We start from the raw sequence: 131,234 nt of genomic DNA, 5'->3' as shown, positions 1-131,234 counted from the left end.
AGAATTCTAAAAGTAGCCAAAGCAGACAAGACAGTTCCTGTGTTTTAAACGACTTTGTTTTAGGTTGTTTGAGGTTTAAAGCCCCTCCTAGGTCGCGACTTGCAGCAGACAAGAGCTGGGCTCTCCATTTCAGTACCCGAACTTCCAGAAGGCAGCAAGATCATACAAATCTCTTCGAACCCATGAGTTTTCTGAATGATTTGGCTTTAACGGAGACTACTTTCGCACTTGGAGTTCTAGTGTTGGAGACTTGGAGTTCGATTCGCAGGAATGTTTGGAGATTTGAAGGTATGATTCCAATTGATTTTCACACTCTGAATGTTTAGGCTTTGCTTTGTGAATATAAGATTGTTGATTGTTACAATTAAGGATAGGATAGTGATAGACTGATAGCCTAGAGTGGTTAACATGAGCCATCTCAATTTGTTGCAGGAAATACTAAATCTTAGAACCCATTCATCTGAAGATTAGTGATCATCATAAGACCAAACGTGATGCGTATTTGAATCAGGGAGTTGAAAAGACCGAGGCTGAAATGAACTGTTGTATTAAGGTGATTTACAACTCATTCGGAATTGCTTTGTATCATTGACTGAATGCATATATGTTGTTTGGTGTTCTTCAAATTCGCTGCTCAGATTTCAATTGACTCCTTGCCAAGATCATTGACTGAATGCATAGACTTGCTTTGTATGATTGTATCATTGACTGAATGCATAGACTTGTTTCCAGATTGTTATGCTTCTGAAAAGGTATGGGCTTGTGATTGTTGTATTATTATATTAAATTTAGGCAGAATGAAAATTAGATTTTATCTAATAATGACTTCAATTATAACGAATAAGTGAAATTTGCGAATACGTACATTTGTCTTGTAGGTGCTTGGAGCTTTTTGGTATTTATTTTCCATAGAAAGGAAAACAATTTGTTGGGTAGAAGTATGTAAAAATCAAGGTGTTGCTTGTTCTTTGTATTGCGATGACACCATGGTACTTAGAGCATCTTTAGCAATGCTAGCCATTTTTGAGTCAAATTTTAGCTAAAGTAGCTAAAAAGTTATTTTAGCTAGCCACTTTAGAATTACGTCTGCATCAATGCTCTCTATTTTAACTAGTTTTGAATTTATATTATTTTTTAAATGAAGATTAAATAGTTTAAATGTATTTATAAATTACATAAAATAACTTAAAAGGAATGTTTTAAATTATAGAGAGCCTCATCCCGCTCTCTATATTTAGGATCGAGATAGCTAAAAGTTATAATAGAGAGCCACTTAGGAGTCTGGTGCAGCTGCTAAAATAGATAAAAAGCTAAACATGCTCTCCAAAATAGCTAAGGAGTCAAAATAGAGAGTCTGCTAAAGATGCTCTAAACCCACTCCAACTGATCAATGACTACTCTTGCTCTCCAAAGACCAATAACACAGCCTTTGATTATGGAATATCCCTTCATGCTCTCGAATCGGGTGTCGTCTATTCAGATAATTTTCTACAAAAGATTTCTCTCTGCTTATGGTGGGGACTGCAAAACATAAGGTTATTTACTTTTTGCACCTGTTAATCGATCTTTTTACTAATTACAAATAGATAGAAGATATCTATTTTTTTTAAAAAAAAAAGAAGATATCTATTCAGCATTTGAATATATATTTCTCATGCATTGGACCTAGCCGTCTCTGCTAGGGTTTTTCAGTGTAGGCTTCTTCACTGATAAAAATTCCAAAACTCACTTCTCTCCTTTCGATCTTATCTTCTTCGATGGCTGACATCCGTTTTGAGACTGAGGAAGTAGGGCTACAGATGGACTCGAGCCTTGTGGTGTTGGGGGCTAAAGGGGCTGCAGCGTTTCAGGATGGGAACTGGTGCATGGTGGGCCGTTTGTTGGCGTCGAAAGCAAGGCTGCCCGGCTTCAAGGGTACTATTTCCATGATCTGGAACATCAGATCAGGACTGACCATTCAGGACGCAGGGGAGCGATTTGTGTTCCAATTTGAGAATGAAGGTGTGCGCAACCGGATCTTGCATGGAGGTCCCTGGTTTTATCGGAATACTATGCTAGTGGTGGGAGAATATGATGGCCTCAGTCCTGTGGAGGAGGTGCCTCTAAATCTTTTGGAGGCCTGGGTGGCTGTGAAGGGGCTTCCTTTTGCTCTGAGGAACAAGACAGCGCTGGCCATGGTGGGTGCCTCTTTGGGGATGATGATTCGAGTGGATCAAAATGCTTTGAAGAGGAAAGAAGAAGAACAGCGCATCAAGGTGGTTTTTGACGTTCGGCGCCGGATCCGGGTTTGGAAGGTGTTTGAGTTCTCACCGGTGGTGAAACCGGAGTTAACTTTTATCTTCGAGAAGGTTAAGGGTTTTTGTCGGGACTGTGGGGTTTTTGTTCATGATGCAACTGGTTGCGACAAGCTCTTAATCCGTGAGAAGGAGGACATTCAAGCTGGGCCGACGGCAGGAGCCATGGCCGGGTTATCGTTGACATCGGGGCTAGAGACTGGTTCTTTCATGAGGGACAAGTCTCTGAGGTTGAGCAACGTCGATCTGGAAGTTGGGTCGGGGTCTGTTGGACAAGGTGCCGTGGTGGTAGCTGGTGAGAAGGGCGACCATGTAATGTCGAAATCTGTCGAGTTCATGCCTTCCATATTGTCTGGAATACCCAGGGTTTTAGAACCAGTGATCCACACCATGGGGAACTTGAAGCTGAGAGTTCCAATGCTGGTTGCTCCGCAGGAGATCGACTCGCAGTCCGCGACCTTGTTCCCTAGGTTATCTGCGACAGGTAATGAGGGTTCAAGAATGGAGTTTTCCTCCATGCAGTTGGTCCCGGCAGGGAGAAAGAGAAAGGCTGCATTGTCTGTGGATCGTCTTAGAAAGAAGTACTTAACTTTCCCAGAGTCGAAGCTGGAGGTTGGGGAGAGTGTCCCTTTGATTGTCCAACATAAGAATGGCAAGCTTCTGGTCTCACCAAAGAAGAAGAAAGGTGGACGTCCTAAGGGAAGCAAAAATAAGATTAAGAATGCAGATGAACAAGAAGTGAAGAAGATACGTAAGTATAAGCGTAGAGGGAAAATTTTGAATTTTGATTCATCACGTGAAACATTGGATCCTACCACTGTGGAAGAGCTGGGGACTATGCAGATAGGGGAAGAGGAGGTTGTGAAGGAACTCCCTGTTCTGGAGGGCGGAATGGAAGGTGCTGTGTCACCTTCTAGGACTAGTTTAATTTAATTTTGTTAGGGGTCGCAAAAATCGGAGCCTTAGTTGAAACCATTTTATGTCTGCTTCGAGGTTTCTTGGTTTTTGTAAGAATAAAGGTGCGTGGACTTCCTAAAAGGTGGGTGTACTCGGGATTTGTTGGGGTTTTATTCTTCTAGAATAGGATTTCAGGAGGTTCTAAGGAACGATTCTTTCTGTCGACCCCATAGGGGTGTTTCGTTTTTGTACTGCTTGCTGAATATTAATGAAAGGGCTGACCTATTACCGAGCAAAAAAAAAAAAAGCATTTGAATATATATTTTTTTAACTTCATTATATTTGCATGCATTGCAGCTCCTTTGGTCAAAGTCTCAAAACAAATACCTATGTGTGGGAGATCTACTTTTCAATTGTCGTTTCAATTTCTGGCTTGGTACTGTTTGCATTATTTATTGGAAATATACAGGTTAGAGTTGTAATTGAATGAGGAAATTATCATTCAGAACTTGCACAATGTGTTAACATTTATTTAATTTGAGCAAACTATGTGTGTTTATTTCACGAACTTAATTTGTTGTAATATGATCAATTTGTTGCTTCTGGAACAGACGTACTTGAATTCGAAAGCTGAAAGAGTGAAGGAAATGAAATCGAACGGGCAAGAGATTGAATTGTGGATGGACTTTCATTCACTTCCTAAGTGGCTTAAGACTCGGTTCAGGAAGTATCAGAAATATAGATGGCAAGAAAGGTATCAGCCAACTCCTCAGCATGTATAGAGGTATCTCTTCAGCCAACTCCTCTCATTTCCATGATTGCTTGCTCAAACAAAGGTATCAGTTGATCGTATCAAAGAATTCATCAAAGAAGATCAATTGAAGCTAATTCCTGGTCATACTTCAAAAGAATCCAACGTCATGATTGTAATTGAGACTGGAGAATATGCAAGGAAAACAAGCGATCAGAAGTTAAAGAAGCCTACAATCAAAATTGTGGAGAAGATAGAGATAATGAAAGGATACAAGGTAGCAAATTGTGGTTCTGTTGGTTCGGGCAAGTCAAGCTTACTAAGTGGTATACTTGGGGAGATTCCCAAAATTTCTGGGGTAGGAGCAAAGGTTTATGGGACAAAAGCTTATGTTCCACAAAGTTCTTGGATTCAAACTGGAACTGTAAGGGAGAATGTGTTGTTTGGCAAGGAGATGATTGAGGGTTATTATGAGAATGTTTTGGAGGCTTGTGCTTTGGACCAGGATGTCAAAATGTGGGAAGATGGAGATTTGACTATAGTGGGGGAGAGAGGGATGAACCTTAGTGGGGGAGAAAAACAAAGCAAAACCTTTACATCCTCTGCTTGCTCTGTCTCTCAAATATGTCTCATTTTCAGTACACCATCTCTTCTTCTCAGTGTATCTAGGAAAACCCACGTCAATAACACTACGAAAAACCCAACATTGACAATTTCCAGAGAGATCTCCATGAAAGTTGAGTCTAAATTCCAAAGCTTTTCTCAGTCAGATTAGTTCTGAACCAATCTAGAAGTCTAGAACTGAACTCAAGCAATGACGCCTGCATATATAACACACACTTTTGGTGAGTACAATGGCAGAACCGGTTCAGATAAACTCATAAAGACTGGAAGAAAACCCAACCATTAGAACATAGCAGTAAAAACACAATCTTTCGGATCAGAGAAGTAGATTCAGAACAAAAACAGATAGTGGCAAGCTGGGATTTAAAGAAGCAAACCTGTTGAAGTAGGCACGTGGCTTAGTGATGAAGAAGTATCAAAGCTCGCTGCTTTACACCTAGTGGGTCTCTAAAATCACTGAAACAGTGCTTTGCATTCTTGCAAAGGAACTAGCAAATCTTAGTACTCTGGTACGTGTTGGAATCTTCGATATATCTTTAAGGAAGATCAACAAACATGAAAAGGCAACTGATCTCAAACACTGATCTTTTGCCCTTCTCACGACTGTATCTCTCTATGAAATGAGTTTCTGATTTCTGATGATAGTGTGAGTGCAGGGATCAGGTTATATATAGTTTAACTAGGAATGTAGAAAGCTAATGTATATTATTTATGCAGAAGTTGACAACCAAGTTATTTCAGATTTCCCACCTTAATCATTTAGATACACAATGAATAGTGAACATGGAAATCAAGTTAAAAGATTACCCATTACTTTTCATTTAAGTTAATGACAAGTTGCCGCGTGTCGTATTGAACTTAATGACAATGTCCTTTTTAGTCTTATAAATATATAGATACGTCAAGATTAATTCTCTCTGTGATTCTCTAAGCCCTTTCTTCTTCTTTTTTCGTTTTTTTTTTTTTTTTTTTTTTTTTCTGGAAAGGGTTTGGAGCCCGGTTTCATTTATTATATTAATAGTAGAAATTTGCATCGTGGAGGATATAAAGCCTGAACCCAAGCTACATTAGAAGGATTATTTTAGAAAACATGTTGGATAATAGCAGAATTTTCATCTAACCAAACATCGTCGATGACAAAAGATCGCTATCTAGGTGAGCAAGCCTATCTACAACATCATTAGTTTCATGGTAAATATGTTGAATTCTAATTGATTAAAAAACAATGATATACTCTTTAAAATCCTCTAAAACCCGACTTATCTCCGAGAAATTTTTATCCTTACTTTGAAGTGCAGTAATCAGAAGAGCAAAGTCACTTTCAATATCAATTTCAACCCAATCTTGGTGGATACTAAGAAGAAGACCAACTCTACACGCCTCCGCTTTAATATTAAAAGTCGAGTATGCGTGTACAAAAGGTCTATAATAGCTGCGAGACTCCTACCAATATCATCTTTGACCACTACACCAATTCCCCCGCATCCATTCTCCTCCTTAAAATCCCCATCAATATTGATCTTCAACCTCTCAGATGGAGGATTCTGCCACTTAGTCACCAACTCCATTGTTTCAATCTCAAACCCAAAAAACTTTTTATTCCTCCGATCTTGAGTATCTTCTATTCTTTTTCTTCAATCTCCCGTGATAATTGCTTAAATTACAGAAGCTATATTAGATATAATGCTGAATTGCTGATGCAAATAATTGGAGGATATATACCATGGAACCTCTCTTAGCTTAGGGCATCTCCAACAGAGTAGCTAAATTCAATTTTTAGCTATATATAACTATTTTTAATGCAAAATTAAACTCCAACAGACTAGCTATAGGTATAGTTAAATTTAACTATAGCTAAAATGTTAGCTATATTTAGCTAGAGTATCCTACATAGCTAAAGCAAAAGTTATATTTCTCTTTCTTTTTTTGTCCACATGTCAGTTTACTATTTGATAAAATATATTTATGATTTACAAATAGCTACTATTGCTAGAGCAACATTACTAAGAGCATCTTTAGCAATGCTAGCCATTTTTGAGTCAAATTTTAGCTAAAGTAGCTAAAAAGTTATTTTAGCTAGCCACTTTAGAATTACGTCTGCATCAATGCTCTCTATTTTAGCTAGTTTTGAATTTATATTATTTTTTAAATGAAGATTAAATAGTTTAAATGTATTTATAAATTATATAAAATAACTTAAAAGGAATGTTTTAAATTATAGAGAGCCTCATCCCGCTCTCTATATTTAGGAGCGAGATAGCTAAAAGTTATAATAGAGAGCCACTTAGGAGTCTGGTGCAGCTGCTAAAATAGATAAAAAGCTAAACATGCTCTCCAAAATAGCTAAGGAGTCAAAATAGAGAGTCTGCTAAAGATGCTCTAAATCAATATATATATTTCACAACTTTAGCTAAATTTAACTAAAAAACAATTTCTACTGTTGGAGATGCTCTTAGCTAGTAAAGGAAAAAAAACAACTTTAGTCACTTAACTTCGCTTCGTTCAACATTTTAAAAATATCAGTTTAGTCACTCAAGTTCGAGACTAGCTATCACTTTAGTATTACAGTTAACTCCACCGATAAAATTTTGTAAATATTATACATTTTGAAGATTATTTCGTCATATCATACAAATATTTTTATAAACATAAATAAATATTAAAAGAATTATTATTTCCATACGTAATTTACCTACATTTCTTAAAACACAAAAAGACACCCTACATCCCCAGACCTTATCTTTGCACAGAGAAGCCAAGGCGTTGATGGCCTTGATAGCTCTTTCTTAATCCTGAGGACTTGGTCCTAGTGTGTGATGAAGTTAAGAAGGTCTAGTCTAGGTTTGGTTAATGATCTAATTATGAGTCTCTCTGAAAAAGAATAAAAGTCTTTTACAAGGTTTGGGCTTTCAAGCTTATGATTTGTAATGGATTTATAAGACTAGAGGGAGAGATTATTGTGTTTGGCCGTGGAGGTCAACTGAAAACCTTCAATTATCAATTTGCAAGAAAATAAATTCAAGAATACTCAAATTTTACTTTTAATTTTTTCAGATTTATCTTTTGATGATGTGACTGAAACACCCTTAAAAAATATCTAGCAAAGAAAAGATAATAAGAAACAAAAACTAATTAAAAGGAAAAGAAAAAGAAAAAGAAAAAGGCCCAATATTGGATAGGTTAGTGCAGTAGTTTCCACAGTACTCTTATAGAACAAGCAGATCACAAGTGCAGTGCACCGACTTGGAGGATGCTGTGAATGTGTCACTAGCGAACTTACTGATATACCCGTTTGTTAGAGAGGTCGTGGTGAACGATAAGTTGGCTCTGAAGGGTGGATATTATGATTTTGTCAACGGCGTTTTCCAACTCTGGGATCTTGATTTCAACATTACAACCAATATGACTATGAGCATCAGACATTACCGAGAATCCTCCCTCTCATTTCATTAGAATTTACCCCACACGCGCATCTTTTGCATCTTCTTTCTAGAACTACATTTTGGCAAAATAATAGCGTTTAGGCTTGTGTCAAAAGAAATAATATAGTTTGGCAAGTTTCTCTTTTTCCATGTATATGTAAAGTTTCTCTTTCTCCAGATATATGTAAAGTTTCTCTTTTCTGTGTGTGGTCATGTTCCTAGCTTCAAGCATTGTTGAATTATGTATACATTAATTGTTCTTTCCTTCGTACAGACCTGCTCACTGAACTTGTCCTTTTTATCTTTATCCCATACAAAAATCATAACTTGGGCTGCCCCTTCTTCCCTCCGCCATTGGTATGCAGTCCCCATTACCATAAGAGAAAAGGGAAATGGTGATTAGCTAGGGATAGAGTCGGTGCGAATTAAGAATGATGACTGTGTCCTTTATCCCTATTCGCTAATTAAGTGGTGAAAGAGAAAACCATTTTTTGCATGTCATGAGGTGAATATTATGAGAAATGTAGGTTATGGCCCATGCCATGATTTACTGACCATTGATCTTGACGGTTTTGTAAAGACTAGCTAGGCATGAAAAAGGCCTACTTCAATCTAATAACGGCTTAATTTGATTTCCTATTTCATCTCTGTGAACTACCCTATATTGGTTTTAATTTAAGCCAATTGCTAACTGAGTTAGAGCGTAACTCTAAACAGTGCCTGCATGCAGTATTATGAACCAAAAAAAGTTGGTAAAAATTTATAGTTCATGAAACTGCATCGAATTTTAAGATATAAGCACACCTGAGAGATATTCAAGTCTCAATATTTTCAAAAGCATCAAATTTATCATGTCATCTTAGGCGTAATATTTTTTTGGAGCCTACATGCATGTAAATGCTCTTTCTGCCTGTTTATTTCTATCAATTAATAAAATTTTATACATTTGACTTTGACATTTGCATCTCAAGTACTGAGTTGTTCCAACTCTTGTTTTAGTATGTCACTGATCGGATTAATGTGGTTAATTGATATCAGAATCATATATATTTTTATATCTGGATATTTTCATTTTGGTTTGCCTAAATTCAAGCCATGCTTAACAATAATATGTCGGGTATGTGAACCAAATGAACAACTACAGACTGAGTCTTTAAACATTCATGGGATACTTGGTCCAATGAACACTTTTAAACACTTTTCGAGTCCACAATATCTAAACAACATCTATGTTGAATTCATATCTAGAAGTTTAGCTTTGTTCCAATATCTCTCGCATATTATTTCCTAGTCATAACAATGACAACAACATCAACTCGATCAATAATATGATGGTAAACAAACAAAGTGTTCTTTTCTTCTTCGTTTTTCTCCTCCTTTTTTGCCTTTCTAAATGTAATCAAACAACCAATATGATAGTTGAATAAAAAAATTAAAGAAAGCAAGAAAACAAATGCAGATGGTACGATAACAATGCCACATCCCTAATTTCCAATAACTTTATCTTGGATGATCCTTGGATAAGAGACATTCCTTTTGCACTCTCGCTTATTATCATATTTAGTACTATTGCTTATTATCATTTGGTAATTCACTAATTTGGACTTCCTTTTGCACTATTTTCTATAATTTTGTTTTTGATATTGATTGTTTTTTTAAAACTAAAAATCAATGAAAGCAGAATCAATGACCATGATTAGGCCTGCTCAGATCAGTCCGTCCCTAGACTTCACCACTACAATGGTTTGGGAATGCATGGCGGAGCAGTAGTTTCTAATCTAGTTACTGATGGAAGCAACAATTCCAACCTCCTTATGCCAATCATTTCCCTTTGGCCCCGTTTGGATGGCAGGAAATCATGATATGGAATGGGAATTAATTTCATTTTCCATGTAGAGGTGTCGTTTGGCTGTAATTAGAGATTGGAAAGGAAATAAAAAATGAGATTTGACTGAAAATTGACTCCCTCATAAAGCCTTAATTGAATTACCTAGTAATATGAGTGTGATAAAAAATTTAGCCAATTTCACCATATTTTCGAATTCAATCGAATTGGTCAACCGTCGTCATAATATGTAGAATATATATGCACATATTTTATATAGAAATATGAGAACTTCACACACACACACACATATATTTATATATATATAGAATATATATTTATAAACACACACACACACACACACATATATATATATAAACATTCTTATAGATATAGATATATATATATATATATATATACAAAAAAGAATATATGCGTGTGTTTATATATATATATATGTATATAGATATGTGTGTGTGTGTGTGCATGTGTGTGTTTATATATGTGTGGAAGTTCTCATATTTTTATATAGAATATGTGTGTTTATATAACATACATACATAATAGTTTACGGGCTTTTCTGGCCGGGTTTTTGCGGGTTTTTTGACGGGCCGGCCCTCTAACCACCAAGGCGGGATTTTGTGGACTTTTTAACGGGCCGACGGGCCTCCATCGGCCCACTTTCGTAAAATCATTATTATCTTTGTTTTCATTTGGTTTTTAGATTTCAATTTTTATAGAGGACAATAGGTCCCTCTCTCTCTCTGTAGTTTTTTCCGTGAAATCATTATTATCTTTGCTTTCATTTGGTTTTTAGATTTCAATTTTTATAGAGGACAATGGGTCCCTCTCTTTGTTTTCATTTGGTTTTTAGATTTCAATTTTTATAGAAGACAATGGGTCTCTCTCTCTTTGTGTGTAGTTTTTTCCGTGAAATCATTATTATCTTTGTTTTCATTTGGTTTTTAGATTTCAATTTTTATAGAGGATAATGGGTCCCTCTCTCTCTGTGTGTAGTTTTTTCCATGAAATCATTATTATCTTTGTTTTCATTTGGTTTTTAGATTTCAATTTTTATATAGGACAATGAGTCCCTCTCTCTCTCTCTGTGTAGTTTTTTTTCCGTGAAATCATTATTATCTTTGTTTTCATTTGGTTTTTAGATTTCAATTTTTATAAAGGACAATGGGTGCATGTTACCTTTTGATGATCAGGTTTGTAGTATGAATACATTTGGTTTCATTTGTTACTGAAATATGGCTAACTGTATCAACAGATATCGTCATTTCCCCTTTTTGTGATTTACAGATACCTTTATTAGTTATGATGTAGGAGATGAATTGGAAGTATCTATGAACCTTAACTATGAAATAAAATGCCAAACCTTTCAAATTAATGGATGTTTGAAGTAACCATTCTAAGTGCATCGGATAGGAGATGGATTTGGCCTTAAGGTACATCGATGATTTCTCTTCTTATCTATCGTAAATGGTGATGTTTATTGAAACCTTTCACTCTTAGAAATTTCATTCTGTTATTAAAATTTTATTTTTGATTTTTCAGGAAATCTCATGAGAGCTTCCATCGAGGATAAGATCTAAGGAGCTAGGAGAAGAGGACACCTGCCAATAACACTCTGTTCGTTGCCCTGATATGTAAATCATTATAATTTCTTCATAGTTATGCCATAGGCTAATCGCACCTATCGATCACACTTGGGAGGGAAAAAAAAAAAAAAAGAACAATTCTTAGGTTCACCCCTAGGGTGAATGAGCATATTCACCCCTATTGTTGATTAACATATTTTTATTTAATAATAATATAATCCAACGGTCCATATCTTAAATTAGCCTTTAAAGATCATCTCTGTAAAAAATCAATCTAATCAGAAATCTTTTAATTATCTAATTGAATCAAAAAAATGGATGGTTCTAACAACACTTACTACTATTATTATGAACCGTTCATGTATTTCATAGAAATGAATAACTGAAAGGTCTTCAATTTGATTGATTTTTTACAAAACTAATCTTTGTATTACGTTATACAACATGAATGGTAGGATTAGAAAATTATAAAGTTATTATGCGTTAATCGACAATGGGGGTGAATATGCTCATTCACCCTAGGGGTGAACCTAAGAATTGTTCAAAAAAATAATAAAGTTATTGGAAATTATGGATGTGGCATTGTTATCGTACCATCTGCATTTGTTTTCTTGCTTTCTTTATTTTTTTTTAGGGCTAAATACTAATTACTACCCTGTAGTTTGAGTTCAAAATCAATTCAATCCTTAAACTTTTAATTTAATCTAAAACACCCTTGCACTTTCAATTTTGATCTTATAGGTTCAATCTGTTAGTTTTCCATTAATTGTGTCCGTTAACTTACTAACGTGGCTCATATGGAGCCTATGTTTTATGATGTGCTGTTGATGTGCTATGCATAGTCAGTTTAAGAGTGAGTCCCACTATTAGAAATCTATCAAATAAAAAGTTTTTAAACAAAAAACTCAACTATAACTAGAACCCATTCCTCACCACCCATCACCTTCTTATACCCACCATCTCTCATCTCCGGATCTTGTTGGCCAGATTTATTCTTTTCCTTTTCAAATCGGTACCATGGCTTGGTTCTTGTAGTGACTCCTCTCAAACGCGATTTCTCGCGTCTCACTCGGAAGATAGGTAGAGCTTTGGCTCGGGTGCATGCACCACCTCCTTCTATGTTCTATTCTCACGGTCTATTGGCTCCACGTGTTCTGGGCTTCGTTTTCCTAGATTTGTTCTCTGAGTTATGGCTGCAAATCTCATGTTATGGTGCAGATTTCAACTGTGGGGATGATGATAAATCTGTGTTTAGATCCTCTATTTTTTTTTCCTTTCCATTTTCAGGGTTATTTTGATCGGGCTTTGGTGTAGGGGTCTCTTTTCAAGCTGCAATTTTGGAGTTCCATGTATGAATTCAGCTACGATGGCCATGGTGGACGTTGGTGGTGCTGGATTTGTGGCGGCTGAAGACGATGAGAAGTTTAGAATTAGGGTTTTCTTTTGTTTGTTGATTTCTGTTAGGCCTCCTACTATTTGTTTGGGCTTCGACTTTTGTGTACTTTTTTATATTTTCGGCCTTTTTTATTAGGTTTTGTATCTTTTATTTTAGAATGCCGACTAAATCAAGATTGATTGTGATTGGGGCCTAATAAGTACATCAGCCAGTCACAACGGATCTCTGTTTACTAGGCCTTTTATTGTAAGTTTATTCTTCTTAATGAAATTTTATTTTACCGACCAAAAAAAAAAAAAAAACTATAACTGGAACCTACATCAAAAAATTAACGAATTGGACCTATTACATTAAAATTGAAAGTACATGGGTGTTTTTGATGAAATTGGAAGTCCAGGGACTGAATAGATTTTGGACCTAAACTAAAGGGTAGTAACTAGTATTTAGCCCTTTTTAAAATTTATTTATTCAACTATCATATTGGTTGTTTGATTATATTTAGAAAGGCAAAAAGGGAGGAGAAAAAAGAAGAAGAAAAGAACACTTTATTTGTTTACCATCATGTCATTGATTGAGTTGATGTTGTTGTCATTGTTATGACTAGGAAATAATATGCAAGAGATATTGGAACAAAGCTAAACTTCTAGATATGAATTCAACATAGATGTTGTTTAGTATATTTGTGGACTCGAAAAGTGTTTAAAAGTGTTCACTGGACCAAGTATCCCATGAATGTTTGAAGACTCAGTCTGTAGTTGTTCATTTGGTTCATGGACCTGTCATATTACTGTTAAACATGGCTTGAATTTAGGCAAACCAAAATGAAAATATCCAGATATAAAAAGATACATGATTATGATATCAATTAACCACATTAATCCGATCGGTGACATACTAAAACAAGAGGAGGAACAACGTACTCAATACTTGAGATGCAAATGTCAAAGTCAAATGCATAAATTTTTATTAATTGATAGTAATAAACAAGCAGAAAGAGTATTTACATGCCTGTAGGCTCCAAAACAATATTACGCCTAAGATGACATGATAAATTTGATGCTTTTGAAAATATTGAGACTTGAATATCTCCCAGGTGTTCTTATATCTTAAAATTCGATGCAGTTTCATGAACTATAAATTTTTACCAACTTTGTTTGGTTCATAATACTGCATGCAGGCACTGTTTAGAGTTACGCTCTAACGCAGTTAGCAGTTGGCTTAAATTAAAACCAATATAGGGTAGTTCACAGAGATGAAATAGGAAATCAAATTAAGCCGTTATTAGATTGAAGAAGGCCTTTTTCATGCCTAGCTAGTCTTGATAAAACCGTCAAGATCAAAGGTCAATAAATCATGGCATGGGCCATAACCTACATTTCTCATAATATTCACCTCATGACATGCAAAAAATGGTTTTCTCTTTCACCACTTAATTAGCGAATAGGGATAAAGGACATAGTCATCATTCTCAATTCGCACCAACTCTATCCCTAGCTAATCACTATTTCCCTTTTCTCTTATGGTAATGGGGTCTACATACCAATGACGGAGGGAAGAAGGGGGCAACCCCATTATGATTTTTGTATGGGATAAAGATAAAAAGGACAAGTTCAGTGAGCAGGTCTGTACGAAGGAAAGAACAATCAATGTATACATAATTCAACAGTGCTTGAAGCTAGGAACATGACCACACACAGAAAAGAGAAACTTTACATATATATGGAGAAAGAGAAACTTGCCAAACAACATTATTTCTTTTGACACAAGCCATAAACGCTATTATTTTGCCAAAATGTAGTTCCAAAAAGAAGATGCAAAAGATGCGCGTGTGGGGTAAATTCTAATGAAATGAGAGGGAAGATTCTCGATAATGTCTGATGCTCATAGTCATATTGGTTGTAATGTTGAAATCAAGATCCCAGAGCTGGAAAACGCCGTTGACAAAATCATAGTATCCACCCTTCAAGCCAGCTTATCGTTCCCCACGGCCTCTCTAACAAACGGGTATATCAGTAAGTTCGCTAGTGACACATTCATGAGGATGGTCGGTGTACTGCACTTGTGATCTTGTTCGATAAGAGTATTGTGAAAACTACAGCACTAACCTACCCAATTGGGCCTTTTCCTTTTTCTTTTCCTTTTAATTAGTTGTTGTTTCTTATTGTCTTTTCTTTTCTAGATATTTTTTAAGGGTGTTTCAGTCACATCATTAAAAGATAAATTTGAACAAATTAAAAGTAAAATTTGAGTATTCTTGAATTTATGATGACTGAAGAGAAACCAAAGTTCACTATGAAATTAACTCATGAGAGATTGAAATTGCTTCTGTTTGTAGTTTTCTCATTATTACTCCCTGAATAATCCAAAATATCAATACTCATAAAAAAACGAAAAAACAAAAACCACCAAAGTGATTTGTTATAAATTATCTAAAGCAATAAGCTAACAACTATATTAATTTTTTTTTAAATTAATTCAAAAGTTAAACTAATAGTGTTAATATTAGTTCATGTCTTGCCGCGGGGCATTCTGCTATTTTCAAATTTGTCTTTTCTTCTCTCTCTCTCCCCCTTCCCCACCTTAAGGCTCTGCTCTGCTCATTGGCGAACCTCATTCAGCTCTGCTCATTGGCGAACCTCACTCACTCTTCTCCGACTCAAAACTAATTTCTCGTCTCTCTCACTCGATCGATCATGTAATTTAGACCTCTCTCTCTATCTCTCTGAATTTTCTGCACTTTGTGAACTCAAAATGTTACGTTTCATAACCAAACAGAACCCAAAATGAACAATATGTTCTTTACACTATGAAAAAGTTGAAACCTTTTTACCTCCCTATTGAAAGCAAAGCTTATTATGATGAAATTATGTTGCAATTACGTTTCATATGTTTCATAACCAAACAGAACCCAAAATGAACAATTTTTTCTTTACACTATGAAAAGGTTGAAACCTTTTTACGTTCCTGTTGAAAGCAAAGCATATTATATGATGAAATTATGTTACAGTTACGTTTCATAACCAAACAGAATCAAAATCACTATAAAAAAGTTGAAACTTTTTTACATTCCTGTTGAATGTTGCAGTTACGTTTCATAACCAAACATAACACAAACGCAAAGCTTATTATGATGAAACTTTGTTGCAGTTACGTTTCATAACCAAACATAACCCAAAAGAAACAATTTGTTCTTTACACCATAAAAAAGTTGAAACTTTGTTACCTCCCTGTTGAAATCAAAGCTTATTATGATGAAATTACACAACATATGAGTCATTGGGATAAAGGGCTTGTTGTGGTCGTTTTCGTGCGTCAAGGAGTGTGTCAATGATTCCTCTCCACAGGAGGCGAGAACGCTTATGACAAGGGGCAGACTTTCGTGACGGGCACTCTCCGTGGCACCTCCGACGGCACCACTCCAGTCAAGGTCAAGGCTCTGGTCGATATCACCGGATGAGTGAAGATCTCCAGCAAGCTCGATACCAAGCCCATCAAAGTCGATGTGAGCTCTCTTGCCGCAGCTATTGCAGTGGTGCTCTTCACTAGGATGGCAGCCGTGAAGATTGGTGAGTACATTCTGAGTACTGGCACCCTCGAAGGCGGTGACGGAGCTGTGTTCCTCCATCTAGATGAAAAGTGTCATCCACATCACAGTGGTGGACCAAAAAAGCCAAGTCGGGTCATACGAAATAGGCCAGGGTCCATATCCGGCTCAACAACCCCTGAATGTAAACAACCAAAGCCCGTGACAGCGACAAATGATAAGGATAGGCCTTTCCCCCATTTTTCAAAAAAATTAAATTTCAAATTAAATTAAAATTAATTTCAATAAATGCAATTTATCGTCCGGCTCATAAAAACTCGCCTCCCTTTTCGCCCCTCACAAAATTTCCCTCCCTCCCAATTGCCGTTTGGTAAGAGACCGAAACAACCAAACCGATGACGGAAAGTCAAGGCGGCGACGTCAAAATGCCGAAGCGGAACCACCGCCAGCACCGCCTAATAGCCGTCACCGGAGCCGCCGCTCTCCTCGCTCTCGCCGTCAACCTCGGAATCACCGCCTTCAACTCTCACAGGAACAACAGAAAGAAGAAAGGTTTCTCTTCCTTACTCTTTTTCGTTTCTCTTAGCTTTCCTCGCATCAGAACAGTCCTATTTGCTCAATTTGAACTGTGGAAGTTGCAGATCTTCAGGGCTCGAAGGTTCGAGTTACTCTATCGGCTTCGGAGATTTTGAAATTGGCCGACCGAGTCATTTCCAAGTCAAAAGAGGTCCACGACGCTGTGGCTTCGGTTCCGCTAGATAAGGTTTTGAAGCAATTCACTCATTTCAGTATGATACTCCAGCTGAATAGCTCATGCATTTGAATTCTGCTACGAATTTCGCTTTTGAAGCATTAGTTTGTGTTAAAAGTCTCTAATATTTCATGGAGGAAGTGGAGTTTCACTATTGTAGTGGTTAATTCGAGCTGCTTTTGTTTCGTTCATGGTGCATTTTTGCAGGTTACGTATATGAATGTTATTTCACCTCTAGCTGAATTGGAAGCGCAGCAATTTCCGCTCGTTCAGTCTTGCGTGTTTCCAAAGATGGTGTCTACTAGTAATGATGTTCGAAAAGCAAGCGCTGAGGCCGAGCGGAGAATTGATGCACATGTTCAGACTTGCAGGTATTGTGTTTTTTTCGGTGACCGTCTTTTATGTGGAGTGACTTGAACCGTGCATAGTGTTATTTTCAGCTTTGACTTTTCTGTGTGCGATGACATTAAACAGCATGCGTGAGGATGTGTACCGTGTTGTCAAAGCTTTTGCTACGAGAGGAGAGTGGGTGAATGCTGAAGCAAAGCACTATACTCAAGCCTTGGTAAGGAGTGAGAACGTTTTTGTGTTTTCAGTGTGTAGAAGAGTAAATGCTGGATGTTGATTCTTTCCCAATCAGTGACAGATGAGAGACTTTGAACGTAATGGGTTGAATCTTACTTTAACTAAGAGAGAGGAGATGCAGCGTGTGAGAGTCCAAATTGATGAGCTAAGCTTGCGCTATATCCAAAATCTACAAGAGGACTGTTCTTTCCTTGTCTTCACTGAGACTGAGTTGGCTGGGGTACCACAAGAGTTTCTCAAGGTATAGGATATTGTTCCCATCATTTTTAAATCGACCATATTGAACGCCGCATATGCAAGTTCACTTGGGTTGCATTGTGGATGAAGTTTCCCCAAACTTAATTTCACATTAATATATTTTTTGGTGCTTGTTTGCAACCAGTAAATTATTTAGGATGATACCTTCAATTCTTCAATGTTCTCAGTATCAAATTAAGTTTCTACCCTGGATTGTATCCGACAATGATAAGTTAATGATCACAAATTTCCTTTACTTGTGGATATGCTCATATTGAATTAGAAAAGATAGGAAGATATAAGGCAACATGGAATACCATTAGTCATAGGCAAGCTTGAAGGGTTAAACTCTTTTCATTTCCTTGCCAGCCATTTCCAGTACAATTCATTATGTATGTGTATAATCTTTTATTTTATATGTAATTTTTTGAAATATGAACTCAGTTAAATCATGTGCAAGAAAAATAGGTAACTAAGCTCATCATTAATTGATATACATGGTCATTAAATGAGTAACTAAGCTTTCTAGAATAAATTAGTTCAATTTCTGAACTAATATTGTACATGTGCAGAGCTTAGACAAAGCTGAAAATGGTAAATTGAAGGTGACCCTGAAAAGTCATCATGTGGCGGCGGTACTAGAACTTTGTGAGGTATGCTCTGCGAATTTGTTTTATGTTTCTCAGTACTGACAATAAGTCTCTACCTCTGTTTGTATTTGACAAAGATTAATTGATGATCCCAAATTTTCACTTGTGGATATGGTCAAGTTGAAGTAAAAAAGATAGGAATATATAAGCAACCATCTAATATCATTAGGCATAGGCAATCTCCAGGGGTTTTAGCTCTTTTCATTTCCTTACCAGCCATTTCCACTAAAAGTCATGATGTTAAGGTTCAAGATGATTATATTTGGATATGTTCCGTGAATGCCAGTAGCAAGAGACATTGAATCATTGATAATCCTTTTAATGTTACTTGATAGTTTCAGAACATCTGTTAGTTTACTCTACAAAATTAATTTTAAGCTCCTGTGAAGGTTGGAACAACAAGGAAGATGGTAGCAGTGGAATATGGAAAGAGGTGCGGAGACGTCAATCTTTGTATCTTAGAAGATTTGGTAATTATTGTGATTTTTACCCATTATCGTAATTCCAGTTTAATGATCAATCTTTGAATCCATCTGATCTGTATACGAGGAAACAATGTGTGTGAGTGTGTGTTATATTATATCACTCAGTGAGCCCTTAGTTTACTTCCTATATTATGAAGGCTCTTTAGAAGGTCGCTCTGTTTTATCAACTGATACCCTCTTTGCCCAAAGAAATTCACAATTTCCGAAATATTTGTAGTTTTTATATATGTGCCATGACTTTTAGATTACAAAGAAGCTATTAGATATGTTATTGGCTCCTTTCGGAATCAGTCTATTGCTTTTAATAGGGAGAAAACTTCTTGGAATTCATTAGCATGTCAAATTTTGGAAGTTTAAAGTTGTGAAGTTACAATATCAGTTGAAGGTTACACATTGTTAATTGGATACTGTAGTTGTTATGAGTTCAATGAACATGAGTCTAAAGTACTAAACGTTTGTTGTTGTAGCAATTCTTAGTAACTGGTTCTTTATGCATATCTTTGGTTCCCATAGTTAAGTGGTTTTGACTCGAAGATCTTCTAGAGATTATTATTAAATGTGGATCCAAAAGCTTGTTTTCTATTTGCCATTGATTTTCTGTGTCTCCCAACTCTCCTCACACTTCTGAATGCACATCATTTTATTCCAATGTTTTGATGGTTCAGGTCCATCTGCGCCATAAGTTTGCTCGGTTACTTGGCTATTCAAATTATGCTGACCATGCTGTTGATCTTAGAATGGCAAAGACGCCCGCAAAGGTTTGTCTGATCTTGCCTTATTGTTAAGATAATATGTGCAGTGGTAACTTGGTGAAGTGACATGAAGTCAAAAGAAAATTATTCATGATGCATTTGTTTTGTTCTTCTTTCTAAATTTTGTTGAGGATGGGTTAGTCAACTGGGGATATCTTAGCCCATTCTTCATGACTGACATGCATTATTTTTGAAGCACTACACTGTGTAAAGGATAAGAAATAAACTGTGTAAGTGGCCTCTTTCCCGTGAACCTTGATTCTGTTGACTTCTTTTCCACTAAGCAGAAGTCTAGAGATATGTATATTCTAAAAATCCCCTGTTTGGTCGATCCCTCCCCGAATTGGGAGCCGCTGATGTCATCCGTCATGTGTGATTCATCATCAAGGGGGTTTACTTGTATTCCCTTCTGAAAAGTGCATAGATCATTGGGATCATTTGGTTGTTGGTGCATGCCTTTTAGCCTTTTTGAGATACTGAAGGGACCTCAGGCCTTAGTTGACTAACAATGCCTAATTAAGGAAGTTTGAGTAAATTCTGCTTGAATTATTGGCTTTTCTGCTTTGTGACCTTTATGATATGGTCCTGCTTTAAAGTTTTATCCTTCTTAATGGCTTTATAAAGTTGCTTTAAGTAGCCTAGTAATCTTAGATGGTGATCAAAAGTATGATTGAGCCTCTGTTGTAAGGACCTTCACATTTGTGATCACTTACCCACACTTGTTTCTTTAGCTCATTTATGCTATGGTGATATCCAGGTTTTTGAGTTCTTAGAGGACATCTCCAATAGTTTGGCTGACTCAGCTACGATGGAGCTTTCTATGTTGAAAGATTTGAAGGTCAGAATGATTTTTGTATTTCCTCCTGGTTCGGCATATTTCATGGCTGATTCGTTTCTCTCTTATGCGGAATAGAAAAAAGAGGAAGGAGACTATCCATTTGGAGTTGAGGATCTACTATACTATGTGAAGAAGGCTGAAGAACAGCAGTTTAATTTTGACTTTGGAGCTCTCAAGCAGTACTTTCCGGTAAACTTGGTTCTATCTGGGGTCTTCAAGATAGTCCAAGACCTGTTTGGTAATTATTTGTTTTACTGTTTAGAGACTTCCTTAAATACTAAAAATAAAATCTGTTTTATTATATCCGTAAACTTATCCATATCATCAGTGATAGTTCAACTGCTATTTTATTTCGTGCAGGTTTAAGGTTTGAGGAAATTACAGATGCTGAGGTTTGGCATTCTGATGTTTCGGCGTATTCAGTTTTTGACCTGAGTTCTGGTGAACTGTTGGGTCATTTCTACCTCGATATGTACACAAGGTTAAGGAGAACTTATGTTAAAGGTTTTCCTATTCTTTTATGTTATAACTTGAGTTATGAATAAATGGGTTTATGTTGTCTTTGAACAGGCAAGAAAAATATAGTCATACATGTGTGGTGGCTCTTCAAAATGGTGCTTTATCATCCAATGGATCACGTCAGGTTGTGTCCTAATTTGTGATCAAACATGGTATCCTTGTAGTGTAGATTGATTGAGATGGAAACTAATTTTGTACCTGTAGTGAAAGTATATAATTGATTTTGGTGATGGCAAGTGACCTCCACCACCAATGCTACCACAACATACGTCAATTACTATTTTTTTCCAGGAAATGACTTGCTTCTGCATTCATTGAATTTTTTTCTTTGCATTGAAGCAGATGGTCGTGGGAAATTATTTTCAGGATGATTGATCTGGATTGTTTTGTCATTTTCTTGGTCATAATATGAATTTTCTTCTTTTTTTATTGCCAAAGTAAAAGTGGCTCTGAGTTGTAGTTCAGATATCTAATTGCCTGTCATATTCACCCAAAAAGAAATGTGCCTAGACAAGTTTTGGAGTATACTCTGTTGTAGTTCAGATATCTAATTATTTCATTAACTTATTATTTGTCTTTTATCTTGTGTTTTTAACTTATCATTTGTTTTCTGTAACTAGATCCCAGTTGCATTATTGATATTTCAAGTCCAAAAGGATGTTAGCGTTCAGATATCTAATTGTTTCGTTAACTTATCATTCGTCTTTTATCTTGTGTTTTTAACTTTTCATTTGTTTTCTGTAACTAGATCCCAGTTGCATTATTGATATTTCAAGTCCAAAAGGATGTTATCGGTCATCCTGCATTACTGCGATTTTCTGAAGTTGTGAACCTTTTTCACGAGTTTGGCCATGTGGTATGTTGTATGTCATCATCACATGCTTCCTTTATATAATTTCGTATCAGAACTTTTGTATGACAAGTGTGAATCATTGCAATTTAAAATGCTGCACGGTTGAATAGTAGTCAGTCACCTTCATCATTTGTGAGTCCCATCTTTACCAACTCAAAAACAGGAAATAATGCTTTGCCTGCCTCTAAAAATATTTTAACTAGGCAATGCGCTTGCACACACTGTGAGGTGGATGACATATGAAAGATGGTTGACATCTGAATCCTAAGAGCTACATGAGTGATAAAGGAGTTCTGCAGTGACCAGTTGTGTCTTAGTAAGGTGCAGAGATTAAGTTGACGCCTTTCGTACTGCTCCACAAGTAGAAATGTGCTGAAATGAAAATTTTGAGTACAGCTAGTAAATCACAGAAACAGAGTTTATTCTTCTAAGTCAGTTCTGGTAGTACAGATTAATCTAGATGTTGGATTTTGATGTGTGGATTCTACATTTTGAAACTTAGTATAGTTTCTAGTCTGATATATTGTGTACTGTGATATGTTGTCCACAAATAAAAGTTCCTTCTGTCAATATGTATCTCATAGGTCCAACATATTTGCAATCGTGCATCATTCTCCAAGTTTTCTGGTCTGGGTTTTGATCCAGACTTTGTGGAGGTTCCTGCTCAGGTGCTAGAGAATTGGTAAGTAAGGGATCATATCGTTCCCTTCTGTATAGACTTGGTCTACACTCTACTCTTTACTTTCACACTTCTTAACTCTTTATATTACCACCAAATTTGCAGGTGTTATGAAAGCTTCAGTTTGAAGTTGATATCCGGCTTCCATCAGGTGGCACATATTTTCTTTATTTGTTTGTTTTGTTTAACTAGCAGATCCTTGGAAAGTCTTTCCCTTTCCCCATATGGAACCTCTCATTTTTCAGTACCAATGTTTGCTTTTATTTTTTTCCATATTATGGAAAAAAATTGCTGGTATCTATTACTTGTAGGATATGACAAAGCCTATCAAAGATGAAATGTGCAGATCCATTAAAAGATGGCGATATTCCTTTTCAGCCCTCAAAATGAAGCAAGAAATTCTTTATTGTAAGTCCTCTTGGCCCTCAAAATAATTGGTTTTTAATTTTTTTGGCTTTCGTTTGGAAAAGGAATTCACATAGAAAGCTACATGTTGGCTACAATTTATGTTTGGAAAAGCTTTACTTCCTCAAATTTCTTTCCTTCTTTTTGTAAAGGTATGGTATTGGCTAGTACAATTAGTTCATTTAAGAATATGTCATGCAGATATTTCTCCTTATTTTGTCAAGAACGTAAAAGTGTCTGTATTGTCAGGTCTTTTCGACCAAATCATACATTCTGCTGAAAATGTTGACATAGTTGAGTTATTCAAGCATCTTCATCCAAGGGTACGTGGCTATATGCAGTTATTCCTTTGTAAATTTGTGTTTTGGGCTATTGATATTAACTATTTGTTTTCTCAGATCATGTTAGGTTTGCCAGCACTGGAGGGTGTCAATCCAGCTTCACGGTTTCCATGTAGTGCCATTGGTTATGAATCTTCTTGTTACAGCCGTATTTGGAGCGAGGTTTGTCAATTCTTCATTCTCGGAAATAGTCAAGCAACATATCCTTTACAAATTACTATAACAACTTTTGTATATAATCATTGCCAATGATCAACTTTGGAAATTTTATTCTAATCTTCTTTGGTTTATGACAATGAGTACTGATGCCCTGATTTCTACTGGTAGGTCTTTACTGCGGATATATTTGCCTCAAAGTTTCATGATAGTTATTTAAACCAGTATGCTGGCATGCAGTTCAGGAACAAGGTAACCCATTTCCTTTCCTCTTTTATAGGTGTCCATGTGTGTCTGGTGCTGATTTAGTTTTCTTTGCTGAATCTTTCATTTATTATTATTATTATTATTATATGACTTGTTGTCATTGTAGGTATTGGCCCCAGGAGGATCAAAAGAACCGATTGAAGTGTTAACAGGCTTTCTTGGGAGAGAACCATCAACTCAAGCTTTTATCGACAGTAGATCCCCATACAGATTGTGATGTATACATATTTTACTGGAGTTACCACCTCCATTCTCTCAGAATGCAAGACAATGCTCTCTCAGTATCTTCATGGTCTTGTTACAAGTAATGATGTTCGATTTCTCATGTTTATTTTATGGTCCCATTTTCATGCTAGAAAATGATAATCATCTCTTAAGTTGGTAGTATTTGTAACTAATCTTAAGTTGGTAGTATTTGTAACTAATCTTTATATAAGCAAAATGAATTTTGAACTAAGGTTAGGTCCAGACATGCTTTGTAGTTTTCGTCGCCCCAGAGTTTTAATTATCACTCTCTTTTGTCTAATGTAGTCATCTATTGATCAAAGACGACTGCACCAAGTTTTCAATCTTTGACATCTTCTTCAATGCTTCAGTGCATTAGTCTCGAATGTATTGTTATTATTGTATTCCATTATTGTATTTTGTTATATGTTTTTCATCTCTTATTCCCTTAACCACCGAAACGTGCTGGTTTAGATTGACCGGCGTTGTGTTTTCATTTGCATATAGAACTTTGTCAAAAACTTGCAATTTCTGACCAATTCCTTCTCCTCATGATTTGACGGTTGACGCCTTTTTGAGTTGAAGATTGAATATTCCTACGAAAGAAACCCTTTCCTGAAACCAAAGAATTAAGTTCCCAGTAGCATGAATACTGACCAACAGAATGGACAATTACATGACAATAATTTACTGGTCAATTAATTTTATCAACACTTTCTTGAAACACAGTGCTTTTCCCTTGCACATATTCTTTGCCCCTTGAACACAAGGGAAGGAATTGGCCTAAAGAAAAAGAGAATGAGACATCGAAAATTATATAATAATATTGTGTTTTTTTTTTGGTTGTCAAATATATTTTCTTTTATGCTTATATAGATAGAAAATTCAGTGATGTATCGGAAGAAAAAATGTGACATTGACGAACACGGTACATAGTTGGGTTTGAGAATCAGGGAAAGAATTTCAATATATGTCACCATTACTTTTCGTGAAGTTGTAGCTAAATTCTTTCATTTTGTTCAGAGATTCGATTACATGACGAAAGGGTAGGGTAGGAGACCGATACCTTCATAAATATATTTCAATTCTATGTAAGTAAATGTGCCTTGCCTACAGATGAAAACTCGAGTTACTTCGGAGCATCATTGGATGGTAAAATTTATTTTATCTTTGGGGTTTACCTAGGGCTGCCACTTGGTTTAGTAATTACCAAACCAACCGAATACCAACCGATGTTTTAGATTTGGTAAACCGATTTTTTGGTAACCAAGACCGATAAAACCGAAATAAAAAATTACCGAAAAAGTTGGTTTGGTTTTGGTAAATACCGAATCTACCGATTATCTAAATATTAGATTTATATACTACAGTTTTCAATACACATACATGTATATTAAGAAATAAACATAAAAACTTTTATAATAGTATGAACATTACTACATATACTACATTAATAGTACATGTATTTTAAGTAACCTAATCAAAGATGTTTAAATAACCTAATTTTATTGAAAATTACTTGAACTTGATGTCATATATACAAAAGAAAGCTATAATTAGTAGAAAATTACTTGAACTTGATGTCATATATACAAAAGAAAGCTATAATTAGTAGATAAATACAACGTTTATGACTATAAAATTCAAAAACCTAGTTTTGTTTATTCTTATTTATATTATAAAGAATTAGTTATTCTAAAGTTAGTAATACCGAAAACCGAAATACCGAATTTGGTAGATATAATTAAAAACTGAAAATTTTGGTTGGTAATTGGTAGCTCAATTTTGAAACTGAAAGATTTAGTTTTGAAGTTGGTAATATCTATAACCGATTCGAACCGACCGAGTGACAGCCCTAAGTTTACCCACTCCGGAAGCGCCCACAAGCAAAGCAAGCTGTCTATTTCTTTTTCCGACTGAAAAAGGGCAAAAAAAAGAAGAAAGAAAGAAAAAGAATAAAAACGACGTGATCGGGTTTTGTGTGGGTGTTTTAGTTTTGACTCGACTCTTCCAGAGGACAGAGCCCAGAATCAGAGAAAAAGAGTAGGGAAAGGCACCCACGCACTCTCTCTCTCTCTCTCTTTCAGTTTGACCTCAAGGCTTTGTTCACAGCAAAACAGGGAAAAGAATCAATCAAATATATTCAAAAAGAAGCAAACTTTCTCAGTCAACAAACTACAACCAAAAAAGAACGAGTCTTTTCATCTCTGTAAGCCTTTCTCTTCCTTATTTCCCATCTGGGTTTTCATCATCATCATCTTGCTGTCTTCTTTCATCTTCTTTTGTTCTGCTGAATTTGAATTTGAATTTGAATTTTCTAGAGCATTGTTGTTTTGGGAAGCTGCGGTTGTCTAATTTGTTGCTTAATCTGTTTTCATTAGGAGATAAAATGGGGGTTCTTGAATTCAATTTGGGAAGCTCTTGCTGATTTTTGGAGTTGGAGTGGGTTTTTGGTCATCTGGGTTTGTAAGTTTTTAGTGGAAATTCGAGTCTTGGTGGTGAGACGGTTAGAGATTTGTGGGAGTCTAGTTGTTTCTGTGAAAAGGGCATAGTGCTGATTGCTGAAGGAGGGTTTATCTTCTGGGAATTGAGATTCGGGCTGGGTGTGATTTGTGGTGTTAGGCTAGCGAGAGTCTGGGTTCAGTTTTCAGATGAGAATGGGGGTTTGTGGCCCCCTTGTTGCTTTGTTTTCAGAAAGGCAGACATAAAAGGTTCTGGGGTTCTTTTTGTTAATCATCATACCTGAGTGTTTTCGCCACTACTTTGGGAGTCTTTGATACTTGTGTTGTGCTTTTTGGAGGGCGACATTTTGTTTGGTGTATAAATTATGTTAAGACAGATATTAAGTAAGGTTTCCCGGAAGTCTTCTAAGCATTCTGAAAGTCGGGATGGAGGCCATACATTGTATTCGAATGCTCCCAACTATTCGAAAAGTGGTGAGCTAGGGACTAGCAAGTCTGGTAATGTGATCTCATCTGTACCAGCCGGTAGTTTTGTTTCAGATGTTGGGAAAAGTAATGGCAACAAGAATGCAAAGGGTGTGAATTTGAAGTTGAATGGCTTTGTGGCGTCTTCTTCTTATGAAGCATTGCCTGGATTTAGAGATGTTCCCAGTTCTGAGAAGCAGAGCTTATTGGTCCGAAAGCTAAACCTGTGCTGTGTTATATTTGACTTCACGGACCCAACTAAGCACCTGAAAGAAAAAGAGATCAAGCGCCAAACACTGTTGGAAGTAGTGGATTATGTGACTTCAGCAAATGGTAAATTTTCAGAAACTGTAATGCAAGAGGGTATTAAAATGGTGTCTGCAAATTTGTTTAGGTCATTCTCTCCGCAGCCACGGGAGAACAAGGTGGTAGATGGCTTTGACTTGGAAGAGGAGGAGCCTTCAATGGATCCTGCTTGGCCTCACTTGCAAATAGTTTACGAGTTCTTGTTAAGATTTGTCGCATCACCTGAGACGGATGCAAAATTAGCTAAAAGATATGTTGATCACTCATTCATTCTTAAGTTGCTTGATCTTTTTGACTCCGAAGATCCTAGAGAGAGGGAGTATTTGAAAACAATTCTGCACAGAACTTATGGAAAATTTATGGTGCATCGCCCTTTCATCAGGAAGGCTATCAACAACATCTTTTATAGTTTTATCTTTGAGGCTGAGAAACATAATGGGGTGTCTGAACTCCTAGAAATTTTGGGCAGTATTATAAATGGATTTGCTCTGCCACTGAAAGAAGAACATAAGTTGTTCCTTGTTCGGGCTCTAATTCCCTTGCATAAGCCAAAATATCTAGCAATGTACCATCAACAGCTATCCTATTGCATTACGCAATTTGTAGAAAAGGATTGCAAGCTTGCTGATACTGTCATAAGGGGTTTATTGAAGTACTGGCCGGTCACCAACAGTTCAAAGGAAGTATTGTTTCTTAGCGAGCTGGAGGAGGTTTTAGAAGCAACTCAGCCATCTGAATTCCAGCGCTGCATGGTTCCCTTATTCCGCCAGATTGCTCTTTGTTTGAACAGTTCTCACTTTCAGGTAGCGGGTCTTTCTATACTTTTTATGTTTTTATTTAATTTAATTTGTATATATGCATGTTTTAGTGCACCTATTCCTCTTGAAACTTACTCTAGTTCTGCAGTCATAAGAGTTCTCTGCATCATTTTATTGTAGTCCATGTTGACCATAACACATAATCAGGAGCATTTTCTTTCTGCATCACATCCTCAATTAAAGCTGTTTCTCAGATTCATTCTTACTTGGGGATTTCCATGTACTAAGCCTTAACTCATGTGTCACTGACAAAAAGGAGGGAGGAGGGGAATCCCCTTAAGCTAGTTGGACTTTTTTGTTCACTTTGTTAGTCTTCCCTCTGTTATCACTTTAGGATATCTTTGCTGGAAGATTTAAGTATATTGAGGTCTTTTGAAAGTTGTTCGTTCACAAACTTCCATAATTTGGAGATAATTGTGTTCCGCCACATTGGAATGGTTAAAGAAATTGAAATGAGACATTATAAGATACTGAGTAAGTGCAGCCAACTCCCGGACTGATATTGCAGTTTGTCAAGGTAGTTTGTGGCCTTTCTAATGTGTGGGAGGTGCAGTTTATGCCTGTTTGAGGTTGGGAAGAAAACTAGAAAAACTGAGTTTATAGCTTAATCTTTGTGATATCTCATATGGTCAAAGTAGTTGTCCTGCAGTACTTGAATAGTTTTGTTCAGTGCCTCACGGTTTTAGCTTTCTCTATGAAAATTAGTGTTGGCTGTTGTGAGGACTTAGAAAATTTCTTGGAGAACTTGGGTGCTTGTTGGATGTCAGTTTGGTTTGACATAGAGAACTTTAAAAGTACCATTTTGATTCATATTGCGTTCTGGTCTTATTAACAGATGTATGAAATAAATTGTGAACATGTTCCATGAGCATCGTTCTCTGTATCTTTTTTTGGTTTGGTTCTTGCAGGCTATACTCCTTTGAACTTAAATGGTTATGCATGTGAATTTTCTTAGCAGTGAATGAATTGGAATGAATTTTGACCGAGTCTCTGAAAGTTTCACACCAGCCAATATATATAGAATTTGATATTACTATGTATAAACCCTAAGCCTATTTATATAAGGATTTCTATGGTAAAGGTTTGAAACTGCAGAAATAAGTAGAACCTATGCTAATTGATTAGTTCCGTAGTGATGTTTCTTTGTAAATAGCTTCCTGAGCAGCTTTCGCTTCATGAATCTAATGCAACCAGTACTTGTTGTGTCAGGTGGCAGAGAGGGCTCTGTTTCTGTGGAACAACGATCACATTGAGAACTTGATCAAACAGAATCGTAAGGTTTTACTGCCCATTATGTTCTCTGCATTGGAGAAAAATGCTAGAAACCATTGGAATCAAGCTGTTCATAGCTTGACCTTAAATGTCCGCAAAATTTTCTATGATCTTGATCCCGAGCTGTTCAACGAATGCTTAGAGGAGTTCAAAGAAGATGAGTCGAAGGAGGATGAGGTAAAAGCACGACGTGAGGCCACATGGAAACGTTTGGAAGAAGTTGCTGCAAAGAAGGCTTTGAGCAACGAACCTGTGCTTGTTCGTGGCAGAGCACCTCTGCGCACTGCTTCACGTTAGCTGGAGAGACTGTTGACAATTCAATGACATCAATATTTTTTGGGTTGAAACGGGATTGGTTCAGGTGGAATACTCATGCTTTGTTAATTGCTATATGTATGATGTAGTTTTAGGAAAGGTAGGTTCTGGCAGATAACCAGTCTTCAAGAAACTTCTGTCTGCCGCGTTGATTTGTTTCATTTCTAAGTTATTTTGTAGCTGTTCTTTGTCGTAAAATTATATACAGGAGTCTGCAATTCTGGAATGCAAAGCATGATTATTCAATCGCTACATTAAGGGCTTGAAGACTTATTAGGCACTCTCCTCTTTTTAACGAAATAAATTAAATTCTGAAGATTAGGACACTCCTTCGGCCATTATTTCTGAAGAGTAGGCATTTATCTTCTTCTATAGTTTTATGAGTGCCGAAAGCAGTTTTATCTTTGAGAATCTTGGCATTTACCTGATCGTCAAACTGTCAATTAGACTAAGAAAAGACAGCCTTGTCGGCAAGAGTGTATAAAAAAGATACATTTTTGCCGATGAACTACGGTGGACAAAAATCTAAAAAGAAGAAGAAGAAAAGGTACACTTTCACAGACGAACAGTTAGCCTCTCGTGTTTAAAAGGGAGACACACCTTTGGCAACCAATGATAAGTGGGATCAAAGATTGAGTGGTTTAGCTTAGCAATTGAGTTTGTACAGTCGGAGACAAATGGTGTGGTTGCCATTCCATAAACCGTGAGGGATACTCCACCACGCATTAGAGGAAGAATCAAAGCTGTTGCCAAATGGTGAAGTTGAAGAAAAGATAACTGATCATCAGTAATAGCATCATAGTAGCACTTGGTACTGGAATTGGTACCGGTAAAAGGAACCTCCAAGTAACGTGTGATATTGGATTTCACTTCTCCCCAACTCAGTAGGAAAACTTGGAATATGTCATTGTAGTATAAGTCTTCAAGAGAGAGCTGGGCATCAATACTGAAAGCTCCAGCTCCAACTCCATCGTCGTTTTGATCGGCAAAAATCATCGGCTGGTTTCCTTTCAGTGGCACTGTGAGATGAGTTGTGTTCTTTTTTTACCTTGGTTAAAGGAGGTCAAATTCACCTAAACAAGCCTCTGCTTCTTGTAATAAGCCGTGACTTGAATATAATCATGTTGGATCGAATAGTCTTCGTTGGGGTTTTGAACCGTCATGTTTAGGTCTAGACTTTAGCGGAGGGTCTTGCTGTTTGTCGTGTGTAATGTGGTGGGTAGTGAAGTTGAACTGGCTGAGTGAGGTATGAGTTATGTCAAACTTAGCTACATCACCGGTTGAAGAAGAATGTGACCATAATAACAAAACCACAAAAAGACCAGGCTGAAACATCGTTAATGTATTTACAAAGAAAAAAAAATTATCACTGACATTATTGATGGCTTAATAGGAACCAGTCCGGTAAAAAGGAACTACTAAAAAAAATTGAACATGTGCTCATTTACGTACGAACAACTAATTCCTACTAAGAACTGACTGCCAATAGTTATATTGTTTGAGAAACTTCAATTGCTTCGGGACTCCACAATGTCAATTTGCAAAGATAGAATGTTTAACATCTGTAAAAGTTTTCACTTACTTTGTCTCCACCTTCTTGTGAAGTAGCGATATCTTCTTTATTAGTGTAGAAATTATTTTATCTTTCAGAATTTATCTAATTGTCAAAATATTCAGAACAATGAGTTTTTAGAATTAACGGAGACAAAATAAAGAATTAAGTTAAGATTAGATTAAAACAGAATTTACTCACTTCCAATGTAGCGAAAAGAATATTCAAGAGAATTCGAAATAAAGTGAAGTATGCAATGACGAAGGATTGTTGTTGCGGCAATGTTTGGGACACTCTCAAAACAATCATTAGCGTCCCAAAATAAGGTTGTGGTTTGATGAGTTGGCGATTTTGATGTTGCTGGCATTGTTCTTCCTACAAGGGACTCACATCGCACTTAAAACTTGTTTAACAAAATAATTTCCTTTAATCCAAACTGTGAGCTTAGTTATGTGTATTGGGATTGGAAAGTGAAAGCCTTCACCTTTTCTCTCTTTTCCCCAGCTTTTTTCATTTTCTCTTCTTTACCTTCTCTGAGACTGAGACTCACTTAAAGGTTTTAAACATAAACATATAATAAGGATTTGTGACATTGTCAAAAGTCTTGTCCTTCACAGGGCTGTTGTGGTCAGCTTGTCTTGTTCCTTCATATCTCTCTGACCCAAAGAAATTGAAACACAGAAAAAGAACCTTGCTTTCTTGCTTCTCTTCGACTCTGCTTCTGTAAGTGTCAAGCCTTCATTTTGGATTTCTGTGTTCTTTTGCTTTTAGCTTGCAAAGCTCTTTGCTTTTTCTTTTGTGAATTGCTCTTTTTCATTTGATCATTTCGTTGATGTGGGATGCAATCTTTGTGTTTCAGATCGCACCCAGATCGTGTCAGCCACTGAGCCAACTTGGGTAGCTGCTGATTTGGCAAAGCTCTTCAACGTTTGCTCAGCTGGAAGAAGATTAAAGATAAGAGCTTCTGGTGTGTTTACATGTTGTTATTTGGGACCTTGTTATTGGTTTTTGAATTATAAGGTGTTTCTGCTTCTGGGTTTGACTCAGTGAGTGTGTGAGAGAGAGAGAATGATACATCAAAAACAAGACTTTTGGTTGCTTTGATTATTGCTTCTGTGATTAAGTTTATGGAAATGGGTGTCTCTATCTGGGTTTTCAATTTCGAATAAGATGGATTATGTTGTTCATTGGTAATGGGTTGCTTGTATTGGGGTCTGACTCTTTGATTTGAGGTGTGGATAGGAGCCTGCTGCGTTTGATAGGATTTGTGTTTGTGGTCATTTTGTTAATCAAGTCATGATCAAGCAGATACTTGGTAGGCTTCCAAGGAAGCCCTCGAAGTCAGCTGACAATCGTGAATTAGGGGGTGCATCTGCATCTTCTTTAAATGCTTCAATCAGTTCAAGAAAGTGTGACTTAGCAAGTGATGGGCCAATAAACGCAAACAGCATACCTGTTTTGGACCTCGATGGTGCTTCGCGTTTTGCAAATCGTGGTGGAAGCAAGCTTCCCCCAGTTGTAAATTCAAAGCTGAATGGTAGTTCTGTGTCTGCTTCTTATGAAGCCTTGCCGGCATTTAGGGATGTGCCTGGCTCTGAGAAGCAGATCTTGTTTATCAAGAAGCTGAATTTGTGTTGCACTGTGTTTGACTTCACTGACCCAGCAAAGCATCTGAAGGAAAAAGACATCAAACGGCAGACATTGCTTGAGCTGGTGGATCATGTTAGTTCTGCCAGTGGAAAATTTAATGAAACTATCATTCAAGAGGCTATAAAGATGGTGAGTGTGAATCTGTTCAGGTCACTCTCTCCACAACCCCGTGAGAACAAGGTTTTGGAATCTTTTGATATGGAGGATGATGAGCCTTTGATGGACCCTGCATGGCCACACTTACAAATTGTGTATGAATTTTTTCTCAGGTTTGTTGCATCTCCTGAGACAGATGCGAAGTTGGCTAAGAGGTACATTGATCAGTCGTTTATTCTCAAGTTGTTGGATCTCTTTGATTCTGAAGATCCTAGGGAGAGAGAGTATCTAAAAACAATTCTGCATCGAATCTATGGGAAGTTTATGGTGCATCGCCCATTCATAAGGAAAGGAATAAACAACATCTTCTTCCGTTTCATTTTTGAAACAGAAAAGCATAATGGGATTGCTGAGATGCTAGAGGTTTTGGGCAGCATAATCAATGGATTTGCTCTTCCACTTAAAGAAGAGCACAAACTCTTTCTTATTCGGGCTCTGATCCCCCTTCACAAACCTAAATGCTTATCAATGTTCCATCAGCAGTTGTCATACTGCATTACTCAGTTCGTAGAGAAAGATTGCAAACTTACAGATACTGTTATAAGAGGCTTGTTAAAGTATTGGCCGATCACTAGTAGTTCAAAGGAAGTCATGTTCTTAAGTGAGTTGGAGGAAATTTTAGAAGCTACCCAGCCTGCAGAATTTCAAAGATGTATGGTACCCCTCTTCCGCCAAATAGCCCGTTGCTTGAGCAGTTCACACTTTCAGGTAGTGATTTGTGTCTTCAACTAGTTTACTGTTTTTTTCTTATGCTCTAAAATATTAGGCATGTTTGTACCTAGTAAGCTCTTTACTTCTTTTCATAAACAAATTCTGTCACTATCTGGAAACACGCTTTTGTGTGAGGGAACCTCTATCTTTCTCACCCTTGTGCCCCCTTTGCTTCTAATTTGTTGTTGTGTTAAGTTGGTAGACCCTATGTTAGTAACTCCAGATATATGTTTGTAAATCCTTGCAGTGTTGCATTTCCTCTTTCAACATTATTACTGGAAATTCACAGATAATTGCTTGTTTTGGACTGATGTAAGAGATTAACCTTAAACCTGGGATATAAGATTAGATATACATAAAATGTATCTGAGTCATATCTGCAGCTGCATATCTAGTTATCTAAATTTTTTTTTGGGGTCAAACATGTTTTCTGATGAACAATTCCAACTGGTGATCGACTGCTATGTGCTGGATTCCATTTTTTTTTTCCAGCTATCTTACTATCGCTATGAACAATTTGACTGATGGTAATGGCATAATAGGATTCAAATACTGGTATGCCCTACCGAGCAGTTCTGAATAATAAATAATGTAATTTGGAGGTTAATTGTTTAACGGGATCAATTGTTGACTCTATATTTTGTCATGGCTCAAGAAATATTTAAGAATATTATTTAAGCATAAGAAGAAAAAATCTTGGACTTGGCCTCAATTTCTTAATTGCCTTTCAATTTTTAGTTAAATTCCTCTCTTTTATATAAACTCCTGATTGAGAAGATAATAGTAAGGATTGAGATTCTAGTTTTGTTCTGATGAGTTCAAATGCCATACCCATCTGATCCTTCCTGAACCAAAACCTTGAGCTGAATGATGCTTTTGCTTCTACAGGTGGCAGAGAGGGCCTTGTTTTTGTGGAACAATGAACATATTGAGAACTTAATCAAACAAAACCGTAGAGTCATACTGCCCATTATCTTTCCTGCTTTGGAGAAGAATGGCCGCAACCACTGGAACCAAGCTGTACACAGTTTGTCGCTGAACATCCGCAAAATCTTCTCTGATGCTGATCCTGAGCTATTTGAGGAGTGTTCGCTCAAATTTCAGGAAGATGAAGCAAAACTGGAGGAGATTAAAACAAAACAAGAAACCACCTGGAAGCGCTTAGAAGAGATTGCTGCTTCCAAAGCTGTCAGTGGGAAGTAGCTTCCTGCCTGAACCCAGTCCAAACATCTTCAAGTCAATGATAGAGAGCCATATATTCTTGTAGCATGGCGGTCTGATACCTCTTTCTCACTGCTGTATTTAATTGTTCAGGAGGGAGTATCATGTGGTTGCGTGATTTGAGAGGTCAAACACTAATTGATGGGTCCATAATCTCATCTGTTCATCCCTCTATTTTTGGGCTTGCACCCTCATGTTCAGGAGACACTGTAGACAGCATTGAAGTTTGTGATTTTGGAGTTGCACAGATACCCATATGCAAGATACCACAGAACAGGAGTTAGAAGCTGCATTACATATTCAGGATGGTGAACATAGTGGTATAGTTGATGGTTGTAAAGGTTAACATGAAGAAGCTACTAAATATAGGTAATTCTATTCACTTGGAGTTTTTGTTTAATTAGTTCAAGGTACTTGTTGAAACTGTTTAGTCTCATTTCAAATTTCAATATGCCTCTATGTATTATAATACCCATCTTTTGGTCAGAAACTATCATTTTTGTGTGTGATCTTTTAATATACATATTGATTTATGCGCAAATGGCTTTCAGTTGAATATATGTTATTATTCGTCTACTATGACAAGCATGTTTCTCTCTTATTTTCTGTTTCCTGACCTAGTACATCATCATGAATTTGCTGGCCTTTTACTTACTTTCATGTCATAGTTAGAAATGAATGAATGAAGAAATTATATTCAACTTTATTATAGGTATGATGAAAGCAGTAGTGAGACAGGGCACATATGCCAAGGACTCTAGATAAACTTTCTCAATTATGTGAACAATAAGCATGAACTACTTGAACCATAGAATTGGAAAAGAACCAGAAACCTAGTTGCTCAAGCTTAGGAGTTACAGTGGCAGAGAAGCAAACTCCGGAAGCTCATGATTGCATTCATGTTTAGCCATGTCTTCTCCATCCAAGGTCTTCCATGCCTGTATTCAATCACCATATCAGATACTCATAAATATCACAGCATTTTGATGGGCACGTTAGGAATGCATGCCCACATGGGTTTTCCACATCCAAAATCAGTGTTATAAAATCAAAAACCTTATCCAACTGCTGTACCTTAAAAAATCAACCTCGCCAGAAACCAATGCACTTGCTTCCTCAAGAGGCTTGCAAGCTTGTGAATACCCATAGTCACTCTGTAGTTTCTTGGCATAATCAAAGTTGGTGTTCCTTAACTTTTCTTATTTGAACCACAAACGCGAAACCATTCTCTCTTAAATTATCCTCATGGGAAATCACCATTTAGGGCTTACACTCAACTGGTGTACCCATTTTCGCATTCATACCGGATTCCATATGAGGGCTGTTAGCCTGTTAGAGCTTCACACAAGTAGGAGCAGCATCGTCCACACACAAGCCCTTGGATGCTTTGGCTTTAAGCCTGGCTAAACTGGATGCATAAAACACAAACCTCTGTCAAAATCTTCTCTCTTCTAATCACATTGGATGGCATGATGAATTCTATGTCCCTAGGTGGAAATATAGAGGCTGAGCTTAGGCAAGGGGTAATGTTGCGTGATGTTGTAGCCGAAGCATTGAGGAAAGAAGAGCGTTGCACCATCTGCAATCTTGTGAAATGAAGATACCAGTACCCATACCACCACAGTCAAACAAGTTCAACTGAACAGCCATGGCCACAACTGCCTTTTTTGTCCTAATATTGTAGGGATCAAGGGCAATTGAAGCTGTTGCACTAACTTCGCTTTATTGTAGGTGTTTATTCTGGTAACCATGACTTATTAAATAATCTTATAAATAGAATGGTACCTTTGTCTCTTTGGCCTTTACGATATGACCCTCTCTACATTGATCATGGCTTCCATAATCTATAGTGCCCTTAGACATTGACATTAAATAGTGAAGAGAGAACTCTTCTGTCAACGTTGGTCACTACTTAATATTTGTATCATTTGGCCAATAAAATGCATAGGTATACTTCTCTAATTAGTATAATATCTTCAACTTGATAAAATTTTCCTTATCTTCAGTTGTGATTTCCCTTTCAACTTATATTGTTTGAGTCATAATTTACATTGATAATCAATGTGGAGCCACAACATTCAGAAGTGAATTATTAGGGATATGACCTCATTAGTTTTCATCCTATACATACATGTATCATTGTAAGGTATGCAACTTGGGATCTTTAGCATCAAACAATAGCAGTCATGACAAGCATGGAAGTTAAAATAATATCCAGAGAAACCATCAAACCTTCCACTCCAACCCTATCACATCACGGAACATACCACCTTTCTTTCCTTGAACAGATAAATCCTCGTACCTATACACCAGTTGTTTACTTCTACCCCAAGGAAGAATCTGATTCTGATCATAATCCTAATTTTGGTGATAAATCCAATCAGCTAAAGAGATCTCTATCAGAAATACTAGCCAAATACTACCCATTTTCCGGTAGGATCAGAGATCGAGTCTCTATTGATTGTAATGATGAAGGAGTCATATTTGTAGAAGCAAGAATCAAAGTCAAGCTCTCTGAAATTCTGGAGCACCCGAAAGATGAGGTGCTGGACCTGTTATTCACAGACAATTTACAGTGGAACGATGACTCCAATTTAACTGTCATCTTAGCTATTCAAGTAAGCTTCTTCGACTGTGGTGGAATGGCAATTGGCATCTGTATGTCACACAAAGTAGCTGACACTTGCACCATGATCAACTTCATCAACGACTGGGCAGCCATAACCCGTGATCACAAAGCTGATCAATATGTGTCTCCCGAGTTTATTGCAGCAACTGTATTCCCCCAAGGTGAGATTCCACTGCTACCGCAATCTGTGATTGAGAAAGGGGATTACGTTTCCAAGAGATTTGTGTTTGCTGCCCCGAAAGTTGCTGCCCTCAAAGCCATGGTGTGTGACAAAGTGCAAAACCCCTCAAAAGTTGAAGTTGTGACTGCTTTTATTCATAGATGTGCCATATCTGCATTGAAATCGAATTCTGGGTCCTTGTTGAATCCTAGTACCCTTTTGATCCAGACGGTGAATTTGCGTGGTAGAATGGTTCCTCCATTGCCGAAAAGCTCAGTAGGTAGCATGGTTTGGTTCTATGCAGTGCCCACAGCGGAGGATGAGAGTGTGATAGAGTTGCATGACCTGGTGTCTCAAATGAAGGAGAGGATGGCCCATTTCTGTGTTACATATGCCGAGAAATTTGGAAAAGAATGGCCTTTGATATTTATGGAGTGCATGAAAGATTCAAGGAAACTGTTTCAAAAACAGAACCTGGTTGTGTATAGATGTAGCAGTTGGTGCAGATTCCCAGTTTATGAAGCAGACTTTGGTTGGGGCAAGCCAATTTGGGTCACTATTGCTAGCTGTGTGATGAAAAATAGTATCTTTCTGATTGATACTAGGAATGGAGAAGGGATTGAAGCACATGTGAATTTGGAAAAGCAACACATGGATGTGTTTGCGCGTGATGCAGAGCTTCTTGCATTTGCTTCTCTGAATCCCAGTGCTAATATAGACTACAACATGTGATCTTTAGAACATAATTGAAGTTGGTGCTTGTTTTCAAAGGATCTTTGTAATCCCATGTTTTCATTACGAGTTTTTCGATCATTTTAAGAATAAGAATGTCTGACTCTTTCTATTGACATTGATCAAGTAAATATACCTGGATAACTAGCCCAGATAGAGCTTGTTGAACTTAAATCTTAGAGAACTTTTGTAACCCACCACTGTTTTGGTACAGTAATCTTTCAGATGAACCTTAACAACGTATAACAAGCAATATAACCATGAAGGTCAAATTAAGAGAATAAGACAGCCTAATAATCATAGATCGATCAGCTTTGCCGTTGTATCAGAACCTAAGCCTTAGCCCTGGTCGAAACTTGTTTTAGTCTCAACTACAATTCGTCCAAACCCTTCTTTTTTAGACCAAAACCTGTTACCCGTTCACCGTTATCCATTGACCGTTGGTCGTTATCCCATTTCCGTTGGCCATTATCCTAAACCCCAATTAGTTTCCCTTCTTGTTTAGACCAAAGCCCATTACCTGTTAGCCATAACTTGTTACCCTTTACCTGTTTGCCATTATCCGTTGATTGTTACCCACTCGCCGTTACCCGTTGATCATTACCTGTTCGCCGTTATCCGTTACCCGTGGCATTGCCGTTACCGTTACCAGTTAGCCTTACCCTAAATCCCATCCCACAAACTTTGTGTGCATTCCCAAACTCGTCCAACATTTAATTTACATATCATTCTTAATTTGCATGATGATGCTGTCGGGTGTTGGGATGAGTAGTAATTCCTCGTTCCATTTGTGAGAAGAACATTTTCAGCTGTTTGGGTCTGTACCAAGCTTCGGTTAAGAGGTGACCAGTGTGGCTGTTGCCGCAATGCAAGTTCTGGTGGGATGAGAGAATGCCAAGAACTTGCATACGCACTTGAAGCGCATAAGAGTCTTGGCCGGTAGCCTGGGAAGTATTGGGTAGTGTATGATTTTCCTTAATTGGGAGCTCTGGATTAATATCAACTTCCATTGACAGTGCTGCTGAAGAAAAAATAAATAAAAGAAAATAAGAAAATAGAAAGCTAGTGACACATTATGGAACATTATCTCTTACAACAATCGGCAAGAATTTCACAGCATCACAGCCCATTACATTTACAATGCATCTTCATCCCAAGGTAAACAAGAGTCGACTACTAGGCTCTTCCACCATCGAAAAAGTAGCAAAATGAAGATTCAAATTAGCCTTAACCACAATGATTGGCTTTATTACAATTCATAGGCACAAGCACTACTACAAAAAGGGCCTAAGGGGACACATAGAATAGGGACAGATGAAGGATGTGTGCCTTTAAGTGATCAATAGGCACAGGAGAAGATATGTGTCCCTTTAGTTATAAAAGGAACAAATGAAGTGTCCCAATTTGATAAAAATACCACATACACACTACCAATATGTATTTTTATCTCCACAATGGGGAGAAGGGACGGACGAAGTGTCCCTATTTGATCAAAACTAACACGTATACACTGAAATACGTATTTTATCTCCCATTCTCTCTCTCCCGTTTCTTCTTGTTTGTTTTCACCAGGTGTGTATTGTGACTCCACTTCTGTACCCAACCCGATCGAAGCCATCTCTCAAAAATGAACCCTGACCAAAACCATCTCTACCTCTAGCTAGGTTATTCGATTTGTAGCTTATGAGTTAGAGGTGGGAAACTTGAAGATCTGGGTTGGTTTGGGAAAATTGAAGGGGATCTGGCCTGGGTTTAAGGGTTGTTCAATCTGGGTTCTTTGGTTGTGTTGTTCCATTAGTTTCTTCACCTGATTTTTCTTTTGTATTCTTCAGTCCGGTTCTTCGATTTGATTTTTCAGTTGGGTTCTTGGGCGGTTTCATCTTACCATTGAAGCCAGCTACTGTCATGAAGGCTAGCACTGCTCTCCTTATGATGAGGTATTGTAGTCAAATTCATTTTCAATTTCAAATTTCAAATGGGGAGCTCTTACTTTTTAAGCTTATATTAAGAACTAGGAAGTAAACTAAACGAAGCTTATATTATGAAAAAGAAGGTGCTTTTCTCATTCTTCTTTAATCTGGGTCTTGATCTGATTTTCGTTATATGTTTGTTTTCAATAGCACATTGTTTGTTTGGTTGAATATTGATAGTGGGTTTAGTTGATTTCGTAGGCTTTTGTTTGGCTTAGTTATGAAAATGGACCGATACAAGTTAGCTAAGATTGAAACTTTTTTTCGTTTTTGGTCTGATCAAAGATTCAAAGCTTCAAATTTTGATCGCTTAGGCATAGACATTGTGCCCAATTAAGCTAATTTTTTTTACGCTGTTTCATTTTGAGGGTAATTGAACCTTTCTCTGTAAAGCTTCAAATTTTGATGGGGAGGCATGTACATTTTTAGCAATTAAGCCTATTTTGACTCTGTTTTTAACTCTGTTTCAGTATGATGTTATATGAACTTATGACCATAGATTTTACTAATTTTGGTAGTAGTATGTGTTTTTGAAACCATTTTTGGATCGAAGTAATAAATTATAAGAATGAAAGAGTCTCTTTGTTTCAGTTTACAAATTAATGATGGTTGTTGATTGTTGTACAGAGCAATCTAGAGTCAGAATTCTTCACAGAATATGGAAAGGCAAGCAGGTACAAAGTTCAGGAGGTCATTGGGAAAGGAAGTTATGGTGTTGTGGGTTCTGCGGTTGACACCCACACCAGAGAAAAAGTTGCGATCAAGAAGATTAATGGTGTCTTTGAGCATGCCTCAGATGATACAAGGATCCTGAGAGAAATGAAGCTTCTTCATCTGCTTCATCATCCTGATGTTGTTGAAATAAAGCACATTATGCTCCCTTCTTCACGACAAAAATTCGGAGATATCTATGTTGTGTTTGAGTTGATAGAATCATACCTTCACTAGGTTATCAAGGAAAATGATGGTCTTACCCTTGAGCATTATCAGTTTTTCCTGTACCAACTTGTTCGTGGTTTAAAGTATATTCATACAGGTTGGTATTTTGGACTAATTATAGTAGTGGTATGCAGTTTTAGTGATTTAATTCATTTGCTTTGCATTTCTTGCAGCAAATGTATTTCATCAAGATCTAAAGCCAAAAAATATCCTTACTAATGCTGACTGCAAATCAAAGATATGAGACATTGGGCTTGCTCGAGTATCTTCAATGATGCCCCATATGCTATTTTTTGGACTGTAAGTTGCCACCAAACAAATCTGAGAATGTCTATTGTCAGAAGTTTTTCATTTGCCTATAAACGACAATGGCTGCAGACTAGGCTTTTTTGTATTTGTGAAGGATTATGTTGCAACTCGATGGTACCGAGCCTCTGAACTTTGTGGCTCATTTTTGTCAAATGTAAGTTTCATTTCACTATTGAGACCTCTTATATATATATATATATATATATTTTGAGGCTTCACATGTTACTAAGATGGCTAATGGGAACATGCATAAAAATTGATGCTTCTTTATTAATATGTGATCTTGAAAAGCCACATACTCTTGTCTTGCTAGTTTAGTTCAATGCTATGATTTATGCTAGACCTGTTCAGAAGTTGAACAGCTTGTACACTTGTGTCTGGTGAAAGACGAGTTATATTGATCATCAAACATTCATGTACAAATTAGCTTCATTCAGCATGTAGCGATGATTCCAAACATGCCTTGACTGAATTGTGTAGTAGTATGGTAGGGTTAATAGTAGTAGTATGTGCACAAGTGATGCCTACCAGAGAGAGTTCGGTTTACTATTCACACCTGTTCATTTTTCACGCACAATCTCAGGTTGCCCTTGCTTTTTAACTTCTCGCGTCTTCGTTTCATTGCTGCACAGAAACAGATGGCTCTGGAACTAATCCAGAGTTGAAAGAATTCAATTTCTGATGTATCTAATATTTCCCGAAAACAGACCAATTTGCTGTTTTTCTGTTAAGGGAAAGAGATACACTGACTCTGCAACACTGATCGTGAATCTTCAACAGCCCGTCGACAACGCGAACGTGAAGTTTCAATTTCGTCCAAGTAATTGATTGTACTCAGGTAAGATGTTTCAATTTCCTGCTAATTGATTGTTGGGTTCTTCAAAATTTCCCAACTGGCCTGTAAAAATTTGATGGTTTCTGAAGTAGTTTGCTGGTGGTTTTTGAAATTCAATGTGGATTTAATTGTGATTATATAGAATTGCATTTTCTCTCTGCTTTCTATTTTTTCATGAAGAGATTTATATTGTCAATTGTAAATCTACGATGGTCTTGGTCGATTGTTTCTACAAGTCTGTTGTCTTTATTACAAAATTTGACAAACTAAATGGAAAAGGTAGATAATTTGGTTGTTTACTTGATATGTGCACAAAGGGTAGATAATTTTGGAGCTTCTGGGAATTGAAGGAGGAAGAACACAATATTAAAACAAATTGATAGAGGGGTATGAACCTGTGTTTTTGTTTGCGTTTTACAATTGGGTAATTGGTGCATGAAGCCATCGTGTTTCTTATTCTTCTCTCTGGTTCTGTTAAAAGTTGGAGGTAGAGAGCTAGGTTGCTTTTTATCGGTGGTGTACTTATCATTTGCCATACAGAAGCTACATAGGTTAGTCAGTATCATTTGCCTTCCTAGATTTGATTTTTCTTTCTTTCAAGTTTTTGGTACAGTATCTGTAAGATCCAATATATTCTGTCAAATGTACATTGTAGGTTTCAATTCCCATACATTTCTTCTGCAACAGATCTTTAATATGTGTAATGGTGTAGTGTGTAAGTTACCCTTTTGTTTATTTGGATAATTTCCATCGATACCAGTGGTAATGGATAGATTACTTGGTTGGTTAATGAATGGAAGAATTAATGGTGTTGTATCATACTTTTATGTCTCTGGGCAACTTACTGCTCAGTAAACAATTTACTCACATTAAACTTTTTATTGACTCTTAATAAACCCTTAATAAAGCTCTCTCCCAAAATTTCTAGTTGTTAGGTTTTGATTACAGCCTCAAATTTCTGAACATCATCTTCAAATGTTGCAAGTATGACAAATCAAAATGGAGGTGGGCTGACAGCATCAAGAACCATCCTGATAAGGGCGGAGATCCAGAAAAAAGTATTCATCTTTATCTTTTTCCATGAATCTCTGATTTAGGATTTTTCCAAATTTGGGTATTTAGTCCTAGACTCACCAAGGATGGCATTTTTGTCACAAAGGTATCTGATGTAGTATTATCTACCATCACACATTATCACATAAACACAAACTAAACTGGTTTTATTGATTTTCTATAGGCTAGTCCTGCTGGAATTTCCAGCCACAAAGAAGTATTCTTTTGCATTTATCTAATTCAACTTGCATATGTGGAAGAGGCTGGTGATCTGTACAGGGGAGAAATGGAGGAATCAGAAATGTATAGAGTTTGATAATGGAAGAATTAGAGAAGAGAAATATAACTAATGCATACACCCTTGACTATCAGGTCCGCTTATTTTTCAGTTCAACTTTATTCTAATTTTAGTATCTTTGGTATTGTTAAGATCCTCAGGTTTCACACATTAGGAAACTGACCATGTTACATATGTAGACATGAACCTAATGATGTTAATACTACTGTCTTTTCCAGTTTCATTGATTGACTTGCTTTTCTATCAAATTACAGTGAAGTCGATCCCATATTAGCCTCCTTCTCTGGAGGAGCTGTTGGAGTGATCTTAACACTGACGGTGGTTGAGAAGTGAGTTTATTGTATTTTGGTACATTTGTACGGCTTTCACATTGACAAAATATGATATGGAAATTATGTTAAGAAGAAACATGAGATTATATACGGAAGGATAAATACTTGGCCGGATTGCAAAGTCCTGTGCAGGTATGGAGTGAGTGGATATTGTGCATTAAATTTTTTTTCCAAAGGGAAACAAGGATGGTGAAGAGTGTGGTGGAGGCTGAGATTTAGAAGATTTTGTAAATGTCATCAATGAGAAATGTAGGACGAGCAGAGATGCGAAAGGGCAACTTACTTCCAAAGTTAGTACTAGTTTAACCAATGAACATGCCTCATCAGTTTCTTTATCAATCATTGGTGTATAATTGGTAGAAAAGTAAATTAATTTTTTTTTCTTTATATGGAATTTGATGGTTTTTAGGTCTGATTCTATGGTTGTCTCTCTGCCTTTGCTTTGTTCCTTTGGCTACTTTTAGTTTTGATTTGAAATCTTCAGCCAAGACATTAACATTGATTTTGGTAATTGGTCAAGTTTTGATTACTTTGTCTTTTTTTATGTTGATAAGCAAAGCTTTTTCATCTTTGGGTTTTTCTGTATTGTTTAATAGTCTTTTAAGAACCGGTTGGATGACTATTATAAATTATCATAGCTTTTACCATAAGTTTCTCTAAACGATTACCCTACTTCTTTTCTATGTTCTAGCTTCGTTGCCGATGTTTTTCTTTGCATCTTTCAGGTGACGCTAACTTTATAATTCTTTGGAGACTTTGAAGAAAAAAAAAAGAATTTTAGCAGAGTAGAGAGAACCCAATGATAGTAAGTGTTTATTTTTTCGGTTAGTAAGTTTACTGGTGGTACTTCTACATGTGAAATAAATTGACATATCTAATATCTCAGTGATTTCACTGTTTTGTTCCGACTCGCCTACACAAAGTATTTCACTGATGTAGTAGCTTTGCAAAAATCCGAGCCAGGATTACATTTTCATCGATTATGAAATTTAGGTTTGTGTCTAATTTTCAATTATGATTGTGGGTTACATTTGGTAAATCTATCTCATTTCATTTACTTTAGGTCAATCAAATTAGTTACCTATAAGTTTGTTACAAAAATGGTGACTCATTTTATCTTTGCCATCCATATTTATATTTATGCTCATTTTCCAGTAGATTGCATTGTGCACAAGTAAAAATGCCTGACACTATGAAAAGCTCGCTTTTCTAATTTCAATGATATTCACTAAAGTTGGCTTTGAATCATTTTGTGCTCTCACAATGAGCAAATATATTGATTATGCTGTTTTTCATGTTGGGTTGTCGTTGATTTTGCTTGCTGTTCCTCTTTCAAGTCTTGGTTGACAGTGTTCCACTGGTTGCCACAACTTGCTTTCTCTGCTGCTCTGTAAAGAAAATCCAAACTCCCAAGTGAAGGTAAAGCAAATCTTCAATCTTTTAGTTTCTTCTCATGGTTATCTTTACTGGGTTGTGACCTATTTTGTTCTTTGCTTAAAGCCACTAATGAGAAATAAGGCTGAAATAATGTCCCTTGATACTTCATTTTTAGTTTTCTGTGATAATTCTATAGATGAGTTTGGCTATCAATCATTGCAGCGGTTACAACATTAATAAGTCTTTCAATAGATTTTGATATGATATTTGGCTGATAATTTATTATGTTTATTTTAGCTATTCTTAGGATCGCTTTCCATTAACATAAAAGAATCCTTTTTATGGAAGTTAAGGTTGAATTCTGTTGTTGTATGTTCTTTAAGTATGCTGGTGTTTTGATTATTAAAAGTCGTGTTCTTGATTTTATATGTTAGTATTGATTCAATGTGTAGATGCACTAATACAATCTAGCACAATTGTTCCTCAATTTTTTTTATTTATTATTTTTAATCTTTAAGGTAGATATATGGCGCCTGTCGGAGTGCTGATCGAAGAGACATTCTACACCTCAGTATGTTTGCCAAGATTCTACATCATTGGTAAAGAATAATGGAAGCAGTAGCTTTCAAATTAACACATTTGTAAATGCCATAGTAGGTAATAGCCTTTGTCCGCTGCTTAACAAATAGCAAAAGGTACGTTGTTGTTTCTGTATTGGTTTTTCTCCCCTTTTTCTAACATTGAGAATATCTTTACTCTTCAAAAGTTTCCGATTTTTAGGAGTCGGTTGTTGTTTTAGCACAATTCAAAAGTTCAGATTTCTTTCTTCCATTACATACTTCTAATTCATTGACAACAGTAACTTCCGCAGCAAAGCGCGGGCATAATTTCTAGTATATATAAAAAATCAACCGAGTGGCAGACTATTCACAGGTGCCTCTACTTCCACATATTTCTCCACTTGTCCTTTAGATCAACCTGAAACACAAGATCCTCAACGGTCTTAAAAACGATACAGATGCTTGAAGCTGAACATTATAGATGAACAAAAAACCATTTTACATGTAAGTTAATGTACGCGGCTAACAGCCATTCCAAATACTGCAAAAAGTAGGTACCTCATCATTTCTCTCTTCAAATACATCTCACATCTCTGTATGTATTTAAGATAAACTTCCAATTGCCTTTGCCATACCTGCATTAGAAAAGGATACATTAATTGATGAGAACTTAGAAATTGCTTAAAACTAATCACGATCGCTACTTACTCAGCCAATAGAAGCATGCATGATTGCCAGTAAGTACTAAGGACATAAAATTCTGATAATCTTTTCACAGATGAGAATTATGAAGCAACCAAACATTACGACTAACGAGCTTGTTAGGATTGAAAAGAAATACAAAACCATTGCCAATAATCTGCTAAGACCTACACAACGATGGAATGACCATCTAAACCCAATTTAATAAAACTTTAAAAATAGGAAGGTCCCTTTCACAACAAGAAGCTGGAAAAATAGATGCAGAAATTATAAAACAAGTACATACTTCTGCACACCAGTCCTTAACGTGGCTTCTTCATGTAAGCTCCATCTCTTAACTTTTCTCCTCTTAGAAAATCTTTTATCTTCGTACATCTTCAGTGGAGAAACAGCATTCCTTTTTGGCCTACGTAGGTGAAGCCTCCCCTCACTATTTGTTCGTTCAGGTGCCATACCTAGCGAGTCATCCCACTGCGAAAACAATACTCATTTAATACAAATCTATAAACAAACAGAACCACCACAAATTTTACAACCAGAGCAACTCATATATCTTCGACCAAAAAAAGAGCAGGAGAATTCTTGGGTACCTTTGTGTTTGTCATACCCTCATTGGATTAGTAATATATCTAATGGTTCAAAATATTTAACAAATTGGTAACTTGTTTAGCCCTTAGCCTTTCTAATTAGGGGTTTTGTCCATTTACCCCATTTTTGGAGATTTTTTTCCCACTTACCCCATTAAGTTTTTTTAATTCCCTCTTACCCAAAACACTCTAAAGAGGTCTTCCCCAATACCCTATTAAGATTTTTTTTTTTGTTTTTTAATTTTTTTTAATACCATTTTACCCTCACCCCTTTGTTACTTAGAGAGAGAGAGAGAGAGAGAGAGAGAGAAAATGGGAGAGAGAAACCATGGAAGACTTCACCGGAGCCCGGTCATCGGCTGCCGGAGTCCCGTCACCAGCTGCCGGAATCCGGTCACCGGCTGCAGGAATCCAGTCAACTTTCGCAGGATTCCAGTCAACTTTTGCCGGATTCCGGCCAACTTTCATAGGAACCCGGAATCCGGTCACCGGTCGCTGGATTCCGGTCACTGGCAGCCACCCACCGGAAAGATTTACTGCCCCAATAGACGTCTATTGCCCTCCAATAGACGTCTATTGCCCCCCAATAGACGTCTATTGGGGGCAATAGACGTCTATTGCCCCCCAATAGATGTCTATCAGCCATGTATTGCCCCCGAATATACGTCTATTGCCCCCCAATAGACGTCTATTATCCCCCAATAAAACTTTCGGTTGTCAGAATATGAACTAATCTCCTACAATTTAGACAATAAAAATTGTTTAAAGAAAAAAACGAAGAGATTATATCAATTTAAAAACGTCTATTGCCCCCCAATAGACATTCAAAACTTTTTCTTTTCTTTTCCTTCTGTCCCATTACTTAAAAAAAAAAAAAAAAAAAGCTATGGGCACCCACACACCTTCTGATCGTATTCCCTTCAATGGTGAAATGAACCAGCGCCACGCAATTGGGCCTGAAAATGGAGCAGGACTCGGCCTCAGAAATGAGGTGGCCGTTAATGGCTTTGAGGCGATGCTGAGGGACTGGAAACAACTAGAAACGGCAAAGGCTAGATCGCCGTCGTGGAGGGGGGGAGAGAGAGAGTACGGAGGAGAGAGAGAAGGGAGACGGCGGCGTTGTGGTAGTCGAACTGGTGGCCGGAGAGAGCGGGCGGTGAGGTCGAGGGAGGGCGGCGTCGTCATCTTCAAGTGTGGATGCCATCGCCGCCATCACTGCGCTGGATATGCAGATCGGACACTGCGGGAGAGAGAGAGAGAGAGAGAGAGAGAGAGAGAGAGAGAGAGAGAGAGAGAGAGAGAGAGAGAGAGAGAGAGAGAGAGAGAGAGAGAGAGAGAGAGAAACTGGATCGGGAGGAAGGAGAGAGATAGTGGCATGTTGTAGTTCTTAATTAGATTAAGGGTAAAATGGTCATTTTCTATTAAATTGTGTATGTGGGAACAAAAATCTGTTGCTGGGGTAAGTGGGATAATTTTTATTCATTTTGGGGCTTTGGGTCAAGCACCCTTCTAATTATGCTATTCATTTCCAATAAGCAAAAATGTTAACACAAACTACTAATTGAATTGAAAACAATAAACATAGTGAAAATAATAAAGCCAATTAATGTTTGATTATCAATTGACAATTGACAATTATGATTTTTCCTTTTTGAAAAAAAATTAAAAGAACCTTCTATCCTAAGTTCACCAAATTCCTATTAGTTAAATAGTCTATATTACTAATTAATTTTATTCTTAGTGAATTAATGTTTGATTAATGCTTGTTATTAATGGACAATTACACAATTGAAAATTATGTTTTTTCCCTATTAAAAACAAAACTTTCTAACCTAAGTTCGCAAAATTAGTATTAGTGAAGTAGTCTTTATTACCAATTAATTATATCATTAGTAGTTTCATTAACCAAATATAATTCTTTTTACATGCATTTTATGACAACCACAACAATTAGTGTAAAAATAAATAATATTTGTTTTAAATGTAGTCAAATGAGAACCTACTTTAGGACTTGTTTACTCAAATGAGAATCTACTTTACTCTAATGAGAACCTATTACAATTACCACTTTTATGACTTAATTATTCAAATGAGAACCTACTTTACTCTAACGAAGATCTTATTTACGTTAATGAGGATTTTTTTTTCTAATTACCACATGTGTCCTCAAAGTGATTACATGAGTTCTCAGAGTGGTCAATATCATATAAAATAGAACATGTATGAGAAATGTTAATGTCCATAGCTTTACCCGTCCTCATTTGTGTAATAAAGTTCTCCCTTGCGTAATGAAAGTAATATATTGTGTAATGTCCATTGTCGAATTAGTAATTACTTTTAATTGACGTAATTTACCACAAATTCCAGCAATTGATGAAAAAAAGAAAAGTTTTGTTCTAATTATAGTAATTACTCCACCTAAACTAATGTACTAATTTATGGACAATTTAACAAGTATGACAACAAATTTGTGGTCAGAGTGGTAAATCTTTATGTTTTTATCATTAATGAAATGATTACTACAATGACTACACATTTTACCACAATCACAACAATTGATGTAAAAACGGTAACTTTTGTCCTATTTATAGTAATTACTCAACCTAAACTAATGTACTAATTTATGGACAATTTAACAAGTGCAACAACAAATTTGTTGTCAAAATGGTAAATCGTTATATTTTTTTCATTAATGGAATAATTACTCAATGACTACATATTTTACCATAACTCAAAACTATTGGTGTAAAAGTGGCAACTTTTGTTTTGATTGTAGTAATTACTTCAAAAACTATATCATTTACAAGATTAACAACCATTTTACAATTCCGACAACATTTGTATTGTGAACATGGTAAAATTAAAATTAGACCAAAAGATATGTAACAACTCAGTATTGTAAGGAGTTTCTCCACTTGATAATCCAGGTTCTAAATTTGATAAAAGTTGTCCAAATATGATATTTACATCTTTGACCACTCAATTACAATAACCACAACAATTGTTGTCATAAGTCGTAATTGTAGTTCAACTATGTGTAATTTATTATTTTGACAATACTTGTTACATGATTTTTAACAATGTTACATATCAAGAAAGAGTGTGTTGTTAATATGATAAATTTTATTTTTAAAAATGACACATGTCGATATTTAATTGGATAACCTGTTGACCAATTCAGTAGGTTTCCACGATACTAATTTACTAAAAGTAAAAAAAATAAAAAAATAAGGGTATGACATACATCAAGGTACCCAATACGACCCCAAAAAGAGCAACTCACAAATCCAACATAGAATCTACTGAAATCCTTAATGTGACTATCCATGAAGGTAGGCTATAAATTCTTACGCTCTCTCCACTCAAATTAGTACCTCCAATATTCAACCAATCAAGAACGGAACCATTCATCTTTCTCCTTGGCTATATAGAAACATCTCCTTTAGTGATCAACAAATTTTAGTAGTGAAGTACTTTATAAGGATCAAAGGATTGGCAAACTCTTCGGATTGAAGTGATCTCGGCTTTCAGTACCTTTGATGGGTGAGAGTTTTGTCTTCCATTTCCTCTAGAAGAAAAGAAAAAAGGGAAGAAAAAAAAAAAATATATATATATATATATATATATATAGATATTTACAAGGGAGAATATTTGTGCAAATTTTTGGTGTCGACATGCATGCATGACAACATATTAATTATTTATCGTACAAGAAACTCTAAAGCAATTACCGTAAATCCATAACTATGTAGGAGAAGCATACTGACCTTATTTTGAACAAACTTAATTACCATAATAAATTATGAGAATAGATTGTCTACATGTAATTCTAAATTACATCCTGGCAATTAATTACCATTAAACCCACATCTGGAAAAATCTTTAAGATCTAAAATTTATAGAATAGCTAGGAAAGATATAATAGCCAAATCTACGTGCATGTGGAATGCCGCAATGCATGTGCTTGGTCTTCCCTGTTCTGAGATAAAATTCCTCACCTCGTCTCACCATTAAGCTAGGTATAACCAGTAACACTCTCTGTCTCTCATGATCCGATCCCCTACCTTTTTTTTTTTTTTTTTGGTCAAGGTTTTCCTTGTCCATGTTACTCCTTCCACTGTTCCACATGTGGTTCAGTTCAGGTTGGGAATTAGGTGCTTGAATATCGTGGCTTCCCTCAATTTTCCAGTATTAAATTGTTTAAAATGAGCTAAAAAAAGATAACAATTTGATCAACTTTGAAGTAACTTAAGTGGCAAATATATGGAATGGGTCAGATAGCTGAGTCATCAGGATTTCACCAACTCTTCGTCACCGAAGTAATGATGATGAAAGTTTCTTTTGATAAAGGGACAGACCATGTGGGAAAACTAAATAAATTTGCTTCATTTGGTGTTTCTGTTGCATGGTTTTTGAAAGTTAACTCTCTTACTCTTACATGGTCCTAGCTGGTAGAGAGTCAGAATAGAAATTGCATGATGCAATCGCCAGTTATAAATTAATTTGTTCACCTCTTCTCAACAACCGAACATCCCGGTTCTTCTTCCCCAGCCAATTCCCGACCCCTGTAGCCGATAAATTCCATCTTAGATTAATTTCAGTTCATCTTTCCCGACCCGTTTTCAGTCAGTTGTTTTCGTAGGGTATCAAAGCCAAATTAAGTCTCGCTATTATGACTAAACAAATTTAATAACCTTCTTATCCAATGGACATTGTATAATAGTATGATGTCTTCTGCAAGAATTGACATCCGAGATTTCTAACTTCGGTTTTCTTACAAGTTTAGAACACGTGTATGTTGTATTTTCATCTTCAAGCGCTTATACTTCAGTAAACAAAAAAAAAAAAAAAAACAAATTTTAAGAGGCAGTCTTTCTCACTTCATAATTGACAAACATTTGCCTTCTCAATTCTCGAAGTCTTAACTGCCAAGGCTGCAATATTAGACAACTTGCTATTTGTGACCATGCATGTGTGGTCCTAAGAATTGTTGAGTAAGTTATGAGTCAGCTATATGTATCTCAGCATCATAACTGACTTCTTTCATTGATCGCAAGTGATATTGGACAATCTTCGAACTTATTTTTTGTCAGAAATAATCTTCAATTATATTAATAAAGAAGATCTACTAGTAACGAATGAGCTGTAAATAGAGATGACAGCCGGCCACTTTTCTCCGGCCAAAATATAAGTTTGCAAATCAAGAAGCCTGCAACAAAACAAAACAAAAGGAGTTTTCTCATATTTGGGAAAAAGATTTTCCAAAGATTTCTGGGGCAACAATAATATTTGCTGAGGTATTATAGATGGTGAGTGATAACCTCTTTAATACAGGAAAACCGAGTACATGATTGGTATGGACCAGTCATGCAGGCCGTAGAGAATTATATATTTACCCGACTCCAGCCATTCATGTGACTGCCTCATAGGATTTTACCAACCGACCCTTGCATGATTATGATGAAATTGCTTCATTTGGTCTTTTTGTTGCGTGGTTTGTGAAAGTCCATCAACTATCTTTCTTGATCTCTAGTAAGTCTCTAGGGAAATACATATATGAATCTCAGAATACATCACCACGTACAGTCGACTTGATCCGAGGTACTCCTCTACCTGCATCATATTGATCACATGGTTTGGTGGTGGTAGTTAACGCATTGTGCATTTTTCAACCATTCCAATCGCCCTGGTGAGCAGCTCATGTCATGAAAATGAAGAATTGCACCATTCTAGATCAAAGTTAAAAGAAGTTTGGTTGTCTGCGTCACTACTCTCAAGCTAGCTTTCTATAAATTAGTGCCTCCAAGCTAGCTTCTATTACTTGCGAGCTCCAATTCTTGTTTCCGATCCTCTCTCTGTCTCAAAGATTATCTATAGTCGCAACCTCCTCCTCCTCCTCATTCTTTAATTAGTTCAATCTTTATTACAAAAGCATGCACCATTTTTTTTACTTGATCCTAGCTAGCTAGCCAGCACCTGTATTTGATAAACTCGATTATTGTAGGTTTTGGTTTCTGGGTGGCCTTTTTTCTTTTTTTCCTCATAACCCCTCTTGGTTTTTTCATGGAGATTTATTCAGACTACAAAAGGTGGACCTTTGAAGAAATTTTTCCTCATAACCCCTCTTGGTTTTTTCATGGAGATTTATTCAGTCTACAAAAGGTGGATCTTTGAAGAAATTGACAAGCTCAAAATTATACAAAGTGTAAGTATGCATCACAATATTATTCTTGGTTTTTGTTTTGTATTTGTGTTTGCTTTACTCATAAGCAGGGGCGGAAGGATGTAGGAGGCTATATGGGCTCAAGTCTAGACAATATTTTAGGCCAAAAACCCTTAAATATATATATCTTTAGCCCATACCAGCCCAAAGAAGAAAAAAATTATCTGTAAAAGTAGTGTGTATTCCTAGTCTCCCATAGCAGCTCGCAGCCGCACACTACTCAGTAGGTCAGATTTGTGCGTTTCGATGGAGCTTCACACTACTTATCTTCGAAAGCGAAATGCCTAAAGCAATCCACACCCAAATTCCCTTCTTGTGGAAAATCTCACCCCTTGTTGTCCAGTAGCCTCAGTTTGAGACGCAGACCAAGGAATTTCCAAAGCAATAAGAGCCTCACACTACTTATCTTCGAAAGCAAAATGCCTAAAGCAATCCACACCCAAATTCTATTCTTGTGGAAAATCTCACCCCTTGTTGTCCAGCAGCCTCAGTCTGCGACGCAGACCAAGAAATCTCTAAAGCAACAAAGAGCCTCACACTACTTAACTTCGAAAGTGAAATGCCTCAAGCAATATTCCACACCCAAATTCCCTTCTTGTGGAAAATCTCACCCTTGTTGTCCAGTAGCCTCAGTCTGCAACGCAGACTAAGGAATCTCCAAAGCAACAAGACCCTCACACTACTTATCCTCGAAAGCGAAATGCCTCAAGCAATCCACACCTAAATTCCCTTATTGTAGAAAATCTCACCCCTTGTTGTCCAGTAGCCTCCGTCTGCGACGCAGACCAAGGAAACTCCAAAGCAACAATCTTTCTTTCGATGGAGCCTCACACTACTTATCTTCGAAAGCAAAATGCCTCAAGCAATCCACACCCAAATTCCCTTCTTGTGGAAAATCTCATCCCTTGTTGTCCAGTAGCCTCAGTCTGCGATGCAGACCAATGAATCTCCAAAGCAACAATGTTTCTTTCGCTTTCTAGTAAACAAGGTATGAAACTCTATCGATCTCTCTTGTTTTGAATTTTTGATACATCTCTGTTCTTCTTCCTGCTTTGTTTTTTCTCAATGGGGTTTTCTTAAAGAAATTGCAAAAGGAAAAGCATGCCGATTCTGTTTGCTACCAGTGGCGGATGTAATTGTGAGTTGAGCTTTTGTGTATAAGTTGAGGATTGGGATTGTTGGGACTGCTCTTACTATTGGTTTTTCTTGGTGAGTTGGGGGCTATCAGTTTTGGGTTTGTTTGTATACACTAATTCTAGTGGGTGTTCGGAAACATCAAACAGGGACTAGTTTTTCAGCTCAAGCAGTCAAGCTTTTGTTGGGCTTTGGAATTTCTTGTTGCTTTCTTTGGTTTCTGATTATGTTGTGATTATTTTTTATTTAAAGATGTGCAATCTGTGATACAGATTAGAGAATTTTTTTAGAGTTTTGGTGATAGTGTCTGGATTTATGCAAAAAATAAAAAAAATAGTGGTTGTTCTAATTAGCCTAAACAAAGCTCAGATCTTAGATCCGCCACTTTTCATAAGACGTACGGATCTTATCATTTCAGGAGGTTCTCAGTTGCTGCAAATAGAAAAAAACGCAAGCAAAAAGTGTCCCCCACAAGATTATTATCATCAGCTCCTATGGAAAAAGTAACATTTGGGCCATTACTGTGGGGAAGGTGCCACTGACTTGCCATGTCATTGCTAAGCCAGATGCTGATACTGACTTGGTACTAAAGAAGGCCATGCACAGACTATACAGAGCGTCAGTAATTGGGGGAGAAATTGCCTGAGCTATGCAACCACCAAGTCCCATGGCCCATGCCTTCAAAAACTTGATGGAAAGTCAAAGCAACTAGAAGAGGTCGAATAGTTTCAGCACTTTCAGAAGCACCAATGAAATTCCAATATTAACTGAGTGCACCACAATTCTCAACTCCAAAACCTACAACATATGAATCAAAATTATACATAAAACTAAACAAAAATTATCAAAGCAAACTCATCTGAAGTGCAAGAACCTTTGAAATCACTCTGTGCCCAAGAAGTTGTGATTCAGCCAAATTCGTATCAAGCGAACCATGAGTGGCATGTGTATGAACATGTACGTGCCCCTCATGCTCTCCATTGATCTGATTCTGGGCCTTTTTGAAATAAGAAGCAGCAATTAATATATGGAATCCACCATCAAAGTTTGGATGCCGGTGAAGGGTAATTTCCCCTATGGGTTTTCTTTCAGGCACGGTAAGGTCAAGTAGTCTAAGGAGTCCGGAAGCATGTGGATGAATCTGGTGGCCAATATGACACCAGAGGCAAAGGCCTTGGTGATGAAGAAGATATTCTTCTCCGGTTGTAAAGACGGAATCATCCCGGGAATTGGGATACAAACGCCGTTTGCACCGGCCATGAGCATGGAAGCGAAGGTTGGGAGTAGAGATGAAAAGCGGTGTAGTTATATAGGGAGTGTTATCGAAGTTCTTTTTCTCGAGATAGTGTTTGAAAATCCTAATGTCCATAGTTACAGGCATTAGACATAATACCAGAACAGAAAGGCAGTAATTGCCATCTCTTTCTTTTTCAATTACAACTGAAAAGAAGATTGAATTCTTCATGTTCCTACTTAGCTAACGCATTTAGGGGCCACGCATTTATATAACCCGCGCCGATTGTGTAGGTCGTATGGTGACGAATTGCATGATCATCCTGTTTCTTCCAAATTTGGTGAGGTGAGCCTTCGGCGTGCATGGATGGGGTTTAAACAAAAAAAAGCTGGAAAAAAGTTAAAAAAACTTTTTATGCATGCACGTTAATTACTCAGGGTGAAGGTGTAAAATATCTCTTACCATTACTTTTATAAAATGTCTTATCTGTTTTACTTTACTGATCAATGTATTGAAATGAGAAAACAATGTTTTTTTCTTTCCACCTTTAGTTAGTGCAAGTGTAAACATACATTATACAGTTTTTACTCTTTAGGACACCCAATCTATCTTCGCTATTCTCTTCTTCTTAACCACTTCCCTCAACCCTACGGCACCTTTTTTCTTTTCTTTTTTGCCCTTTTTTTGTTGGGACACCCCTGTCGACCATCATCTTCTTCGGACCTTCAAAAGATGGAGATGGGTGCTGATGGGTCGTATTTCTACAGAACTGGTCCATGCATGCACGTGAAGGAGGGTCCAATGACTCATCAATGGTATGCATGTGAAGCCCAATTAGACGTTAACTGGTTCTATCTATACACTTGATTCTATTCATAATTCTCATTCTGAACCACACCCACACCTGATGCAATGAGAATCTCAAATACAAACCTATAGGAGGCAATGACCCGCAAAAAGTGGCAGTAAGTTGCTCTGGACCTCTAGACCATAAATGGCATATAGTTGGTGACTTGGTGGAACAACGACTTCACATTAGGAAAATTCAGGAACAAAACCTAGCTTGTGGAATGAAGACTAATTGACCACAGATCAACATTCTGGAATGTCCTATCAGAAAGTATATATAGGAGAATAATTTTATATTTCATTTCATCTGAGGTTTAAATAGGATTGCATCAAGTATATAAAACGTAAACATTTAACAGCTACATTAATGACTCCTATCATTACAATCAATCACCTGCAATTACAAGTCAATCAATTAATCAACCATTAATCCTAATTGGAACAGCTAACGCAAAAATGTCAAGCTCTATGAATTCTCAAGATGAGCAGTTGTTCTTTCTTATGGAAGATCTCCTCAAGAATTCCGCAACCAACTTCGAAAATGCGGAAGAGTTTTCCTTAACCAGCCAAGCAGGAGAATCATACTTGTTTTTACAAGATGGAACAAATATTATAGAGTTTGAATACTGACACTATTCAAGTACACAATTAGAATAACACGAACACAGGAATTGCTGACGCAGTGTAAACCTCTCCACTGAGGAAACTTCACTGCGTGGCTTTTTACGTAGCCAACACGAAGAATCAATCCAATATGAAATAATCAAGTTTACAGTATACAAGTAATGTTTGTTCACAACAAACACTTTCACTTAGCAACAAATGCTAACTTGTTTTACTACTGTTCTAACTTCTAACTAGATCAACACCGACTACTAGCCAATTTGTATTCAATCATCCCCGTACTCAATCTTCTCACTGATCTTGAGAATGAATTATGCAAGTGATTGATTATGCAATGAAATACATGACACAAAATACTGAGAGTTTTCAAAGACCGATTTGAACAACAACACAAGTGGTTCAAGCAAAACCAATTTTATGCAAAACAAAAACTCTACTTCATAAATCAGTTTGAGAACCCTTTTATAGGAGTAAGACTCCCCCTCAAACAAATCGTATCTTAATCACCGAATAAGATAAACATGGAAAGGTTTTTTAAACTGTTTTGAACATGTAATCGGATATGCATCCATAAAGAAATTTTGAGATCATTTAAAATCAATGCATATCAATTTAGAATCATGCAAATAAGATAAGTATTAAAGAGACCTTTATCTCAAGATCAGTGAGATAGCTTCCTTGAAATTTTCTTCATGCGATCTTCTTTTATTTCCTTTGATTCTCCGAGCAATTAGGAGAGATATATACCCTCCTAATTCTTTGCATGTCTGTTGTCCTTGAGATCTTGGGAAAGTCATGTGTTGAAGCGAGTAGTCCAAGTACTTACAATCTCCCCCTTTGGGCAATCCCATTCAACACATGACAATTTTCCATCTTGGTATTCCTGCATGTTAGATTTTAACAGACATACACATCTTGTGGACAAAAAGTGCTACTTGGATAAAGGAATCAGTTTCCATCCTTTTCCAGATCCAAGGTGCCAAAATAAAATTACTGAATAATAATAATAGAAAGCATCCCAAAAGTATCTGTGCTTATGCACTTACAACTTCAAAAGAAAATAACTTTTGTCCATCAAAAATAAAAAAATGCAAAAACAGAAATAACAAAGAAAAATCTTTACTTCTCCCCCTTTGAATGGGATGGCACGTCGAACTCCTCAATAAGCTTGGTGACATTGTCCAGAAAATCCTCTTCATCAATGGAATCCGAGCTCTCCTCTGGTGCGACAGGCTCCTGCATGGCGTTGGATGGACTGGGAGCGTCAAACCCGGGAGGGTGGCGCTGCATGTTCCGGATCTCCTATGTGAGAGTGGTCAGAGCATGACGAGTACGAACCAGAAGGGAATGCATGTCATCCATGTCCGTAGTGAGGCAGACAATTCGCCAGTCAGCCACCATGATCTGGTCACGGAGACTATCCAGAGAGACAGGAGGAGGGGCAGCAGAAGAGGTACCAGAAGAAAAGGAGCGGAGAGGAGGGCTCCCACTGCGTGCACGCTGCATGCCGGGATGGAGAATCCCGGCTCTGGCAGCGGCCTGACGGCCTTCCTCTAGAGGAGGCAAGCGGCGATGGCCACCAAGTCGAGTAGTTTGCTTTGTGCGAACCATGGTGAGAGAAACAGGTTTGTGGACGAACCGGCACACTGAGACAAACAAGAGTAAAATCCGAGAGAGATAGGAGAGGCTATAAATATTGAACCAGTAGGGTTAGAAAACCAAAGGACACACCGGTTGGGATAGCGTCTCAAAGGGGAGAGGAATTATAACAATTTATTTCTCCGAGAAACACGCATGCAATGTACTTCTCCCCCTCAACTTAGGCTTAATCAATAAGGAATTTAAGTGCAACCAGATGGCAATCAAAGAAGGTAAATGAAGAGGCAAAAATATTCTCAGAGTCTGCAATAATATCACATGATCGTTTCCTTTGCTAAGTATCTGATGCGGCTGAAATAGCCTCACAATTTAACCCTGCAAAATGTAGTTGTCAGTATAGGATAAGCAGGGATCGTTCAGTCCGGGGATTGTAGGGTACACCTACACAAAAAGGTCAATTAACAAATAAAAGAATAAAATGGGGGTTTTGGAATTTGGTTTCTAATCTACTAAAAGTAAAAACAAAGCAGATAAAACTATATACAATGATCGACTTCCCTAACCTAGACCAATACCACTCAGAAATTACTAAGTGTAAAAACAGAAAATTCATTTCAACATGCTACAAAAATGTGCCCACCTTAAATGCCTAGATAAGAGCTCAAATGAAAAGCCTCAGCGGATCAATCCACTTATCTGATTCATTCTAATGTAGGCTTGAATCGGAAAAGTCCTTACCAAGCCTAATACTACTAATTTTCGAAAACACTCAGCGTAATTCTCTTAACTAGTAGTATTATCTAACCCTCGAATCAACTCACACGTGCAAATTAACCATTAGACATAGAATTTAACACGTAATTTCCAGAATCGTTTAACCATTGAACATAGTTTTTACCACTTTTTAGAACTAATTGCTACTTGTTTAACTCAGCGCCTTAACAAATAACAATTACTCTTGGCAAATTAAGAAAACACACAAGAACTCTCACCATTATTCTAGCATGCAAACTTATTAACCTAACTCTGAAAATTACCTAAACACGTAAAAGGGCACAAGATTGTAACATGCATCATAAAAGAATTCTCGAAATTAACTCAATAATAAACTGAAAATCTCAAAAATATTAATAAAAATATTCTGAAAATTCCATGTCTCCAATTACACAACTCGCAAATTGAAACACACAAAACCGAAACAAAAATTATAAGTAGAGTCATAGTTACACTTTGAAGCTTTCCTCAGCGGCTTAGCAACAAGGTGATGAACTTGTCTCTGCTATGGTGGTGGAGCGTCCTTGACTCAGCGCCTTAGAGCTTTGTAGATTGATGGATGGATGGTGGTCACGGTCTTGTAAGATATGGAGGTTTGAGGAGTGAATTGGGTAGTCTTGGAATGATCTTGGCTGGGAAGTGATCTTGGCTGGGAAGTGATGCAAATTCAGTTCTGGACGTTGCTTAGTTATAGGGGAGCATTGGTTGGCTTTCCCAACTGAAACGTCTTCTTTATGGCCTTAACTCCTCTCATAATGGGGCAATTCCTTTAATTTCCAAGGTGAAACATCTTTCTCTTATTTATTTTTCCAGCTGAAACATCTTTTTCTTTTATTCCTCAACTGAAAACGTCTTTTCTCCTTTATTCCCCAACTGAAAACGTCTTTCTCTTATTTATTTTCCAGCTGAAACATCTTTTTCTTTTATTCCTCAACTGAAAACATCTTTTCTCCTTTATTTCCCTTCTTCATTGCTTGGTCAAATATCTTAATGCTTTATTTTATGACTCCATCATTGCTGTTTCCAAGAGTTCAACCAGGCAACGTTTCCTACAACAAGCAGGAGAATATCAGAATTTTCTAGAGAAAATAAAGGGAAATTAAAATGTAAAGACCGCAAAAATAGTTGACAGTTAGGAATCCTGATCCAGCTAGGATTTTTCATGAATTTTACTTTTTCCGCCTATTTCACTCCAAACACTCAACAAGACTTTCAAAATGACTTAATGACTCAAAACACTAAACTAAGGGAGAAATAAGGCTAAAATGAGGCACATAATTAATAATATTGTCACACTTTTTTGCTCCTATCAACTACCCCACACTTAGCTTTTGCTAGTCCCTTAGCAAAACAAAAATACAAAACAAAACAACGACTCAACAAAAAAAACAAGTAAATGACTCTACTTCCCCTAACTGTTGTCTCAGAGACTCCAAACTCATGGCTTTCACGTTAAACACTTAATCAAAATTGCATAGATAATTCCATGGTTAATAAACCTGTGACATTCATATGACTAAGCAAGATATGGAGAACTTAAGTTATACAGTGAATGATAGCATGTTTCGAACAAGTCCAATCCAAACTCACAGGGCATACTCTCGATTTTTCTCTCAGAAATGGCTATGCTTAAAAGCTTCACACTCAAGTATATGCAAGAGAACAAATTGTAAGGCAACAAACAGCTTGCATATTTCATCAAGAAACGCATTTTGTGTAGAATTTTTAAAGACCTCATGAAATGACTAAGTGCACAAATGGACCTAAACCATAAGCTCGACCGCGTACCTGACTCCACTAACCAAAGGTTGCCCATCTCAAGGATCAAGTCAGCATTTAAAACAGGTTATAATGGGGCTAAGCTAGGGTTTTTGAAATGAAGATTAAGGATACAAAAATCCTAAGGACCTAGCAGAGCATATAAGGACCACCTTATGTCATCATTTTTGTAGACCAAATATCATTGTTTTGGGCCAAACCTTCACTCTAACCAACATGGGAATGGACAAAGGCATAATTTTCAACTTTGAGCCTTCTACAAATTTGAAAGTCCAAAACCACACTTCAACAATTTCCCAAGAGTTTTCTTTTCAATTTTTCTTCTATTTTGCCGCTTTTCTTTCTTTCTTTTTCATTTTCATTTTCATTTTTTTTTTTAAGGCAAATTTTTTTTTTCTTGGATTTTCCCCACCCCACACTTGTCTTTCATCGTCACCCCTACATACTATGTCATGCTCTACTAAGTCCCTAAGACAACGGTAGAGATATCCTATACTAAGCTCATGGTAGGGTAGTGAGGGTGATGAAACAAAGGTTTTCAACGTAGGCTCAAAGGGTTCATTCTAAGGAGTCCCACGACAGGCACAATTGGGGACACATGCCTGTTTGGCTTTGGTGGTTATCCTAATGTCTTCTATCCTATCCAGGATCAGTGCATATTATGGCATACAAGTTTTGACAGTCACAACAGCCGAGTTCTAGTACTCTCTAGTCCATTAAAATCTATGGCACATGATCATTGGATTTCCAAAGAATGATGAGGTTTTGCAAATACAGCCATGAAATTTTGAATTTATCAATAAGCACTCGAAAAGAAAGTATTTTAGCTCAACAGCTCACTTAGGGTAAAATGAATCAGACTTAATCCTAGCATGCTTAATGAACCAAGTTACAATCCTATCTCAAATCTTCATACAAGGATCACAACGTCGATTAACCACAGAATTCAATTAAGTCCTATTTTGATTGTCAAAACCTTCAGCCATGAATTCAGAGACATGTTCATCCTAGACATTAGAGGCATCCTAAGACTCAAACACACAAAAAGACTCTATAAAACCAACTTCTTCTTTTTTCTTTTTTTTTTTAACTGAAATAAAGGTGTAAACCCACCCCACACTTAGAATCTACATTGTCTTAATGTAGGCAAAAAGTATGGTATATAGACCCTAAATATGGGGGGCTACGAAAATAAGGGAAGGGTAAAATAAACAAACAAACAAACAAAGACCCAAGTACAATTCAACCTAAGCAAGTGAAGGGATAGAAATGTCAAACTCTCGTTGATGGCTCCTTCACAGCTTCGTTTGAAATGGGTTGCCTCCCATGCAGCGCTTAATATTTATAGTCCTTCAGCCTGGACTTTTCTCCTTGTTCACACGTGCTCATTCCTTGGGTGCCTCCTGGAGGGGTATCTCTTCCAATGTGTGCTCCACAAAGGACTCACCAGATCAAGTGTTAGTAACATATACAAGGTTAGGAATACAAACATTATGTCTTTCCTACTTTCTAAGTTACTTTACATACTTAGGTACTGGAACAGAGGATCCAATATACCTTCAGCATGTCACACAACACGTTTTTTTTTTTTTTTTTTTTTAGTTTATTGTAAACATAGTTAATATCTCAATTGATTCCAAGTTATAAGTCGAGCCCAATAGAAACCACTACTATTGGTGAGATACGATATAGGGATAGTCGCCTAGACATAAGTCTCTTTCCTTTGTTTCAGAAGGCCGAATGGCCAGATTAAGAGGTAAGTGAGAGGGAGGACTCATTTTAGTGATACTACGGAGGCTACTCCCTCATTGAGGTTTAGGCCCCTATCGGCTACTCCCACATAGTGGTTTACGCTCATTCTATAGTATCTCTGAGATCCAATTGAACCCATCACCCAGGGTCTCAACCTAAGACACCATCCGTATGCGCCCCTTACTCAGCTGGGAAATTAACTTATGTGTTAGACAGTTCTCCAAGTGCTAATAAAGGCCGCCCTCAACCTCAAGAGACCTTAGTAAGGTACTAATGAAGGGTTTAGGCCAATATTAACAAAAGGGCCCTTGTCTACTCATACGATTTTACACACTTACAACAATTAAGTATTTAGCTAAATTCAAAACCTAAGTATATTAATCTAAGTGAAACACATACAATTTACAACAAGCTTACTCTAAGTGAAAAACATACAATTTACAACATGCGTAAAAGAAAATAATAATAATAAAAAATCATTCTACAGTTTGTACAACAATTATAAAAGACATGCTTAATTTCGTAACACTCATAAAACTTTAACTAAATCACAATTAAAGCTTGGCCTAACAAAAATTGCAATTTGTCACCATTCCACATGTGTACAACAAAAATTTAGCATGCATTCTATATAAACAACAAAATCGATGACACTTTAAGTGCAAGGGATTTTAACAATCCCCGGCAACGGCGCCAAAAATTGATGCGGCTGAAATAGCCTCACAATTTAACCCTGCAAAATGTAGTTGTCAGTATAGGATAAGCAGGGATCGTTCAGTCCGGGGATTGTAGGGTACACCTACACAAAAAGGTCAATTAACAAATAAAAGAATAAAATGGGGGTTTTGGAATTTGGTTTCTAATCTACTAAAAGTAAAAACAAAGCAGATAAAACTATATACAATGATCGACTTCCCTAACCTAGACCAATACCACTCAGAAATTACTAAGTGTAAAAACAGAAAATTCATTTTAACATGCTACAAAAATGTGCCCACCTTAAATGCCTAGATAAGAGCTCAAATGAAAAGCCTCAGCGGATCAATCCACTTATCTGATTCATTCTAATGTAGGCTTGAATCGGAAAAGTCCTTACCAAGCCTAATACTACTAATTTTCGAAAACACTCAGCGTAATTCTCTTAACTAGTAGTATTATCTAACCCTCGAATCAACTCACACGTGCAAATTAACCATTAGACATAGAATTTAACACGTAATTTCCAGAATCGTTTAACCATTGAACATAGTTTTTACCACTTTTTAGAACTAATTGCTACTTGTTTAACTCAGCGCCTTAACAAATAACAATTACTCTTGGCAAATTAAGAAAACACACAAGAACTCTCACCATTATTCTAGCATGCAAACTTATTAACCTAACTCTGAAAATTACCTAAACACGTAAAAGGGCACAAGATTGTAACATGCATCATAAAAGAATTCTCGAAATTAACTCAATAATAAACTGAAAATCTCAAAAATATTAATAAAAATATTCTGAAAATTCCATGTCTCCAATTACACAACTCGCAAATTGAAACACACAAAACCGAAACAAAAATTATAAGTAGAGTCATAGTTACACTTTGAAGCTTTCCTCAGCGGCTTAGCAACAAGGTGATGAACTTGTCTCTGCTATGGTGGTGGAGCGTCCTTGACTCAGCGCCTTAGAGCTTTGTAGATTGATGGATGGATGGTGGTCACGGTCTTGTAAGATATGGAGGTTTGAGGAGTGAATTGGGTAGTCTTGGAATGATCTTGGCTGGGAAGTGATCTTGGCTGGGAAGTGATGCAAATTCAGTTCTGGACGTTGCTTAGTTATAGGGGAGCATTGGTTGGCTTTCCCAACTGAAACGTCTTCTTTATGGCCTTAACTCCTCTCATAATGGGGCAATTCCTTTAATTTCCAAGGTGAAACATCTTTCTCTTATTTATTTTTCCAGCTGAAACATCTTTTTCTTTTATTCCTCAACTGAAAACGTCTTTTCTCCTTTATTCCCCAACTGAAAACGTCTTTCTCTTATTTATTTTCCAGCTGAAACATCTTTTTCTTTTATTCCTCAACTGAAAACATCTTTTCTCCTTTATTTCCCTTCTTCATTGCTTGGTCAAATATCTTAATGCTTTATTTTATGACTCCATCATTGCTGTTTCCAAGAGTTCAACCAGGCAACGTTTCCTACAACAAGCAGGAGAATATCAGAATTTTCTAGAGAAAATAAAGGGAAATTAAAATGTAAAGACCGCAAAAATAGTTGACAGTTAGGAATCCTGATCCAGCTAGGATTTTTCATGAATTTTACTTTTTCCGCCTATTTCACTCCAAACACTCAACAAGACTTTCAAAATGACTTAATGACTCAAAACACTAAACTAAGGGAGAAATAAGGCTAAAATGAGGCACATAATTAATAATATTGTCACACTTTTTTGCTCCTATCAGTATCAATGCAATGAATGCATTTGTCATATCGAAGAGAGAAAATATAGCATAGTTCAAGCACAGTGAGCATAAATCACATAGGGATGGAACTATATTTCAGAGTATCAATCATGATGTATTCTATCAACAAATAGGATTAGTACTCATGTGTAGACCTAAAAGAGCAAACCTGTGATGAAGTGCGTATAAGCAAGATGTGGGGCTTAGAAACACGTTTAGTGAAAGAGAGAAGTATTGACAATGCTCAGGAGATCTCCTAAGAGATATAGGAAACATTGTTCCTAAAATATAGAGTTCTTTGAGTCATAGACTTCTTTATTTTGTAATGACACATACTCATGTAATAAGATCCGTCTCAGTAGCTCCCAGACCAGATGATCTTAGGGTACTAAGCATAACAAAGATGCTCCAGGGAGAGAATCTCGAGTTAGTGTTCGTATTCTCACAAATTTCATACATAGAGCATTCACCAACTCGTTTCTTGCAAACCCTAGAAAGTTCACCACAACTAGGGTCTGGTTACTTTGAGAGGAGAGATATTTTGTATCCATTCTCATTTCTTACAAATCCTAGAAAGTTCACCACAACTAGGACCTGATTACTTTGAGAAGAGGGAATGAGATAGCTGAGCATTTGAAACAGTTCTTCTTCGTTACTTATACTCTCTTTACAATAAACAAGAAACATGCCACCACATATAGCTATAAGTGAAGTGGAGAACGAGGTTGCATGGATAAGTGGTTACTCATGAGTACAAAATTATTTGTCTAGAATAAGGCATGATAATAATAGATACTGTAACTAATGATAGTTCAAGTCACTAAGGACAATGGTCACGGTGCACTAAGATCACAATATTCTTTAATGACATAGGACAGACATTCGTGTGTATCAATACTTGGAACATATCCCCAATGCATTTCTTAACATCTCAAACCTAGCAGTGTCAAGAGGCTTAGTAAACAAATCAGCAAGTTGATTCTCAGTGGGCACAAAGCTTAACTCAAGTATGTTTGTTCAACCAAATCCCTAATAAAATGATATCGAAGATCAATGTGCTTTGTTCGAGAGTGTTGAACAGGATTCTTAGTGATGTTGAAGGCACTAGTGTTGTCACAAAAGATAGACAACTTACCTTGAGGGATGCCATAATCATGAAGCATTTGCTTCATCCAAAGCATTTGCTTCATCCAAAGCATTTGTGTGCAGCAACTCTCAGCTGCAACATACTCGGCTTCTGCAGTAGATAGAGAGATGCAATTTTGTTTCTTGCTATGCCAGGCAACCAGATTGTTGCCAATGAAGAAACATCCCCCTGAAGTGCTTTTTCTATCCTTTAAGTTTCCTCCCCAGTCAACATCAGAATATCCTGCAATTTCCACATTAGTGTTGAAGCTATAGAAAATTCCACAGTTAACTGTACCAGCAATATATCGGATGATCCTTTTGACAGCTTCTAAATGTGACTCTTTAGGGTTAGCTTGAAAGCGAGCACACACTCCCACACTGTAGGATATATCAGGTCGACTTGCAGTGAGATATAACAAGCTACCAATCATGCTTCTATAGATTGTGGAATCAACTGGTTTCCCATCCTGATCTTCACTCAACTTTGTAGTGGTACTCATGGGATTATTGACCACTTTCTTGGATTCAAGGCCAAATTTCTTGATGAGATTCTTAGCATATTTGGTTTGAGAGAGAAAAATACCTGCATCAAGTTGCTTTACTTGCAGCCCAAGGAAAAAGGTTAGCTCACCACACATGCTCATTTCAAATTCACTCTCCATGACAGATTGAAATTCATTTACAAGATATTTAGATGTGGAACCAAAAACAATGTCATCAACATACACTTGAGCAATAATAACATCATTGTTTTTATGTTTGACAAATAAGGTCTTATCAATGGAACCCCTGGAATATCCTTTGTCCACAAGATAATTTGAAAGCCTTTCATACCAAGCACGAGGAGCCTGTTTCAGTCCATACAGAGCTTTCTCAAGCTTGTACACATGGTCTGAATGATGTGGATCTGTAAAACCTTGAGGTTGTTCCACATATACTTCCTCTTGTAAGATACCATTTAGAAACGCAGTTTTGACATCCATTTGAAACAGTTGGAACTTAAGATGACATGCCACAGACAAGAGTAATCTTACAGATTCTAATCTTGCAACAGGAGCAAAAGTTTCATCAAAATCAAGGCCCTCGACCTGTGAATACCCCTGAGCCACAAGCCTAGCTTTATTTCTAATCACATTACCCTTTTCATCACTTTTGTTTCTAAAGATCCACTTGGTTCCTATGATATTGCAATTTCTAGGTCGAGGTACCAAGTACCACACATCATTTCTAGTAAATTGATTTAGCTCTTCCTGCATAGCATTAATCCAGTGATCATCTAACAAGGCTTCCTTTACATTTTTAGGTTCAATCAAAGACACGAAACCAAAATGGGATATGATATTCATACTGAGTAGATGTTCAGTAATAAAACATAATAAAGCATTTCCTTGACTCACCTCATCTTGACTTACCTGTGTTGCAGCTTGCCTTCTGGTTGTCAGTCCATCAGTTACATTACCAATAATGTCATGACTGGAATGATCTTTCTGAACTTGCTTGAAACCTCTTTTCATTTTTGGAGCTGGTTCAAAAATTCTATAAGTGAGTTCCTCTTCATCATTCTGAACTTCATTGCTTGATATTTGAGGAATTGATGAAGATGTAGATGATGTATCTGCAAACGATTCTTCCTGTTTCATACATTGATCATCAATAGAGACATTAATGGATTCCATAACAACTCGAGTTCTTTTGTTATATACCCTATAAGCTCTACTATTTATGGAATAACCCAGGAAAATGCCATCATCACTCTGAGCATCAAACTTACCAAGATGCTCTCTATCTCGTAAGATATAGCAAGGACTTCCAAACACATGTAAGTATCCAACATTTGACTTCTTACCTTTCCACAGCTCATAAGCTGTTTGATCAGTACCTTGTCTGAAGAAGACTCTGTTTATTGTATAGCACGCAGTGCTGATAGTTTCAGCCCAAAATTTTTTGCTTAAGCCTGCAGCATGTAACATAACTCGAGCCATGTCCAGCAATACCCTATTTTTTCTTTCTACAATGCCATTTTGTTGTGGAGTGATTGGAGCTGAGAACTCATGTGACACACCAAGCTCATGAAAATAGTTAGAAAAGGCAACATTTTTGAATTCAGTACCATTATCTGACCTTACTCTAACTATGTGAGTATTTGATGATTGCTTTTCAATGATCAATTTTTGACTCAAGTTTTTAAAAGATTCAAATGTTTCAGTCTTATCTTTTAAGAAGTTTACCCATGTATACCTTGAGAAATCATCCACAATAACAAGCATATATTTCTTACCTCCAATACTATTGGATTGAGCTGGTCCCATGAGATCCATGTGTAACAGTTCCAATACCTTTGAGGTTGTTGCAGAATTCACCACCATGTGAGGTGCCTTGGTTTGTTTTCCAATCTTGCAATCCCCACATATCTTGTCAGTTTTGCCTTTTAGATTGGGTAGACCTCTGACACATTGTTTGGAAGACAGCTTTAGCAAGTCCTGATAGTTTACATGTCCCATCCTTCTGTGCCAAAGTTTAAAGGTTTCCGCTGTGGATCTTACAGACATGCAGGACTGCAAGCTAAAAGATTCATTAGCTTGAATATGGTAACAATTATCAAATGATCTCTTACCTCCCATGATACCTTCTCCTTTCTGATTTAAAACCAAACATCTCTGTTTGTTAAACCAAACATCTTCATAGTCATCAGCCAAATGACTGACACTGATAAGATTTGCAGTTAACCCTTCGACAAATAATACATTTTTGAGATTAGGTATACCTGGAGTGTTAACAGTACCTCGAGCTAGTATATTTGCTTTCCTCCCATCTCCAAAGGTGACAGATCCAGTTGTGTGTTCATCTTCAAAGGAAGTGAACCAGGTTTTGTCTCCAGTCATGTGTCTAGAGCAGCCACTGTCAACATACCAAAAATCTCGTCGCTTTTCTGCTAAGGCAGTCAGAGCTACCAAACAAGTTGCCTCAATATGAGCTGTATTGGCACAAGCAAAAAGACATGTAGCATCAAATTCATTCGTATTGGTCAGAAGACATTTACTTTCATTTTTCTTGGTCCAGACATCTTTTCTTCTTTCAGTTTGAAGATCTTTCTTAGAGAACAGTTCAGCTAGTTTATTAATGAGTTCCTTTTGTTCTTTAAGCTCAAACTTTAGAGATTCAACAGTACACTTTTCTTGAGAAAACAGTGAGCTTGAAAATCTTTCATTACATCTAAGTCTGATGTGGCCTATCTTACCACAGTGATGACAAGTAGGAATAAAAGTTCTAGAGTTTTTGTACCTGTTTCGACCAGTGGAGGACTCTTGGTCAAGTATTACTTGATAATTTGGTGGTGGTTGATCTTCCCTCCGTTTCTTCATAACTGTGACATGATCATCCATGGAGGCTTCTTTCTTTTCTACAGATGATCTTGATGCTCTTACGAATTTAGTACTCTTGGAACTTTCTCCAGTGTACCCTAATCCATAAGTGTCATGAGGAGATTTTCCTGATCCAAGCAATTTAGACATGGAACTAGAGCTAACATCGAACTTGGCGAATCTTTCTTGAGTTGATTGTAACTCATCTTGCAAGGACTCAATTTTAGTCAATAATTCCAAGTTCAATACTTGTTGTCCTTTAACATCCAGTTCTAGCATTTTGATCCTGTTGAGATACTCAGTCTTTTCAGTCTTCCAAGTTGAAGACTTCTGGTCATCTTGCAGATCTGCTAATTCACCCACATGTTTGCTTCTTTCCAGTTCCCATGAAGATTGTGATGTTTCCAAAATTTGCTCTAATTTTTCTTTTTCGGTTCTCAGGAATTCAACTTCTTTTTCCAAACTCAAGTTTCTAAGCAGAGTTGCCTTTGAAGCTTTGTAGAGTTGTCTGCAGCGGATATTTGTTTCATCATCAGAGAAGGCTTCGTCACTGTCGGAGTCAGGTAGAAGTGATGATACAAAAGCAACATTTTCCACTTCCTGAGACTCAACATCACTCCAGGTTGAGAGAAGTGATTTATTATTTCCATTTCCATGCTTCCTATTTCCACAATCAGTAGAAATATGACCGTAGCCACCGCACTCATAACACTTAGTTTTACCTGAATGAGTTCCCTTGAAGCTTGCTTTCCCACTCTTGCTATTGTAATCACTGCTGCTACTGCCATTGTAGGAGTTTTTCCTAGGTGTGTTGGAATTTCTGGATGAGTTCTTGTTTTTGAGAAATTTTTTAAATTCCTTTGTCAATAACGCAAGATCCAGTGTCTCCTCTTCCTCTTTTGCTCCTTTGATTGCCTTGAAGGCCACACCTTTATTTTTATTCTTAGGCTTCAATCTCATTTCATAAGTTTTAAGATTTCCGATGAGCTCATTGAGTGGATACTCATCAATATCAAATGAGTCCTCTATACTTGTGACTTTTGAATGAAATTTTTCTAGCAAAGCTCTGAGTATCTTTTTGACAATCTTGTCTTCATCAAAGGGTGCCCCCAGACTACGACATTGACCGGAGATTTTAAGAATTCTACCATGAAAGTCATCTACGGTTTCATCATCTCCCATGGTCATAGTTTCGAATTCAAAGATCAAGGCTTGTAATTTCTGTGCACGTACCTTTTTATTTCCCTCGTATGTAGTATGTAGAAGATCCCATGCATGCTTGGCAGTATCACAATGACTGATTCTCAGTTTTTCTCGTTCAGATAGAGCTGTGAAGATGCTGTTCTTAGCTTTGAAGTCTGCTTGCAGATCACGAACTTCTTCTTCAGTCCAGTCCTTCCTTGGTTTGGGAGTGATAATGGAAGAGCTTTCTTCTTTTTCTTTTATCACAGGTACAGTCCAGCCATTTTCTATAATATTCCACACATGTTCATCTTGAGCGTAGAGATATGATTTCATGTATATCTTCCACTGAGTATATTTTTCACATCCACCATCGAACCCTGGAGGACTATTGACAGATCCACCAGCAGCTCTATCACGTGAATGTTCCATCTTTCCCGGGATCACTAGAAGATTCTAGAACCCGCTCTGATGCCAATTGTTTTTACTAGATGGAACAAATATTATAGAGTTTGAATACTGACACTATTCAAGTACACAATTAGAATAACATGAACACAAGAATTGCTGACGCAGTGTAAACCTCTCCACTGAGGAAACTTTACTGCGTGGCTTTTTACGTAGCCAACACGAAGAATCAATCCAATATGAAATAATCAAGTTTACAGTATACAAGTAATGTTTGTTCACAACAAACACTTTCACTTAGCAACAAATGCTAACTTGTTTTACTACTGTTCTAACTTCTAACTAGATCAACACTGACTACTAGCCAATCTATATTCAATCATCCCCGTACTCAATCTTCTCACTGATCTTGAGAATGAATTATGCAAGTGATTGATTATGCAATGGAATACATGAAACAAAATACTGAGAGTTTTCAAAGACCGATTTGAACAACAACACAAGTGGTTCAAGCAAAACCAATTTTATGCAAAACAAAAACTCTACTTCATAAATCAGTTTGAGAACCCTTTTATAGGAGCAAGACTCCCCCTCAAACAAATCGTATCTTAATCACCGAATAAGATAAACATGGAAAGGTTTTTTAAACTGTTTTGAACATGTAATCGGATATGCATCCATAAAGAGATTTTGAGATCATTTAAAATCAATGCATATCAATTTAGAATCATGCAAATAAGATAAGTATTAAAGAGACCTTTATCTCAAGATCAGTGAGATAGCTTCCTTGAAATTTTCTTCATGCGATCTTCTTTTATTTCCTTTGATTCTCCGAGCAATTAGGAGAGATATATACCCTCCTAATTCTTTGCATGTCTGTTGTCCTTGAGATCTTGGGAAAGTCATGTGTTGAAGGGAGTAGTCCAAGTACTTACAATACTCCACAGTCCTACCTGTATGAACCGAAATGTGAACGAAACTCAGTCACTAATGCAAGCCGTATCAAGTTCTAGATGATATATATTCCAACTGCAGTATGTATACTATCTGTGAAAAGTTTTAGACCAATAAAAAATAGAAGATTCTTTTCTTGAAGCAAAAGTTTTGTTTGTTTTTAGCTATAAATTCTTACCTTCATCAAGAACTAGAACCATGTCATGCACTGTCCATAACATTCGGAATCCGGTGAGCCACCGTGATAACTGTGCATTCACTTGTCTCTTTCCTTATTGTCTCTTGAATTGCATTATCTGTTGCTGTATCTATAGATGCTGTAGCCTCATCTAGCACTAGAATTTTCCTCTTCTTTAGAAGCACTCTGGTAAGACAAACAAGCAGCCTCTGTCCGACTCTCCAGTTTTCTTCATCTTCAGAAACTGCTTTGGAATTTACAATCCAGTTGTTAGTTCTAAATCAACTATACTATAATGACAGTGGAATTGCTATGACTATGTAGATACCAGGTGCATCCAGGAGCATTTGGTCTTGCCGCACCCAGTTCCCAAGTCGACATTTTTTCACAACATGAGTTATGTGACCATATACATATCAAGTCATATAAGTAAAATAAATTGGCCACCATATGATATTTTTTAGTAGTAAATATAGGATTTAGATGGCAACCTCCAATATTTCTAGATCAGAATGTTGCTGCAGAGGATCCGGATTATTCCTCAAAGTTCCTTGAAATAGAGTCCGGTCTTGTGGGATTATGCCTAAACTTGACCCCAAATCCAGCAGGCCTATTTTAGAAATGTCTTGTTCATCAATGAGAATTTTCCCTCCTGAGAGCTCAACAACTCTAAACGAGGCTTGGATCATAGTGGACTTTCCACTTCCTGTTCTTCCCACCACTCCAATTTTCATCCTTGTAGAGAATGTGCAAGTGATCCTTTTCAATACCATTGGATCCTCAGGCTTATATTGAACTTGTACATTTTGAAATTCAATTTGTCCTTCAGTTGGCCATTTTGAATTTGGCCTAGCTAGAGTCTCCATTGATTGTAATGATGAAGGAGTCATATTTGTAGAAGCGAGAATCAAAGTCAAGCTCTCTGAAATTCTCAAGCATCCGAAAGACGAGGTGCTGGACCTGTTATTCACAGACAATTTACAGTGGAACGATGACTCCAATTTAACTGTCATCTTGGCTGTTCAAGTAAGCTTCTTCGACTGTGGTGGAATGGCAATTGGTATCTGTATTTCACACAAAGTAGCTGACACTTGCACCATGATCAACTTCATCAACGACTGGGCAGCCATAACCATTGATCACAAAGCTGGGATCATTGTCCTCTCTCATTCAAAACAAGAAAAGCTCTAAGAATTCTCAAGATGAGCCATTGTTCTTTCTCCTGGAAGATCGCCTCAAGAATTCCGCAACCAACTTTGAAAATGAGGAAGAGTTATCCTTCATTAGCCGAGCAGGAGAATTGTACTCCACAATTCTGCCTGTATGAAACCGAAATGTGAACGAAACTCAAGTCACTAATGCAAGCCGTATTAAGTTCTAGATGACATATTCCTATGCACTTTGTATGCTATATGTCAAAACGTTTAGACCAATCAAAAATAGGAAATTCTTTGCTTGAAGCAAAATTTTGTTAGTTTTAAGCTATAAATTCTTACCTTCATCAAGAACTAGAACCATGTCACTGTCCATAACAGTAGGAATCCGGTGAGCCACCGTGATAACTGTGCATTCACTCGTTTCTTTTCTTATTGTCTCCTGAATTGCATTATCTGTTCCTGTATCTATAGATGCAGTAGCCTTATCTAGCACTCGTATTTTCCTCTTCTTCAGAAGCACTCTGGCTAGACAAATAAGCTGCCTCTGTCCGACGCTCCAGTTTTCTCCATCTTCAGAAACTGCATTGGAATTTACAATCCAGATATTAGTTTTAAATACTATAAGGACAATGGAATTGCTATGATTAGGTAGATACCAGGTGCATCCAGGAGCATTTGGTCTTGCCTCACTAGGTTCCCAAGTCGACATTTCTTCACAACCTAAATTGTGTAAACATATACATATATATCAAAGTCATATAAGAAAAATTAATTGACCAACATATCATATTTTTTAGTAGTAAATATATGATTTGATGGTAACCTCCAATATTTCTTGATCAGAATGTTGCTGCAGAGGATCCAGATTATTCCTCAAGCTTCCTTGAAATAAAGTTGGGTCTTGCGGGATTATGCCTAAACTTGACCTTAAATCCTGCAGGCCTATTTTAGAAATGCCTTGTTCATCAATAAGAATTCTCCCTCCTGAGAGCTCAACAACTCTAAACAAGGCTTGGATCATAGTGGACTTTCCACTTCCTGTTCTTCCCACCACTCCAATTTTCTCTTTTTTAGAGAATGTGCAAGTGATCCCTTTCAGTACCATTGGACCCTCAGGCTGATATTGAACTTGCACGTTTTGAAATTCAATTTGTCCTTCAGTTGGCCATTCGGAGTTTTGCCTAGAAGCTTCGATCACAAGTGGTGCCTCACTTTCTATTCCAGTGAATTGAAGAATTCTCTCAACAGATATCATTTTGTTTTCAACATTGCATAGATTCCAAATCACCCAAGCCTGCAGGACAGTAACGTTTAGACCATATGATGCAGCCACTCCTGCCAAAGCTGATATCAAAGCAACCATTAGGTACAAATAGTTCAGTCAGAATCTGAATTATTAGTGCTCTAACTAGAAAGCCTTCCAATTAAAACAATTTCACAATAGGCATCCGAGCGGCTTACTAGGTTCAATGGCAGACTTAGGCTGGTTCACCAAGACAATAAGAACTACAAGGAAGGCAAGATTGAACAGAAAATTTATTCTCACAGATAGCCATTCCATTGTTGCATTGTTATGAAAGGCTACTCGAGAAAAGTCATCAATTTCATTCATTGCTTTTGTCAAGAATCGATTTTGTTGATTGAAACAACGAATCGTTGTAGCTCCTACAGTTGATTCTGAAAAATGATGCAGTATTGGAGCTTTCTGAGTTGCAACCATTCTGGCCAGTTCTCTAGCAGTGGTAATATAGTACTTATGGAAAAACCGAAACAAAAATTAACTATGACATGCACCAAGTTTTATCATATGTTATCAAGATCATGCTAAGAAATGAAATATAAAACATAAGATAAGTGACTTTTTTTTGCTTATTACCATGTACCAAAAGGAAATTGCAACGACGACAAGGAAAAGTAGGGACAATTGCCAGGCCACGAGACACATAAGGATTATAGTGCATACTAGTTGAATGAGTGCAAATACTAGCCCCCCCAACCTGAATGTGATATCTGTGTGAACTGTGCTTTGATCTGTGGAAGACTGAAACCATTTCTTGTAACGTGAACAAAAAGCAATACATGCTAAGAAAATTAATTAGGTTTCATGCAGAAATACGATATATAATTATCTACTGACCCTAGTGAGGATTCGACTAGAAGGTGTAGAGTCGAAAAATGCCATAGGCGCTCGGAAAACTGAAGTAATCATCCCAACAAAGAGATGCTGGGAAGTTTCAATAGTGATAACTGAAAGGAAAACAGCCCTTCCCAAGAGGAAGACAGAGCTTGCACCAGATAAAAGAGCGAAAATCCATATCATGTTTCCTCTGGTGACAGTGTTTTCCTTCCCTACTGCCCACGCAATCCAGTAGTTGCTTGCCATCTGGAGCACTTGGAAGAGAACGTGACAGACAAGGATTACTGGAAGCAGTAGACCTCTAAAAGCACAAGTCACAAATGTAGAATATACACTCCATTTTAAGCGACCAGTGTGTGCTTCTTCTTCTTCTTCTCGGATCTCTTTGACAGTAATCCGGTCATTGGTTGAAGCTTTTTCTGTTTCTTCAATATCCAATACTCTTTCAGCAATTCAATTTTTCATGGGGCCAGTAGTTGTGGTGTTGCTTAAAGAAGCCGGTCATTGACTGCTGTGAACTTGGTGTAGAGATTTTCTATGTGCAGTCATTTGTATGACAAGTTCACCATTAGGATCTTCAATCAACTTCCCATAAGTGCCAGATTGAGCAATTTGACCATTTTAACTACCTGAATATCATCAAAATTAATTTGTAATATACGAGAGCTAAGAGATTAATTGAGCACTAACTTACAATAAATTAAACTAATTAAGAATTCCAATAATCAACTTACCAAAACATAGTCTGCTGCTTCCAAAAATTCTAGTTGGTGAGTAGCATAGATTACGGTTTTTTCAGACAATTCTTGCAAGATACATTTCTGTAAACAAATTAACTCCAAACTCTGATTAACTCCTTTATTTGTAATTATATTAGGGTCAAGCAAAGCAAACAAGTAAGTAGTGATGCACCATTATGGCTATATGCATATAATGCACTTAAATCATATTATTGGATAAACTATTAGTTTGCTTACCGTGAACAAATGTGTTCCTGTATGTGCATCTACAGCACTGAAAGGGTCGTCTAAGATATATACATCAGCATCACTGTAGACAGCTCTTGCGAGTTGAATCCTTTGTTTTTGGCCTCCACTTAGATTTATTCCTCTTTCCCCCACGACTGTCAAATCTCCGTTAGGCCACATCTTGAAATCCTGGTTCAAAGCACAACATTCCACAATGTTCTTATAAAAACCCTCATTCATCTCCTTACCAAACAAGATGTTGTCCCTTATGGTTCCAGTTTGGATCCATGGACTTTGTGCAACATAAGATTAAGAGAAAAGGCTTTGTTAGCCAAAATCTAAAATTTTGACAGAATTGACCCTTGAAGATTAATAAACTTTGAAAATTAATTAAATCACAAGGATAATTAAGGCATTTGCAAAATATATTTTATTAAAAAAAATTTAATACCCACAACCCACTTTTCTCTCTCTCATTTTCTTTTCTCTGCAATAACTAACACTTTTCTTTTTTATTTTCTAAGAAAAACAAATAATAACCGCATGTGTGGAGAAATGCTAGAGCATGTGTGGAGAAATGCTAGTATTAATAACTAAGACCTGCTACTCACGAATGAGCTGTAAATAGAGATGACAGCCGGCCACTTTCTCCGGGCAAAATGTAAGTTTGCCAATCAAGAAGCCTGCAACAAAACAAAAGGCTAGAAATTGAGTTTTCTCATATTCGGGAAAAAGATTTGCTGGGGCAACAATAATATTTGCTGAGGTATATATCAATCATAGATGGTGAGTGATAACCTCTTTGATACAGGAAAACCTAGTACATGATCGGTATGGACCAGTCATGCAGGCCATACCGCCATAGAGAATTATTTTACCTGATTCCCGCCATGTGACTGCCTCATGGAATTTTACCAACCGACCCATGCATCTAAATTGCTTCATTTGGTCTTTTTGTTGCGTGGTATGTGAAAGTCCATCAACTCTCTTACTTGATCTCTAGTAAGTCTCTACTGGATCCTAGCTAGCCAGCTGCTATAATTTAAATTTCATCTCAGCGCTACTACTTCCAAGTTTCAACCCGATTCCATTCTCTGTGAATTCTTTTGAAACACAAAACTTGGTTGCATGAGCCAACAACTAGTAAAAAACTAGAAAATGGTGCAACTAATCGCCAGTTGTAAATTTCTTCATCTCTTCTCAACCTAAAACAACCTCTATATAGTTGATAAACTCGATTATTGTAGGTTTTGGTTTCTGGGTGGCTTTTTTGCTCATAACCCCTCCTCTTGGTTTTTCATGAAGATTTATTCAGACCACAAAAGTTGGATCTTTGAAGACATTGACAAGCTTAAAATTATACGATCGAAGTGTAAGTACGCATCACAATATTACTCTTGGTTTTTGTTTTTGTATTTGTGTTTCGACGTCTGTAAGTTCAATTTACTCATAATTAAGACGTACGGATCTTATCATTTCAGGATGTTCCGACTCATATATGACGTCGTTCTCAGTTGCTGCAAATAGAAGAAAAAGCAAGCAAAAAGCACCCCACAAGATTAATATCATCACGATAACAAGAGTTCCTATGGAAAAAAGTAACATTCCGGCATCCAGCATCAAGCCAACAGTCTTGCCATTATGACTGATGCAGCTCATCTATTATCGGATGTTGCGGCATTTCCAATCTCTCTGTTCTCGCTGTGGGCATCAGGATGGAAGGCAACTCCACACAAGACGTATTGCAAATGTGTCATGATCTGCACACGAGATTAGGGTTAATGGCAGACCTTGGCAAGCTCACTAAAATGACAAGAACAAGGAAGAATACAAGGTTGAACACAAAATTGATTCGGACCTACAACCATTCCATTGTGGCATAATTGTGAAAGGCTACATGAGAATAATCGTCAATGAGGTTCATTATCTTCATCAAGAAGCGGTTTTCTTGGTTGAAACAACGAATTGTTGCTGCCCCTGTAATCGATTCTGAGAAATGATGGAGGATTGGAGCCTTTAATTTCGAATTCCAACCATCCTTGCAAGTTCTCTAGCTGTGGTAATGTAATAGGCCTGAAATAAAATAAAATGAAATACAATACCTATGCATCAAAAATAGTTGAATAGTAGCCGGAAGGAACATTAACTACAATCTTACTTGTATGAGAATGAGTGTAACTAAAACCAAGATCTTAAACAATGAAGACATTATTTCGAAATGAGTTCTTTTCTTACTTGATACCACATGGAGAGTCCAAGAACCCCAAGGAAAAGAAGGACAACTTGCCAGGCCACTTGAGACATAAGGAGGTACTATGATGCTTATTAGTTGGATCAGTGCAAATGCATGCTAATCCAGCTAATCTGTAAGGAATGTCCATGTCTACGGTGCTTTGATCCGTAGAAGACTGCAATCCATTTTATTTTTTGTTTGTTAAGAAATGATAGTAAGTTTTTAGTTGAAGAACTTGAAATACTTGAACAGAACAGAATCTACTAAATTTGAAGAAGTTAAAGAAAAAATAGAACTAACCCTATTCAGGATTCGGCTAGAAGGAGTGGAGTCGAAAAATGAGATGGGTGCTCGGAATACTGAAGTTATCATTCTAAGTACAGGAGGTAGAACAAAGGGAAAATTTCATTTTACCTCCCTGATCTTTACACTCTAATTCATTTGTGTCCCTACACTTTAAATTTCATCACGGTTGCCCCTATACTTACCAAATTTAATCAATCTTGTCTAACCCTTGGCTTTCTTCCCAACTATTGTATGATGTATTTTGAAATTGTAGTCACACAATATAATTTTGCATGTCACATTAGTGAATCATCATTATACATAGGAGCCCATTAGATCAACATTTTCAATTTATAAAATACTTGACAAAAAAACTAATGATTGGACATGATTGATTAAATAGGAGAGCACAAGGGTATATGTGATGAAATTAAAGTGCAGGACCACAATTGATTTAATGTGTAAATATTAGGGAGGTAAAATGAAATTAGCTCTAGAACAAAATATCTCAAGCCCAGTTGCAAGTTCAGTTCCAACAAACTCTCCAGGTAATATTAATGTCAATATTTCCACTGGTAATGGGTTTGAGATTCTTTCTCAAATGCAGCAAGGCAAGAGCATTGTTGCAGATGAGCAAGAGGCAGTTGGAGAGAGCAATGACACTTTGGTTGGCACTAATAAAATAAATTCTACTTGGTAGAAGCTATTGCTCATCATGCTAAGTTCTGTTGGGGTGATTTGGAAAATGAAGAACCCCTTGATCCTCATACATATGCTCAGGCTGAGATAAGTCCATTGTGTTCCTGGTTTGATGGGGGTGAAGCAACTCTGGAAGATGAGAATCTTCTTAAGCCTCTCTCAAAGTCTCAAAATAAAAAAATTGAAGGCCAAGGGAGATTCACGAGATCCTTACCCTACCCGTAATCGGACGCCCGTTGTGCATCTTGATCTTTGATTCAATCGGCTCTGCTTAATCTTACTTATGTTTGGTTGCCTTTTGATTTAATTGTTTCTTCTAAGGAGTCTTCACTTCATGTCCCCCCTTATGTGCTATCTCTTTTATTTAATACATTATTTTGATTGCAAAAAAATAAATGGTTTTCATTCTAAGCAGTCTGTATAGTAATAGTTGCCAGAAAAACTGCACATTTGGGCTATTACTGTGGGGAAGGCGCTACTGACTTGCCATGTCATTGCTAAGCCAGAAGCTGATACTGACTTGGTACTAAAGAAGGCCACAGACTATTGATAAAGTAATCTGTGGTTCACATCCCAAACCAATTGGCAATAGGAGTGACCCAAACCCTTATAAACTCATAGGTAAAGGTCTCATTTTTCCCATATATATGGGATGTACATATTCTCAAAACGCCCCCCCATGTGTGGCGAACTTTCAAGCCATGCACGTGGACAACTTTGGGTGATGTGGAGCCCGTGTGGCCATGAGGCATGCACACGTGGGTAACCCGCTCTGATACCATGATAAAGTAATCTGGGGTTCACATCCAAAACCAATTGACAATGGATGGAGTGACACAAACCCTTATAAACCCCACTACTACAAAAATCCAATCAGACGACGCCTCTCATACGACGCATCATAATTTTCCGTCGTCTGATTGATTTTTATTTTTTCAGACGTCGTTTTTACAAAATTTGTCGTCTGATATGGACTTGTGAATTAGTTCAGACGGCGTTTAAGGAAAAAACCGCTGTGTGACGCTTAAAAAATTGAGCGGCAAGTTTCCCACCATGTAAGTGGTGCCAAACCCCATCTGAAACCCCAAATTCCCCCCTAACATTTATTAATCAGACGACAAAAAATAACAAAACTGTGGTCTGATCAGTATGTTTGGCTGAAGGAGGGAGATTTCCCACATCACAATTTTTCTCCAACTCCCGAAGGAGGGAAGTCCAATTAATAGGATACAACCCCCAAATTTAAATGGCTTCATTCAGACCACGTTCTTACACAAATCTGTTGTGTGAGTCCTTTTCCAAATTGATAGGGCATTAGGGCCTCACAAATTTAGCTGAAACCCTAACACGTACTTGGAGCAAAAAACATAACAAAAATAACAAAGTAGCAAAACCCTCTCTCGACAGCTAGCGCCTCGCTCTATCTTGACTCGTCTCACTGTCGATTGACAGACCCAAAAACAAAGCCCTCCTCTTGGTCGCCTCACTGTCGACAGACCCAGACCAAAACTAGAATCCTCACCCTCTACCCAAAACCTCACTCTCCCAAACCCTCATTCTTCTCTCTATCTCGACAGACCCAAACCAAAATGAAAATCCTCACTCTCTAGCCAAAACCTCACTCTCCGAAATCCTCATTCTTCTCTCTAATCAATGTCATCTCTCTGCGAATAAGACTGAGCCAGTGAACTGAGATTGAGCCAGTTTAGCCTCTCCAGATCGAGCCGATTCCCTTAGAGCGAAGCACTGTTGGCCGCCCAGTTTAGCCTCTCAGACTGGTTCCCGTCGCATCCAGCCTCAGGTATCAAAATTGTTTCTTTTGGTTGATTCTCTTCGATTCTGTAACTGGGTTTTGATTATTACGTCTTGTTTTCTGTTGGGTCCTCTCAAGTTTTGATCTTTTTGGTGTAATTATCATGGGCTAAGCTTTCGGCTTTTTAATAATCTGTGAATATGCTTGATTCTGTTCCTTCTTGTTGGTTCTGTTTAATTATCTTCTGGGTTGCTTAAATTTTTGTTTATATGTATATACATGCGGTGATGACAATGAGAAGCAGATTTGAATATTTGATTTCATCATCTGAGTTATTGTTCTTAACTGGTAAGACACCGTATGAGCTATTATAATACTGGGCTAGCAGTTCGGGCACACAAACACAGAATTTTATTCTTCTCCAACTCCTAAGAGCTAGTTGTTACTGTTATGTAGAGGTAAAGTAAAGGATTTACACGTGTTTGGATTGATCTGGATCAAAGAGTCTGATTAACTGGTTTTAGCTAAGCTAGGAATGAAAAAGCTGCATATGCATAAATTTTGATGGGGTTGGAATCAAAGAGTTGCGTGAGGGTTGTACAAGGCACGATTCTAGTTGTTCAGGTTTGTTGATTTGTCTGAAGGTTTATACTAGCAGCTGGGTTATAAAATTCCTCAGGACTTACGCATCTTTTGTATTCATAAGATGATTCACTGGGATGATCCCCCTCATGAAGGAGCCCTCCTTTGTTCTAAATGTCCCCGGAAAACCCCAAAAGAAAACCTTAACATAAGTGAAACTCATACTCAATGGGGTTGAGTTTAGGTTACTCTAATTTAGTTTAGGTTATCCTAATTTTAACCCAGATATTGGGTTAATTACTTCATGTCAAACCAGAGAGGCAGTAAACCAAAAATCCAGTCACAAACTTGTGAAGCAGAAGAAACCTAGTTGAGCTGGTCGCTGTGACCAGCTCCATAGCTATTTTTTTCCCGAACCAAACTATATGTGACATGTGCCTCATGGTTGACTGAACAAAGTTAATTTCAACTTGGAATATAGCTCAAAAATAGGTACCACGCTACTTGTAAGATATAGAGCCATGCCTATATTTATATTCTTAGGGTCAAATTAGATACTAAAAACAAATGAATCTCTTTTGGGGTAAGATTTATCTATAAACATCGAAGTCCTATTCTTCATTTTGATAAGATTTAGAACTGATGAATCCTCCACCAATAGTACCCCAAAGCTCGTTATCACTTTAAACAAAGGCCAAGGCCAGTTAAGTGGTTCTTCAATCAACCACATCTCTTTCAACTATATATCTCTTTCAACTTCAAGCTAAAATTTCTTGATCAACTTGACCTCAACCTCATAATATTGATTTGAATAAAGCCACCACATGACTAGCTAGTTGAAGAGCCATTTTGGATTTGATCAGATTATATATATATATATATATATATATATATATATATAACATCTAATTTAAGTAGCAATGATCTCTCAGTTGTAGCGTAGTATTGAATCTACATACGTAACAAATTAGTGTGAAGTATTCGTTCTGCTTTTTCTCAAAGTCAGTTGCAATAGCTTTCACAATATTTGAAACTGAGAGTGCCGTGTGGTTTTTTTTTTTTCTTTATGTGAAGTTAGATTTCTTCTATGACTATTCAAGAGAATAATCAGAGCAAGAATTGAATGCTTTTAGGTTCTTAAAGATGGTTGTTTATTTAGAGCAGCTGTACTAGGGGTTCCAATCAAAACGACCATTAAAGAGGGACGTATATTAATCATAGTGACTTGCTTTCGGATTTATACTACTTTCAGTGGATGAATACTTAAAATTCAGCCAATTTATATGATGCATTTGGTTTAGTTTCTCCTTTTTTCCTTTCAATGAAACATGTGTGTGTATTAGGATATCATGTAGCTGCTAGTTTCCATGTTTCCTTGTACTTTGAGTTGCATTAACAGTTATGTATCCTTCCAAGAGGTACTTGGGCAATTGTTACTAAAGTCCATCTCTCTACTGGCCCAACAGTAATGACTCTACCCAGCTGGTTGAAACGTTCTTGTCTTGGCTCTCACTAACATTTAAAAGCTACTTGTTATTATTGTAACACAACTGTCATGAAATTTCAGGATATGTAAACAGAGGAAATTCTGCTGACATTTTTAGTTCTGCAGGATGTTGATATTGATGAGGAGGTTGATGTTATAATTTCAGAGTGGATGGGATACATGCTTCTGTCTAAGGTAGCTATCAAAAGTTTTGCAAATTATATTTTTAAGATGTTGGTTATTGGATTGTATAATTACTGCTAGTTTATAATTGTGCCTCTGAATTATATACATGGGCATATATGGTTCAAAATTATTTTTTTGACATGCTTACTTTTCAACACAGAGGTTGGAAGTGTCATTACAGCGAGAGATCGCTGGCTAAAACCTGGAGGTGTTATATTTCCTTCAAATGCAACGGTAATTTTCTTTATCTCTTTGGTCTTTTAATTGTTGTGACAGTACATCTTTAGTTATGAGATCTATACACGGTTGCTGCTTTAATGTCATTGAATTGACAATCATTTCAACCTCATATGTCGTTAACTTGTGGATTATCAACTAGAATATGCAGCTTCGTCAACATATTTTTGTACAACGATGCTAAATGAATTTGGTTATGTCTTGCTGATTTTGTTGTTGAATGCTTGCGGTTGTACATAGCACCTATCACACATGTTGATAAATACAGTGAAAGCATTGATTTCTGGCATAATGTTTATGGAATTGATAGTGAGTACACACCTTACTTACTAACATGTTAATTAGTTGTGAAAATGTTTGGAATTACATGGATTTGGTTTGTTGGGTCTGTAAAGAGGATGCTTTTTTGCAATGTGTCGAGGGTTTTACGAGTTCCTTTCCTTCTTGTATCCTTGTTTGTGAAAGCAGATCCATTGAATATAATTGTTTATTCAATATATATCTTTGCCCATAGATACTGAATGAGGTTGTTGAATGAATAGTTTAAACCCTATTCAAACAGCTTTCATCTTAAACTGGAATTCATGTTGCAGGTTTCATAGCTATGCATGCCACACTTGCCAGTCACAATGTGGACTGTTGTTTGATTCCAGATTCCCTCTTATTTCTTGAAGGACCAGGTGGACTTTTTGAGTTCATTGAAGAACGACTCAGAAAATGGACATATGGTTATTGTGATTGCTGAGGGAGCAGGACATGATCTTCTTTCAGAGAGCTTGTAATCTATGAACCAGCAAGATGCTTCAGGAAACAAGCTACTAAAAGACGTTGGGTTATGGATATCTCAGAGGATCAAGGTGTTACTCGTAATCTGTAGAATTAGTGCTTGAGAGCTTCCAAAGCTAGACTCCAATGAGGCCATGAGAGCAGCAAAGCTAGACTCCTTAAGTAAATTTCTGGATGTATATTGCTAGGAGAGTAGTATTAGATGTACTCCTTTTGTAGATGAAAGATTACCTTTGCACAATCTATTTTGGTGCATGATGTGGATTATAACAATTTCTTCTATATATTGATCAGCTACTGTTAATTGGATCATTTTTTATTTCAATTTCAGCATATACAATGCATTGAATCATTCTATTAGGACAATAATAACCACAAAAAACTGTCGTATGTGCACAATATTCACAATGACCCAAAAATAAAAACTGTCGTTTGAATATAAAATAGATAATGGATACTTCCAAAAACTATCGTCTGAATGAAAGTCACACAACAAGCATAAAATAAAGCGACATCTGAATTGCCTTCACACAACAGTTTCTAAAGTCGCCCGTCGTCTGAAGAATAGTCACGCAACAGCTAATGCTGTCGACAGGCTGCCGGCATGTTGCCGACATGCTGCGCGCCATGCTGCCGAGCCCTTCACACGACGGTTCCCTACAATCGATCTTCATCAGACGGCGCCTCGATAGACGACGCTTTGCCTCTATATCAGACGACGGTTTTTAGCCGTCGTCTGATTCAATTTTTGTAGTAGTGTCCCATAGGCAAAGGTCCCATTTTTCCCATGTGGGATGTACATATTCTCAACAACCATATCAAGGGGGAATATAATATCAGTCATGTTATGTACCATTCAGACAGAGCGTCAGTAGATATGGATTTATTACTATCATCTCTTACACTTGTACGTAGTAGCATAAAGTCTATATTATTACACTCTTGTTTGTAAACATGCACATGTATCATCTCTTAGACTTGTAGAAGAACAACACCATGATTATAGTTGTTAACTGCGACTCTCTCACCTACAAATATATATATATATATATATATATATATATATATTTGATCCTGTCAACATAAGAACATAACTTGTAGGCTGTAGCCATACATGTCAATAAATAAAGAGTTAAGCATAAAAATTATTTTGATTCATAAGTGATCATAATCATGAAAATATAAACCACTATTTAGCAGCATCCTACAAAGGTTGACTTTCGACATGAAACTCAATGCGTTATGAAAATGAGTCCCAGCATCAAGCCCTTAGGTAATCGATCACTGGCATTTCTTTCCAAAATAAGTTTCATACTGCTGGATCTTCTATATTCACTGCAACAAATACCGGTATTAATGACCACGACGATGGTCACAAAAGATGGCAAATTTGGTCACTAAACAGATTTAGTGACCAAAATATATGGTGGTCACTCAGTGGTCACTATAGGGCCGTCACTAATAGTAATCAGTGACCAGTTCACAAAGTTGGTCACTAAATAAAATCAATTTAGTGACCAAATTAATATGGTCACTAATGTGGCATGCTTTAGTGACCAAAGAGTTCATTACTAAAACCCCTAATTTTGGTCACTAAAACATCTAATTTGGTCACTAAAAAAAGACTCACATGCTATTTTTAGTGACCATAGTGGATAGTCACTAAAGTGCCGTGACTAAATATAAAATTTGTTTTGGTTGTTATATTTGGCAGAAAAGCAATTGTGACAAAAAGAATTGGTCATTAAAAGTTACGATGTGGTCACTAAATGCCAATTGGTAATTTTTAGTATGAACAATACAAATTTGGTCATAAATACTTACACCGTTGGTCACTATATCTCAATCTTCTCCGTCATTAGGTACAAAAATTTGCTGCTAAATTGCTTTTTACAAAATTTGGGTGAGATTTTATTTCAATGGTGATCAACATGACATATTAAAATTTATATAATAATACTAAATAACATTAGCAATAATCGCCAGTAAAATATGTATCTCATCCCCCTCATAAACTAAAAGAACTACCAAAAGAAACTTGGATAATGATGTATTTCCAAAAATCAGAAAGCAAGGGAGACAGGGATTCTATGCATTTATATTGTTTTTCTTCCTTTGACAGGCAGTAGAGACGTTATGGACTCCTCAGGTATCTTCATGTTCGGCCGCGACAAGTACGTGGCAATTTCCCAGAGTTTCTTTCTGATTAGAAATGAGTCACCACTGTTGTTAATTTTTCTGTATTTTAATCCCTTTTCAAAATCCTAAAATATATCACCTCAACAGAAAATCTTGTAACAACTTTAAAGGCAACCCATTTGTATTAGTACAAAAAGTGCAATCATTATTCTAACTATAACAAATAGCTCATCAGTATTTGTCACAAATAGTCCAAGTTCATGATTAAGAGAATGAAAATAAGAAGGCTCACCTGTCTCAAAACCATTATATTCAATGGAAAGAATATCACAAATGGTCAGTCAACTTTTACCTGTTCGACACTTTGGTCACTCACTTTTTAAATATATCACTTTGGTCACTCAACTTTAACTCTGTTATTTACTTCAGTCACTTCGTTAATTTTTTTCATTAAAAAAAAATTATTTGCCACAACATCAAGGATATTTTTGACCAACCAATTGTGAAAAATTGAGAAATTTGAATTGGAATGGATGAGAGAAGTGATTAAAGTGAGACAAAATATCCATTCGGTGACTAAGGTGTTTGAGAGAGTAATAGTTGAGTGACCAAAGTGATATATTTGAAAATTGAGTGACCCAAGTGTTGAATGAGTCATAGTTGAGTGACCATTTGTGAAATTCTCCCTATTCAATGATTGAAACATCTGGTCTTGTGTTTTCTTTGCTCTCGGAGTCCATCGACATGACTGAGCATCCACCCTTTTTAAAACCAATTGCCAGACATAAATCTCAAAACCAATATATGATAAGCGTTTTTGTCCATTTACCCCGTTAAGTTTTTTTAATTCATTCTTATTCAAAACACTCTAAGGAAGTCTTCCTTAATACCCCATTAAGTTTATTTTATTTTATTTTATTTTATTTGTGAGACTATTTTACCCTTTCTTCTTTGTTACTTAGAGAGAGAGAGAGAGAGAGAGAGAGAGAGAGACAATGGAAGAGAAAGAAACCATATGAGATTTCGCTAAAGCCCGGTCACCGACCGTCGGATTCTGGCCAACTTTTGCCGGTTGCCGGATTCTAGCCAACTGAACTTTCACCGGAATTGGTCACCGGTCTCCAGATTCCGGTCATCGATCGTCGCCCACTGAACTTTCTGAAGATCTCGCTGGGGGTCCCCAAAGAGATCGTCGGAGATTTCATAGGTCGCCGGAAAGGTTTATTGCCCCCAATAGACATTCAAAACTTTTTTTTTTCCCCTTTTGCCCCATTACTTAATGTTTCAGCTGTATCGAGAGATGTTCGGTCCAGCTAAATCACGGGATATCTCGACCTGCCACTATCTCTATCAGTCTCGCTTATTTGTAAAACAAACGAAAGTCATAGGGAAGACCAGGTGTGCCGGCCTTTGACGCTCTGATGGCTAAATCAGTATCGTTATAAGATAATGATAATGGAAAGCGATAGTAAATAGTTGCCTCTTTTTGGTGTTGGAGATGACCCTCATGTAATGGATTTGGAGGAGCCTGGTTTCATTTCATTCGGTGTGGGACGATTGGGCTTCCGATACCTCCCCAAGGGGTATCGGGATCCTTGACTGAGGGTTCCTTTGTTACCTTTTGATAGCTAGATGAGTCTTGTGCTTCTGATACTTGTGTCTGGGAGGTATATGTATACCAACACTTAAAAAAAAAAAAAAAGAATTTGATTTGGGCACCTAGAAAATGCTTTGGGCACCCAAGTCAAGAGCCGGACCAAAAATCATAGGATCGAATCACCTCCGGAGCTCTCCGCCGACCTCTCTCACCTCTCCGAACCTCCAGTCCTGTTAGCCAAATAGCCACCCTCAAGTATAAGAGCCAAATTATAGTGTAAGAGATTATGAGTAGGGGATATCATACCTAAGGGATTGGAAAACCCACTCTAGCTAAGGAAAACCTAAAGGATGCTAGATGAATATGCAAATGTACAAGTCATAAACAATGGCTCACTAGTGAACCAAAGTTCATGGTGAATATATGCAAGATGGTGTAGTGGCTTGATTTTTGTAGTGGAGATGATTTGATTCGGAAATAGCTGAATGAATACTTGAAATGTAAACTAGGCTAAGCTAAATTAGATGTAATGAAATTGATGGGAGTTAGGACTTAAGGTTTTCACCTCTAGCCTCTCTTGCAAACAATGATGCTTTTATAGTGAATGATGCTATTTTAATTAGCCAATTTCTCTCTTTGCATCCCTCTCGGGTATGACAAGGGACATGTGTGGTGACTCGGGAGAGGAGTCCCACAGCACCGCAACCCCGAGCCAATGAGAAACCGACATGTCACGAATGACATCCCGATAACTCTGTTTGGCTCCAAAACTAGTTGGCGTGCAAACTGTCTCTTTTGAGCATGTGTGTGGGCGTGCCAGCACCGTGGGGTGCAGTCGTCGAGGGAGTCCCTTGACCTGACTTCTTCTTCAAGCGTTGTGGACGAGGAGAGCAAGAGTTGTGGATGAGGAGAGCACCAACCTCGCCACAAGGTTCTTTTCTAGCCTTCCGGGAAAGGACTTCTTGCCTTACTGATAAGGACTTTGGATGTGATCTCTTCGTGTCACCGAATCGATACTCAACGTTGTAGGCTGAGCAGAGCAATCACTGGGAAGTTTGGAGAAAGCACGAGTTTTGCTAAAGCGTGACTTTAGCTTCGCTGGGTTGCGAGGGCGTTACCCTTGCTTCGCTGGTTGAGAGAATCTCGGTGGTAGTGGTACTGACAGTCGACTCTTGGAGAGACTATGACTGGAAGTACGGTCGCCGGGTTGATCTGGTGATGCTGACAATCGGCTCTTGGAGAGACTAGGACTGGCGCCCAGTCATCGGTTTTCAACGAGGTTGAAGGTTTGCTCCTAGGAGGCTTTGTAATCGCTGGGATTGATTGATTTTTAAGAGAGAGAGAGGTCTCTTTGTCCTTTAAACCTGGTATTTATACCTAGGGTTTCGACTGTTCCTTGCTATAGAAGGATTATTGATTGAAGTTTCCTATTCAATCTCTGCTACTTGACTCCAATAAGGTTTCATTTTCCTTATGGATCACGGAATTGGCGAAGCTGTAACCCAAACCCAAGTAGGCTTATTTTTGGGCCGCAGGTATCGGCCCGCTGTGCTAAATCCACTAAAGGATCTTGCTAAAATTACTTTTAGGCTCAAACATTGCCCCCAAGGCCCCGAAATCAGGCCCGCGAAGATGTAACTGATTGAAGGGGGCTAAAACGACACACCGATTGCTTGAAACGATATCATTAATGAGGGTTGCGTCCTTTCGCTTGCGAAAACGCCTTTCTGTTGTATCGTTTCCCTCACAAAATTTCTTATTTAAACCCGCAGCCACTTCAGACCTGTAACATCAGAAACTCTTTTAGTCTCCAAAACCCAGAAACCCTCTTACCGCCAACATCTTCCTCACAGGAACCTAGAAATGGCTCCCCCAAAGAAGATAGTCATTGATCAAGAAGAATAACTGAATGAACAGGTTGCCCACTCTTGGGGAACCAGCATCAGTGCCCGCATTCGTCTCCACACCACTATCTAGAGACCCCTACTCCTCTAGTTCCCAAACTATCATGCCGGACTGGGCCCAGCGCCTCAAGACTCTATTCCGGCTACGCCATCGCCTTCTATGGCCTCCCCGTTAGTCGACCCATTCCAGTCCTCCGAAGGACTCCTGGGGATTTCAACAGTTGGGGTGCCCAGAATCATCGAGAAAAAATAGGGCACTGGTCATCTTCTATCAGCGCGGCGGAGCTTTCCTGGTATCACGAAGCATGAACACGAGATCTGGCTCGCTGGAACGCGGCAGGTATCACTCACACTATCGATCTCTATTTTTGTCTTCCGTGCGGTGGCAATCGTTCACCGCTCGCTGCCTTTCTCTGTTTTTGGAACACCTCTACAAACACCTTTGATTTTCGATTTGGCCAAATGAGTATCACTTTACTGGATATTCTCACCATCACTGGCCTACCCATTGATGGCGAGCCTTATTTGCATGGCCAATTCAACTTTGTCACTTTCACTTCAACCATGGCTTAAAACGATTGCAGCGCTCACAGCGGCTCCTATCCATGGTGGCTGTCTTATTACCGCCGGGAGCACAATGCGACTGGCGGAATTGCTTTCTTAGAGTACTGGCTCTATAAGTTCATCTTCTGTACTTCCTCCTGTAAGCCCACTGGTGCTTGGACTCTTCTGGCAACGGCCCTCTACAACGGTCGTCGTGTCAGGCTTGGACAACCTGTGTTGGGCTCCCTCTATCGCACTTTGTACCAGGCCACTATGCATCCTTTTGAGACCAGCATCTCTGGCCCTTTTTGGATCCTTGACTTCTGGATTCAAACTTGTTTTCCATATTTTTGTCGCGATGACATCCTGCTGCTTCCACCGGCTGACCAACTCTTGGGTCAATGGCTCAGCCGCGATGAAAGGTACTCATCCCCTCCTTACTCTGAGTGTTTCACGTATCTTCTGCATGAGATGCCCTACTGCGACTTAGTACTGGGTAGAAGATTTCCAGCTCCGCTTGAAAACGGATTCCTCCCTGGAGCTCCTCGCTACAGCGATCGCGCGCGCTTGGATTTTCGCCGCGTGATCTCCTGTTCAGACATTAGGATTGCTGCCGAAGAGCTTAGTTATGAGCTCTACGCTCCTAACCATTTCTCTCGCCAATTCGGCCTCGTCCAATTAGTGCCATTTCCGCTGTATGATGCCTGGAACTACACACCTCTTGGCATAGATTTGGGCCCCCTTCTGGGCCTTCGCCAGTACAAAGCATGCTTGCCCTGGTTGATCTTCCTGATTGGGCTAAGGACATCGATGCCGTGGATGAGATTGAAGAAGGATGAGGAATGGTGGGCCGAAGTTTCTGTCAATTGCTGGAGACAACGGTATGACGAACTCTTCGCGACCATCTTCGGGGAATTGAGATATCCCTATGTTGCTGACATTGAGCTACTTGCTCGCTTTCCTGAAGACGCTGTACAATCTCTGCCTCCTCCTGAACCGGCTCCGCAACCGGCGCGAGCCCTGCGCCAGGCCCAAGCTGGTATCGTAATTCGCGAGCCCCCTCAAGAGGTAAGTATCTTGGTTTATATTTTATTCCTTCTTTCACTCTTCCTTTCTAACTCAGCCTTTACTGCACCAGGGAAATGTGCCACCTTCTGGCAGTCGCGCAGTTAATGCTTCCCCAGCCACTGGCCAGTCCGGGAAGCAAAAAAAGTAATAACGGAGCCTGAAGTCGAAGATTCCTCTTCCGATGATGATGACCCGCAAACGGTAAGCACTTTCTTGTTTAAAAAAAAAACAATGAGTTCTTTCCAAGTCAAGTCTAATACTTTGACCCCGGCAGATCGCCGCTATCTTGGCCCGCAAGCGCAGTCATTTTGACCCTCGAACTGATCTGTGGGCGGAAGATGAACCAATCGCTGATTGACTGGTAAGAAACTAAAAGTGCATATTGGAATCTTCTTTTCATTCCGTGCAACCATATAACAATCCTCGTTTGCAGGTTCGTCATAGGTCCTTAAGACAAACTGGGGAAGGCCCCTCAGCTGCTGGTGAAGGCACATATGCTTCACAGGCCCAAGCGCCCACTGGTTCCAATAATCCTCCACCTCCTGCCAGCGTTACGAACAATATGCAATTGGCCCCAATCCCAGTGCAGGTCATAGATGATAGCTCGCCTGAAGCGGAAGAGAGAATGCCTCTTTCAGATGCACCTCGTGAGGAACCAAACGCCATACCTGTCCTGGCACAGATAGCGCCTGACCCAATTCCTAGCGAGGCAATTCATGAACCCGTGCCGATAGCAACCCCTAGCGAGCCTCCGGCTGTCAAGGTATGTTTCTCTTTAACAAGCATGATGTTCTTGTCTTATTCTTTGGGCATTCTAATGATTCCTCCTTAAAACCAGAATCTTGGTCCTGTCCGGGAAGTAGCTGTCACTTTGGAAGTACTTGGTGCCATTCCCGCTGACCCAGCTAGCGAAGGTGTAGTTAATCAAGAGCCTGCCCCCCATGCTCCTGAAGCAGTAGAAGGGGTGAACGTCGAGCCGGTGCTGGAAGCGGTCCCTTTTGTGGAGCCTCTTAAAGCTCTTGCTGCTGCTGCCCCAAATCCACTGCCTGTGCCTCCTTCCAGACTGGAAAGGCTAGCTCGCGTACTTGAGGTGACTCCTCCCGGAGTTATAGATGAAGCCAGGGACAGACTTCACCGTCTTCTGAGTCTCGATATCCTGCTGCCTGGCGCATCCGTCAGGGCTCTGGAGTATTTGAGGATTCTTCGTCGCGAGCAAGCCATTACTGAGAATGAGTTCATTGAGATAGACGAACTATTACAGAATCTCCCCTAGTGGCTTAACGAAAGAACGGCCGCAACTGCGCAAGCCAAACAAGCCCAGGCCCACTATCAGGGTCTTGCTCAACAAATGGACTCCTCTCGTACCTTTCTGGGAGATAGGGCTACCCTTGTTAGAGACCTGCGGCTCACGCAGAATCATCTCCGGTCCCAAATCCAAGATCTTCAGGCCCAATTGACTGCTGTGACGGCCCGGCTTGAGCATGAGGAGCCCTTGCTGGAGCAACCCCTAGCGACCTCTGAAATACTATCTCAGAACCTAGCTCAAGCTCGCGAGGCGGTCCGACAGGCGGAGCGAGCCGCTGCCGACGCCAGTTTTCACTTGGACGAACATTTACTTCATTTAACTCATGCAGGCCGAAAACTTTAGGCCTCTAGTGTTAGGCCCATTTTGTATGGACAACATTATTATTAATAATTTAAATATTTAGCCCACTTTTCTTGGCCCAAATATATGCTCAAATTTTCAAGCAATTCAGCGTTTAATTTGCCTTTATTGCTATTGAAACTGTTTGAAAAGACAATCTCTAAATGGAGCGGTTACCTCCTTGAAGACTACCCCACTTCCCACGCGTTTTCAATTACCTCCATTTCCGAGATCCAAGCATTCAATTCCATTGATGCTCTTATTGATGGCGTTGAAAATACGTCAACTGCCCATCGCACGGTTGAGGCTACTGAGATCGGCCCTATAAATACCTACACTTTGGAGAAGTGATAAACACAAGCAAATATGGCTTTCCCAGAGATTGTTTCACAAGCCTTACTTCTCTTCCTTCAGTTTCTGAAATCTTCTCCTCACGATCTCACCCTTAGCCTCAAATTCCTAGGCCTTATGGCTTAATCTCAAAAACCTGGGTAGGTCTTATGGCCTAATCTCAGGTCCAGCCGCATGTCTTTGGTCTCTGAAAATCCGGATGGGATTCACAGCTTTCAGTTAGACTGAAGAACACACAGCTCTCCTAACGCGGCGGAACCAGATTCTGAGGGATCCCTCTCCTCAGATTTCCTGCGTGGAGCAGGAGGGAGAAGGGCGGAAGGCCACTTGAGGCCTATCGTTCTTCTTTCGCAGCCTACCTCCGGGGTCTGACTATCAAGCTTCCCTTTTTCCCCTGGAGGTAGATGTGGCTGTGAGTCGCGCTTTCTCTGAAGACCATCTCCATCCCGGAGGATAACCGACTGGAAAGGTTGCGATGGATTATTTCCTTCCCTCTTCCTCTGGTACAAATGATAGCAGCTGCGCCTCAGATCAGAGAAGGGATGTGGGTGAAGAGAGGAAGAGCGTGAGTAATCATAGCACAGCCCCCTTGTCACCACAAGATCCAGAAACTCTTAGAAGACCCGCAATCCTTATGATTTTTTAAGCCACTTTTGGCCTTATAATTGCTAATGTAACCTTTTCGATTTGTACTGCTTTTGGCCTCAAAGCTACTTTAAGAATGAATGTTTCTTCAAGCACAATGCAAAAAAATTGTTATAAAATAAGGCCTCATGTATATTCTTAACGCACATTGTCAAGGACGATGAAAAAAAGAAAGTTACAACAAAAACAAAAGATGAAATTGTTATAAAATAAGGCCTCAACTAAGGCCCGGATGTATAGAGTGTTGCCCCCCTAGTGTTCGTAGGTGAAGCAAATACAGGAGACTAAGGCCACAAGAAGAGGCCTGAATATAGATAGATAATGCGAGCTGATGAAGACTATGGTTGCCCCCCTGTCTGGGAAGAAGGTTGATCCGGTGGATCCTCGAACTCCCAAACACTAGGGTAATATTTTTTCAGGAACCGCCCGTTGATGGGATTGCGATGGATGACGCCATCCAAATCTTTGAGGTGAAAAGCCCCGCGCTCCATAATATGGTGAACAACAAAGGGTCCTTCCCATCGTGGAGTCCATTTACTGCGACCGGTCAATTTCTCGCTAAAGGGAAAAACAGCTTTCCAAACAAGGTCCCCCTCTTTGTAACTACGGCCACCAGTCCTCTTATCATAGGCACGGGCGATACGCTGTTTTTCCATCACTAAATTATCCGAAGCCGCTAAGCGCTGCTCGCTCAGATCTTCGTGTTCTTGCCACATCGCCTGGACATAATCTTCACCGATCAAGTGATGCTGATCTTGTATGCATAAGGATTGAACGTTGAGTTCCAAGGGTAAAACTACATCATGGCCAAACATCAATGCATAGGGTGTTGTAGTAGTGGGATTCCTCTTGGAGGTGTGATAAGCCCATAGTGTCTCATACAACGTGTCGTGCCACTGGCGAGTGTTTTCCACCAGCATCTTCTTTAGCAGGGTAATAATAATCTTGTTACTGGCCTCTGCTTGACCGTTGGACTGAGCATAATATGGAGTGCTGTGGATGAACTGGATGCTCAAGTCGCTGACAAGTTGCTCTACCGCACCACCCATGAATGCTGCTCCCCTGTCTGAAACAAGAACTTCAGGGATACCAAACTTGCAGATGATGTTATGAAAAATGAATTGACGAATGGTGACACCTGAGGCCTCTTTCAAAGGCTCAGCTTCAACCCACTTGGTGAAGAAATCTGTAGCTACGATGATGAACTTGTGTTGGAGAGAGGAGTGGGGGTGAATCATCCCAATCAAGTCCAATGCCCAGCCTCGTGCAGGACAAGGTTTAATAATAGGTTGCATGGGAATATTGGGGATATGCTGGACAAGACCATGTGCCTGACAGTCTTGGCATCCTTTGGTGAATATGATATAGTCCTTCAAAATGCTAGGCCAATAATAACCATGTCTCCTGATGAGCCAACGCATCTTAGGTCCCGCTTGATGGGCTCCACACACTCCTGTGTGTGCTTCGCGCATTAATCGCTTTGCTTCTCGGCCATAGACACACTGGAAGTCTATGCCATCTTCCCCACGTCGTCGCAGCTCGTCACCCCTGAGGAAGTAATTTAAGGCAAGAAAGTGAATCTTCCTATCTGATGTAGGATCTGGTTGTTTGAGGTAATCGATCAACGGAATGAGCCAATCGACGTCAATAGGCTCTAGGACCGCGACGACCGGATCATCAGGCTGGTCAGGCCGCGCGAGCCATGAAGGCAGTGTGCGGCGTTTGACTTTCAGAATGCGCTCGCGAACCCCATACTTCAATGTAATGCCTGTAGCCAATTGAGCGAGTTCATTGGCCGCGAAATTGCGCTCGCGAGGGATGTACTCCAAATCCGCGTCGTCAAATTGATCCAGAAGCTCAATGGCGCGATTCAAGTATGGTACGAGCAAACAGCTTAAACACCTGTATTTCTCTTGAAGCTGATTTATCACGAGCAGAGAGTCGTCACGTACCTGAACGTCTCTTACTCCTAATTCCAGTCAGACTTCCAGGCCAATAATAAGGGCCTCATACTCTGCTTGGTTGTTGGTACACTTAAACTCCAATTGGAAAGAGTAAGAGAAACGATCGCCCGCTGGGTTCTCCAGAACAATCCCTACCCCTGCTAATGTTTCAGTTCTTGAGCCATCAAAAAATAATACCCAAGGTTGCAAAGAGACTGTGGCTTGATACCATATGGCGTACTCTAGAATGCACGCCAAATCCGATCGAGTTGTAGTTGCGGTCGCTATCTCTAACTCCTTCACTATGAGGATGTCCAACATATGGTGATGTGCCAGAAAGTCTGCGATGGCCTGCCCCTTTACTGCTTTCTGGGGAACGTATTGTAGCGAGAATTCGAACAGGGCCAGTACCCACTTGCCAATGCGGCCTCTCAGAATAGGTCGCGACAACATGTACTTGACCAGGTCGGTTTGAGCGATGATGCAAGTAGTAAAGGATAACATGTAGTGTCGCACCTTGCATGTTGAGAAGTACAATGTAAGACACAGCTTTTCCATAGGAGTATACCTTATTTCGCAATCTGTAAGTGTCCTACTGAGGTAGAAAATGGAGTGCTCGACGCCTTCCTCATCATCCTGGGCGAGTAGGCTGCCAATGGAAGCCTCAGCTGCTGAAATATATAACTTCAATGGAAATCCAGCTTTCAGGGGAACAAGCACTCGCGGGCTCGCAAGGTAGGCCTTGATTGTGTCAAAAGCCTCTTGATGTTTAGGCTCCCATACAAACTCATTCTGACCCTATAGCTTCAGCAATAGAGAGAAAGGCTGGATTTTACCTGCAGAGTTAGAGATGAAACGTCTTAGAAAGTTGATCTTACCCAGCAAACGCTGCAATTCCTTTTTCGATCGCTGAGGGGATGCATTGATGACTGCGCTTGCATTGTCTTTAGGGAACTCAATCCCTCTTTGATGGACAATGAATCCCAGAAAATCTCCTACATGAACTCCAAAAACGCATTTAGCGGGATTCATTCTGAGCTTGTGTTGCCACATGCGCTCGAATACCTTTCTGAGATATGTGATGTGGTCTCCTCTCTTTTGAGACTTCACAACTACGTCATCGATGTAAACCTCTAAAATCTTCCCTAGGATGTCATGGAAGATCAGGTTCATGGCTCTCTGATACGTTGCTCCAGCATTCTTCAGTCCAAAAGGCATAACCACATATTCAAAAATGCCCGCGAACCCAGGACAACGGAACGCGGTTTTATGTCTGTCTTTTTCTGCGACCGGAATTTGGTGATACCCTGCGGTGCCGTCCATGAAGGACAACAATTCATGTCCTGCTTCGGCGTCTATTAACATATCCACGACCAGCATGGGGTAGACATCTTTAGGTGTAGCGATATTAAGGTCTCTATAGTCTACGCAGACCCTCAACTTGCCATTCTTCTTGCGAACAGGCACTATATTAGATAGCCACTGATTGTATTTGGCTACCTTGATAATGCCTGATTTATGCATTTTTTCGACTTCCTCCTTGATGAGGACTTGGGTTTCTGAATTCATTCTTCATGGCTCCTGTTTCACAGGCCTCTTGTTAGGGAGTGTTGGCAGTTGATGGCAAACCAAGTCCGGTGACAGGCCGGGCATGTCTTCATACTTCTCCATGAAACAGTCTTTGTACTCTAGTAATAAGTCAATGAGCCTCTGTTTCTCACTAGGCTCTAAGTAAGCGCTGATAGCCACTTCCATAGGCTCATCTGCTGTTCCTAGATTGACCTTCTCAGTAGGGTCTCTGACCTTAGGAGGTGTATCGTCCAGCGCTGCCGGAGCGAGCTGAATATTTACCTCCTCTTCCTGTTCCTGATCAGAGAGTTCTTCGTTGACGGCCTCTAAGGTCGCGACTCAATCATAGGCCTCTTTTTCCACTAAGTACGATGATAGTCTTTCGTACAGCGAGTGGAAGGCCTCTATCCCTTCCTCTGGGAGGTCGTAATCCATTAATCGTTTATGGGTTTGGGCACAGCGTGGCCAGGCCTTTCCAAACCTTCTTTTGCTAGCGTAAGCCCCCACTATGCCAATTCAGAGGCCGTCACCCTTGTGGGGCGGCCTTTGTCGTCGATGCCATTGACCTGCAATGGAGTGATAGGCTCCAAATAGTACCTGGCATCTACATAATTTGCGGAAACTGGGAATGGATGAGGATCCGCTTTGATCACCTCAGCTTTATCTGTCTCCCAGTTCCACATAATTAGTTCCTGATAGAGAGTTGACGGAACACAGTAACTCTAGTGGATCCAGTCTCTGCCCAGAATAGCACTGTAGGCCGCATAATAATCTGTCACAAAGAAAGCATAAACTCCCTCTGCAGGGCCAACCTTGATGCGTAAGAAAAGTAATCCCAGGGTCTTTGTTACAGTCCCCGCGAAGTTCTTGAGCATGAGGGACGTAGACTGGATTTTCTCTTTCTTGATTCCGACCAAGTGCATGGTCCTGGTAGTGATGATATTAACGGCAGCTCCGGTATCAACCATGATCTTGCTAACTTTGGTGTCGCCAACTGCTGCTGTGATATATAGAGGTCTCATGTGTTGGACCATAGCAGGTGTTGGCCTGGTGAAGCTCATGAAGAATTCTTTGCTGTGAACATCCTCCGTTTCAAGAAAAATAGCCTCTTCCACAAGTGTGGTGACTGCCGATGTGATCTGCAAGGGCTGTGCACTAATTTCCTTAGCTTCTACACAGTTCTGAGCGGCGACTGGTAGCGCATAACTCGCGGGGAGCACGTAAACCATGTTGCAAGACGTGTCAGTCATATCTGTCTCCTCCATGTCATCTTCCAGGTTAAGCTGGGGTTCGTTGACAGGGGTGTCAGTGTTGAATTACTTAGCCAACTGGTCTACCAACGACTCCTCTGTGAGGCCTTTTACCTCACATTGCTTGTGTTCCTGTAGAGGTGGCAAACGGGCCACTAAGCACGAGCACGGCACGGGCCCGGCACGCTTAAAAGCGGCCTGGCAAGGCCCAAGCCCATTAATGGCCCGGCACGACCCGAGCACGTTAGAATAACGGGTCGGTCTGGGCCTAAGAATATTGGCCCATTGGCCCGGCCCGAGCACGATATATTGTGGGCCGGCCCGTTACAAACACAAAATTTCATTTTGTTTTTAAAAATATTAAAAAACTACAATGATGAGATTTGAATATGAGACATTTTTATTTAAAATCTCATGACAATTCCACCAATGCTTTCTTTTATATTGTCAAAATAATGAAACAAAACATTATAACCTTATTTTGACATAAGTATTTTTTTTCTAAATATTAAATATATGTTTATTAATAAAGACTAATCTCATAATAATACAACTATAGAATGAAGGAAAAATAATAGATATTAAATCTTCATTATATTAATAAAGATTAATCTCACAATAATATACTAAAAACAATATATTTTGAGTTTTTTTTCTCTTTCTTTCTTATAGTGGAATATAAAAAATTATTAGAAATCAAATCTTAAAAAGCTAAGATTAAGAAAAACGTTGTAGAACTTAATTTATTTTAATTTTCTAAATAGTTAAATAAAATTAATTTTTATTTGTTCAAATTAAGATTTTAAAATCGTGTTTTATAGTGGGTAGGCACGAGCACGGCCCGTTATTAACCCGGCACGAGCACGGCCAAGCACGATATGGGCTCGGGCCATGGGCTTGGCCGGGCTTAATGTTTATGTAAATGGGCCGGCACGAGCCCAGCACGATAATAAATGGGCCGGCCCAAGCACAGCACGAAGCACTACTAGGCCCGCTTAAAATGGGCTGGGCAGGCCCGTTTGCCACCTCTATGTTCCTGTATCACGGGAGCCTGCTTCGGGGAGTCTGGTTTCGGTTCCCTTGCCATGCTTACCTCTAGGGGAGCGACTACTACACTCTGGACCTTTTTTGGTCTCCACTATAAAGTATCGGTAGTCTTGTCCTTACCCCCCAATCTCTCAAAAACCGAGGATTTAGCTTCTGGTTCTTTGTGAAACAACCTGCGCCTGACATGTGGTCGCCGAGTCGGCGAACTCTCCTTTCCAGCTAGTGGAGGTGTTCTCTCCTCAGTGATCCTGCAAAAAACACTGGGCTTAGATGCCCCTATTGTTGAGCTCGCTTGTTTTTGAAGGCTGCGGGGAGCCATTAATGGCTTAGCAGCTAGTGCCTCCATCTCTTTCTGATACTGCTAAGGTGATTTGACCAATTGCGAAGGCTTGATCAGGCCCTGGTCCAGAGCCTCTAGCGCGCTCTTGGCTTCCCCAAACCTGCGCTGCAGTTTCCTCTTCCTGGAAGTGCTTATTTCCACTGCCTTCCCCTTTTCCCTAGTGTACCACTTTCCTTCCTTGATGGTGGCGACTGGCGCAGGTGGGATGTAGGGCTTGGTCAGAATGTCTTTGTGCTTGTTCGTAGCCTTCTCCACTTGTTTCTGATCAACCACGGCCGCTCTCAGCTTCTTGAACAAATTGGAGTCCTTTGGGGATGGTGGTGACTCCATTTTCTCTTTATCTCTTGGGCTAGAAGGCCGATAGTTTTGCGATGGCGAGGCCCACTTGATGGGCAGGAAAGAGCCAAAATGAAATGTCTGCTCGACCTCTTCATGTGACACTTGGATGCCACACTCTTCTTTGCATCGCGAGCATAGGACCATGGGTGAAGCTTGACCAACTGGTTTAGCTTTCTTCTTTGCAGGGGACTCATCCTCGATAGACTTTCCTTCTTGCCCCTTTGTACTTAAATCCAAGGTTGGTTTCCTCTGATTCTGCTTGGCCCAGTTCAAATCGACCATATTGATCCCAGTGTCAGGAATCGGGTTCAAGTCTACAAGCGCTGCCACCGTTACTGGAGCTTCCACCTGCAAACTGCCGTTATTAAGCCATACCTGAATCTGGTCTTTGAGCTTCACACAGTCCGCGGTGTTGTGATTCCACAAGTTGTGGAATTTGCAGTACTTCTTCCCTTTCAGCTGGTCTGGTCGAGGACAAGGTCTAAAGTCGGTCTTCACCATCTTCGCGGCGATCATCTCATCCAGAATCTCATGTGCCTTATTGGCATCATATGTATATGTTGCGAATTCAGGTTTGGTGAAGGCCATCGATTTGAGCTTGACAAGTTCCTTGGAAATTTTCAGTTGCTTCAGGGCTGGATCCTTCCTCCCGGTTAGTTCATAAGCAGCGATATCATTCTCCTCTTCCTCATCGTCATCCTGAACCACTTTTTTCACTGTGATGATGGTAGTAAGGGTCATAAGTGGCCGGTTGGTAGCTCAGGGCAGCTACGGTGCGATGTTTTCCTGGTACATATGTCCCTTTGGACGCATTCTTCCTTGCGTCAGTTTCTCTGAGGAGATGTTCAAAGCTGCCCACCTCTGTGATGAGTTCTCCCATTGACTGATCATGTTGCCATGTTGCTTCTTTCGCTGACGAGGTTCCAAACCCTTGACCGCCAGCTTGACTAACTCTTTCTCAAGCAGGATGACGTTCAGCTTGGCTTTCTGAATTTGGAAGCGCTGAAGATAGGCCACAGCGGACTCTATAGGCTGCTGGGCCATCTGAGTGAGAGAAGTCAAGTCAACCTCAGACTCAATGGCTCCGAAGGCTTCTCGGAAAAGCATTTCCATTGCGGGCTAATCTACCACTGTTCCTGGTCGAAACTTGGAAAACCATCTAAAGGCAGCTCCCGAAAGAGAAGTGCCAAAGATCCTGCATTTGAGGATATCATCATTCTAGTACTGGCCGCATTGCACCCTAAACCTGGCCAAATGGGTTGCCTCATCCTCAGTGTCTTCCCCTGAAAAAGTAGAAAATATGATATTTTTATAACCCCTGGGAAAGGGGGCGAGCATTATATGCGGCGGAAAAAGTCCCTCATAGACCCCATCCATTTGGGCCCTAGGATTAGCCAGCCTGATCATCTCCTCTATCTCTTCACGTCTTACATATTCTAGGCCCGGAGGAGGAGGGGGTGTCGCCACAGTATGGCGAGCAGCCTGCAAGGGTATTGCTTGGTTTACAGTTGCTGTCCCCTCTCCTACATGTACAATGCGGGTTGTAGCTGGTTGCTGAAGAGTCACTGCTGGCATAGGTGTCTCTTTTGCCAAGGCTGTTATCTTAATCGGGTTACCAGTCTGGTCAATCCCATAATAGCTTCTTGGCAGTTCTTGATATATGTTTTCTGCCCCATTGCTGTCGTATTGAACGAATGTAGCAAAGTCGGACGAAGCTCCACCAACATTTGATGCCTGATGCTTCTGTATGGTGGTCTGTCCGCGTGACGAGGTGGCGCTTTCTTTGCTGCCGCCGATAACCAGAGCTTGCTCTTTATTTTTCAGTGGTGTAGCAGCAACGGTTGCGGAAGGTGTAGCGGTATTGCTGCTGACCTTCTCTCGCTGATTCGGCGGCACGTACTTACCCGAACCAGACGGCTAGCCAAGGGAGCCAAGGATAGCGTTAGGATCCCCTAAAGCTTTGTTCAACACTTCTCTTGCTTAGTTCAATTCGGCTCTCTGCATGGCCACCTCGGTTGCGAGGTTAGCGCCATCCTTGCGAAGACCTGCCATATCCGACACAGTCTGCTTGGTTTGGTTCGTGATAGCCTCCATGATTTCTTTCTGGCACTGATTCTGCTCACTAGCGATACCCGTGGCATGAGCCCTTACTGCATTCTCTGATTGTACGATTTGTTGCTTAGTATCCTCTGCATGTCGAGTAATGCGCTGGTCTAGTTCACTTATGAGTTGGTCTATTTTCGCGGTTTCCCTTTCAAAATCGGCAGCTATCTTCTTGCGATGATTTTCAATATTCTCCATGATGATCGCGAACCTTACCTCAGAGGTCACTCCCTCTGGAATGAGCTCCGCAACGAAAGCCTCTCTTCCTCCACTTCCCACTGTATTGGAGACAGCGGTAGTGATAACAGGCTCACTAGCCTGATTAGTAGTGACACTCTGACCCTCAGTAGCGGTTGGGTGAATCTCTTCCCGTTCAGTTGACATGTCAGGTGATTGGGAATGACGAGAAAATCTTTGAGTCACTTGTTCTTCAGAAAGACCATGACAGTCCGCGCGAGAATGCGATCTGTAACTGGAGGTCTTATGCTTTGAGCAGTTAGCGTAAACCTTTTGGTAAGGGTTTTCGCTTGACTTCCTAATGGCTACATTCAGGAAGAGACACTATTGTCGTCCCACTGGGCGTGCCAAAATATTTGGCTCCAAAACCAGTTGGCGTGCAAACTGTCTCTTTTGAGCCTGTGCGCGGGCGTGCCAGCACCATGGGGTGCAGTCGTCGAGGGAGTCCCTTGACCTGACTTCTTCTTCAAGCGTTGTGGACGAGGAGAGCACCAACCTCACCACAAGGTTCTTCTCTAGCCTTCCGGGAAAGGACTTCTTGCCTTACGGATAAGGACTTTGCATGTGATCTCTTCGCGTCACCGAATCGATACTCAACGTTGTGGACTGAGCAGAGCAATCACTGGAAAGTTTGGAGAAAGCACGAGTTTTGCTAAAGCGTGACTTTAGCTTCGCTGGGTTGTGAGGGCGTTACCCTCGCTTCGCTGGTTGAGAGAGTCTCGGTGGCAGTGGTACTGACAGTCGGCTCTTGGAGAGACTAGGACTGGAAGTACGGTCGCCGGGTTGATCTAGTGATGCTAACAATCGGCTCTTGGAGAGACTAGGACTGGCGCGCGGTCACCGGGTTTCAACGAGGTTGAAGGTTTGCTCCGGGGAGGCTTTGTAATCGCTGGGATTGATTGATTTTTGAGAGAGAGAGAGGTCTCTTTGTCCTTTAAACCTGATATTTATACCTAGGGTATCGACTGTTCCTTGCTATAGAAGGATTATTGATTGAAGTTTCCTATTCAATCTCTGCTACTTGACTCCAATAAGGTTTCATTTTCCTTATAGATCACGGAATGGGCGAAGCTGTAACCCAAACCCAAGTAGGCTTATTTTTGGGCTGCAGGTATCGGCCCGCTGCGCTAAATCCACTAAAGGATCTTGCCAAAATTACTTTTGGGCTCAAACAAACTCATCAACCTGAAATCGCAAGGCCTTTTTTTGGGTTCAGGTTATTGGTTTACAAAACACTTTCTTGGACAACTCATTCTAGCAACCGAACAACATATTTTCAAAAGCGGAATTTGAAATGGGCTAAAGGATTTGGGCTTACAATAGGAGCCCAATTTGAAAAATAACAAATCACTAAGTAAATACAAGTATGAGGAAACAACCCGGCGCCAGTCCTAGTCTCTCCAAGAACCGATTGTTAGCATCACTAGATCAACCCGGCGCACCCCAGGGTTACGGGACTCTGGAAGTTTTGTAAATAAGCGAGTAGGAAACAAATAAATAAATCAGTAAGAAAGTAAGTGAATAAGGGACATCAAAACCCAGTAAAAGACTAAGACCTTAATTTAATAAGGTCAAAAGAGAAATTTCAAAACCCACATGGCCTGGCTTGGCATATTTCTCTTAGTTAGATTCTCCCAACAGCACCATTGTGTATGCGTAGCACATCTTCATGCATCTATACCTGCACCATTGAATAGACACATTCGCTCTCAAAGCCAATTGATTTTGCAGCATGGAAGCTAGCCCTTAATCAGAAAGAAACTCTGGGAAATTGCCACGTACTTGTCGCGGCCGAACATGAAGATACCTGAGGAGTCCATAACGTCTCTACTGCCTGTCAAAGGAAGAAAAACAATATAAATGCATAGAATCCCTGTCTCCCTTGCTTTCTGATTTGAATATACACATCTTTTTATCTTTATATATAAAGGGAAGCATGAATCAATCTACCAAATTTTGAAATGGCTAATAAAACATAAAAAGGAAAAATAAAATCATCTAAAATGGTTATTAGCTAGGGTAACTAGCTCTCAAGGAAATTTTCACGTCATACCTCCTTTCACCAATAATATATACATCACAGGAATATGAGGCTAGTATATATGTAAAAAGAAGAGAAATTTCCACTAATAATTGGTTCTTACCGTTAAGTAGTTGGAGGAACCAATGACTCTGAATTTTTGCAACACATTCTCTAAGTCATATTTGTTATAGATGGTAGGCAACTCAAGCCCCCATTTAACACCCACAAATAATGTAACCTGATTGAAATGCAATGAAAATTAAATTAGGCATGCAAATCTTCTATTCCACAAAGTTAAAACAATCCTTGTTGTATTAGCTAACTCAATCATCAAATCTGACTGTAAGATTTGCAGTTAACCGGCCTTACCATTATATCATCATTGTGCCGATCATTAGTTGATTTTTGGCTTGTTGGGCTTTGCAATTTTGTGTTGTTCACATTGACGAGTGTCTCTTTGTTCTTAACCCTTTCGTTGACAGAAAGTTGATCAATATGACTATTTGCTGCTGCTCGGCCGAACTTTGAAACCACCTTAAATAAAAATGTACAAGTAAGCTAAAAGTTAAATATGATCGACCATATCTACTCTGCTATCTATATATAGTTATATATACATATATATTGTCCTATGAATCCACATTAGCTAGCTAGAGATGAACCATTTGTAGCTAACACTCTCACCTACGTGTGTGCACGCGTGCGCATACAAGCACTGCTGCACTGATAGTAAATAGCGACAATATTGTACTTACAGATATGGAACTTGAATTGTAATATTCATGATGCCGAAGCAAAGCCACAATCGTCTCTGCAAAAAATGTGCACATTGTAGATCGATCAGAATAATTCAAAAGGGAAAGAGTAAACATCTAAAAGCTACGAAGCAAAGTTTAGTTAATCACCGTTCAAAACATAGCTCAAACCCTCATAGGTAGAAGTATCCGCTGTTTCAGCAATGTGATTAAGATCGAATCCTAAATCTCGCCCCTTGCCCGAGAAACCAACCTTTAGAGAGATACCATCAATTCAATCATCAGTACTTGTTCAAATATAAATATAATATATATAGGATTAATACTAATATTTTCGAAGAGATTATACACACACACATACCTGAAGCTTAACAACACTTGTTTTTCCACACGCCCATGAAAGCAAAGCCAACAGAACTGCCAAGATAATCAAGACTGAGGCCTTAAACCACATAGACCGATAACCACTGCACACCATCAATGCGATATAAAGAAAGAAGAAGACGAAAAGAAACACCAGTTCGAAAGGATTCTCGCTAGGGTTGCTCGAAGTAGGGTTGTACGGATACCCCGTCGACCACTTCCCACCGACTCGTCCAAGTGGTTTTCCAATACCAAGGTGATCTTTAATAGCATTAGGCGGCTTACACAGAGAGGCATGCCTCCCTAATACTTTTGAGTCGGTGGTGGTGGTTGAGTACTGGTTATTCCCCGCTGCGGAGAAGAAGCTTTTAAGTTTAACGTTGACGTTGAATTTAGGAGCAGAAGAAGAAAAAGAAACTGACGCATGGCGACTGTTATAAGTTGCGCTCAGTTTTGCTGCACTGAATTTTGGGTGAGGATTTCGCAAGAAAATTGGGTTGGCGACAAGAGATGCAATTGTTGCCATTGAAAAGTGAATAGCGTAAAAGGTGAAACAATATGGGTTTTGCAGTTAGGGTTTGGTCCCTAGCCTAACTTATATAGAATGTATAGTATTATTCTGAATAAATCCCTCAAATATTAAAAACTAGAAAAAAAATATCAATTTGCTCATTCAAATTTGACCTGTTTGACACTTTGGTTATTGACTTTTAAAAAATATCACTTTGGTCACTAAACTTTGACACCGTTTAACAGTTTAGTCATTGTCGTTAAATGTTTCTTCACAAACCATTAAAATTGAAGGCGGTTTAGTCAAATCATTAAAATATAAATATGAGAAAAATTAAAATTAATTTGAGCCTTCTTGAATTTATTTTCTTCCAAATTGCAATCGCATAAATGAAGGTTTTCAGTTGGCCTCCTCGACCAAACACAGTACTCGATCTCCCTCTAGTCTTATTAATCCATTATTAGAGACTTCTCAACCAAACTTAAACCATTTTCAACCAAATTAGATCATTAACCAAACTTGAACTAGACCTTCTCAACTTCATCGCAGACTAGGACCAAGTCCTCAAGATTAAGAAAGAGGCAAAGAGCTATCAAGGCCATCAACGCTCTGGCTTCTCTGTGCAAAGATAAGGAGTAGCTCTTCATCTAGAACCTACTGCTATTTATAAGACGAGTTTATTTTCCTCTTTTGAGTTGATTAGGGATTGGGTCATTTGGTGCAGCGAGATTAAACTATTAAAGATTGAATCTATTTGGGGTAGGAGGATTTCGTTGTGTAATTCTTCATAATTTTTTGCTAAATTGAATTTGGAAGCTTCTCTACTCAAGGAAATGCTAATTGTCATTCTTTATTTTTATGGGTTTTGTTGTTCACTTCTACAGTGAGATAGATGTTTTTTGCTAGTTGCAAAGATATGATATTTGTGAATTAAATCTGAATAATCACTAATATATATAGCACATTCACATGTATATAAACACAAGACTAAAGGCATGTTAAACTAGTATATATATTGGTCAGAATAGAGAACATACCTGACGCCGAAAAAGAGTCGAAAGCCATTGAAGCAAGGTTGGTCTTCTGCAGTTGCTCTAAGTCCGAGTTTACTCTTAATGGGGTTGAGTTCCTCAAAGCTCGTGTGTAGAGAATGCAGGGACCAAACCTTATATATATAGAGGTAAGATATTAGAATTCTTCCCATTAACAAATCCTAATACTTCAAGTAATATCCTCTATTTGCATCAATATATTACCTGATTCACAAGTATATCAAGTTCCCTAAATAATAAGGATACAGATACAATTCCTTATTATAACAGGTAAGAATCTAATGCAATCTCGGTTATTCCATTCACAGGTAATCATATACAGTTGCTCTAGGTGATTAATGTATGTCCACATCTTACAATATTTTGATAAAGCTCTCCTTATATGTTTTATAAACTCCTCTAGTGTGCAATTTTGTGAACAAAATTATGGGTTATAATTGCATCTGCGGTCAGTAATGCAAGGTCTGGGAGATGTAGTGCCTTTTTTTTTGTGGTTTCTAAGAGATGTAGGTTGATTATGTATGGAAATAATAATTCTTTTAATATTTATTTATGTTAATTTATAAAAATATTTCTATGATATGATGAAAATATCTTCAAAATGTATAATATTTACAAAATTTTAATGGTGGAGTTAAGGATAATACCAAAGTGATAGCTGTTGTCGAACTTGAGTGATTAAGTTGATATTTTTCAAGGTTGAATGACACTCGAGGTTGTGGGGAAAGAGAATAACCCTAAAGGTAAGGCCAGATGGGAGTAAAAATAAATGGATAAAATCCCTTCTGGTGGACTCTACATCTGGGTCTTATTCTATCTCAACTCGGATTAGGAAGAGTGCCCTTGAACTACCATAATAAACAATACAAGAAAAAAAATGAATTTGAGAACTAGCGGATCAGAATTTTTTTTCTGAAATGTCCTACTACTGCCCGAGCTTTCCGATCAACCAATCCCCTATTTCAAATACATCCCCTTATTAGGTAGAGCCAGGGATCACTAATTAGTCGAATGAGCCCATCCATCCCTTTGGCCTATCATTTATTGGTCGATCTGGCTGGCAGCTGCTGCATCTCTCGCGTCTCCGTGGGGGCCCCTTCATACAAGTTTGTTGCTAGAAGTCCCTCTAGTCTGATCAATAATCAATAGAAGTTTACCGACCCGGCTCTTCAATCGACGATATACTGCTCCCTCTTAGTAGCAGATGCTCATGCTTTGATTCGAAAGCCCTAGCCAACCCTAGTAAGATCGGAGTATTGAATTTATCCTCCATTCATTCAGTCTAGTTTGAACCTGTTCCAACAACGAACACCTTCCTAATGTAAGGTGACGCTCTGCCCTTCCGCTAGAATCCACTATGGATCCGGGGAGCCGCTAGTTCAACTTCTTGAATAGCCGAGATATTGAACAAATGAATTCCTTGGCCTCACCCAAAGATGAGAGGGAGGGTCGATTTTACTTGAATCCTGGACCTTATCTATAATCCACCCGTCTTCCCCAGTCCCCAAAATCCCCCACCCCTTTTTCTCAACTCGAGTCTTAAGCTCAATGGCTTTCATCGTTGACGAACACCTGCGCTAATAAGACAAAGATGGTGGGAGTCTATGCCTTGAATGATTAAGTATCAGTAACAACGAATTTATGGAATGAGAGATAAAGATGGATATGGGGAATGGCTTATCCATAATGGTGTACATTCCGTCACGGAGCTCTCAACTAAGTTGCTTAGGTTCTGGAATTCCATCTCTAGTTGGGTTCGAAGGTTATAAAATGTGGTGTGGGTTCATCTCTCTCGACCAGTTCTTGTTCAAGGGAAGGGTGATTGAGGGGACCAGACTTTAGATCTCTTTCTTCTCGGAGGGTTTTTTCGTATCAAGAGTGTGTTGGGGGGGGGGGGGGGGGCAGGGAAGACAAATTGGATCGAGACAGCTTGCTTTGAACAAATGAAGCAATGCTCCATCAAAAGTGACAACACCAAGCATAATCAGCAACAACATACTCTCCTCAAGATCAAAGTAAACTAGGTTCGATTTGAGGACTGTGTGGCAAACTTGTTCACTAAGTCATTGCCTAAATCTACTTTCGAGAAACATTTTGGTAGCATCGTTTGCGAAAGTTATCCAAACTCCCATGACCTTTGTCTTATGAGGAGGAGATGCAGACATCAGGGGGGAGATGTCTACGTGTTTGGTCTTGAAACGTGAAGGGTGTGTTGTACTTTTTTTCTCCTTCGACCGAGGTTATTATTATTCCACTGGGTTTTTGTTACTCGGCAAAGTTTTTGTCGAGCCAACAAGATGAGCACCATGTTTGGGCAACACAAGAGGAAGTGTTCAAGTATATCTGAATTGTGTGTCTGGCCCAAACTCTTGTTACTTGTCTGAGTTGTAATAGGGTTAGTCTTACAGATATTTTTGTAGATATTCAATCATTGTACGATTATGTTTACTTGTAAGACTCTAATTCTATGCTTGTAATCCTCTATATAAGAGGCCCCTATTATCAATGAAAGACACATCTATTTCTCTCCCAATTTAGATTCCCTAAAACAAGTGAAAAGTATTCTATACACCGACAGTGTGCCATACACCAGCGTTTTGACCGTTGACTGGAGGGCCAGACTTTAGATCTCTTTCTTCTCGGAGGGTTTTTTCGTATCAAGAGTGTGTTGGGGGGGGGGGGGGGGGGGGGTAGGGAAGACAAATTGGATCGAGACAGCTTGCTTTGAACAAATGAAGCAATGCTCCATCAAAAGCGACAACACCAAGCATAATCAGCAACAACATACTCTCCTCAAGATCAAAGTAAACTAGGTTCGATCTGAGGACTGTGTGACAGACTTGTTCACTAAGTCATTGCCTAAATCTACTTTCGAGAAACATTTTGGTAGCATCGTTTGCGAAAGTTATCCAAACTCCCATGACCTTTGTCTTATGAGGAGGAGATGCAGACATCAGGGGGAGATGTCTACGTGTTTGGTCTTGAAACGTGAAGGGTGTGTTGTACTTTTTTTCTCCTTCGACCGAGGTTATTATTATTCCACTGAGTTTTTGTTACTCGGCAAGGTTTTTGTCGAGCCAACAAAAGGAGCACCATGTTTGGGCGACACAAGAGGAAGTGTTCAAGTATATCTGAATTGTGTGTCTGGCCCAAACTCTAGTTACTTGTCTGAGTTGTAATAGGGTTAGTCTTACAGATATTTTTGTAGATATTCAATCATTGTACGATTATGTTTACTTGTAAGACTCTAATTCTATGCTTGTAATCCTCTATATAAGAGGCCCCTATTATCAATGAAAGACACATCTATTTCTCTCCCAATTTCGATTCCCTAAAACAAGTGAAAAGTATTCTATACACCGACAGTGTGCCATACACCAGCGTTTTGACCGTTGACTGGAGGGCCATGGAAGGCCTCGTTGGTTTGTCTGTCACAAAGCCATGAAGGTACTGTTTATAGTCAAATTTAAATACAGAAGGTAGAAAAGGATGAATCAAGGTGAATTGATTTTAGGGTTGGGTAAGTACTGATCCGATCCGGGTAGCCCTTCTCAAAACCCATCCAAGCGAATGTGGAGGACGATAGTGTTGGAGCGACATCAACTTTGATCGTCTCGTTTCTCTCTCTCTCTCTCTCTCTCTCTCTCTCTCTCTCTCTCTCTCTCTCTCTCTCTCTCTCTCTCTCTCTCTCTCTGCGATCTCATTTCAGATCGGCCAGTGGGGCAAATCATGTAAATTTTTCGATCGAACAAAATGTACGGCTTCGAAGCTATGACCTTCAACATTCACGGCGGCTACTTGGAGGCCATCATCCGGGGACACCGTGCCGGTCTTCTCACCACCGCTGATTACAACAATCTCTACCAGTGCGAAACCCACGACGACATTAAGATGCACCTCTTTGCCACCGAGTACAGTCCCTACCTCCAAAACGGTGCGCTTTGGAACTATATCTCTCTTTCTTATCGTGGATTTGTGTTCTAATTTGTTGGTAGCTGAGGAAATTGGTGATTCAGTTGTAGATCTTATGCTTTGATTTGATGTTTTTTTATGCTAAAATGCTGCTTATTGATCTGGATGTTTAGTTTTTGCTAGGTAATGATTTGGCTTTTGAATGGGTTTTGTGATTCATCAAGCAGAATAGATGAGCATTTTGAATGGGTTTTGTGATTCATCATGGATCATTTTGTTGTTGTGATGCTATTAACAATGGATTCTATAATTAAATGTCATTATGACATGGATTTCTGTTTCATATTGTATAACTGAAATAGGCTACTCTAATGAGATTGTAATTTGATATGAAAAATCTTCGATTGATTTAATTTGGGTCCGAGATTGCATTAAAGCTTCAGTCTTTGTAGGTTTGATCCAATTTATAGCTTCTTGATTTTGCTTTATTTTGTTATCTTTGGAGAAAGTAAAGGTTCTAACTTTGTTTTTATTTCACTTTTCCTCTTTGTTTGATATTCATATTTCTGTTACTTGTATTGTGTTTTTAGAGTAGTTAGTAGCCAGTAACTTAGTGATCAAGAGGCTTTGAAGAAATTGGTAGAAGTATATGAGAAATCTCAAGAGGTACATTTTGAATCATCTGCAATATCCTGCTATATATTAGCTTTATTTGAATGATTTGTGTACTGTATGTAATCAACTAATCATAAATTGATGTGGAACCGGATCACTCATCATTACTCAGAATGTAGAAGTATGTATCTGATTTAGACTCCTTGTGCAACTTGTGTGATTCCTTGTAAAAGTCACATGTGAGTGATTCAAAATACTTGAAAGACTAGTGGAAGGTGTGAACCAAAAACAAGAACTTACAAAATGAGCCTAATTAACAAATAATCATGCCCAATATTTAATGCCTCCCCAATAATCCCTTGCCTTGAAAATCACAAAGGTACAGTCTTCATTTCAAATGCATTGACTTGTATTATTATGGGAAACTCACTAGGGAACTAACATCCCATTTCAACTCAGAATTGTTAACTTTAAATAGGTTATCTGGTCTATTTGTTTTCTATAAGTTCATCTGCTAGGTGAATGTGATAGCAGGTGATATAAGAGTTGTAATACCTTTTCAGTAAAGGCCAAGTAGAATCTATGCAGGATTCAAATCGAAGTAAACAGACAACTGAAGGAAAGGAAAGTTCTCAAAGAAGGGTTGAACCTAGTGTCATTTTATCTTTCACTAGTATGATTTTCTATAGAAAACTCCTGTGATGGTCATAATTTAGGTTTGTGAAGTAGTAAATTACTATTGGAATAGTATAGTCAGTGCTCAGTCTCACTACCCATACACTTGATGCACTTATAGTTACTGAAAAGTCATACCTAAGGTGCTATTCCTACTTTCCTAAAATTCCATGCCAAAACAATGGAAGTTCATGTAATCCCATAAGATATATCTTCCCATGAACCGCCAGCTTCTGGCTTTTTACTTAATTTTTGTAGACTCTGATTCATTCGAAATTATTTTCCGATATGGTGTATTTGACTTCCTTTCACATATTTCCAGAATCGTTTCCTTATTTCTCAAGTTTTTATGTGTCCTTTCCTTTCTACTTTGAGGTGGATAGATGTATGTGGTTATAACTATTGAACATATAGACCTATAACTGCATTGTCCTTTCCTTTATTATAGTAGAAAATATATCACATGGAATGCATTCACTTAATTGTAGTGTTCACTTTTTTTTTCCCGCATAAGTATCTACATACAAGTGTAACTTATAATGGCTGAGGAACTAAATTTATGTTTATGCAGATTTGCCTATCTATTGTGAATAGTTAAAAATTTAAACTAGAGATCTAAACATTGTTTCTCATTGTTCTTGACATGACTTGATCATCAGTGTTTGGCTTTCAATTTCCATCATCTACACTTGATGAACAACCTAAGCTAGAAATATCGTTTTCAACTTCGAATATGATGAGTAGATGGTAAAAGTTCTGATCCATTTCCTTTGGCTTCTTTTTCAGCAGAATAATCCTCCCACATATCTGTGTTTGGCTGAAGTATATGTTGATCTCTACCATACATCAAGGTGACAATGAGGGTTGCCAACTCTCATCCAGGTACAATAGTCCCATCTATTATTCTTTTTAGCTAGTTCAATATGTGTACTATGTGGGTCTTGCAGAAACTACCTATAAATAAGTAGTAAAGTTGTACTTTAATGGTAATGAATGTTCATACGTACAAGTGAGACAGTCTCCGCTACGCGCAACTCCACTAGCGGAACTTCCATTTCATCTTGCAAGTGAGACAATCTCCGCTACGCGCAACTCCGCTAGTGGAACTTCTCCCTTTCATCTTGCAAGACAGTCTCCGCTACGCCCAACTCTGCTAGCGGAACTTCTCCCTTTCATCTGGCAAGACAGTCTCAGCTACGCGCAACTCCGCTAGCAGAACTTCCCATTTCATCTTGAGAGGTAGTTTCCGCTAAGCGCAATTCCTCTAGCGGAACTTCTCCATCTCACAGCATTTTCCCATGGCACTTTTTACCGAGTGCCATCAGCGGAGGAAACTCGGCTGGTATCGCCTCCCGAAGTAACACCTCACTCTGACAACGACTGCCGCGCGGCGTTGCAGTTAAGACATGCTCCTCTGGGACAAGTAAGGGGACACGTCAACACAGTCTTCGATGACCCTGATCAGGCATGTTGACCCCCAACACTAGGGTATCAAAGATTGGACTCGCTACTTAACATCCTCTGCTCAGCGCAGCTCCCCTCAACAAACAATACACAGGCCAAACGGAGGTCTATCTTAGCCGGGGAGTGGGCGACTCCCTGGGGGGCCTAGCAGGGGCCCACCCGAAAGGGTATAAAGCGTTTGCTCAGTGAGTCCATGGTTGACAGCGCACTGACGCTAATTATGCTTTTGCAAGTCTAGCTGAAGTAATGCTTCAAACCGCTAGGCAACTCCCCAACCAAGATTGCCCTCCTTGACTGGGGACTTAGGAGACTTGTATCTACATGAGCATTTGCCAAGCATAATTAGCTATAATGAGCCACGCTCATACTACCGTCAGCGGTACCAACTGCTATAGATGATATGACCTACGGAAGCACCGCTAGACAGGCTACCGCCTAAGCCCCGGCTTATCCCCGGAGCACCGCTGACGCGCTGGCCAAGATAGCATCAGAAGCTGGGAACTTAAGCATATCAGTCCCACATCGAAAACATGGAAGAGGTCAGCCTCTTCCCCACCTATAAAAGGTTATCTCCTCTATCCTCATTAATTACGCATTTACTACTTACCTAATGTTATTATGTCAGCATAAATACATTGACTAACTTAGGCATTGGAGAAGAAAAGACCGCCCACCGTGGTCTCACTCTGACGCCGCTTTGTATCTTACTTGACAGGTAGCTGAAGGATATCGCAAGTAGCGGTCCGCTCATCGGACCAGCGTTAATCAAGGTTTAGCTACTGCTGAATTCTTATACATTAACATAGATGTATAAGGGTTCAATTTGGGCTTTCCTACTCTCATTAGGGTTAAATACTCTTATCTGTTAATTACTCGTTAATTAGCAACTAATCCAGGTTATCTGCATGGTTAGGTAGCTACTGCTCTACAGCTCACTTACACGTGTCATGTGTGTGCCTCTCATTGGCTCTCATGGTGTATAAATAGGAACCTCTCCTTCTCGTTCTGTAACAATTTTGCTTGCTATCAGTAATAAATTTGGTACATTTATCTTTCAAATAACGTCCTCCTCCTCCTTGTTCTTTAATTCAATCTTTATTACACATGCATGCACCATTTTTTTAACTTGATCCTAGCTAGCCGGCTAGTTGCTAGATTATTGTAGCCTTTTTGTAGGTTATTTACGGAATTTTCTTAGGTACCCAGGTGTTTGCCATACACCCATTTTGTTAAATATTTCGGACCATTGGATTAGTAATATATCCAGTGGTCCAAAATATTTAAAATTTGGTAACTTGTTTAGCCCTTAGCCAATTGATCATCAATTGACAATCATGTTTTTTTCCTTTCTAAAAAAAAATAATAATAAAAAAAATCTCCTAACTTAGGCTCACCAAATTACAATTAGTTAAATAGTCAAAAACAAAATTCTTGCAAAATAATCGTCAGTGAAAAAAAACCCTAGGGCAGCGCTATGTGTGCCGCCACCAAACCAAACAAACAAAGAGTCCTCTGTCGCTATTTCGTTGATCCCAAACCCGTCAACACGTCCAACATTGATGATGTAACCTCATCCTTTGCTGCATCACTTGCGCTTGCTAGCAGTGATGTGGTGGATGTCTCAAGAGCCTCGAATGGAATCCAACGACGTGCCAAGCAATCCTTTCTGTTGGCACGTCCTCTAGTGAAGAAACCGGCCACGTTGAATGATTTGAAACATTTTTTTTCCAGCGAGTATGGGTCCTTGACAAAGGTTTCAAGATTCAAGAGCGGGCCCCAAACCGTTTTGTCCTGGAATTTGATTTGCACAAGGATCGTAACAAGGTTTTAAAGGGTGGACCATGGCGGTTTAATCAGGCTCCAGTTGTGCTTCAGGAGTATGATGGCATCAAGGCTATTGAAGAGGTTGATCTGACTGTCCTCTTCTTCTGGGTTCGTATTAGTAATATTCCGCCATTGTTTAAGGAGCCTGACATGATCAGAGGTATCGCTTCCGTGGCTGGTAAGTATCTTGAGTTGGATGATAAACTCTTTGCAAATACGGGTAAGGTTAGGGTTCATGTGGCACATGATATTTCGAAACCTTTTTTCCTCAAGAAAACCCTAAAACTGGCACCTGGAGTTGAGGTTGAAATTTCATATTTTTTTGAAAACCTGGTGGGTAAGTGTGATCATTGCAATTCGATTTATCATGAGGGTGACTATTGCCCTTTTCTTGGTAGCCATGCCACAATAGGTATAGGACGGAGCATTGGAGAATAGAGGAAGGATTTGGTTGGTCCCTCTCTAGGGTTTGCAGCTAACACTTTTGTAGATGGAACCTTTCGTTTTCAAGGAATGCAGACACCTATTTCGCCATCTATCTGCAAGTCCTTATTCCAGCCCAAGGAGGCTTTTAAAGCATGCAAACCTATCATACTACGTGACAGAGTCCTAAGTTCCATAGAAATGGAGAAGGAGGTGCACCAACCTTTAGCGTTGGCAGTAATTGCAGCTTCGGACGACCAGATACCTGGAGGTACCATCTTCTCAACTTATTGCTCCAAGTGATGGCATGGAATTTGATAAGGCGGTATGGTCTGCAAGCAATAGCCTGAAGGCCTCTAAAGATACAAAACCAGCTGTACCGGTTGAAGCAGAGAATAAGGAAAGTAAGGGTGACAAGTGTCACCTCCCCCCCTCTCCTTCCAAGTCTCCCCAAAAACTAAAGATTCTGCTGCTAGAATTATTCAAACTATTGCTGCCAGATATCTAGGCAAAGAAGCAAAAACTGCCTATGTTTACAAGTAAGTTCTCTGCTAGATCTTTGGGTATGGTTGAAGCTCTTGGAAATATTTTAGTGCCTAAAGATGTGATGCCGACAAGCTCTGGCACAAAGAAGAAAAGAGGAAGGCCTCTGGGAGCAAAGAATAAAAATCCTCCAAAGTCAAAGAAGGTTGCGGATGCGCAGGAGACTTGTTTTGCTTATCTCTCCAAACCTCCTAGCCCAACTGTTAAGGGCAAGGAGAAAATTTAATTTTTGTTTTTTATTTCTAAACTTTGCCTAATTGCTATGTATTGCTTTCATAGTTATTAGACTCGCTTTTGAATAAGTGAGCACTAGTTGTCTAATGGGTGGTGCTAGCATACCACGTCCTAAACTTGTCCTAGGTATGGCAAGGGAAGGTATGTATCTGTGCCATTCTGGCTTAAGATTGAATGAAATGATGTTTGATTAAAAATTAGTTAAATAGTCTTTATTACTACTTAATTTTATCATTAGCCAATTAATGTTTGATTAATACTTGATTATCAATTGACAATTACATTTTTTCCTTATTAAAAACAAAAACCTTCTAACCTAGGCTCACGAAATTAGTATTAGTTAAATAGTCTTTATTACTAATTAATCATATCATAAGTAGTTTCCTTAACGAAATATAATTCTTTTTACATGCATTTTACGACAACCACAACCATTAATTTAAAAATAGATAATCTTTGTTATAGATGTAGTAACTACTTCATGTACAACTTGTTATTACTGCTTTTTGAACTAAATTACAAATGTTACCACATTGTGTTATCATATAGGTAAACCATTATATTTTGACTAAAACCACTTATGGTCTATTTGACTTCCTTTCACATATTTCCAGAATCGTTTCCTTATTTCTCAAGTTTTTATGTGTCCTTTCCTTTCTACTTTGAGGTGGATAGATGTATGTGGTTATAACTATTGAACATATAGACCTATAACTGCATTGTCCTTTCCTTTATTATAGTAGAAAATATATCACATGGAATGCATTCACTTAATTGTAGTGTTCACGTTTTTTTTCCCGCATAAGTATCTTCCACTTTGTTTGCTTCATCTCTTCTCCCACCTCCATAGCTTTCTTTGCTGCAAAAGATCAAATTATCCCTAAATTTGAACTAAATCTAAACCAATTATATCCTTTCTGATAAAATGAAACCCAACACAACCAAGCTCTCAATCCTTTCATGAAATAGAGTGAATTGCCAACCATGTATACTTGAACCCATTACCTCATAACACAAGCAAATAGAGTAACATTTATATGAAACCAATTAGAGATAACTGGAGATCGATATCAGGTGGTAAAGCATTACCCAATCACCAGTAAGCTTCTCAAATTTCACACAACCAACAAAATATTCCAGATTTGCTTGATTTATAATATCCTACCTTCAAAATTAGTATAAAACATCATCCACATCTATTTAATATCAATCAAATCAGTAAACCTTAAGAGCCCCAAATAGAGAAATCCATGAGACCCGTCCGCAATTGAAAATAGCAAACAGCACAAACTCATACTATCAATACATAAAGAAGGCCATTAAATAAATCAAACTCATACAAGAATCGTTAGATGAACGAATACAACAGAGCCATTCAAACAAAAATTCACATACAAAAAAAAAAAAATCTACGAAGAACAAACCCTAACCTCGAGCTGTGAGACGAATGCGATAAAGGTATTGGAGTCGAAGGTGGAAAAGGTTGAGTCTTGGACGAGGATTGGACCTATATCAAAGTTGAATGGAGTCGTCGTCACTCAATTACAGAGTCTCACCGGGACCTCTAGTCAACCAGCTCCGGCGTCACCGGAGACGTATCTAGATAAGTCATGGAGAGAGAAAGCAAGGGATGATTAGGGATCTGAGGGATGGGTTTCAGTTGAGAGAGGGTGAAATCCACTGGACACTTTACACTTAGGTGAGGAGCTGGGCGCGCTTCGATTGGATGAGGGATTTTCTTTTGAGTTGGACGCGACGGTTGGCTGTGGATGAAGAGGAAGGTATCTGTGTTTTGGGGAGAGAAGGAGACTGATGAGGAAATCGTGTTTTCATGGTGTTTTGTATGGCATTGGAAATAAATGAAGTAGTAGACACAAGCTGATAGCCCTAACTTAAGTTGTCAAACACCGGGCAGTTGGCTCTTTTTATTTTGTATTCATGAATCACACAACACAAAAATGAAGTTCTGTTGTCTGATTCTGCACACTTTAAGTTTGAGCTGAGGCAGCAAGGAGGGGAAGTTCCCGCTTTATGCTATCAAAGTTTCAATTTTAAGGGGGGAATGAGTGGCTTTTGGAGGCACATCCAAACCTCCCAATATATTTTCCTTGATCAGACAACACAAAAACAAAAACTGTTGTATGATATTTTGCAAGCTGCACTCATACAACAGATACAACTATTCTGTTGTACAATGTAGTACAAATTTAAGGCCAAATTTGAGTCATGGTTGGGGGGGAAATCTACCACTCATTTTTTTTCATTCACACAACGAATCATTCTTGTAAGTGTGGTACAATTACCTTCTTACTAAAAAATTTTGAATTTTAATAGCCTTATACAACGTAAGTTTTTTAAACATGTTGTGTGATTCACTTTTCTTCATCACACAACGCTTTTTTTTTTTCGTTGTGCAAAAAGTGTTGTCTGTTAACCTTTTTGGTGTAGTGGCAGTTTATGAACTGCACATTTGGGCTATTATAGTGGGGAAGGCGCTACTGACTTGCCATGTCATTGCTAAGCCAGATGCTAATACTGACTTGGTACTAAAGAAGGCCACAGACTATATCAAGGGGGAATATAATATCAGTCATGTTATGTACCATTCAGACAGAGCGTCAGTAGATCTGGATTTATTACTATCATCTCTTACACTTGTATGTAGTAGCATAAAGTCTATACTATTACTCTCTTGTTTGTTAACATGCACATGTATCATCTCTTAGACTTGTAGAAAAACAACACCATGATTATAGTTTTTAACTATGACTCTCTCACCTACAAAAAAATATATATATTTGATCCTCTCAACATAACAACATAACTTGTGGGCTGTAGCCATACATGTCAATAAATAAATGTTGTAGGAGAATGGAATTGTGTGTTATCATTGATAATAGGAGCCCTTTAAATAGAGAGTTATAAGGTACCGAAAAAGGTAATAGAATCTAATTACAATTGAAGACCTAGAACACATTCCTATTATAACTCTAAACCCTAGTTTGTAGAGGCACACATTATGTTGATATCCTTCAACACTCTCCCTTGTGCTGCTCAAACTTGGTGAAGACGCTTTGATTGTTGCCTCGTTAAAAACCTTGTCAGGTAACAAAAATCTCTGTGGGACAAAAATAACTTTGGTCGAAGGACAAAAAGAGCACAACACGTCCTCACTCTTCGAGATCGAACATGTAGACATCATGCCTCCCCCTGATGTCAATATCTCCCCTTGATTGCTACAATCATGGGAATTCGGATAACTTTCTCAATCCAATGCTCATCACATGTTTCTCGAAGGTGAATTTTGGTAACGACTTAGTAAATAAGTCCGCTACATTATCCTCTGATCAGATTTGGTTCACTTCAATATTTAGAAATGTTTGTTGTCATTTTGATGGAAGGGAGGAGGAGCACGGAAGGTGGCATTTTGCCTTGTGGGGTCCGATCCCACACTTCGGTCATCTCTTTTTTCTGTAGGGATAGAACAAGCCCATATCAATCGTACCTCTCAAATATCGAAAGATTGTCTTTATACCAATCTAATGGCGTTGCGTTGGCGCGGGGCTATGTCTAGCCAACAAGTTCATAATAATTGAGGTGTCCGGTCTTGTATTGTGCTAAGTACAATAATGCGCCTATTGTACATAAGTAAGTATTTCTGCTATTAACACGTCTTCGTCATCATCCCTGGGACGAAACGGATCCCTTTTAGGGCCAAGACTACGGACGACCATGGTGCATCTTTGACTTTATCAAAAATGTCTGTTGACACGGTATACAAGTTCTGAATCTAGACAAAACCGTGTTCTCCCAAGGTCCTTCCTCTCAAACTCGGATTTTAGGTGTTCAACGGTTTCCCTTAACTCTTAAGGGTTCCAATTATAAACCACGACAATTGAAAATCCAGAACTTGTCATGGAAACGCGTAGGCATAGTTCATCATATTCCTTCCCAATCAAGTTGTCATTTTAGTGAGCATTTCAACCTCATTGCAAATGCGCTCCGTGGTCTAGAGCCACTAGACTTGGATAAATAAAGTCCACAAGAACCTTCATTATATTCAGTATCTAGATCCCCATAGAGATACATAGTGACCACATTCGTAAGCTGCATGTTCAGTTATTTGGAAACTACCAAACTGATAAGGTAGTGGAGTGCAATGACATCCATTACGAGAGAATATGTACTCTCGTAGTCGATTCCAGGGCGTTGTGAGAAACCTTGCGCCATAAGGCGAGATTACCATCTCTTTTTCTCATCACACTATCTAACGAATACCTATTAATGTCAATAGGTTTTATGTTAGGAGGTGTTGGCATCTCAGGCCTGAAATCCTTCCTCTTCGTTAGTGAATCCAATTCAACCTGGATCGCATCTTTCCATTTAAGCCAATTTTCTCTACGTTGGCATTCTTCAATGGAGTAAGGTTCGATGTTATTGGTCTCAATAATTCCACGTCCTCATGTACACTAGTATAGTTCGTAGAGATCTCTATATTCTCAGGAATTGGTTCTAACATTGAGGCGTCCCCCAACGATGTCTCTTGGACATAACCACAATCCAAAATATTCTCATGAGACGGATTTTGAGTATCAATGATCAATGGATCAAGTTGTGCCAAACTTGCTCTCTTCTTAGGGCGAGAATTCGTCGAACCTATGGGTCTCCTACTCTCTAGCGAAACCCATGGCCTATGACGCCATTATGCCACCTTTGTGGCGTCACCATACCACCATCCATGGTAGTGGTGCAGTACCCATCTTCTCTGGGTGGCACCATGTCCTCTTGTGGGGACATCAATCCTTGCAGGCATGTTTGCAGCAGGTATATGTGATCTCGTCACTTTTAGGGGATCAAGATGAGACGTTGGGATAGACCACGACAATTCCTGTCGTTCCTGTTGAACATTTACGTTCTAATCTCCCCCTAACGACGAGAAGACTATCTCATCAAAGTGACAATTCGCAAATCCAGCGAAATAGAGATCGCCTGTCAAGGGTTATACATAGCGGACTTATAGTTAGAGACTCATGTCCAACAAATATATATGCATTCGTTGCAATGACTCATGTTGATGCGTTGTGGCGGCGCAATTGGCACATGAACCGCACACTCAAATATGTATAAATACTAGATATTAGACTCCAACCCAGTCACTAGCTGTAACACAAATAAAAGTTGAGTGGCTGCTATGAGTCGTAGACGAACTAGCATAGCTGCATGCGATATTGCATAACCCAAACGGAAATATTGTTGCGCATTACCAATGTCCGGGCTACCATTGTAGTCGTTTAATGGTAGCTTTTCCATAAGACCAATTGGGTGTGGACAGGGGAATATGATACTTGATATCAATACCCAATGATATGCAATAGTCATTGAAAATTGTCGATGTAAACTCTCTAGCATTGTCAAGTCAAATTGACTGAATGGGATGATCTGGGTAGTGAGCCCATAGCCATATGTTATGTGCTAGGAGTGTAGTATAAGCAGCATTACGAGTGGATAATGGCACAACATGTGATCAGCGTGTTTGTATATCAACCAACACCATAAAACACCTATATGGTCCGCAAGTTGGTTGATCAAATCCATAGAATTCCCTTAGATTCTTTGTAAGAATGGAATTATTTCCTCAATCTCCTTTGCATAGGATGGTCTCAATCCTAAATAACAGGCTTTACAGAACGAAACATGGGCTTTATAATCAACCAATGAAGGTTTTGGTTAAGCCATAATGTCACAATAGACTTGAGAAGTAGAGAGAGGAGTCTATGGCGTCAATGCCATGTATTTGCCACAGGGGGTAGGCAGCGCCGGCCATGTATGGCCTGTCTTTGCACAATCATGGCGCCATGAGGCGCATGTGCAGCTCCTCGAATCAATTCTTGATTCTTACTTTTCTTTGTTCTGAAAATGGATGTCTGTGTAAAGTATTTAATACACGGATCATCATGTCAAAGCCTATATGTGTCAAAATCCTATAAGTCGTCTCTCATGACATAGTTGGATTCAATAACTTAAATAGTGGTTGCATACAACCCACTAGAGAGACACATAAGTTTCTCTAATACTCGTTTATGTCAGTAGTCATTAGAGGTGATGCAAAGGAACTCTGTCCATTCTCATAATGTGTTTCCACATGAAAACCATTGGCTCTTATATAATAAAGTTCGAATTAAGGTATGTCCAAGACATTAAGTAAAAGAATTTACACTTTATTAATAGCCAATGATTACATCAAAGTTTCCAAAATCTAATCCAAAATAAAATCAAAGTAAGACACATTGTAGTCACTATCCGTTTGGTAACTCCAATCAAATATAACCAAGAAAGTAGAGAGAGATGTTGGTGGAGCGAGGCTTTCTTAAGTACAAATAATCTCAATGACTTTCCTAGACATCATATTTTATTGGGTTCGTCACATAAGAAAGAGTTAATACAATTGTCATTTATTGACTAAGGCAAATTGTCATTACAAAAGTTCTTGAAAAAATAAAAGGACTGATCTAATCAAAGTCTGCTGCATCCTTGTTCACTTCATCTTCAGCTTTGTAGTCTTCTGTGGTGAGATTGACATTTCCACCATCTTCTTCTTCTTCTGCAAGGTACACTTCTTGCTCTCTCAGGTCCCTATATGCCCTATATCTTGCAGCTAGTTCCTCGCTTGCCTTGCATTGCTTGAACCAATGCTCAATTGATCCACATCGATGACACTCATCATTGTGGTTGCCTCCCTTTAATTGAGGTGCATGTTGCGGGCGTTCCCTAGGAGGGTTGGTGCCACCACCACGACCCATGGCGCCACCATTACGGCTAGGGATACCACGACCCCCTCTCCCACGTGTGGCATTACCACCACGTGTATCCACACCAAACTTGCGGTTTCCTTCCTGCTTAGGGAGGTTATATGGGCCCATACGTCTCTCATGTCCCCCATTCTTAGGGTACTGCTCCTTGCGCCCTCTTTTGGGTGCATTATAATTCGCCTCATGAACGCTCTTAGTTCCAATGGGCCTTGAATTATAATTCCTCACGAGTATGTTATCATGTTTCTCAGCTACAGATATAACATTGATAAGCTGATGAAACCTCGTGATCTGTCCAGCATTGACTTCAGTACGGTATTGCTTTGATACCACAATGGCTGAAACGGGAAAGATGGAGAGAGTTTTCTCAATTAGCTCTTGCTCTGTGACAGGTTGTCCACAAAACCTCAACATGGACTGTATGCGAAGAGCTTCTGAATTATATTCAGCAACAGACTTGAAATCAGCAAAGCGCAGGTTGTTCCATTGAACCTTCAAGTCAGGGAGGAGGGAATCTTGGACATTGCCAAAGCGCTCTTCTAGCGCTACCCATAGCTCTCTTGCATTCTTCATCAACATATACTCCAATCGGAGTGCCTTGTCCATATGGCGTCGCATCAAGATAACTGCTTGAGCATGCTTTGTAGGTGTTCACACGAACACAAGATCCGGGTTAGGTGCCTGGATTATGGGTAATATTCCCTTTGAAGTGAGATGGTTCTCAACATCAGTTACCCAACTGTGGTAATCCGAGCCTATTGAGTCAAGCATGGGAAAGTCGAGTCTAGGTTCATTCGACATCCTGAAAATAAGAAGAGAAGATATATTAGTTTCGGAGTTAAACTTCCACGAAAACTAAAACAATAAGATTTCTGAGCTATGCTACCAAGAATCTCTTTTGGATTAGACCAAATAATAATGTTTTAATATGATCACAATTTGATGCTTACGGACGCTCTTAGTCCAAGCATTGTGAACGCTCTTAGTTCACACGAACACTCTTAGTTCACACAAACACTCTTAGTTCGTTTAATTATGAACACTCTTAGTTCATACTAACACTCTTAGTTCGTTAAGCGTGAATCCCCACAATTCCGCTTTGTTAAATATCAAAATCATTTGGCAACATATATTCCAATATTTGCAGAAAATAAAAGGAATTTAAATACAAGAAAGTAGCAACTTTAATTACAAAAACTTACGTGATGATTTTTGGGCTTGAGAACACGCGCGTGTTGATGCAGGCGTGTAGTTAAATTTGCCGGAATCTGGTCGGAAATTAGCAGTTGGTGGCCTGCCCTTCTCCCTACCTTTTTTTTTTTTTGGTTCTGGCCCAGGTCCCTTCCTCCTTTTTTTTCTTTTTTTTTTTCTGGGCCGGGTCCCTTCCTTCCTCTTTTTTTTTTTTTTTTGAGTCTTCTTCTTCTCTTTTTTTTTTTTTTTTTTTGTTCTTCCTCCTCCTAATCTGCAGCGATCGACTGATGGGAGGGAGGCTACTGCTAGGCTGAGCAGGTGGGTGGTGGCCTGGTCTAGCAGGGAGGCGGGCAGGACGCAGGCAGGCGGGCAGGACGCAGGGCAGGCAGGGCGCTGGCTTGCAGGCAGGTGCGTTGCAGATGAGGTGCACGACAGCAGCAGCTTTGGTGGGCAGTAGCAGATTGGTCTGCAGGTGCACGGGGCAGAAACTGCAAGGCAAGACTGGCAGATGAGGTAAGGAGCAGCAAGCTGCAGGCGGGCTAGCAGCAGGCAGGTGCGCAGGTGTGCAGATGGGGTGCGCCGGCACGGCAGGAAAGATGCAGCGTACGGGGCAGCAGCAGGAGGCTGTAGGTCGTGCGGCAGATGGCTGGGGCAGCAAGGGCTGCGGTAGGAGGCTGTGGTGAGGCTGGTGCGTGGAGCTGCAGGGCGAGCAGCAGGGGGCTGTGCAGGGAGGCCGGCTGGAGGCTGACGACAGAGAGAAAAGTTTTTTTTTTTTTTCAAAGCTAGGGTTTTTGGTTTTTTTAGGCTAGGGTTAGAACTCGTGCTGATAACGTGTTGTAGGAGAATGGAATTGTGTGTTATCATTGATAATAGGAGCCCTTTAAATAGGGAGTTACAAGGTACCCAAAAAGGTAATAGAATCTGACTACATTCCTATTACAACTCTAAACCCTAGTTTGTAGTGGCACACATTATGTCGATATCTTTCAACAATAAAGAGTTAAACATAAAAATTATTTTGATTCAGTGATCATAATCATGAAAATATAAAGTTATAAACCACTATTTAGCCGCATCCTACAAATATTGACTTTCGACATGAAACTCAATGCATTATGAAAATGAGTCCCGGCATCAAGCCCTTAGGTAATCGATCACTGTCATTTCTTTCAAAAATAAGTTTCATACTGCTGGATCTTCTATATTTTATGAAATTTAGTAATTTACCAGTTAATTTCCAGTACCTTTGTTCTTAACTGCTCCTAATTTTGTCGCTTCTTTAGGTAAAAGTTTAGAAATTAATTTAGTGATTTGTTTCATTTGTCTGATTGTTTTTAGGGGATCGTGGCATACAGCATGTGGTGATAGCAATGACTTCTTCTTCATCGTTTATCATCTTCTGCTCTATATGCCAGTTAATTCCTTCGTTCAAGCAGGATACAAGTCTTCTCCGATCGAATGCAGAGAGCAAGAGATCAGTTGGACAATAATCGATGAAGAAGAATTGCCTAGCTATATAGCAGAGAGCGTCACTAGCTGATGCTCAATAGGGATTTGATTGCCGGACTCCCATGCCGAACTTGGACATTGATGAATCATCAAGGAGATATTCTTCTCTACATTAAGTTCGCATGAAAATGAAACGGAAGACATATATAATAGAATGAAGTAGTATCAAGTATCAACACAGTGACCAGTGTCACTGTACAGTACATTTGAGAGCTCATATTAATATAACTGGGTTTTGTTCCCCTAATATTTTTTGTGACCACATGTGCATTCTTCAGAGACTCTCAACAAGATTAACTGACAATATCCATGTTATACTTTTGCCGAGCTGCCTAGCTGCCTAGCGATTGATCGAACTTGGTCTAATGGTCTAACATATTTACGCTTTAGTTGTAATACTACATAGTTTGAATTCTTATACGTGTTCACGAGTATATTCAACTATCTATAGGGGGCAAATAATTTCATCTCGATCATCCATAGCTACCAGGGCACCAAACTAGGAGATTTATGAAAAGAGCTGGAGTAGATTGAGTTAACCTCCAAGGCGACCTGTTAGTAAACAACTAGTTCGCAATCCAAGCTAATTCAATTTTCTTAATCACCGTTATTACTTCATGAGCTGCTAGCTACTTATTTTGGAATATCTATTCGAAACAAAAAGCACCAAGAAATACACATAAATCCCAAAATACATCACCATAGTCCACTTGATCCTAGGTACTCCTCTACCTACATCATATTCACATGGTCTGGGCCTCTTGGGGTAGCAATACATTCTGCATTTTACAACCATTCCAATCGCCCTGATGAGCAGCTTATGTCATGAAAATGAAGAATTCTTTGCACCAGTCTAGATAAAAGTTAAAAGAGGTTGGGTTGTCAGCGTCACTACCCTCAAGTCTCTAACTACTCGATCTCCTAGCTATCTATAAATTAGTGCTTCCAAGCTAACTTCTATTACTTGTGAGCTCCAATTCTTGTTTCCTCTACCTTTGTTTCTCATAGATTATATATAGTTGCAACCTCCTCCTCCTTCTTTAGCTCGATCTTTATTACACATATGCATGCACCATTTTGGCAGCCATAAGATTATTCTGGTAGCAAAACTCCTATGAAAAATTGAAAATAAAATCTTTTTGAGAAAAAAATTTCATTTTCATAGGAGCTTTTGTTACCAGAATGAAATTATGAGACAAATCTCTGGAGGTACTAGCAAGCTAGGGTGATTTGGAATCTATGGAGTGTGGATGCAAGGTGCATATCAGTTGAGAGAGTTCGTTGATGATTGCAAGAATGCCGGTCGAGTGAGTCACCAAGTTATGCTTGAAGGTAAGTTCTATGCCAAACTCAGAATTAATGGCCAACTCATCAGGACATTTGGATTCCGAAATGTGCATCTTAGGAATTAACCGGAAAATTCAAATGGTTCTTGGAAGATCCTATTACTTCTATTTATAATCGTTCATCATATGAAGTAAGGAATTCCTGTTAAGAGGGAATATAGAAGAGTTGAGATGCAAGGCCAGATGAGAAAGCTCAATTCTATAATGACTACTAGCTTATTGAACCTTTAATTTTTCAATATATTGAAATGTCCTTTTAGGCCCAACTCTGACTAAAGAAAGGGAAGGAAGTCCCACATCGCCAGAATCAGAAAACACTAAGCAGTTTAGATAGAATTGACTTGAACATAAGCCTGTCCCTACGGGGACATCCGATAAAATTGGAACAATACAGAGAAGATTAGCATGGCCCCTGTGCAAGGATGACACGCATAAATTGAGAAATGGTCTAAATTTTTTTGGCAATTTGTTGCTTCATTTTCTGCTGTATTCAATCTGGTTTAACTCCCAGGTGTGTTCTAAACTTACAAGTTCTAGTGTGCTAGCTAAATGTATATACCCCACGTGTGACGATGAATTTCATGTTGAGGAAGAAGCATATAAAAATATCTGAGTATAAACAAGTCATAAAACCTTAACCGCAGTTGATATATTATTGAGATTCTATCCCTCTTTCATTAGGAAGATTATTGTAAGAATTCTGGAATAAATTGCAACGATCACGCTTCAATACCGGATTATTGGCTTGATTTTCCCAAACCAAATACTGATCGGCCATATTGGCTAGATTTTCCCAGACCAAAGACTGCTGGCAATCGACCCCAGCTCATGAGGTCTTAGAACAACAGTATATAGCTCACTGTTATTGATACATCAACATTGCACCAGTGCAGAATGCTTCATACATAACATATTGCTTCAATCTGAAATCAAGCTTACAATTAATCTACATAAATTCAGAACAAATCAAAGCCATCAAAAATCGATCTTCATAAGCTCGCTCGAAGCAGTTTTACCACGAACTTATGGAAAACTACTGATAGTATTACTATCAGTAGTACTACAGAATTAGATAGCATGTATTTGATATAACTATATAGATGCATTGGATGATGCAAAGAAATATTTGAAATTTTAAATCCATTTCTTTTCTTCTTTTTTCTTCTAATTTTCAAATATTGACATGTATAAATTGCATGTAGTAGTCTAACCAAAGCAATGTTATCTTATAATGTTAACTAAATCCCTAGAGTTTGAATCACTGTAGCCAATTTTGATCTATTACTTTACAACACTAAGAACTTTATCAGGTTTACATTGGCTTGACCTGAGGCTAAACAAGTTTTATGCCTCTCTCATTATGAACTAGAAGCCATGGTAGCCGATATATGAAAAAACATTCGGGCTGATCATATTACTGTTTAGCATGGTTTGAATTTAGGCAAACCAAAATGAAAATCCAGATATAAAAAGATTATTCATGATATCAACTATGGTAACATTAATCTGGTCAGTGACATACAGAAGCAAGAGGAAGAACGATTCAGTTCTTGAGATGAAATTGTCAGTGTCGAATGTATAGTCAACTGAAATTGAGAAGATCCAAAACAATATTAC

The 131,234-nt window shown here is 38.7% G+C and overlaps 5 protein-coding genes, 1 long non-coding RNA gene, 2 other non-coding genes and 3 pseudogenes across 8 annotated transcripts in view; 8 read left to right on the top strand and 3 right to left on the bottom strand.

Moving 5' to 3' along the window:
• The window catches only part of LOC112198398, a 2,078-nt gene extending 1,077 nt beyond the window's left edge, over nt 1–1,001 (top strand). Inside the window, exons 2-4 of the long non-coding RNA XR_002935966.2 lie at nt 1–288; nt 433–553; nt 879–1,001. The exon at nt 1–288 is cut by the window's left edge and continues 742 nt beyond it. This is a non-coding gene — a long non-coding RNA (uncharacterized LOC112198398). The remainder of the gene's footprint in view (nt 289–432; nt 554–878) is intronic.
• A 373-nt stretch (nt 1,002–1,374) lies between these two features.
• Nucleotides 1,375–5,240, top strand: LOC112199600. The gene is made up of 3 exons (XR_005809349.1): nt 1,375–1,535; nt 3,549–3,660; nt 3,803–5,240. It is a non-coding gene; the product is annotated as an uncharacterized LOC112199600 (transcript).
• An 11,428-nt stretch (nt 5,241–16,668) lies between these two features.
• On the top strand, nt 16,669–24,350 carry LOC112198397 (probable thimet oligopeptidase). The gene is made up of 20 exons (XM_024339510.2): nt 16,669–16,912; nt 17,002–17,123; nt 17,319–17,482; nt 17,586–17,676; nt 17,758–17,937; nt 18,506–18,586; nt 18,973–19,053; nt 19,734–19,826; nt 20,578–20,658; nt 20,734–20,896; nt 21,019–21,139; nt 21,229–21,301; nt 21,926–22,033; nt 22,615–22,712; nt 22,815–22,860; nt 23,021–23,117; nt 23,364–23,437; nt 23,513–23,617; nt 23,783–23,863; nt 23,985–24,350. Exons 1-20 carry the CDS (start codon nt 16,756–16,758, stop codon nt 24,093–24,095), a joined length of 2,127 nt encoding a protein of 708 aa, XP_024195278.1. The 5' UTR covers nt 16,669–16,755; the 3' UTR covers nt 24,096–24,350.
• A 1,732-nt stretch (nt 24,351–26,082) lies between these two features.
• On the top strand, nt 26,083–29,993 carry LOC112197558 (serine/threonine protein phosphatase 2A 57 kDa regulatory subunit B' theta isoform). Its single transcript, XM_024338288.2, has 3 exons — nt 26,083–26,312; nt 26,485–28,139; nt 29,364–29,993. The coding sequence occupies exons 2-3, from the start codon at nt 26,931–26,933 to the stop codon at nt 29,721–29,723; spliced, it is 1,569 nt and encodes a 522-aa protein (XP_024194056.1). The 5' UTR covers nt 26,083–26,312; nt 26,485–26,930; the 3' UTR covers nt 29,724–29,993.
• Nucleotides 29,994–31,670: 1,677 nt separating this feature from the next.
• LOC112197475 (serine/threonine protein phosphatase 2A 59 kDa regulatory subunit B' eta isoform) lies at nt 31,671–35,540 on the top strand. The gene is made up of 3 exons (XM_024338170.2): nt 31,671–32,016; nt 32,153–33,807; nt 34,699–35,540. Exons 2-3 carry the CDS (start codon nt 32,590–32,592, stop codon nt 35,011–35,013), a joined length of 1,533 nt encoding a protein of 510 aa, XP_024193938.1. The 5' UTR covers nt 31,671–32,016; nt 32,153–32,589; the 3' UTR covers nt 35,014–35,540.
• Nucleotides 35,541–37,000: 1,460 nt separating this feature from the next.
• On the top strand, nt 37,001–38,668 carry LOC112198185 (acyltransferase Pun1). Its single transcript, XM_024339262.2, has one exon. The coding sequence runs from the start codon at nt 37,218–37,220 to the stop codon at nt 38,550–38,552; it is 1,335 nt and encodes a 444-aa protein (XP_024195030.1). The 5' UTR covers nt 37,001–37,217; the 3' UTR covers nt 38,553–38,668.
• Nucleotides 38,669–39,692: 1,024 nt separating this feature from the next.
• LOC121052871 lies at nt 39,693–46,942 on the top strand (annotated as a pseudogene).
• Nucleotides 46,943–55,363: 8,421 nt separating this feature from the next.
• On the bottom strand, nt 55,364–56,149 carry LOC112199599 (annotated as a pseudogene).
• Nucleotides 56,150–74,336: 18,187 nt separating this feature from the next.
• Nucleotides 74,337–77,641, bottom strand: LOC112199597 (annotated as a pseudogene).
• Nucleotides 77,642–106,035: 28,394 nt separating this feature from the next.
• On the bottom strand, nt 106,036–108,035 carry LOC112199596. Its single transcript, XM_024340587.1, has 7 exons — nt 107,508–108,035; nt 107,297–107,399; nt 107,147–107,202; nt 106,761–106,925; nt 106,513–106,629; nt 106,151–106,202; nt 106,036–106,049 (listed from the first exon to the last, which is right to left on the bottom strand). The coding sequence occupies exons 1-7, from the start codon at nt 108,033–108,035 to the stop codon at nt 106,036–106,038; spliced, it is 1,035 nt and encodes a 344-aa protein (XP_024196355.1).
• A 21,937-nt stretch (nt 108,036–129,972) lies between these two features.
• On the top strand, nt 129,973–130,075 carry LOC112201269. The gene has a single exon (XR_002936711.1). It is a non-coding gene; the product is annotated as a U6 spliceosomal RNA (small nuclear RNA).
• Nucleotides 130,076–131,234: the final 1,159 nt, after the last annotated feature.

The sequence above is a fragment of the Rosa chinensis genome, chromosome 4 (genome assembly GCF_002994745.2).
Source record: "Rosa chinensis cultivar Old Blush chromosome 4, RchiOBHm-V2, whole genome shotgun sequence".
NCBI lineage: Eukaryota > Viridiplantae > Streptophyta > Magnoliopsida > Rosales > Rosaceae > Rosa > Rosa chinensis.
This window is presented reverse-complemented; position numbering and strand designations above follow the sequence as displayed.

Coding starts and splice junctions, on each gene's coding strand:
- LOC112198397 (XM_024339510.2), top strand. CDS start 16,756: ATGACGGAAAGTCAAGGCGGCGACGTCAAAATGCCGAAGCGGAACCAC. Junction 17,124..17,318: donor CTTCGGTTCCGCTAGATAAG/GTTTTGAAGCAA, acceptor GCATTTTTGCAG/GTTACGTATATGAATGTTAT. Junction 21,302..21,925: donor CATCCAATGGATCACGTCAG/GTTGTGTCCTAA, acceptor TTCTGTAACTAG/ATCCCAGTTGCATTATTGAT.
- LOC112197558 (XM_024338288.2), top strand. CDS start 26,931: ATGTTAAGACAGATATTAAGTAAGGTTTCCCGGAAGTCTTCTAAGCAT. Junction 28,140..29,363: donor TGAACAGTTCTCACTTTCAG/GTAGCGGGTCTT, acceptor TTGTTGTGTCAG/GTGGCAGAGAGGGCTCTGTT.
- LOC112197475 (XM_024338170.2), top strand. CDS start 32,590: ATGATCAAGCAGATACTTGGTAGGCTTCCAAGGAAGCCCTCGAAGTCA. Junction 33,808..34,698: donor TGAGCAGTTCACACTTTCAG/GTAGTGATTTGT, acceptor TTGCTTCTACAG/GTGGCAGAGAGGGCCTTGTT.
- LOC112198185 (XM_024339262.2), top strand. CDS start 37,218: ATGACAAGCATGGAAGTTAAAATAATATCCAGAGAAACCATCAAACCT.
- LOC112199596 (XM_024340587.1), bottom strand. CDS start 108,035: ATGGCAACAATTGCATCTCTTGTCGCCAACCCAATTTTCTTGCGAAAT. Junction 107,203..107,296: donor TTTGAGCTATGTTTTGAACG/GTGATTAACTAA, acceptor CATTTTTTGCAG/AGACGATTGTGGCTTTGCTT. Junction 106,203..106,512: donor GTTCCTCCAACTACTTAACG/GTAAGAACCAAT, acceptor TTCCTTTGACAG/GCAGTAGAGACGTTATGGAC.